This window comes from Hippopotamus amphibius, chromosome 9 (genome assembly GCF_030028045.1).
Source record: "Hippopotamus amphibius kiboko isolate mHipAmp2 chromosome 9, mHipAmp2.hap2, whole genome shotgun sequence".
NCBI lineage: Eukaryota > Metazoa > Chordata > Mammalia > Artiodactyla > Hippopotamidae > Hippopotamus > Hippopotamus amphibius.
Window position 1 is genome coordinate 121,418,049 of NC_080194.1, and position 102,947 is coordinate 121,520,995.

General features: G+C 59.0%; 10 protein-coding genes across 38 annotated transcripts; 5 read left to right on the forward strand and 5 right to left on the reverse strand.

The window, feature by feature from the left end:
• Positions 1 to 4,323: 4,323 nt before the first annotated feature.
• Positions 4,324 to 7,021, forward strand: METRN (meteorin, glial cell differentiation regulator). The gene is given in 5 exon segments (XM_057747892.1): positions 4,324 to 4,465; positions 4,468 to 4,861; positions 5,155 to 5,555; positions 6,443 to 6,502; positions 6,580 to 7,021. Coding segments are annotated over 5 exon segments (1,314 nt in total). The 3' UTR covers positions 6,897 to 7,021.
• Positions 7,022 to 10,414: 3,393 nt separating this feature from the next.
• ANTKMT (adenine nucleotide translocase lysine methyltransferase) lies at positions 10,415 to 11,949 on the forward strand. Of its 3 annotated transcripts, none has more exons than XM_057747909.1 (5): positions 10,415 to 10,745; positions 10,963 to 11,067; positions 11,164 to 11,304; positions 11,517 to 11,567; positions 11,699 to 11,949. In XM_057747909.1, the coding sequence occupies exons 1-5, from the start codon at positions 10,584 to 10,586 to the stop codon at positions 11,930 to 11,932; spliced, it is 693 nt and encodes a 230-aa protein (XP_057603892.1). In that variant the 5' UTR covers positions 10,415 to 10,583; the 3' UTR covers positions 11,933 to 11,949. The 3 variants fall into 3 exon arrangements, with proteins under 3 accessions (XP_057603892.1, XP_057603891.1, XP_057603893.1); XM_057747908.1 differs by having other exon boundaries at positions 10,439 to 10,829; XM_057747910.1 differs by lacking the exon at positions 11,517 to 11,567 and having other exon boundaries at positions 10,439 to 10,745.
• Positions 11,939 to 15,992, reverse strand: CCDC78 (coiled-coil domain containing 78). 3 transcript variants are annotated; one of them, XM_057747891.1, is made up of 12 exons: positions 15,684 to 15,992; positions 15,324 to 15,443; positions 15,150 to 15,236; positions 14,810 to 14,962; positions 14,660 to 14,716; positions 14,468 to 14,535; positions 14,268 to 14,346; positions 14,055 to 14,180; positions 13,674 to 13,861; positions 12,462 to 12,528; positions 12,287 to 12,387; positions 11,939 to 12,174 (listed from the first exon to the last, which is right to left on the reverse strand). In XM_057747891.1, the coding sequence occupies exons 1-12, from the start codon at positions 15,741 to 15,743 to the stop codon at positions 12,063 to 12,065; spliced, it is 1,218 nt and encodes a 405-aa protein (XP_057603874.1). In that variant the 5' UTR covers positions 15,744 to 15,992; the 3' UTR covers positions 11,939 to 12,062. The 3 variants fall into 3 exon arrangements, with proteins under 3 accessions (XP_057603874.1, XP_057603871.1, XP_057603873.1); XM_057747888.1 differs by lacking the exon at positions 12,462 to 12,528 and having other exon boundaries at positions 12,287 to 12,391; positions 15,150 to 15,443; XM_057747890.1 differs by lacking the exons at positions 11,939 to 12,174; positions 12,287 to 12,387; positions 12,462 to 12,528 and adding an exon at positions 12,800 to 13,542 and having other exon boundaries at positions 13,644 to 13,861; positions 15,150 to 15,443.
• A 389-nt stretch (positions 15,993 to 16,381) lies between these two features.
• Positions 16,382 to 19,549, forward strand: HAGHL (hydroxyacylglutathione hydrolase like). 3 transcript variants are annotated; one of them, XM_057747907.1, is made up of 10 exons: positions 16,382 to 16,401; positions 16,532 to 16,562; positions 16,822 to 17,110; positions 17,495 to 17,559; positions 17,642 to 17,759; positions 17,839 to 17,947; positions 18,025 to 18,128; positions 18,341 to 18,442; positions 18,744 to 18,823; positions 19,151 to 19,532. In XM_057747907.1, the coding sequence occupies exons 3-10, from the start codon at positions 17,006 to 17,008 to the stop codon at positions 19,317 to 19,319; spliced, it is 852 nt and encodes a 283-aa protein (XP_057603890.1). In that variant the 5' UTR covers positions 16,382 to 16,401; positions 16,532 to 16,562; positions 16,822 to 17,005; the 3' UTR covers positions 19,320 to 19,532. The 3 variants fall into 3 exon arrangements, with proteins under 3 accessions (XP_057603890.1, XP_057603889.1, XP_057603888.1); XM_057747906.1 differs by lacking the exon at positions 16,382 to 16,401 and having other exon boundaries at positions 16,433 to 16,562; positions 16,894 to 17,110; XM_057747905.1 differs by lacking the exon at positions 16,382 to 16,401 and having other exon boundaries at positions 16,435 to 16,562; positions 19,151 to 19,549.
• Positions 16,487 to 47,626, forward strand: MSLN (mesothelin). Of its 5 annotated transcripts, none has more exons than XM_057747893.1 (12): positions 27,102 to 27,404; positions 28,035 to 28,172; positions 44,439 to 44,526; positions 45,104 to 45,147; positions 45,249 to 45,348; positions 45,596 to 45,774; positions 45,874 to 46,029; positions 46,173 to 46,315; positions 46,394 to 46,521; positions 46,843 to 46,937; positions 47,151 to 47,337; positions 47,413 to 47,626. In XM_057747893.1, exons 3-12 carry the CDS (start codon positions 44,442 to 44,444, stop codon positions 47,505 to 47,507), a joined length of 1,212 nt encoding a protein of 403 aa, XP_057603876.1. In that variant the 5' UTR covers positions 27,102 to 27,404; positions 28,035 to 28,172; positions 44,439 to 44,441; the 3' UTR covers positions 47,508 to 47,626. The 5 variants fall into 5 exon arrangements, with proteins under 5 accessions (XP_057603878.1, XP_057603876.1, XP_057603880.1 ...); XM_057747897.1 differs by having other exon boundaries at positions 45,946 to 46,029; XM_057747895.1 differs by lacking the exons at positions 27,102 to 27,404; positions 28,035 to 28,172 and adding an exon at positions 16,487 to 16,562.
• CIAO3 (cytosolic iron-sulfur assembly component 3) lies at positions 19,496 to 26,923 on the reverse strand. 5 transcript variants are annotated; one of them, XM_057747883.1, is made up of 11 exons: positions 26,819 to 26,923; positions 25,688 to 25,783; positions 24,097 to 24,240; positions 23,671 to 23,803; positions 23,051 to 23,185; positions 22,657 to 22,775; positions 22,375 to 22,504; positions 21,866 to 21,938; positions 21,258 to 21,395; positions 20,687 to 20,844; positions 19,496 to 20,598 (listed from the first exon to the last, which is right to left on the reverse strand). In XM_057747883.1, the coding sequence occupies exons 1-11, from the start codon at positions 26,882 to 26,884 to the stop codon at positions 20,360 to 20,362; spliced, it is 1,431 nt and encodes a 476-aa protein (XP_057603866.1). In that variant the 5' UTR covers positions 26,885 to 26,923; the 3' UTR covers positions 19,496 to 20,359. The 5 variants fall into 5 exon arrangements, with proteins under 5 accessions (XP_057603866.1, XP_057603865.1, XP_057603867.1 ...); XM_057747882.1 differs by having other exon boundaries at positions 22,375 to 22,555; XM_057747884.1 differs by lacking the exon at positions 26,819 to 26,923 and adding an exon at positions 26,071 to 26,780 and having other exon boundaries at positions 22,375 to 22,555.
• Positions 47,627 to 47,955: 329 nt separating the features above from the next.
• LOC130860660 (mesothelin-like protein) lies at positions 47,956 to 58,901 on the reverse strand. Of its 7 annotated transcripts, none has more exons than XM_057749162.1 (16): positions 56,487 to 58,901; positions 55,641 to 55,726; positions 54,724 to 54,779; positions 53,547 to 53,667; positions 52,484 to 52,569; positions 52,234 to 52,360; positions 51,960 to 52,150; positions 51,581 to 51,671; positions 51,231 to 51,438; positions 50,716 to 50,903; positions 50,484 to 50,639; positions 50,284 to 50,411; positions 49,544 to 49,674; positions 49,309 to 49,403; positions 48,830 to 49,085; positions 47,956 to 48,402 (listed from the first exon to the last, which is right to left on the reverse strand). In XM_057749162.1, exons 4-16 carry the CDS (start codon positions 53,580 to 53,582, stop codon positions 48,146 to 48,148), a joined length of 1,950 nt encoding a protein of 649 aa, XP_057605145.1. In that variant the 5' UTR covers positions 53,583 to 53,667; positions 54,724 to 54,779; positions 55,641 to 55,726; positions 56,487 to 58,901; the 3' UTR covers positions 47,956 to 48,145. The 7 variants fall into 7 exon arrangements, with proteins under 7 accessions (XP_057605145.1, XP_057605142.1, XP_057605143.1 ...); XM_057749159.1 differs by having other exon boundaries at positions 52,234 to 52,305; positions 52,484 to 52,564; positions 54,724 to 54,844; XM_057749160.1 differs by having other exon boundaries at positions 51,231 to 51,372; positions 54,724 to 54,844.
• Positions 58,902 to 58,924: 23 nt separating this feature from the next.
• RPUSD1 (RNA pseudouridine synthase domain containing 1) lies at positions 58,925 to 63,781 on the reverse strand. 8 transcript variants are annotated; one of them, XM_057749169.1, is made up of 7 exons: positions 63,641 to 63,781; positions 62,728 to 63,110; positions 62,494 to 62,596; positions 62,266 to 62,367; positions 61,588 to 61,832; positions 60,886 to 60,980; positions 58,925 to 59,139 (listed from the first exon to the last, which is right to left on the reverse strand). In XM_057749169.1, the coding sequence occupies exons 2-7, from the start codon at positions 63,103 to 63,105 to the stop codon at positions 59,064 to 59,066; spliced, it is 999 nt and encodes a 332-aa protein (XP_057605152.1). In that variant the 5' UTR covers positions 63,106 to 63,110; positions 63,641 to 63,781; the 3' UTR covers positions 58,925 to 59,063. The 8 variants fall into 8 exon arrangements, 6 of the variants coding, with proteins under 6 accessions (XP_057605152.1, XP_057605148.1, XP_057605153.1 ...); XR_009055497.1 differs by having other exon boundaries at positions 59,086 to 59,139; positions 60,886 to 61,832; XR_009055498.1 differs by lacking the exon at positions 58,925 to 59,139 and adding an exon at positions 59,996 to 60,014 and having other exon boundaries at positions 60,886 to 61,832.
• Positions 63,782 to 64,100: 319 nt separating this feature from the next.
• Positions 64,101 to 72,514, forward strand: CHTF18 (chromosome transmission fidelity factor 18). Its single transcript, XM_057749156.1, has 22 exons — positions 64,101 to 64,226; positions 64,447 to 64,638; positions 64,721 to 64,871; positions 65,040 to 65,208; positions 65,599 to 65,691; positions 65,787 to 65,839; positions 65,972 to 66,116; positions 66,429 to 66,638; positions 67,157 to 67,254; positions 67,543 to 67,666; positions 67,746 to 67,897; positions 67,989 to 68,082; positions 68,327 to 68,425; positions 68,549 to 68,679; positions 68,949 to 69,120; positions 69,946 to 70,170; positions 70,252 to 70,401; positions 70,495 to 70,625; positions 71,277 to 71,421; positions 71,525 to 71,638; positions 72,061 to 72,118; positions 72,196 to 72,514. The coding sequence occupies exons 1-22, from the start codon at positions 64,136 to 64,138 to the stop codon at positions 72,330 to 72,332; spliced, it is 2,934 nt and encodes a 977-aa protein (XP_057605139.1). The 5' UTR covers positions 64,101 to 64,135; the 3' UTR covers positions 72,333 to 72,514.
• Positions 72,515 to 72,520: 6 nt separating this feature from the next.
• Positions 72,521 to 74,624, reverse strand: GNG13 (G protein subunit gamma 13). Of its 2 annotated transcripts, none has more exons than XM_057749172.1 (3): positions 74,528 to 74,624; positions 72,885 to 73,016; positions 72,521 to 72,697 (listed from the first exon to the last, which is right to left on the reverse strand). In XM_057749172.1, exons 2-3 carry the CDS (start codon positions 72,980 to 72,982, stop codon positions 72,592 to 72,594), a joined length of 204 nt encoding a protein of 67 aa, XP_057605155.1. In that variant the 5' UTR covers positions 72,983 to 73,016; positions 74,528 to 74,624; the 3' UTR covers positions 72,521 to 72,591. The 2 variants fall into 2 exon arrangements, with proteins under 2 accessions (XP_057605155.1, XP_057605156.1); XM_057749173.1 differs by lacking the exon at positions 74,528 to 74,624 and adding an exon at positions 73,313 to 73,407.
• Positions 74,625 to 102,947: the final 28,323 nt, after the last annotated feature.

Consider the following 102,947-nt stretch of genomic DNA (forward strand, 5'->3'; position numbering starts at 1 on the left):
GAGTTCTGGGTGACTGGGAGAGTGTTGTCTGACCCATCCCGTCACCCCCAGTGTGTGTTCAGCCTCCACCTGTGCGAGCAGGCATGGGCCAGCCCAGACCCCAGTGTGGACGGTGCCCTGACTGGTAGTCAGGGCTTCACTTTGCACTTTGAAGGGCTCTTGCCCCTCATCAGGTGCCAGGGCCCCAGGCAGAGAGCAAGTTGTGCCCTCAAAGGGGCCTGAGAGGCCACCTGCCTTGGGAGAATCTGAGCAAAGAGCCCTTGCTCAGAGGGATGTGAATACAGCTGTGGGGGCCTCCTGAACACCTGTGCCCAGCTCACCTCTTCCCCTCCGCCCCCACCTGGTCTCCCAGGTGCAGGGGATCACTTTACAGTGCAGATGTGGTCCCCATGCTCCTAGGGCTCCCTCTGCTCTTTGCTGCAGCCTGCAAATCCCTGAGTCTCTGGCACTGCCGGCCCACTGCCTTGCCCTGTATCTAGCCCCTTGCTTTTAGAGCCTCAGCCACATTGGCCTCCCTCCAGGGAGGGCCAGGGGGGGTACCATGTCCCTCATCTACAGCATCTCGTCACTGGAGCATCCCCTCACCTGAAACACCTGTCACCTGAAACACCCCTCACCAGAAGAATTCCCTCACCTGGAGCGCCCCTTGTCTTGATGCCTAGGCACAGAGGAGTCTGCTCAGTCCAGGCGGTTGGTGATTTCCAACTGTGGAGCATGAGGGGGTGAGGACCAAAGGCTATTGGCACTTCTTGTCCTGAGACCTTGGAGGGCTATGACAGAGGGAGCCACTGTCACGTCAGGGAATGGGGCTGTTTACCATGGAGGTCACCCTCATGGCTCTGGAGGCCTGGGGCAGTGGCTCTGAAACTCCCTGAGGCTCCCCACAGGAGGTCCTCAGGGCTTTCCTTGGGGGTTCTGGAGTGATACATGTGCCCTGGAACAACATGCCTGGGCCCAAATCCTCCCTCCCTCGGTGGGGCCTCAGACAAGTAGTTCCCATCCTGGAAAATGAGTCTGGGGTCCAAGGGGTTGCCCTGAAGATCCTAGTGCAGCACAGGTGTTGAGAGCCCTGTGCTCCCTAGTGATTAGGCCGGCTCTGAAGCTTCCTGCTCTGAAGCCGTGGGGCCAGATGGACACTGGGCCCCTCACTGCCTCTGCTCCCCACCTAGAGGCAGGAGCCCTGAGAGTGCCTGGGGAGGGGATCATCTGGGGTGGGGAGGCCACAGGTGTGTTTGGTGGTCCTCACCACTGAAGCCAGATGGGTGCCCACAGAAGTGAGAACCTGGCAGCGTGGGGTGGCCCTGGCAGCTGTGGGTGGTGGGTGGTGGACAGCAGGCCTCTCTGCTGCTTCTAGCTTCTGCTCCCTGCCTTCCCTCCTCCCAGGACCCAGGCCCGACTCACCAGGGGCAGGGGGGCGGAGCAGCCAGGGCTGAGGATGACTCAGGGCCCAGCTGTCACTATGGCAACCCTGTTGCCTAGCAATGGCAGTCTCCCAGTAACATTGTCTCCTAGCAATGGGATATTTTCCCGGGCCCTGGCTGGAACCTGGCAGTTATTTTTAGCTCAGCTGCAAATCAATCTGCAGCTGCATTTTTGGCTCCTGGAGAAAATGCAAGGTGTATGTGGGGCGGGGAGGGGGGTGGATTTCTTGTCAAGAAAGGAAACTTGCCATGTGTTCCAAGGTACAGGCTCATAGGTGGGCAAGGCCAGATTCCACCTGGGAGTGGGGGTGGGGGATGAGCAAGTGAAAGGGAACCAGCTCAGGCTGCCCAGAAGAGTTGGCAGATATGACTGTCTCCCTGATGGGGTCTCTGGGATGGCTGGTCACTCCAGCATCCTGGGGCTCTCTAGGTCAGGCTGGTCAGGAGCATTCCAGGCCAGTGTTCCTGGTGGGCACCATTGGAGTGTGTCACTGGGTGGAAGCTTCTTGACACCCCTTGGCTCTCAGGTGTGGGAACTGTCCCTGTTGTACCCCAGCCCCTCCAAGGGGTGTAGCACCCTGCCCTGGGCCAACTGGAGCACACATTCAGGAGGTCCTGGCTGCAGGGGTCTGGGCAGCCACAGGCTCAGCTGGGGACACAGGCTGAGCTGGCATCTGCTCAGCCCACATCTTTCCCTGTCCCCTTCTTCTGCTGAAATAGTAGCCCAAGTAGGAGGTCTTGGGCGATTGTGAGAACTTTACCCCTCTGGCTTTCTCACCATTTCCTCAGGATCTATGCTCGCTGTCCCCTCAAAGCCAAGTCCTGCCTCCCTCTGGCCAGCTTCCTGTCCCTGGTTTGCCCTAAGCTCCATCCAGACCTGGGGCACTCTTTCCTTCCCTCTGCCCCCATTGACTCTGCCTGGTCTCTGTGTTGCTCCCACAAGCCCCACCTCAGTCACATGTGCTCCACACCTATGCCCTTCACCCTTCCGGGTTGCCCCCCCACCGCCTGCTGGAGGGCAGGGCTCACCTTGGACTGCTCCTTGTCCCAGCATCTGCTCCAGTTCCCTGCCAGGACCTGGGTTTTGAGTGGAAATGGAGAGAGACCCATTTTGGAGGGCCAGGGCACTGAAGGGTGTGGAGCTGGGGGCACACGAAGGAGCCTCCAAATCGAGCACAGGTGTCAGGGGAGTACCTGAGGTTTGGGATATCATTCATCCATCCACACACTCACTCTCCAGGTATTTAATGAGTATGTCTGCTCCTGCACCCACAGCAAGCGAGGCCAGGCATGGACTTCCAGCCACCCTGTCTTGTGGGTGGCAGACCTCCGATGGCTAACAACATTGGGTGCTTCAGGGAAACACCCGCTGGGTGTGGGGCCAGCAGCTATGAGGCGAGGCAGCCCTGTGTGGTCTTCCGCGGTGACAGCATCATCACTGGGCCCCTTGAGGAAGCAGCTGGGGCGGGAGGCAGAGGAAGCCTGGTGTTGAAGGGCCAGCTCAGGGACAGGCATGTGCCCTTTCCAGATCACGTCACCCTTTAGGAACCCTTCCTAGGCACCCATGAACACTGGCCCATTCTCTGGGGTAGGGTGAGGATGGGGAACCAGAGGCCCCAGGCTGACGGGGGTGGGTCTGAGGCTGAATCCTCACACTGCCACCAGAGGGCGCCTGGAGCCCACTGTCTGCCTCCCAGGCCTGGGCAAGGGCACAGTGAGGGCCCCAGTGACCCACCAGGAGTGGACCTACTGTCTCAGCAAAGGCAGCTGACTGGGGTGCCCACTCCCTTCCTTCTAGTGGAGCCTCTTTTGCCTTCTATGTGCCCAGCACCAGGCCCTGTGTACCCCTTTTTAAATTCGTAATTGGGTAAAATACACATTAAAACTTACCATCTTAACCATTTCTAAGTGTGCAGGAGTGTCTAGTACGGTCAGTCGCCCTGTTGTGAAGCTGTCACCACCATTCCCGGAATGTTTTCATCCTCCCAAACTGAAGACTATGTCCCCATTAAACACCAACTCCCCATCCCCCTGCTCCTGGCAACCTCCATTCTACTTTTTCTCTGGGAATTTGGCCATTTTAGGTACTTCATATGAGTAGACTCATAAAATTTGTCCTTTTGTGACTGGTTTATTTCACTGAACATAATGGCTTCTAGGTCATCCATGCTGCAGCATGTGGCAGAATATCGTTCCTTTTTAACCTGAATAACATTCCACTGTATGGATAGACCCCATTTTGTTTACCCGTCATCTGTCACTGGATACTTGGCTTGTGTCCACCTTTGGGCTATCATGATTGAGAACTGGCAGCCCATTCCCCTTGGCGCCATCTGCCCTCATATGTCAGCCTGCACTTCTGGCCCAGGACAGGAGGGCCCAGGTGCAGCGACAGTGGGGTAAAGATTTCACACCCACAAGCTGCAAAGACAGTGGGATGAAGACTTCACACACACGGGCGGCAGAGAGTCTATGTCAGCCAGAGCTCTCAGTGACCCCAAGGGCTCCAGGGCGAGGTTGGAGTCCTGGTTTGGGCCTAAGGCCTCTGTAATCTGACCCCAGGGTTTCACCAGGCTCTTGGGGCCCATCCACTTGGTCCACACCCCAGCGCTTTTACCAAGGCTGTCTGCTCCTCCCCTCTGTCTGGCATTCTCTCCAGATCCCACCTGACCACCCCCTCCCCACGCCCTCCTTGGCCTCCATATTGACATTTGGGCGGGGTTTCCTCTGTGACAGTGGACCCCATTTCAGCTTGTCCCAACCTACTAGGGGCCTGATTCTGGGCCTCAGGGCTGTCCTTGCTCCTGCTTTCCCACCGTGCCTGCAGCCCCAGTGCCTGGCCCCTCATCCCTGGGTTACTCGCGTGGCCTGTAGGAAGTCACCAGGGCCAGGTTGGGGAGAGATGGGGAATGGAAGCCCAGGTACCACTCTTGGAGAGAGCCACCTTCCCCCAGAGGTTCCAGTGGGCACCACCTCCACCCCAGCCAAGGGCTTGGAGGACAGTGGCCCCAACAGGGCAGCGGGCAAGGCGAAGCTGCAGGCTGGGCCGGGGGAGGGGGGGTACCTCGAGGGGGAGACACGGAACATGTCCGGCCGTGGAGCCCCCTCCCCGGCGCCTCCTAGGCCACGGGCTGGTCCGCCCACCCCCGAGAGCGCCGCTGCGATTGGTGGAAAGTTAGGGGGCCGCGGCGCGATTGGCCGCTCGGCCCGCCCACTGCCTCCAGGCAGCTCCCAGGCTCCGGGTGGGGTGTGAGGCTGGCCCGCGCGGGCGGTGGGGGCTGAGCGGGGCCGGGGCCTGCGCCCCGGCTGCTCCCGCCGCGCCCCCGCGCGTCCCCGCGCGCCATGCCGCCCCCCGCGCTGCTTTGCGCGCTTTGCTTCGGCCTCTTGGCCGCGGCCGCCCTCGCCGGCTACTCGGAGGACCGCTGCAGCTGGAGGGGCAGGTACTCGCCCTACTGGAGCCCCGCGCGGGCCAACCCCGTGGGACTGTGCGCACCCCTTAGGAGGGGACTGGGAGACGTGTCGCCCGCCCTTTGGGATGGGGGCGCTGCGTCTTGGCACCGAATCCTTGCCCACTCCCGCTCCGCGGAGTCCCGGAACGCTGGGCCTCAGTTTCCTTCTCCACAAAATGGATGCAGCTGTCGGTGGCTGCGGGGAGAGTGTGTCGGGGGAGCGGGCTGGCCGGGTGGGGACGCCGGCCGCCCGCCTGCCTCAGCACCGCCCATCTGGTCCGCAGCGGCCTGACCCAGGAGCCCGGCAGCGTGGGACAGCTCGCCCTGGCCTGTGCGGAGGGCGGGATCGAGTGGCTGTACCCGGCCGGAGCGCTGCGCCTCACGCTGGGCGGCTCGGACCCCGGCGCGCGGCCGGGCATCGCCTGCTTGCGGCCGGCGCGGCCCTTCGCTGGCGCCCAAGTCTTCGCGGAGCGGGCGGGCGGCGCGCTGGAGCTGCTGCTGGCCGAGGGCCCAGGCCCGGCCGGGGGCCGATGCGTGCGCTGGGGTCCCCGCGAGCGCCGGGCCCTCTTCCTGCAGGCCACCCCGCATCCCGACATCAGCCGCCGCGTGGCCTCCTTCCGCTTCGAACTGCGGGAGGAAAGGCGTCCAGAGCTGCCTCCGCAGGCCCACGGCCTTGGTGCGGCTGGTGAGTGCGGGTCTGGATGCAGACTTGTGGGAGTCGTGGAGTGCGCCCTGGCCCCACTGGGAGGGAACCTGCCTGTCCTCCCCACTGCACAGAGGGAGAAACTGAGGCAGCCTGTCAAAGGCACACAGCTAGTGAGTAGCAGCACCAGGACAGGTGGGGGGAGAGGGGCAATCCCTCACCTTAGGGCTTAGGGAAATTTCTGTCAGGGGGCAGAATCCCAGAAGGGGAGCCCAAGGGGAGGCAGGGCAGGGCAACCCGGGCCCCTGGTCCCTGGAGGGTTGGGGGAGGGGATGACAGCCAAAGCTGTCCAGGGCTCCCTGGCCGAGTGGTGACCTCCCTCCCCTCCCCCATCCCAGTACAACAGAAGTCCACTGTGAGCCTGATCACCATGGAGATGCAGCCCCGCCTCTCTGCAGGGCACTAGGCCCAGCTCTTTGCTCTCCTGGAGCTCGGAACCTGACCCTACAGGGGATGGGGTTCTCTGCTCTGTTCCCCTGACCCTGAACCCACCATAACCTTCTGCCATGTGGGCTGGGCTGGTATCTTTGGGCCCCAGGAAGCAGCTCTGGGAGACCAAGGGGTTACTGCCTGCTAGTGCTGCATGTGAGATGGATGTGTGAGAGTGTGAACCTCATGCACTCAGGCCGTTGAGCTCCAGGTCAGTGGGTCCCCGTACTACATGCCCATGTCTGTGCGTGCCTGTGTCATGCCTGCAAGTACAAGGTGTCTTCAGGGTGTGCACACATGCTCCCTTAGACCCCCAGTTGCCATCAGGCTCTGAGAGGGGGGCTGGTAGCTTGCCGTCTCTCTCCCGCGTCCAACTGGGGGTGGCTCAGGTACTCCCGGGGAGGGCAGGGCCTCCACTCATGACCTCTCCCGCGTGCCAGGTGCCTGCAGACCCTGCAGTGATACTGAGCTCCTCCTGGCCGTGTGCACCAGCGACTTTGGTGAGTGTCCCTACTGTGGGGGGAGCGGGGGGGCCTGCCTTCCCCTGAATGCCCCTGGCCAACATGTGTCCCCACAGTGATCCATGGAACCATTCTCGGGGTTGCCCACGACACAGAGCTGCAGGAGTCTGTTATCACCGTGGCAGCTGCCCGTGTCCTCCGCCAGACACTGCCGCTGTTCCAGGTGGGGGGCCCCAGGGGCCAGGTGCAAGCCTCCATTCACACCCCACTGCACTGCGGTGTCCGCCCTGGCCCTGGCACCTTCCTCTTCATGGGCTGGAGCCGCTTTGGTGAGGCCTGGCTGGGCTGTGCACCCCGCTTCCAGGAATTCAGCCGTGCCTACGTGGCTGCCCACGCTAACCACCTCCACCCCTGCGAGGTGGTGCTGGACTGAGGGGCCTGGGAGCAGGACACTGGGAAGGGGTGGGTAGGAGGGTGGGGGGTGGCCTCTAGATGGCATCATGGTCCCAACTGCTTCTGAAGTAATAGCAGTAACCAATAAGAACGTTGCTTGAATTAGCCAGTGTGCATTGGGTGCCCGTGTCTGCGCCCAGCCCTGGGCCTGCTTCACTTCCCTTTATCCTCCCACAGCCCTGGGCACTGCCCAGTTCCCGCTTCACAGATCCGGAGACTGAGGCTCGGGAGCAGTGGTGCCGTGTGTAAGGCCTCCCGGCCCATGCCCTGGCAAGGGGCTGCTGCTGGGTGGGGGCATGCAGGGACCCCCACTCACGTGACCCTCAGCTCTGCTTCTCCCAATGCCAGGTGCTTCCACCGCTCAGAGTGGGAGTGGAAAAGTGGCCATAACCCCCAAAGTCTGAGGTGGGTGGGGGCCTTGTGGGGGCAGGCTGGCCACACCACTCCCGAGCTGAGGGAAGGGGCTGCCACCTGGCCCGCTGCCGACTTCCCTGCATGGTCCGCTGCAAGCCCAGCAGAGTTATCCTGGCCCCACCCCGCCCCCGGGGAAGAATGGGCCCCTCTGTCCCCAGGCCCCTGCGACGTGCCCAGCATCCCGACGGCTGTGGGGTCTCTCTTGCAGGGTCCTGCTTGTTGCCCATTTCCGGTGGGCAGGGGCACACAATGGGGTCTCTAAGGACTGTTTCCCGCCACTGGCCTCATTGTCGCTGCCCCCGCCTTCCTCTCCAGCCTCAGCTACATAAAAGGCCAGCGTACTCTGGATAAAGCTGATGGCCCTGAGGCTGAAAGCCCCAGGAGTGGGGTGCATGGGGGACTACTGAACCCAGAACGCACTGACTCTACTGACCCAGCCTCACAGCTCAGGTCCAGGGTGGGGGTGCGGGTGTGTATGCCTGGGCTGAGCCCCAGAAAAAACTTCCCATCTCTGCCTGGCAGCCCTTGCTGGAGAAGGGGCCCTGCCATCTTGCAGGCAGGAACTGAGGCTGGGGGAGGAACAAGGCTACACAGGGCCCTTCCTGGAAGACCCAGCTGATCTAGGAGCCTGTTGTTGCCTCACCGTGTGGACACTGCATCACTCCAGTGGCTGCCCTGAAGTTTCTGTGGGGCGGATTGTCTAAAGCTACACTCATGTTGGGTACGCACTCCTCTCACTCGGACAGGCCACTTGCTGTGGGGCCTGGTGAGAACTGTGGGTGGGAGCACAGTCGCCCTGGACAGCAGGCTCCCCTGGGCTCCTCCCACCTTCTGCTGTTCCTGAGGCTCCTTGCTGTGCCCTCTCACCTCCCCAAACTCAAACTTGCACCCGTGGATTGCTCAGGGCTCAAGCACCAGATCTCTCCTCTCCATGCACATTCTGACATTCCCTCATTGGAGAGCTGGGCCAGCCTGCTGGCTTTAGATACCCTCAACACATGATGACCTCACATTTGGACCTCTGGCCTAGAACTCTCACCTGGACTGCAGACCCTTGATCCCTGTTTCCCCCTCCCCCCACCAGGGAGTATCTCCATAAAGACCAGAGGAGGAGGAGGTGAGTGTGCTCTGCTCTGCCCCTCCTCCTCTCCGTCTTGGGAGGATTTTGTGATGTACAGGCAGGCCCCGGCCCAAGGAGGCTTTCCCTTCCACAGCTGAGAAGCACTTCACCCTTGGCTCTTGCCCTGATTCTCTGGCCAGCTCCCCACAACCTCTTGTTTGGACAGAGGCCCATGGCCACGCCCAATAGTCACTGTGGACTGCCTCTGGGACCATCTGTCCACAAAAACGTGGGACAGCTGCTCTGGGCTGGGCCCTTGGCCAGACACTGGCCTCTGCCCACCTGCCTGAAGCACCTCCTATGCACATACCCTCCTCCAGAGAAAGTGTTGGCTTTGTAGCCAGCGCAAAAGGACCAGAAAGGGCAGAAGTAGGTGTGGCCAACAGAGCCAAAGGAGCCCCGGGATGCTCTGAGAGGAGTTTGGAAGGCTTGGACCAGAGGCTTCAGGCCTGCCCTTGAGGGAGTGGCCAAGGGGAAACTGTGGGGAAGCTTGCAGGCTGGGGCTATGGGAGCAGGTGCCTCTGGGGCACCTCAGGGCATGTGCACTCAAATAGGTACGACTCAAGTGCCCAGTGCCCAAAGGCAAGGAGCACAGTGCAGGTGTGGAGGTGAGAGACTTGTGGGTATGCATACTGGGGAGTCTGGGTAGGTGCCTTCATCCAGTCGACCAGCTTTTATTGAGTTTCTTCTAGGTACCAGGTGCTGCTCTAGGCACCAGCAATAATTCAAGGAACAAAAAGACAAGAATGGGATGCTGTGAAAGCCCAGTGCATATCCTCCCTTTCTGGGGAGGGTCCGGTGACACCCAGGAAGGAGACAGGAGGCTCTGAGATGGGGGTGGGGAGCAGCCCTCCTCCTCTCCAGTGCTCAGGTCTTGGGAGCAGGGCGCCAGGGCTTCCTGCCACAGGGACACCTGTCTTTCCCAGCTGGTGGCAGCTAGGTCCAAGTGTGAGGCAGTCTGCACTTGGGGGTGGGGGCAGTGGTCTCCAGCACGCCCACATTATCTGAAGCAGCCTCCCTCCCTGCTGGGCCTCTTGACCGGCGCCGTTGATGGATGAGGAGCCAGGCCTGGGCCTGTGTGCAGACAAGTCTCTGCCACCCAAGGACGTTTGGCCTCAGGGTGGGGTGAGGAAGGGGTTCTGGCTCTGTCCCCCCACTTGCCTCTCCTATTCCCAGGCTTTGCCAGGTCACTTCCGAGAACTCAATCTTTCTTTGTGTGTGTGCCGTTTTCTGGTGAAGGACGGTGGTCTCCCCAGCTCCTGGCGCTCTTCCTCCCGTCCCCCTGGCTAGGCCAGCTGCCAGGGCGCCCAGCTACTCACATCCGGCTCCCCTCCCATCACGCTCAGAGAGAGCCAACATCTGTCTTCTCGGTTCTGCTAAATTTCTCCTTGTCAGCTCCCTCCGCTCTGCCCCTCAGCCGAGCTCCAACTCCCCCCGCCCCCGCCCCCGCAGACCCGAGCATCCTGCGCTTTCGGGCTAACTGCCTTCAGCCGTGGGAGGGGCCTGAGTGGCCTCCCCGTGGCTGCTCCGGGGTTTGGCTGTCTATCGGGGTGTGCGTGAGGCAGAGACGTCGCCCCATCGCCTGGGAGCCCTTCCCCTCAGGCTGACAGCCGCCCCGGGCTCCTGCCACACCGCACGCGCCTCCGCTGCCAGTCAGGTGGAGCCACAGCACCGCTTCTCTTGGGCGTCTCCCCGCGCTGGGATGTGCAGCCCTAGCGGTCTGCAGCACCCAGGACAGGCCCGCAGCAACCGTCCGCGGCGTGGGCTAACGCGGCCCAGTGTCGCGGGCTACGGGCAGGATGCCGTGCGGCCAGAACCCGCGAGAGTCACCCCGAACCCCAGGGTTCCGGGGACCGGAACCGACGGAGGGGGCCCTGGACCCGAGCGGAACGGAACGCCAACGGACCGACCGCGCGGGCTCTGCCGGCCGCTTCCGGCGTCTTGCCGCGGCCGCCGCCCCGCCCCTTCCGGCGTCAGTGCCGCGGGTCCAGTGGGCGGGGAGAGGGAAGGAGGGGCGCGGTGCAGCGGGGACGGGGCGGTCATCTCCAGCTCCGGGCCGGGGCGTGAGAGTCCCGCACCTGAGCAGCGGAGGGGCCTTGGGGCAGGACGACCCTGAGCCGCTGTTCCGCAGCCATGGAGCAAGACGACCCGGCCGAGGCGCTGACGGAGCTGCGCGACCGGCGGCTGGGCGCGTTGGGGCTGCTGCAGGTGGCGACGGGCTCGGGCCTGGCCGCCTACACGGTGTGGGCGCTGCTGCTGCAGCCGGGCTTCCGCCGTGTGCCGCTGCGGCTGCAGGTGCTGGGCCAAGGGGCGTGGCGTACCAGCTGCCAGCCGGGCGGGACCCGGGCCTGGATTGTGGCGTTGAGCCCGGGTGTGAGGGTGAGGGTGCTGCTGCTCCAGGGCCGGCCTGGGCTGGGACCTGCTTCAGGTGGGACCGGACAGACCACTCTAAGAAAGGATGCCCAGGAGGCAGGCCCCCCACCCTCACAGTCCCGCCTGCTTCTTTGCCCAGGTGCCCTATGTTGGCGCCAGTGCCCGGCAGGTGGAGCACGTATTGTCGTTGCTGCGAGGTCGTCCAGGAAAGATGGTGGACCTGGGCTCTGGCGATGGCAGGATTGTAAGGACTGTGTGTGCTGGGGGGCGTCTTTGCTAACCCCTCCTAAAGTGAGCGCACCTCCCCATCTCTTGGTCCTGACGCTCTCTGTGCCTACAGGTGCTGGCTGCCCACAAGTGTGGTCTCCGCCCAGCTGTGGGCTACGAACTGAACCCGTGGCTGGTGGGGCTGGCATGGCTGCATGCCTGGAGGGCAGGCTGTGCGGGCAGTGTCTGCTACCGCCGTGAGAACCTCTGGAAGGTAACCCAGGGAGTCCTGGACCCCCTCAGACCCCATCCCTGATCTCCGTGCTTCCAGTTCTGTTTTGGCCACCCTGCTGACAGTGCCAGGTGCCTCTGCCCACCTGGGCAGGCTGGAGCTGGGATCTAGAAGCTGCAGTGACCCCATGCCCACCAAGCCTCTTTGCCTGCTGGGACCCCATTCCCTGCTGGGGTAACTTCCTCTTCCTGCAGGTGAACTTGAGGGACTGCCACAATGTGTCTGTGTTCCTGGCTCCCAGTGTGGTAGGTCTGGGGTTTTCCAAACCCTGTGGGGAAGCCCAAGCGATCCCCAGTGTAGGTGCTGGGCCTGGAGGAGCTGGGTAGGGGTAGCTGTGCTCCACCCGGCCCACCCTCCCCTCCCCTCTCTCCCACAGCTCCCACTGCTGGAGGACAAGCTGCAGGCAGAGTTGCCTGCAGGAGCTCGTGTGGTGTCTGGGCGCTTCCCCCTCCCCACCTGGCAGCCTGTGGCTGTGGTGGGTGAGGGCTTGGACCGCGTCTGGGCCTATGACGTCCACAGTGGTGGGCCAGCTGGGCAGGCTGTCCCAGGGCCCACTTCTGCCTCCGTACCTGGAGCCCCCAGTTGTCAGCTGACCGTTTGGACACAATAAAGACTCAGTGGGCTCCAGCCTGATTTTTGTTGGGTGGAGAGCTGGGCGGAATGATCTTGCAAGGGGGTGCTGTGGGGAAGGCTCCATGCTGACTGTGAAGAGTTCCGCTCCAAGTTTATCTGTTGACTAGCTAGCGGCTGCGGGTCCTTGGGTGCTGGAGCTTGGCTGGAGGTGTGGCCCCCATTTTCCAGGAGTCCCCTGCACCCACCAGCTTCCTCAGCCTCAGGATCTCCTGCTTGTACCTGCTCAGAGAAACCAGGCTTAGTCACCTGCCTGGCTGTGGACAAGCCCTGCTGCTAGTGCCTGGGACTGAGGTCCTCAGGTCATACCCAGCGCACCTTCCCTAGTGCCCACCTGCCCAAGTGTTGGTCCACGTACTCCTGTAGCTCAGAGAGTTGCTCCTCAGCCATCATAGCCCGGACTAGCAGTTGTGCCCGCTCCCGTTCCAGCTCTGCCTGGCTTGGGGGAACATAAGCCATGAGCCCGGGCAGTGTGAGGAGGGGGCCTATGGCCAGGCTCTGCCTACTACCTGGGTGCCACGGGAGAAGTCCTGTAGCTTCTGGTGGATTTGAGCCCAGGATGCAGCTTCCAGGCCCCTGTGAGGGGAGGAGGAGGAGTGGGCATGAGAGTTGGCAATGACCCAGGTGCTGACCAATGACCCTGCTCAACTCAGGGCACCTAGGTCCTTGAGGTACTTTCTGAGAGCAAGTTTGGGACAATACAGGCCTGCCTTTTCACTGTGGACCCAGACATCGGTACATGGGGGGGGGGGCACTGGCCACTCAGGGAAAGGTAAGCCACAAGGCCAGCTTGGACAGTGACCCCAGTGTCACTATAAGGATGCTTATAGGGGGCCTCCCTCCATGCTGCGGGTTTGTTTCCCAAAACCCTGGGAGGGGGACTTGCCCCAGCTTCTGCCCATTGCACAGTTGGGAACATGAAGGCCCAGAGGCAAAGGCTGTGAAGGTCACCAGGCAGCCTGCTCCTGCCTTGTCCTGAGGCCAGGACTTCTATTGCCCATGCCCCACAGGGCTTCAGCTATGGGTCCTCCGAGTCTCAGCTGGAATGTCCTTTCCCCAGGCCTCTCCCTGACCTTCCCATTCAAGGTAAGCTCCTCTCTAATCAAGGCCCCTCCTCACTCCAGGCACTTCGTTTTTCTGCGATCATCAGTGTCTCCTAAGTAGACTGAAAACTGGAGAGCATAGATGGGACACCTTGTTCACTGCAGCAACCAGAACCCTCCCAGCATTTAGTTTACAGGATAAATGAACGGGTCCCCCCCAGGACCCACACCAGGTACTCACTGTGGCTGTAATGTGCCCCTCTGGGGGGCTTCACTGGATCCCTGCTGTGGGAAAGAGCAGCGCTGTAAGTCTGCTGGGTTGTACAGGCTGCGTGGTAGGGATTTTCGGTTGCTGAATGAGGCAGGCTGCTCAGAGGCCCTGGGATTGGGGCTTTGCTGAGGCTGGGATGGGTCTTGGGGCGAGTTGTGGGGCAGCAGCGAGGGGTAACCTGGGTCTGGAGCTGCTTCTCCAGCCTAGCCTGGTCCTCCCTCAGATGGCCGAATCTGGTGACCTTGTGCAGGGGTAGTGGCTCCATATCTGAGGTGGCTGCACCAAAGGTAGCCTTGGGGGTCCTGGGTGCCCCGTTGGGATCCACCAGCACCTGTTGCACACTAAGCCCCACACTAGGTCATAAAAGGCCATCTCACCCCAGGTGCCCAGCTCAGGGAGGGGCCCACCTGTGGACAGCCAGCAGCTCCTCATGCCTCCGGCTCAGATCTGCCAGGCGCTTGCGGTAGGCACGAGCAGCCTGGGCCAGTTGTTGCTCACGGCTGTGATGTGCCCCCCGAATGTCCTCCAGAGTGGTCTCCAGGAATGACCAAAGGGCTGCAGCTTCAGGCTTCCGGCCTGCACCATCTGCATACCCCTGAAGGAGATAGGGCCGGGCTGGGGTGGGTCCACACCTCTCCCCACAATTCCCTCCATGGAGCTGGTGTGACAACAGTGTGCTGGGCGGGCCTGAAGTCTCCCACAAGGTCTGAGTGTCTCTGAAGTTGTCTAGCACACCCAGGCCAGGCTTGGGCTCCCCAGGACCCAGAGGCCTCCTGCCCAGTGCTCACAGCTGCAGCTTGGGCGCAGTGCTGCAGTCGGATAGCGTACTCCTTGTTCAGCTTCTTGAGTTGCAGCTGCAGCTGGGCGTTCTCTGCCTCAGCCTGGTGGAGCTGGCCCCGGCAGGCAGACAACACCTGGGGATGGAGGCGGCCATGAATCTGTGTCCTGCAAGGTGGACCTTTGTTGAGCCAGATCTCAAAGCAGGGAGAGCCGGGCCTCACCATGGCTTGTGCAGCCAGTCGCTGCCCAGCTGTCCTGGCCTCCTCTCGGGCTCCCTGCAGCTGCCGGCCCAGGGCTGCCCTGCAGGCATGGATGTGAGGCTCAGCTGGGCCTGGAGTGAGTGACTCTGCCCTTTGAGAACAGCTCCTTTGCTCACTGTGCCCTGCTGGGCCCTCCCATCCCAGGTGAGGCAGCCACTCACACACGCGTCTCCAGTGCCTGCTGCTGAGCCCTGTGCTGCTCCGGCGCCTGCTGTACTTCTCCCTGCAGCTGCGGGGTACACAAAGACTGGGTGGCTGAGAGCCTGAGCTCTGGGTCCCCTGCACTGCCCCACCTCCACCCTGGGCTGCGAGGAACTTTAACAGACCCCCTAGCTAGACAGCTGCACACTCACACCATCCCCCAGCTTCTGCTGCTCGTTATCAGGGATCAAGAAGTCCTTGGGCTGTGCCTGCACAGAAGAGCTGGTCTCAGCCTCGCTGTTCCCCTGCTGGACCCCTGTTTAGTTTCCACCCAGCCAGGCCCTCCATGCGCTCATGGTGACCTGGAGTCTGCGGTGGTCGGAGTGTCCCTGACGCCAGGCCTTGTGCCTGAGGTCCTGTGCCAGTGCCTGGCGGTGCCCCGGATCAGCCTCTGCTTGGGCTGCCCGCTCTCCACGCAGCTCTAGCTCCAGTACCCGGCTCTCCAGCCACAGGACCTGCGGGGTGACCAAGTCATTATCCGTCTGGGCATCCACAGGGACACACAAGGCAGGTGGGGACTCAGACACTGTGTGAGTGTGCACAGGCACATGGGGCACGCCTGCACCCCTCAGTTCTGGCACTAGGTGTGTGCCCTCCCGCATGCCCTCAGGCTGGCACACATGGGCATACATCAGTGCCCACCTCATTCTTCAGCTCGAAGACTTCAGCCTCATGTTGCTCCTTCAGGCGAAGGGTTTTGGTCTGCAGGTCGACCAGCTCCTTGCAGACCTGTGGGTGGCCAGGATGAGATATGGTGCCTGTGGGACCCTGGGGATGCCCTCCCTCCTGCCAGCACCCAAGGGCCCCCACACTCACCTGCAGCTGCTGCTCCTCACTCAGCTCTAGATCTGAGGGAAGCTCTGTCTCAGGGTTGGTGGCCCAGGTTGGGGCACTGCCAGGGATTCCTGGCAGCCAGGCCTCAGCCCCTGGCAGAACCTAGGGAAGCACCACTACTCATCCCCCAGGTGTGTCTCAGGCTTGGGCTGTGGCCTCCACTCTCATAAAGCCACCAGCCATCCACAGTCACACACCCAACCTGGCAGAGCTGGGGCAGACTCTCCCATGGCCAGGATCAGGCCCAGGTCCTGTGAGTGCCTACAGCCCTCCTGGCCTCTGAGGGAACAGGGAGAACCCCCACCCCAACCCCAGAAGCACCAGTGTCCCGGGAGGACTCACATTCTCTGTGGCCCGACGTGGGACCCCTGGTCTGGAGCCTGGGGCTGCAACATGCTCCATAGGTGACAGGGACTCTGGGCTGCCCCAAGCCCAGTGCCGCCTCAACTACTGGACTGTTGCTGCAACACGGTGGGGTGGTTTGTGTTGCCAAAGCCTCTGTTGTTCCCTGGAGACTCGCGGGGCCCCACCCATGAGGGCAGGCAGGACAGTTCAGTGGTTGGAGAGGTGGGTGCAAACTCGCAACTCATTCCATATTTGGCGACCCATTCTTTCAAGTTTCCGTTTCTTCATCTGGGAAACACAGATCGGCACCGCACCATTTATCAGGGGGGCGGGTGGCACCAGGAGTCCTGGGGAGGTGTAGGACAGCGCGGACGGAATGGAGCTGCTGCTGCTGTTGCTGTTGTCTTTACACAGCGCGCTTTGCCCTACCATGTGGGTTCGCACACCTACTAGGCCCCTAGAGTGAACGCTGGGATAGGCAGGCGAACAAACGGACAGATCCCTGCACCCCCAGCCTGACGGAAGTGGGCTCAGATGTCCCAATCCGGGGCCGGGGGACTCGGGAGGACTGGCTCAGCGGGGTGCCAGGAGGGCTTCGCGGAGGAGGCGCCGCAGCGACGGGCCGGACGTGCGCGCAGCCCTCTCCAGGCACGCGCGCGCTCCCTCCCGCGCACGCGTGCTCCCTGCGCCGTGCTCGGGTCCCCGCCGCGCGCAGGTTCCGGGCCGGCCCGGCGGGCGGGCGCCTCGGGGGCGCGGGCCGTTGGCGGAGGCTGGGGTGGGTGGCGCGCTCCGTCCAGGTCCCGTGACTGAGGCCCGAGGCCCGCCTCTGTCCGTCTGTTCTTCAGGCCGCGCGACCAGCTGGCGCAGCCTGTGCGGGTGAGTGGACGTCCGGGAAAGGGGGCGGTCCGGGGTGGTGGTGCGGCGGGAGGGGTCCTAGGAAGGGCGGGGCCTGGGGAGAGACATTGAGGGGCGGGGTCTGGAGAGGGGCTGACCCAAGGTCGCGCTGCGAGGGGAGGTGGCAGAGGTCTGGCTGGGGGCGGAGCCGGAAAGAGGGCGTGGCTAGGTAGGTGTGGCCTGTGGCGCAGGGGTGGGGCCTGCGGCAGGCGGCGTCTTGGCGAGAGACTGGTCCCCGCAGTTGCAGGTCAACTTAATCCTGGAGCTTGGGATTCCACATGGGCTCTCGGGACCCTCCTTTCCTGGCCTCCAGCGTGTGTGTGGAGCTGACCCCTTCCGCACAAAGCCCTGCCTAAGGTCTGGAGAGGGTAGCCCAACCCTGAGGAGGGGACTCAGGAGGCACGGGGGAGCTGAACTCTGCGACCATGAAGGTCAAAGTCATCCCTGTGCTTGAGGACAACTACATGTACCTGGTCATAGAGGAGCACACGCGGGAGGCTGTGGCCGTGGACGTGGCTGTGCCCAAAAGGGTGAGGACAGGTTTCAGGCAGCGGGAGCACCAATGTGGGTCCAGGCATCTTAGGCCGTGAGCGTCAATCTGTGCTCTGAGACACTCTCCTAACAACAGTGCTGGTGGCAGACCCGTCCCATATTCTCTGATCTCTGGGTATTTGGCGTTTAGGGTTTCTTGATTATTTTGGGTCTCCTCTGAGGTTAGAGCCGTCTCTAGTCCTCTGTTTTCTCCATCTGGTTCCTAACTGTTCTGTGTGCGCTGGACGCTCAGTAACTGTCTGCTGGATCTCTCCTACCCCCAACCCCATCCCCTGTCTGGGGCACTGTGCACCCACGCCTGGCACCCCTACACAGGCAACCACCTGGACCACCTGCATCTCCCTAACTCCCATCCCTTTCAGCTGCTGGAGATCGTGGGCCGGGAGGGGGTATCACTGACCACTGTGCTGACCACCCATTACCACTGGTGAGTGCCATTGGGTGGGCTGAGGCAGGAGAGTGTCACCCCTACCCTGACCCCATGTGATCCTGCTTCCACCCGTTTGTAGGGACCACGCTCGTGGCAATGCGGAGCTGGTGAGGCTGCTGCCGGGTCTGGTGGTGCTGGGTGCGGATGAGCGCATATGTGCGCTGACCCGCAAGCTGGCACATGGCGAGGAGCTACGGGTGAGCGTGCACCCGGGAGGGGTGGGGAGAGCGCCCTGGGCCCAAGCGCCTCACAGGCCCACCTGCTCCTCTGCCACAGTTCGGTGCCATCCACGTGCGCTGCCTCCTGACGCCGGGCCACACCTCAGGCCACATGAGCTACTTCCTGTGGGAAGATGAGTGTCTGGACCCACCCGCTGTGTTCTCGGGTACTGGCTGCCCTGCGCCCACCTGCCCTACCTCCCTATGCCCCGATCTACCCTCTCTGACTTGCCCAACTCCCCAGGGGATGTGCTGTCTGTGGCCGGCTGCGGCTCATGCCTGGAGAGCACAGCTCAGCAGATGTACCAGAGTTTGGTGGAGACGCTGGGCACCCTGCCCCCTGAGACAGTGAGCGGCCTGCCCCTTACCCTCTCACGGGGCCCAGCCTCCTTTGTAACCAGCGCGGTCTGCACCTGCCTTGTGCCAGGGTTCAGGATGACTGCCTGCCAGCCATGGGGACCAGTGGACCAGGCGAGGGGGGGAGGGGTTGGGCCAGTGGGTGTGTCTGCCCATCTCTGCCTATGGCGGTGCTGCACAATCCAGGTGCTTCTTTTCTCCAGAAGGTGTTCTGTGGTCACGAGCACACACTGGGCAACCTCGAGTTTGCACAAAAAGTGGAGCCTTGCAATGACCACGTGAAGGCCAAGCTGTTGTGGGCCAAGGTGTGACCACTCCTCCACTCAGTGGCAGAACTGGAGGGTGGGGCAGGACTGGGACCAGGATGGCACTGAAGGGGTGTTGGTCAGCCATGACCAACCCAGGTGACCAGACCTGGCTTGGCTCCAGGTGTTCTGCCAGCCAAGGCTTCCACTGGTGAGGGAGGGGAGCTGGGCAGCCTACAGGTCTGGCCCATGAGTGACTGCCCTCAGGGTCTAGGCTCAAGCCCCCAGACTGGGGGTGAGCTGAGCCAAGCTGCCTGGAGCTGTCAGACAAGTCTGTGACAAGGGCCTGTGGTCATTCCAGAAGAGGGATGAGGATGATGTGCCCACGGTGCCCTCAACCCTGGGCGAGGAACTCCTCTACAACCCGTTTCTGAGGGTGGCGTGAGTACTGGCCAGCATGTGGGCCCTCCTGTGGGGCATGCGGGAGCACATGGCAGGGCCTGAGCCAGCAAGTCTCTGGAGGACCTGTGTTCTCCCCAGTGGCTGTGCTGCTGAACAGGCTGGCACGGGGCCGGACTGTTGTCCTTTGGGCCTCCCTGGCAGTCATTTGGACACTGAGGGAGGTGTCGGGGGACTGGTTGTTGGGCTCTCTGGCACTGGGGAGAGGCTGCTCTTTAAGTGTCCTCCAACAGTAGCTCTGTCTCCACTGCCACGTCCAGCTTGCCTAGCGGTTCCCCTTGAGCCCCACGGTGCCCCCTCTCCCCGCAGAGAGGAGCCTGTGCGCAAGTTCACGGGGAAGGTGGCCCCAGCTGAAGTCCTGGAAGTGCTCTGCAGGGAGCGAGTGAGCTTTGAGCGGGCAGCCGAGCCACTGCAGCCACAGGCCCGGGCACTCCTCGCGTTGCAGTGGGGGCTCCTGAGCACACCCCGGCTGAAGTGAGCCATGCGTGGGCCGGGCCACACACCATTCCTCCCCTGACCCACAGGAGCATCCAGCCTTGCTCAGCCCTGCCCAGCCTCAGAGGGTGGGTACACTGGCCCTTTCTGGGGGTGGATACCCCTCTCTGGGCCACAGTGAGCCTTGAGACCTGGGTGTTTGCGAAGCCGCCTAGTGGGGTGCACAGGGCTCCTGAACTTTTAATAAAGCTTTGAAAGGCCCCTTTCTCGACGTTGGTGAACACTCTTGAAGAGAATTTGGTTTTAGAGAGAATTCCCTTTACTAGAGGTGAGCTTCTCGGGGACAGGCCTGGTGGGCTGAATGCAGTCTGCTCTCCCCCTGCCCTTTTAAGTGGGGATCCAGCTGTGGACATAGGACTCAGCCAGAAAGACCACTGAAGCCCGACAGCAACAGTCCTTCCTATCTCGACTCAGCCCCTAAAACGCAGGTTCTCAAGCCCCAGAGACCAAAGCTTCATCAAACACCTGGTTCTAGGTGGAGGGGGCACCCATCCGCAGGTGGGATCATGGCTAGGTGCCGCTCTCCTGCCAGTGTCCTCTGCTGCCCAGTGCGGCAGAGTTCCCCAAGCTCTGCTGTGAGCTGGACCAGTCTGGCAGGTTTGGCCTGTCACCACCCTCCACATCACAGCTTCTGGTGACTCTAGAAATGGAGGATGAGAAACCCCCATTTTGCTCTCCCTTAAGCTCCCCATGGGACGTGCTGAAACCCTCATAGCTTAGGCTGCCACAACCCGGAGGAAATAGAGCAACTCTAGGCTCTGGGCCCGTGGAGAGGTTCCAGCAGTTGGTGGAACCTCTGGCCCCCTGCAGTGGGGAGTCTGGGTGAGTGCAGGCTGGAGATCATCTTTACTGGCTGGGGGGCCTGAAGTCCCATCTCTGTGTGGGTCCCAATATCCCCCCAGCTCAGCCAGCATTTTAGGGGTGCACCCTGGGGTCTCAGGCAACTTCCCTGCTGGAGACTCCACTTGTCTTCCTGGGAGTCCCGGTGCTGGCTACAGTGGCCAGGCAGACCCTTGAGGCCTCCTACCACCTGATGCTGAGGCCGGAGCCAGCCTTTTCCACTGCATGGTAGCTTGTGTGCAGCAGGTGGCTGGCCCGCTCTGAGCCCTCACCCTGCAGCCAGTGCCTATACAGTTCCTGGACCCCAGGTGCGTCCTCCGGCGCCTCGGTACTGACCATGTTGTACAGCCTCTCGACCTGCTGGAGAAGCTCTTTGCCATGTGTGTCAGGGGCCTTAAGCTGGCCTCCACCGTTCAAGCAGCCTGTGGCAGAGAAGGATGGGCAGGAGAGTGGTCACAGGGAGGGTGTCGGTGCATGGGGTCCCAGAGGGCCCATTCCGTCCATAGCTACCTGCAGGGCAGGCCATGACTTCCACGTAGTGGTAAGGGCAGCGCCCTCGCTTGAGCTTTTGTACCAAGTTCTGGATGTTGCGGAAGCCGTAGGCCACGGCGAAGTGCAGCAGGACCCGGCCCTCCCTCTCCAGAGTCACCTCCTGGAGGTCCTTGTTCCTGCGGGGACACAGGCCAGGCTGTCCACACTCATGCCCGGGCTCCCTCCTGGGTGGCAGACAGTGACGGGGGAGGGTAGAAAGCTCCCTTCCACGAGCGGAGCAGGTGGCCTCAGTCCCAGCCTCAGCCTCAGCCTCAGTTTCCTGGTCTGTAAAGTGGGAACCCCTCCTTCCTGAGGTCAGATAAAGGCCCCAGCATGCCTTCCCTGGAATGGGAAAGGACACGTTGGGACACTCCCTGTGCCAGGAATACCATCCTGCCACCAAGGGCCTCTAGTGCCCTGGACCACTGTACTGAGGAGACCAAGGGCTGGAGAGCTCTAGCCCCTTCACAGGAGCCAGAGGGACGGCCTAGCTCCTGTCTGGGGCCCCAGGAGGCTACCCTGCCCCCGAGCTCCCGCCCTTCCCACTGACCTCAGGGGTCTGTAGGTGACCTCAGTGACGTGGATTCCAAAGAGCTCCTGGGCTGCATGCCGGAACACGTGCTCTAGGTAGCCTCCCGAGCCGCCGCCCCGATGGCTGGTGGGCTCCTGGGCAGACACACTACTGCACCTGGGGAGGAGGGCACAGCCTTAGGTGGTAGTGGGGCTGCTGTCTGCCAAGGCTTCTGGATAACCTGTCTCTCATGTTTGAGAGTGTTTGCTTTCTAAGTGGAAGATGAGTCGTAGACCCCAGGGCTTTGTGGGTGTGTCTTGGGGAAAAGGACTCTCCCTTCCATCGTGTCACCTGTTCTGGGGAGCTCAGACCTGCATGCAGCTGGGGTCAGCTCTGATGACCACCAGGCAACTGCCCACAGGCCGTCTCGTGAACTCAGCTATCTCTGGGCACTGAGACATATCACGGGGCACACGCAAAACCAACCAGAAGGAAGCTGGGGCAGAGAAGAGGGGGAGGACAGTGCCTGCCCCCACGTTGTCCCTTCTGCTGCCCACCAGGACACCTGTGACCCCAAGGTCGTGAACACCCCAATGCTGGACGAGCTTACTGCCCCCCCCCCCCCGCCATGGCAGATGGCAACGTACAGACTGTCCAGGGGAGCTGGCTCCAGCTCTGACAGCAAGACCCCTTCTTCTTCCAGCAGCTTGAAGACTTCTCCTATGATGAGACCACAGCAGACGCTCTTCAACTGAATCTCAAGAAAAACAAAGACTTGAAAGACCCCCACCACCTGCATCCCTAGCAACCTGGGAGTGGCCAGGCGTCCACCCTCGGCTTGTGAGTGGCAGATGAACCCTGCCAGAGGTGACTCTGCTTCTGAAGGGCCTCTGGCACTGCAGCGGGGCAGACGTGCCCGGCCCCGGGGTGTCCCACGGTGTGCCTGGAGGGGGCAGGGCACTGCATCCCTGGATGGCAACCTTCCCCGGACTGTCTGCCTCCTGGATGGGCATTCATTTCTCTGTCCTTTAAGCATTTGGGAGCCTATGCAAGGCTGCTCAACTCACAGATGGGGTGACCAACGTGAGCCGGGGGGCTGTGCAGTGCGGGGCCCTGCACTGGGGACACGGCGCCAGCCAGGCTCGGGGCCCCGCACCTGTTGTGATGACACAATCCACATCGCGTGTCTGGTGCTCCTGGCTGAAGAAGTCTGCTCTGGAGGCTTCCAGCTTTTTGTCGTAGCAGGGCATCACTGTCACGTGGTAGATCTTGTCGGGGGTCAAATGCTGTGTGGAGGACACAGCAGTGGTGCAGCTGCCTGGCCCCAGCAGCAAAGGCTGAGGCGGGGTGACAGCACAGGCATGGCTGGGAGCACAGTTCTGCGTGTGGGTCCATGACCACTGCAGTCTTGGCTCATTTTGTAACATGTCCCCATTACCTGCTGCTGGGCGAAAAAGTCCTTGACAAGGGAGCCCATGACCTGCTGCGGGGACCGGGCAGTGCTGATGTGGGGGAGGAGGACACTCCCGTGGGTCTTCTCGGCGTAGCAGATCCAGCCTGAGGCCAACACGGGGTGGGGGGTGGGGGGAGTGAGCGGGGCAGTGATGTGATTTTCCGGCACGGACCAACTTGTACAGGAGTTAGGGGCCCACTAAAGAGCCCTGCACCCTGCTGTCACCGACAGCTGTTTCTAGAATCCCTGTGATCACCCCTCGAGGAACTGAAGCAACTACAGGTGACCCTCAGGCAGCTCTTGCTGAAGAGCCCCCCTCCCCCAGCACTCCCGTCACCCACGTCCAGCTGCTGACATTCTGTCCACAGTGTCTGCACACCTGGACAGGCAGAAGTCAGCACGGGCAAGGCCTGCTTGGAGTCAGCCTGTGCTCGGAATCGCTGCACGAACTCCCGCTGGCTCTCAAGGAGGCTGAAGTTCCTCGAGAAGGCTGTATCAAACACGTAGTGTGCCCCTGCAAGGGAGTACCAACCTCAGTCCAAGGACAGCCGCAGTCCGAGGCACTGCCCACTGCATCCCGGAGCAGGGCTCTACCTTCCCATGAGGCATCACAAGACACAGTGGTATGGGGCTTCCTTCTTCTGAGCTCGGTGGCTGCCAGGGACACCCTGCACGCTGCCCGGGGCAGCCACCAGCACCACCACGTCCTCCCAGCCCTGCTCCCAGCATGCAGAGGTCGACCCGTTAATCTGAGCCAGAACCCAACTCAGGCCTGGGAAATGCGCGTTGATGGTGATAATTAAAAACAATACGAGGAGTGGGTGAATTCCAGACTCGGGGATGTGTTCAAATATTAGAATTCAGACAGTTTTCTATTAAAAGGCACTGCTCTCCATTATCAAAACTTCAAGTTCAGTCCAGTGACAGCAGGGCATGAACAGCCCCCCGCCCCCCAGCCCTCTTGTCCAAGCTGGAGCTCACGCAAGGTTCAGCACTGACCTATTTTTTTAAAGAATGCAGTTAATTTCCTGGCAGTGTCTGTAGGATTCAGCTGAAACCTTGCAGCCAGCGACGCTCTGGACTGGGGCGAGACCGAGATGACAACCAGCCTCTGCTGACTGGGTGCCGCCATCTGCAAAGCAAGGGACACACTGCTCACCCTGTGTGTCTACCAGGTTCCCAGCCTGGTTCCGTCAGGGCATGTCATTTCTGCAAACACATAGAACGTAAAGTTTAGGGTTAACACTTCAATGTCAAAATACAAATAATTTACTGAGATCCCACTGACGAAACCTAAAAATGCCAGGAGTCACCAGGAGACATAGGACAAGGGGCACCAGGAGATGAGCTGCCCTGACAAGACGAGCAAGGGATGCCGGGGTTGATGTCGGGTTACAGTGGCGTCCCCAAGTGCACACTGCTCACCTTATTAGCACCTAGAACCTTTTGCAGCTCTTCGTGGCTCTGCTGAGTGATGAGCACGGTCTCTGCCGAGGTGACGCAGCCACTGCATGCCAGGCAGTCATCCAGTGAGATCTTGGCCCTCTCCAGCTTCTTTGCCCCTCCATCCTAGAAGCACGAGAACCTGGTACCTCAAGGGCCCCTCCACATGAGGACGTGGAGCTCTCAAGATGATGGGACCCACAGAACACCTTTGTTCTCTGGCTTACAACACTGACAACCAACATGGTAGTTGGCTGGCTTTATGTGCCATAAGTTTTTCATAGTGGCACCAAATTCTAACTTTGGTACAAACTTGGCTGGCACATCAGATCGTATTTAAGAGGCTTGCTGCCTGCCAGGGGTGGGAGATGGGCATTAAATCTGCAAAGAAGCAGCCGACTCGTCACAGAGGGCCTGAATGGCTGTTGGTTCCCAGGCTGTACTCACAGGGCTGTGGGGACAGGAAAATGCCTAAGGCTAGGCTCTAAAAGGAGGAGGAAGAGAAAGGCAAGGACGAAGATTAAGGGAGAAAGGACAGAGGGACAAGGAGAGGGGCAGAGGGAGGGAGGAGGTAGCGGGAGCCTGTGTCCCCCTGGGCTATGCTCGCCCAACGCCGGCACAACAGAGGAGTGGGCGAAGGACACGAGGGCAGTCACAGTGTCAGGCTCAGCCAGACCGTCACAGAACCTGTGTTCAAGCCGGTCTCTAGGCTGATGCTGGGCAACTCTTCTCAGCTGCAAATGACCCCAGCAGAGCCCTTTCATGCCTTCTGCACACACAGGAGTGGTCTGAGCCAGGGCCAGGTGAGCTTCAGGGACCCAGAATGTGTCCAGGAGGCTGATGAGACTGGAACTCCCTTCCAGCCCAGCTTACTAGGGCTGATTTTGCACTAAAGCCACAATTTGAGCTCAGTGCATTTTCCCAAGTCAGATTGGCCCCAAGGCCAGGCTGTGATGCTGTGCTGAGCAGGAGGTTGATGTGCTTCCAACTTCCCTCCAGATCAACCACTGGTGCTCTGGAGCAGGGCCCACTGGGTCCCTAAAAAAGGACCCAGTCTCCCATGCTGTGCCGGGCTTGGGCAGGGCCCATGGCATGCTGCTGGGTCACCCTCCTGGGCTGAGTGCAGAGTGGCTCTCTGTGAATGCTGGATCCCCCTGTCTGGTCCCACCATGAGCCAGCCCGTGGCCCATCGCCTGCGTGGGAGGGATCCCTGGGCCAGCGCGCCTGTGATGCCTGTGGTCCATGGGATGGCAGAGATGTTCTCCAGAGTCCAGACGTCAAACAGTCGGGGTAAATTTTAACGCCATTAGATTAGGATCTTGTCATTGCTAAATTAAACAGGAAGTAGGAGTTCACTAAGAACAAGCGGTCTGGACTAGAAAATACTACACATTTAGAACTCAGAGAGAGAGGGAGAGAGGGAGGGGATGTGGGAACTGCCATCTCTGCAAAGAGCCCTCTGCAGAACAAATCTGAGAAAGGATTGATGAGACGAGGAAGGTCCGATGGTCACTGCACTTGTCACCAGACAGAGCAGCGAAATGTGTTTCAGGTCAACTGAGCTGGAACTTACCTGAGTGACTTGGAAGTAACTCCCATCATCTTCGATGTGGATCTTGGCCACGCCGCTTCCTGGCCTTTTATCCACCTTCATGGGCTTGATGCAATCCTATACCAGTAAGAGACCCCAACGGTCCCCTGAGTGCGCAGAGGTGGAGGAAGAGGGGCAGCATATTGGCCACACCACCGTCTGGGACAAAAACTCTGCGGTAACTTCCATCGTCCTGCCACAAGAGCAGTCTGAGCGCTATGGATCTTGTCTTTGCAGCGGACTCGCGCCCGGCCTGACACCCTGCCCGACCGAGAGTCGCTCTGCAAGTCACAGTCAGATGCAGGCAGTGCTGACTGCGCCTGCACACTAACCTGTCTGCAGACACCGCCAACTCCAACCCTCACCTTCCGCAGCAACCCTCACGTTCCTCAGCGTAAATGGCTGGTGGGGCACCACACGTAGGGCCCGTAGCCAGTGTTTCATAGGCTGCTGAGAGGAAGCCAAGGGGTCGCCAGGAACGCCTGGCCCCGCCCAGTTCCTGGAAAAAAGTTCCTTTCTCTCCCCAACTCCAGGAATTCTCGCGGTCTCTCTCCTCACTAGGAGGACCTCGTTGGCCATCGCATTCTCAAAGAGAACCAGCCCCGGAAAGCCTTGGCAGGAGGCCTGTCCGAGCTCCTCCTGCCGTGGTGCCGGGACCAGCCCCGTCCGCCCCGCCTCCTGGGACGCCTTAGCTATGGCCTTTCGAGCCCGGGTCCTGCACGGCTGGTGGCAACCGATAAGCGGGGACACCAGATGAAGGCGGCTGGCTCCCAAGTGCAGCTGGCCTGTCCCCTTTGGGGGCAAGCTCTGTCTTCCTCCCCGGGGGCGACACCTACGACGGCCACCGCGGTGACTCCAGCGGATCACCTCCCCTGCCCTCGCAGCGGGGTGGGGCCGTCCCACCCTATTCGCGCACAAGGAACTGGCCAGGGAAGCTCGGCAGGGTCTCCCGCGCCCCAAGCTGGGTGACTCCGGCTGCCGTGGCCGCCTGGGAAGGGTACGCGGAAGCCCCGGGCTGTGCGACCCAGTAGCCCTGCTTCCGAGCCTCTCTTTCAGCGGAGAGACTGCGGTGGAGGGGGCTCCCCGCACACGGCCGCCGCCCAGCCAGCCCACCTGAGACGGCGCGATGAAGTCGTCCAGGTCGGTCAGCTGCAGGGCCCCGCTAAAGGGAGACGCCATGACGCCACGGTGCCGCCGGCCGCCACACGCAGGCGTCGCCAAAAGCCGCGAAACGGCGAGGCGGTTCCGCCACGCTGCCGGAAAGTGCCCACTTGGCGCATGCGCGACTGGCCCAGCGGCCGGGCGCCTTAAAGGCGCTCGCCCCCTGCAGGCAAGCTCGGGCACCTCTCACCTTCCCCGCCGCCAGGGCGCGGGCCGGGGTGGGGGGGGCAGAGGGGCGGTGGGGAAGCGGGGCTCCTCCCTCGCGGTCCCGGGCTCACCTGTCGGCCAGGTGTGCGGCCCCCGGCATCTCTGCCCCGGGAGAGATGCAACGGACTTGCTTTACTTGGTTCCGGACGCAGTCCAAGAACCCAGAAGGGCGCCGGGCACGCAGAGGCGCCCAGTTCCTGCTGAAGAGAGAAGAAAATGAGGGTGACAGGGATGGGGAGCCGATCCTCCCGAGGCTGCGGCTCAGCCCTGGGCTTCTCAGAGGGAGCCCGCGGTTACGTCGGAGGACAGCTTGAGAAAACTCCATTTCCCGGTGAGATTTCATTACCTGAGACAGAACCGCTTCTGGCTGGACTCAGTTCTTATTTTTTTTTTTTTTTTTTGGCTGCGTTGGGTCTTCGTTGCTGCGCGCGGGCTTTCTCTAGTTGTGGCGAGAGGGGGCTACTCTTCGATGCCCTGCGGGGGCTTCTCATTGCGGTGGCTTCTCTTGTTGCCGAGCACAGGCTCTAGGCACTTGGGCCTCAGTAGTTGCAGCACATGGGCTCAGTAGTTGTGGCACGTGGGCACTAGAGTGCAGGCTCAGTAATTGTGGCACACAGGCTTAGTTGCTCCACCACACAGGAATCGAACCCGTGTCGCCTGCATTGGCAGGAGGATTCTTCACCACTACACCACCAGGAAAGTCCCTGGACTCACTTCTTGAGTGGTCATATACATGTAGTGACCACTTTTTAATGGGGGCTTTCCAGAAAACTCCAGTGGTCCAGTCTAGCCCATCCCTGGTCCCCACGTGGGCCCAGCCCTGAAGGTGCCCTGGCAGGATCAGCCCCAGAATATCCCCTGGGCATGATCTCACGTTTTGGGTGCCCATCCCAGCCTGTGTTCTTCTTGGAGTTCTTGTCCTGACATGGGCTCTACCTGGTGACTCTCCACCTGCCTGCAGGTTAACTGTGGGGTCAAGGTGCCCAAGGCCCACCTCCTGGCACAGCCTCTTCCAGCACCTGCCGTGGCTCCTCTTGGATTCCAGGACGGGAACTTCCTTCTCAGCAGCGAGAGGGGCTTTCCGCAGGGGCCGTATCTGGTAGGCTTCTAGGCCCCAGCATCCCTGTCCTGTTAATATCTTAGGTCTGGGGTATGATACCTGAAATCTCAACAATCTCACTCATTATTGGAACCAGGCAAGTACCAAATAAACTTAATTTCACTTCAGTGCACCAGAGGATGTTTACTAAAAATGTGTGAGAATAACAAGGACTGTTGGGATTGGGGTAGGATGAGGGTTGGTTAGGCTCGGGTGATGGAGAGGGTTTATAGCAGTGGGGGCTCTGGCGGAGGCTGGGGAACAAAGAAGGGCTCTTCTAATGAGAGAGGGGGACAGTTTGACGTGTAGATATGCAGGGCTGTTTCCATCTTTCTTTCCCCCAGAGCCAGTGGAGCAAAGGTGGGGGCTAGTCAAAAGGTGGAAACAGCCCAAAGGGCCATCGGCAAACGTGGATAAAGAAATGTGGTCCACCCACACCATGGCCTGTCATTCAGCTATAGAAGGATGAAGCGCTGACACACTGTAACGTAGATGAATTCTGAAGACACTGTGTTCAGTGAGTGAGCCAGACGCAGATGCCGCTAGTGTGTGATTCCACTTATGTGAGATGTGCAGAACAGGCAGGTCCAGAGAGACAGAAAGTAGATTAGAGGTTACCAGGGCCTTGGGAAGGGGTTTCAGTTTGGGATGATGAAAAAGTTTTGGAAATAGATAGTGGCGATGGTTGCACAACATTGTGAATGTAACTCACGCCCCTGAATTGTACGCTTAAAAATGGTTACAGTGGCCAATTTTGTTATATATATTTTAACACAATTTAAAAATTAATAACATCATATGTTAAAAACCACTGACTTGCACACTTTAGGCAAATTGCATGGTATGTGAATTTATATTTCAATAAAACTGTTAAAAAAAAACAATGGGGCTGGAGGCTGCCACTCAAGCTGGCTGCCTCAAGGTGGCCCCCAGAGGCCCAGGCAGTAAGGACACCCTGGTCTGCCCAGTTTTGAACCATCAGCCCCGCTGTCCCTGTAGAAGTGCCAAGGTGACTGCCAGAGCCAGTTTCTGGTTAAAAAAAAAGCTGAGCCGGGGTTTTCTCCGCCACCCCCCCCACCCCCCCACGACGAGGGCAGATCCTCCTCCTGCCTGCTCTGGGTAGAGCCAGGAGCAGAGACTTTTCAGCCCCTCGAGGGTCTTCCATTAACTCACAGCCATGTCCCTAGAGACCCTCGCCCCTGGCGTGCCTGCTCTCACGTTTTGCAAATTGTTTCATCATCGTTATTATCAAGCATTCACCCTGCACTTCCCATGTGCAATACCAGCGTTTACACACGTAGGGGACCTTGAGGGCCAGATGAGGACACGGGGCAGGGGCAGAGGGGCTGGGGCCCCTGAGGCTGTACTTGGTGGACCTGTGCCAGCTGCCCCGATGCTGGGGCTGTGTGTGGGCACCCCTTTCCCTGAACTGGAGCAGGTGCTGAGCCTGGCCTCTGCTCTGGATGTGCCCACGGGACCCGCTTTGTCCAAAGCTGACCGTCGACCATCTGATCGCTGGATGGGAGTGGTCAGGGTTTCTCCCGAGGCGTGTGGAGCTGCCTACCGCTCCTGCGGTTGGGCTCAGAGTTTCACGCTGTGAGGGGTCGGACCCGTGTTCATGTCCTGTGGCTGTTGGAACAACCCCACGGTGTGGGAAGACATTCTGGAACCTTTTTGAAACATTGAAAATGTTGAAGTATGTGGGCCGAGCGATGGGATTCAGAATGTCCTGCTTGAGCAGTGGAGGAGCTGAGGGTGTGGGGCGTGGAGACTAATATCACCCTGTTTGGTCCTGAGGGATGGCTGGTTAGCCAAAGACGGGTAAGATTCCTCAGAGGAGGAACAACCTAAGACAGGCACAGCCGCAGAGGGGCCAACAGGGGTGGTACATAGAGCCTTCCTTATATCACCGTGTTTGGCCCTAGAGGATGACTGGTTAGCCAGAGACGGGTAAGATTCCTCAAGGGAGGAACAACCTAAGACAGGCACAGTCGCAGAGAGGCCAACACGGGTGGGGCACAGACCCCTAATATCTGAGAGAGGTCTCCTGCCCCCAGGGCTGTTTTGCTCTCCACCCCCAGCTCAAATCCACACCTGCTCAACTCGGACCCAGGAAGTAAACAAAGATAATTGCCTCAATCATGTGAGGCCTTTGACTGTTTATGAGTGTAACCTGAGAATGTTAGCCCACGAACTCAATAAAAGCAGCCTGGGATGAGTCAGCGGGGCTCTTGATCCGAGAGGTCTTGAGCCCCCCGGTCCCACTTTTCTCTTCAGTCTGTGTCTGTGTCTTCTTCAAGCTTGCGGCACCCGTCACTCACCTCGAGTCGCCGAGCTGGTCTCGGCACCACGGCTGGGAGGCTTAAAACCACAGAAGTGTATTCTCTTGTAGCTCTGGAGGCCAGAAGTCTGAAATCAAGGTGTTGGCAGGCCCGTGCCCCCTCTAAAGGCTCCGGGGGCGGGGGGCGGGGCGGGGAATCCTTCCCATCTCCTCCAGCCTCTGGAGGCTCCAGGCATTCCTGAGCCTGAGCCACATCCCTCCAACCTCTGTCTTCATTCATATGGCTCCTGTGTGTCTTCTCCCCTCCCTTATCCTGTAAGGATACTTGGATTTAGGGCCACCCTAATCCAGGATGAGCCCTTCTTGAGATTCTTAACTTAATTACATCGGCAAAGTCTCTTTTTCCAAATAAGGCCTCATCCACGGGTACCGCTGGAGAGATATCTGGGGGCTTACCATTCAGTCAACTGCAGGCCACATGTCCAAGTTTTCGTGGGACGCTGGGGGTCAGAGGACAGCTGTATGATGGGGTGCATCTCACCTGGCTGTAGCCCACCTCCTACAGGGATTGGGCAGGTCCTCAGGGCACCGGTGGGATGGAGGGGAGGAAGGCCCCAGTGCTGAGGAGCACTAGCCCAGGGCTGGGCCAGCAGCTGTCTTTTTGAGGCAAACAGCCTGTGTGCAGTGGGAATAAATGGCCCAGGTGGGGACAAGTAAAAGGTGTTTTGTCTTTTCCAAAATAAATTAAAAATTTTCCTAAACATGTGATTTCAAACATTTACTGAATCCTTTAAGGGCCCCCCAAATTGGACAGAAGTGGGGTTCCACGTGGCTGGGGTGTAGGAGCAGGGACCTGTGTCCAGGGTGTAGCGCACACGGTCAAGGTCTCTGCACTCCACGGGACCCACCTAGATGCCCCACATTGGGCATAGGGTTGGAGAGGGGTGACCAGGGCCGTGGGGAGGGACTTCCTGCTGCTGCCCCAGCACTGCAGGGTCACCTGCTGAGAGGTGCTCAGTATTAAGTTTGGGGGCCCAGGAGCTGCCAGGTGGGAGGAGTGGGGAGACTGCAGGATTGCAAGCCCCTGCCCGCGCGGCTGCAGGGGACATGCGTCCCAGGGGCCTGCCTCAGGCAAGTGTCTGAGGACAAGGCCAGCCTCGTACCCAGCCAAGTGGCTCTCACCTTCTAAGCCTGCCCCCACGCTCTTTATAAACCGGGGACTCTGTTGTTTGTTAATGTGGGCAGCCAGCTAGGGGTCTCCTTACGAGGGGAGAGTCTTCACCTTCAGGGGGTTCTAGGCAGATCAGCCCAGGTCTCTGCTGGTCCTGGGTGCTCCCCCCACCCCACGTCAGTGGACGTGGGGGCATGGCCTCCAGGCCTGTCCCTGAAGCCACTTTCACTGCCCTCAGAGGCGTCTCCAGGCTCTGAGAGCTGGGGAGCAGGGAGGCCCCACGTGGGGCGGGTCTGACGCGAGGGTGGTCCCTGTGCCTCTCACTCTAGAATCCAGGAGAGAAAGCTCCCCGGTTGCCTGAGGGGGCCCCACCCCAGCCGCCTGGGCACACCCCTGGGCTGAGCAGGGCTTTATTTGGTGAAAGGAATTACTGTGGGCGATGAGCACGTCATTAGCAGCATAATCAACAGCGGGCGCCTTCCCGCTGGGGCCACCACATCTTGTCAACAGGTGTGAGCCCAGCAACAGCCCTGGGAGGCCTGGTGCACGCGGCAATTAGCACCTAATGAGAGGCAGGCAGGGCCGGGAGAGGAGGGGGCTCAGGAAGAGCCCAGCAACCCTTTGGGGTCCCCCCTCTTCTCCTGCCTGGTGGGCGGGGGCTTCAGGAAGAGCTGGCCACAGAAAGGACCTGGCTGTGCAGTGGTGACACACACCTGTCCACAGGCACGGGAGGTTGGCCTGTGGACAGGTGTCCCCAAGCAGGGGGCCCAGAGACCACCTCTCCATGGGGACAGTGGGCCCAGCAGCCCCAGCAGGGAGGCTGAGAGGAGCCCCTCTACTGGCTGATGGGGTGCTGGGTACAGCAGCCCCACACCTCTGCCGCAGGGCCTGAGGGCTTTGGGCCTGTGAAGGGCGGCCAGGCACCTGGTCTGTGCTCTCAGTAGGGTGAGTGCAGGTCACTAAGCTGGCTTCTGTGGCAGCTCTCCAGGGGATCTGCTAAACCATCACATCGGCCTGTCCCAATGGCAGGTTTGCAACTGGTTTGCGGTGCTGTCAGCCCCGGCCACCATGTTAGAGCGTCAGGCCGGCTCGTCTGCAGCCCCGGGGGCCCCTTGCATTCAGTCTCCAAGTTGTCAGGGGGCATCTGGAGCAGCTGAGGAAGCGTATGCCTGGCAGCAGGGTAGTGGAGCTGCTGGGCGGGGGGTCTCCACCCAGGCCAGCACGGCCTGTGATGGCCCACAGCCTGCAGATCTGTGGGCTCACCCAGCAGGTCCTGGGGGCTTGGCTTCTGGAAAGGCAGCCCCTCCATCTGTCGTAGGACCTCTGGCCCCCGTGGCCCTCACAGCAGGACTGGGGCTGGTTGGCCCAGGTACACTAGGCAGGAGCACAGGGTGTCCACCAGCCTGGCCCTGAGAAGGTGACAGGCTCTGAGACAGGCTGGGCTGCCCACCCAGACTTCCCAGGGGTCAGGGTTCACAAACATGTCCCTCCGTGGCATGCTGGCGGCCAGCAGCACCCGGCGATCCTCAGGGGCACCCCCTTTTTGGGGACACAGGCATCATTCCTGTGCCCTGCTGCCACGTCTGACCCCCACCTGACTCCCCCATCTGTCAACACCCCACCAGCCCTGTGTGTGGCCCTAGACGCTGTCTGCCCATCCCGTCTCCCAGCCCCCACCACCCCGGACTGGCTCTTCCCCACTTGGCCCTGCGCCCTGGCACCTTCCAGGGTGCTCCATGGAGCTCCCCAGGGGGGCCAGCTCAGACAGCCCCCACCCCAGGGGACAGCTCTGGGATGTGACCCACATGTGCCTGGAGGCCACTTGGCCATTGGAAGCCTGGCTGGTTTTCTCTGCGACATTCTTACTGGTTTGTGAAGGTTAGGTCTGACTGCTGCCTGTGGGAGGAAAGTGTGCTTTGGGGCCCCAGCAGCCAGGCCTGGCGAGCCTCCAGCTTGTGAGATGGTGGGCCCTCGTCAGGAGACCCCACCCCAGGCTCCCTTTCCCCCTCATCCTGCAGAGCCACAGCACCTGGGGGTCCTCTGAGCCCCCAGAAGATGATATCTTTCTTGTGTTGGGGGCACTGGGACTCTCGAGGAGGAAGCCGGCAGCCTTAGTGTGTGGGGCGGAGAGGGATCCACTTTGCAGAGCAGGAGACCCCGGCAGGGCCCCGTGTGTGCCCAGGGTGGGGTCCTGCAGCTGCCCATCAGCCTGGCCATACCCCCACCCTGACAGCTGTTAGCCTGGCCAAGGAGGGCGGCAGCCCTGAATTCTCTGAGGTCCTGGCCCATCTCTCCATGTCTGCCTTGGTTCCCCTTCCGTGGTGGGTGTGGAGGAGGTGACCTGGGACCCCTCTAGGGTCAGCCCTTGTTCCCCATCCCTGCCCTCTCCACACACCTTGCAGTCCTCCACACCCCAATCCGGACCCTTCCCCCTGAGGTGGCCACGTCTGCGGGCAGGTGTGTCTGTGTGTGAGTGGCCTGTGTTCTCTCAGAATTGGAAACATTCCGGGAGCCCGAGGACAGTGGGGAAGCAGTGACCTCAATGGTCATGTGGGGTGGCCCCCAGCACCACTCGGCCACTAACCCTTGGAAGCTGTCCTGGAACATGGTGGGGGCCTTGCAGGTCGAAGGAGGACCTACTGTGTGGGCTTGGTGGTGCCGAGTGGGGCACAGGACCAGCCTGAGGGCCGGGTGGGAGGGGCTGGGTACTCCATCCCAGGTGCCCAGGATGCCTGCCACGTGGAGGCCAGGTGCCAGTCTTGAGGCTCACCTGGAGAGTTCCAGGAAGAGCTGGTCCAGGACCTGGTCCACAGCCAGCTTCTGGGTGATGGCGCCTGAGGCCACAGGGAAGGTGGCCACCTGGGCTGGCACAAGTCTATCCAGGACCCGGGCCTGGGGTGGGCACTGCCCATCAGCCTGGCTGTACCCCCACCCTGACACCTGTTAGCCTGGTCGTCCCCTGGCTTCTGTCCTCCGACCTGTCTGCTCAAAGTCACCCTCCCCCGCCTCCCTCTCCCTCCTCGTCACCCCTCCCTCACTGTGCCTGAGGTTCTAGCCCAGCAGGTGCTTCGCTGGAGACATGCTGTTTCCCAGGTGTCCTTCCAGCCACAGCTGGGAGTTTGCACCCCTGTGGCATGTGAGGGTACCCGGGGGCCCCTTCTCAGCCCACACTGGGGTTCATATGCCTGCGGGGGAGACAGCCCCCAAGCCTGGGCCCTGGGATGGGCCCTTCGGGGTCTAAGCCTGACCTCTGGCTCTAGTCAGGGCCGCCCCCGAGCCCTACCCATCCCCTGCCCCCCAGTGACCGCCCCAGGATCCTGGACTGCGGTGAGGTGGGGGGGTCAGAGGGTTAAGGTTGCCCTGCCTACCTACCCTCACCCCCAGATGCCTTGTAGGTCATGAAGTTTCTGTAGATGCTCTGGGTGCCAGCGCAGGGAGCAGCTTGAAGACACTGCTGCAGCCCCTCATTCTTGAGTCAGGGCACGTGGGCGGAATCACACCCAGGCCCCCCCAGACCTGGGGCCAGGCCTGTCCACGCCTGCCTACTCCTACATCTGCCGGAAGGCACTGCAGAGGTGTCCGCCAGGGCCCGGGCCAGGACGGCGCCATCCACAATCAGCAGGAAGGGCCACAGGCGAGCCTGGCCACAGTGCGTAACGTCCTGGCTGTGCTGCCTCCGGAGGCTGGGCCCCAGGAGGTGGCAGCAGAGGCCCAGCGGGGGGCAGCTGGGCAGCTGGGCATGAGGAACAAGAGTTGGCTGGGCACATGGTGATCCTGTGCCCCTCTGCACCCCCCAGCTCAGGACAGCCACTCACAGGCACCAGCTCATCTGGAAGCAGGCCAGGGACAGTATACTCAGGAACATGGCCAGCGGGGCCAGCAGAGTTGAGATCAGGAAGTCTTCCTGGAAGTGGTGACCGGGAGCAGAAGCTTACTGACAGGTTGGCCCCAGGCTCCAGGCCGGCAAACTTTGGTCCCCTTTTCTATTTTGCACACATCGAGGGACAGATTTTTTGAGAAGTCAGAGCAAGAGCCAGCCTACGGAGCTTGGGGCATGGCTCCTGCCCTCTGAGGACATGGGTCCTGCCCGGAGGAGCTGGCTGGCTGCCTTTGGCCTCGTGGGAATTTTCAGATCAGAGCTAAATGGGTCCAGCAGTGGAAGCAGCGAAGCCAGGACTGACTGTTTATCCAAATTCTTAGGCATGGCTGGAGGGGCCCTGACGAGAATGAATTAGGCATGTGAAAATAAAATTAAAAAGTTTTTTTTTTTTAACGGGCACAATAAACAGCCCCCAAATCATTTGGTTCGCTCAAAAAGAGTGAAAAAGCCAAGGGCTGCCTGACCACAGCTGATAGGACACTCAGGGGTCTCGGGTGAGGGGTGGGCGAGTGGAAGCACGTGGTGCATCAGGACAGTGCCTCGAGGAACCAGGGCCGCTGTCTTCTGTCCACGTTTGTCTACATTTCTTTAATGAGCTTCACTTACTTTTGTTTATTACAAAAAAAAAACTATCGCTGGCTGTGTCTCAACACCTGTTATTACTCACCTTTCTAATTTCGTACATCTCCTGTTTGAGTCCAGCTTTCGAAGTTTCCTGCAAAGGTTAAACCTGGCTTCACAAGCCACTAGCCACTCAGCCTCCCTGTGAGAATTCCTGGTCATCTCCTGAGCCCCGTTTCTATTGGTTTCCGGCTTTTCTTGTTGATGTGTGGTTCTCCATGTGTTCTTCCTGAGCCATGGCATTTAGGTGTCGGACGACTCTTCTCTCTGTCTGACACCCGCCTGTTAGCTGCCGGTTTGTCTGTTGAATAAGGGTCCTTGATTCTGATGAAGCCTGATAACCCAGCCCGTGCAGTGCAGGTGCTGTTGGGGTTCTTGGCATCTCCTCAGCCACACATACGTCTTTAACACATTGGGTATCCAACTTGTACACGATGTAATCTAGGGGTCTTGCTTTACTTTTCTTCTCTCAGGGGGTCCTGTTTTCCAACACATCGGCCTCACGGACCTGCCCCTCCCCTCCCATTGCTTTGCCGAACCATCTCCCCATGTATGAAGCCCCACATGCGGATGGGTGTGTTTTGCCTGAAATCTCTAGTCTGTGCTTTTCTCTGTTCCTATCTTAATCACTGTAGCTTTGTCTTAATATCTGGGAGCCTGCCTCTTCTTTTTAGATCACGGATTTTTATTCTCTTTATTTTTTGAATTAATTTGTTGAATTCCTGAAAAAAAAGTCCTCCTAGAATTTTTATTAGGGTTGAATTGAGTTTATAGAATAATGTCAGGGGCCCTTTATCATGCTGGATTCTTCCACGTAAAGTTAGGTGTTCTGTCTTCCTAGTTAGGTTGATTTCCAGAGACTTTGTGGATTTCATTGTTATAGAAATGATATATTTTTCTATTAAATCTGTTTTTGACATACAGGAATGCTATTGACGTTTTATTGTGGTAAAATATACATAAAACAAAATCTACAATTTTAATGATTTTTAGATGTACAATTCAGTAGCATTAAGTACATTCGCAATGTCACGTAACCATCACCACTGTCCATTTCCAGAACTTTTTCATCTTCTGAAACAGAAACTGTGTACTCATTAAACAATAACTCGCTTCCCCACCCCCTTCTGGTAACCTCTGCTATACTTTCCGTCTCTGTGGATTTCCCTAATGTGGACATTTCATGTGAATGGAATCACACAATATTTGTTCTTGTATCACTGCGCATAGTTTTCTAGGTTCATACATGTTGTAGCATGTATAAGAACTCCATTCCTTTTTATGGCTGAATAATACTCCACTGCGTGAATTATACCGCATTTCACTTATCGATTCATCTGCCAACACGCATTTGGGTTCTTTTCCCCTTTTGGCCTTTGTGGATAACGCTGCTGTGAACGTGGGTGCACGAATATCTGATTCAGCCCTATTTGCAAAACTTTGGAGTATATCTTAATTGCTGGGTCATGTGGTAATTCCGTGCTTAAGTTGTTTATTTATTTATTTATTTATTTGGCTGTGCTGGGTCTTTGTTGCAGCGTGCGGGCTTCTCTAGTTGCGGTGCACAGGCTCTAGAGCTCACAGGCTTGGTAGTTGTGGTGCACGGGCTTAATTGAGGTCTGTGGGATCTTAGTTCCCCGACCAGGGATCAAACTCAGGCCCCTGCATTGGGAGCATGGACCACTAGGGAAGTCCCCTGGGGCATATCTTAAATTGCTGGGTCATGTGGTAATTCTGTGCTTAAGTTTTTGATGAACCGCCAGACTGTTTTCCACACCATTGTACATCCCCGTCAGCAATGCACAGTGTAACAGTTTCTCCACATCCTTGCCAACACTTGTTATGCTATTGATTTTTAAATGAATCTTATTGTGGTACAGTTTATGCACAATAAAGGCATCCGTTTAAAGGGTACAGTCCCGAGAGCTTTGGTGGTTACACACACCCATGAAACCTCCAGCCCAGTCGAGACAGACCATTTCCATCACCCTGGAAAGATTCCTTGCTGTACTCCTGTGAACAGGAATGCTGAGTTTTAGGGAAGCGCCTGGCCCCTGGCAACCACTGATGTGCTTTTTGTCATGATGGATTATTTTGCAATTTAACATCTTTATAGAAACGCATCATACATTATGTACCCTTTGCTATCTGCCTCTTTCACTCAGCATAATGACGTTGAAATTCATCCTTGTTCTCCAAGTATCAGTAGTTTGTTCCTTCTTATTGCTGATAGTATGTCAGCATATGAATAATACCATATTTCGTTTGCCAGTTAGTTTATTGATAGAAATTTGTTTTTCCCCATTTTTGGCTATTCAGAGTAGAGTTGCTATGAACATTCACATACGAGACTTTGTGTGCACAGCCGGGCTTATCTCTCTGGAGTGATTACTTAGGAGTGGAATGGCTAAGTTGTGTGGTTAGAAGTATATCTAACTTAAGAAGGTGCTGGCACTTAAGAAAGTGCCGGATCCACGTGGAAAATGGTGGCAGCAGCTGGATCCCAGGTTTCTGGGCTTTAAGGTCGTTCTTGCTGCAGCTGGGGCGGCCTATGTCGAGTGGCACCCATGGCTAGGAGGGCTCAGCTTGCATGTGGAAGGCCCTCACCTACTTTGTGGCGCTCCCCGGGGTAGGAGTGAGCACGCTGACAGTCTTCCTGAAGCTGCACCACAGAGAGGAGGAGAGACCCGAGTTCGTCGCCTACCCCCATCTCCACATCAGGTCCAAGCCCTTTCCCTGGGGAAATAGTAACTGTACCCTATTCCATAACCCTCACGTGAATCCACTTCCAACTTCTAGAGATGAATAAAGAGCACCTGGACCACTACCCAGTGGGGACCGCAGCACTGGTTTGGACCATTATTCTGCACACACAGACTAGAAAAGTGTACAGGACCTTAAGCTCTCCTTCTTGTATCCAGTGATAACAGTTATACTGATATTCCATCTCTTCGCTTATGGCAGGAGACGGCTTAAATAAATAACTTAGTCAAGGGACTTCCCTCGTGGTCCAGTGGTTAGGACTCCGCGCTTCCACTGCTAGGGGCCTGGGTTCGATCCCTGGGCGAGGAACTAAGACCCCACAAGCTGTGTGGTGTGGCCAAACAAACAAAAAAACAAAAAAGAAAAAGCCTAGCAGAAATGCCTGCACTGCCTTGTGCTCCCATCAGCAGGTGTGAGTCCCCCTGCTCCACACACGTGACATACTTGTCAGTCCCTTTAAGTGTTCTTGTGTGTGTCTTTGCGGGGGGGGGGGGTTGATCTACATCTCCCCCATCTTTTCACGTGCTTATCAGCCATTCACACGTCTTCTTTTCTGAAATGTCTGTTCAGATCCTTGACCTGAAACAGCTTTCCTGAGAAAGAATTCCCACACCACGCAACTTACCCACTTAAGGTGTACAGTTCAATGGTGTTTCTTTAACCTGAGTTATTGAACACTGAATGGCTTTGGAATTTAGCTTTTGCTTCTGACCTGATAGTGTTTCTTAATGAAGGCAACCTAAAATTACAAGGGAAAACAGAACTTACACGCAGAACATGTACTGTGTGACCATCATTTTCTAAAAACATTTAATTATTTATTTGGCTGCGTTGGGTCTTAGTTGCGGCGTGCGGGCTTTTCCCTAGTTGTGGCATGCGGGCTTCCCTCTAGTTGTGGTGCACAGGGCTCTCTAGTTGTGCTGCGTAGGCTTAGTTGCCCCACGGCATGTGGGATCTTAATTCCTCGACCAGGGATCAAACCCACGTCCTCTGCATTGGAAGGCACATTCTTAACCACTAGACCACCAGGGAAGCCCCGTGACCATCATTTTAACAACAAAAGTAACGTGTTTCATACAGCTCCTGCGCCTTCAAAGTTAAAACAGGATGTGAACTGTCCATTCCTACCCATACTGCAGCCGTTGTGTCTTTTGGGCTCAAACTGCAGTTCCTGTAAGTGGGCACAGAGGAACCTTCCACATCTCAAAATCCATTTACTGTGCAGTTGGGGGGCCCCGCCTAACCCTCAACTGGAAGTGATTAATCCTGTTAAGTCCATCTAGTGAAACTTTAAATTCCAGGTTTTGTATTTTTCATTTCTAAAATTTCCTATTTGGTTCTTTTAAAAGTATTTTCATTTTTTCCTACCTCTGCTTTCATGAGAACCCATTTTTCCATGACCTTGTTGTCTGATAATTCTTATACTGTCTTACCATGGCCTCAGTGGCTTCTTTTCCCTGGAGAATGGGTCACAATCTCCCAGCCCTCCCTGTGCCAAGCAGTTTTTGATTTTATCATGAACATTGTGACTGTTTTGTTGTGTAGACACTGCATTCTGTTATATTCCTACAAAGCCTATTGCTGCTTCTGTTTTGGCAGGCAATGAACTTGGTCACACTTGAACTGTGACCTCTGCCACTCCGGAGGTGGGCAGAGGTCAGTCTCAGCCAGTTTGTCATCTGAGCTGTCTGCCTTGCACATGCATGATTCAGGGGTCAGCAAGAGGCCTGCGTAGGGTTGGTACACAGAATTTGGGGTCCCCTCCTCTGGCTCTCTCCTTTTCAGAGTTCTCTGCTGTCTGGTTATTCTGGACTCTTTCCGCTGGCTTCTTTGGCCAGAAGAGTGGTGGGATTTCTGCTGGTGTCTGAGCACCCCACACCACAAAGCCACACCCACAGAGGGAAATCCACCCCCGCTGGCATCTTCCCTCAAGTGTCAATTCCTGTACAAAATTTGCTTTCTTTCCTTCATTCCCCAGAGCCCTCAGGGAATTGTTTTTTTAAATATTTTGTCCAGACTTTTTCAGTTGTTATCTATGGACAGGACTTTTTTTTTTTAAGGCACTTGCTCCATTTGTGAGTTGGTTCTTGCACCTGGCAGCCTTCCTGAGTTCTGTACTAATTAGCATTTGGCTGGATTGCACATAATAGAAAACCCAGCCCATGGAGAGAGGTCAGAGGCTGGGCAGCTGTACATACGCAGATCAGCAAACAGAAACCCTTTACAGGTGTGTAATGCAGGCAGATTCCACACAGGGAATTCCTGTTCACAAAAGTATCGGCGGGCAGGGGGGCGGGATGGAGGGGATGGAGGGAGCCACTGGGGACTCTGGCTCCATGGACCACAAGAACGCTGTGGGGCCAAGTCCGGACCTGTGTGCAGACACTGGCATACAGCCAGCACAAAGACGCACGTTATCCACCCCCCGCAGCCATGGCAACAGGAAGGTGGCCTCCACCTGCCGTCCAGGAGATGGCTACTGCCTGGGCAGGTGGGTTCCCACGGCCCCGCACCTGACCACTGCACCGCCAGGCTGCCTGAACCCAGAACTCACTCCCGTCCTGGCCAGGTGGCCACCACCCGGAACCTGCTGCCTCGGGCATAGACCCTCAGAGCACCAGCTGGCGGGGGGTGGGGGGACTTTCTGTGCGACTGTGGCGTCTCTGTGGCACTGAGCCTTGGTTTCACCAGCTGAGAAATGGGGGAGTAAGACCCCAGGGGGCGAGGCCTTGGCTCTGCACACACACCCCTGGTACCTGACGGTTAGCCTGCCTGAGCCCCAGTGCCCGCCGAGGGAGGGAAAGGCAGAGGTGGCTCCCCAGTCCGCAGCTCCTCACCAGGTCTCCACCCGCACATTCCTGAGGCCTGAGTACTGCCACTCCCAGCTGTTTGTTTCCTGACAGACCCCAGAGGCTCCAGCCTCTCGCCCGCCTGCTTCCGGGTTGAGGAAACGGAGCCAGAAGAGGCTCAGAACTGGCCCGTAACCCTGGAACATCAGAGTCACCATGGGCAGGGCCCCCCTGGACCATGGGGAGGTGACTGGGGTCTCCCGGCACCCAGCCCAGGCACCAGGTTCTCGAGGGGCTGCCCTTGGCCTCACCTGTGTGTATGGGGTCATGAGGGAAGGCCTGCTGGGGGAGGTGAGGAGGAGACACCTCCTTTAGCACCTTCAGCCAAGTGGTTCTGGGTGGGAGCAGGGATTAGGCAGAGGCTGGTACTGGGACCCAAACAAGCAGGCCGGGGGAGGTAGGGCCGCCCCCACCCCTGTCCCCCATGGATGCCTCCACCCTACCCCGCGGCACTTGGGGAGCAGCAAGGACCACCTCCCCTTATCTCAGAGGGCTGTGCCCTCAGGGTCTGCTCTACCCTAGCCCCAGCTGCTCCTGACTTTCTGTGTGACCCTGGGCTAGCACACGGCATCTCTGTGCTTGGGGCAGACTAAATACATGATCCTGTATCTAAGCCCCTAAATCTGTGATCCGTGCCCCTTCCCACCCTCACCAGAGAGGACTGAGGCTGGCAGGGAATGTGGTCTCACTATCCTTTCCACCACTTGAGGGCCAGACCTTGGGGACCGAGTGTGGGCTGGGGCGGGAGGTTCTGCAGGTGGGTGAGACAGGTGGGACAGGAGAGAGCTTCCGCTAGTGTCCTGCAGCTGCATACCTGCTGGAGGCTGTGAGCTCATGACTCTTAGGATTGGGGTTGGAGCTGGCCATTCCTCTGTCACAGACACATCAGCCTCTACCTCACACTCCACTCTGATGAGCTTGTGGTCCACCCACACCCCAGACCCCACATGCTAGCAGGCAGGCCCACCCCCAGGTCCTGGGCAGGGGCCGAATCACCTGCTCCAGCGTGTGCCAGCATGGTGCAGGGCCCAGCATGAAGCAGGTATTCAGGGAGCGTGCAGGTGGCTAATGAGTGACAGGTGACCAGGTGGACGCTGGTCTTGAAGGACTCAGGGTCGGAGAGGGGATCATCCCGGATACCAGAAAGGGAAGCATCAGAGCAGCCTTGCATAGGGAGACAGAGTGCCATGTGGGGACTGTTTCCTCGTCACACAAATACACGTGCCCTGGACTGCCTGAAACAGACGTGACCCCTGCAGGTCACACTTGGGCCGCTCTATCTGCAGCCCTAAGACAGCGGAGGTGTCTCTGTGGCCCCATCCTGGCCTATCTGGGGGGGAGGGGGGTGTGAAATATGCAGATTCCAGGGCCCACAGTGGCCTGTGTAGGTTCTGGGGGAGCCCCTGCCTGGGGTGCGGTGGGCGGGGGGTATCCCTCATTACATGGGACTGGGGTGGGGGCTGAAGGGAGACACCAGAGGGAGGCACAGCTCCTGCCTGGCCTCACCCACCCCAGGGGCAGGGGCCCCACTCAACGGCCTGTCTTCTGGTCCTGGGGGCCTGGTGGGGGAGGGGGGCTCCCAGGACACTCCCTGCAGGCTGGGTTCTTTGCCTGCTGAAAGGGGTTGCTGAAGCATAAGTGTGTCCTGCACCTATTTCTGAGCCAGGGGTTGGGCCCACACAGGCCTGGGTGGAGGCTTGGGGGAGGGGATGGGTCTATGCCACCGGCCCTAGGTGGCCTCCCTGGGAGGGGTGAGTGTGGAAGGCAGTTTGGTCTCCTGCAGGCCCCCACCTACTCCAGGACAATATTCTCCGGGGAGCAGCTCCCCACCCACCTCCCACCTACACTGGTCTACAGGCCCCAAACCACTCCAAAGAGCACATGGGGGTCTCCCCAGAATGCCCACCCACTGCCCCGCCCTGGGGCTGGCGGTGGGGAGGGTGTCACCTCTGGTCGTGTTGCTGTTGTCATTGTTGTCAGCGGCGCCGCACGGTCTGTGGGATCTCAGGTCCCTGACCAGGGATGGAACCCGGGCCATGGCAATGAAAGCCTGGAGTTCTAACCACTAGGGAACCAGGGAAGTCCCTTTGGCACTGCCCAGGCCTCTGTTTTGGGAGAGACCTCAGAAGGGAAACCAGTGGGCTGGTGGGCCCTGCTGGCCTGGTGCACCTGCCGGGGCCTTGGGTTTGCACAAAGCCCAGCACCTGTGGCTGGGGGTGGGAAGGGAGGGTGACCACGCTGCAGGGTGAGGGTCGCTCAGCATGAGCCCCAGCCCCAAACTGCTCCGCTGCCCTGTTTTGAGCCGGGGAAACAGAGGCGGGCCAGAGCCAGAGGCATCCCTGCCTCCTTGCACGAAACTCTCCCGCCCTGCCCCGCCCTGCGGGGAGAGAGGACAGGCGCCAGCCCTGCCCGCGGGGCCCTGACAGCTGGGGGCCAGGCTGACTCAGACCTGACACCCCAGCTGCAGGGGCCCGTTTCCCGGAGGGGGCGGGGCAGGCGGGCTGGTTGGTCCTGACAGCAGGGCCAGCGACGGCACAGACACCACCCTGGAGGCCTGTGAAGGTTCGACCTGGGAGCCCTCTGGGGCCTGAGGCCCCTGCAGCCCCCCAAGGCCCCACACTGGCCTGGGGCAGTGTCGTGGGTGGGGGGACGCGGTGGGGAGGGGAGGTGGGGGGGACATCAGAGTGGCTGTCCTCCACAGACCATGGCCTTGCAGACGGCTCGACCCCGCCAGGGGTTCTTTGGGATCCCCACCCACGGCAGCCTCTTGCTCCTGCTTCTCAGCCTCGGTGAGTCATGAGGGCTGGCCGCCGCAGAACGCTGGCGTACAGAGAGCACAGAGGGTGGCCGGGGGGCCTCAGGGAGCCGGGGCCTTAGGAAAGGCTCTACCTGCTCTACACGTCCTCCCCTGGCTGTGGGCACTGCCCCCCAACACTGTCCCGGACAGGTGTCCTGAGTCCTGGGCAGGTACCCCTGATTCCAGAGAAGTCTCCTGAATCTCAGCAGGTGCCTCGAGTCCCAGGCAGGCTGTTAGCCTTGTCTCTGTCCCCAGAGGTGACTGTGTCCGGCATCCCCGCTGGACCACTGTGCCCTACGGGGCTGGAGGCAGAGGCAGGGTGGTGATAGGGGCACAGGTCAACCTGAGGGTGCCTGTGGGACAGGTGTCTCCTGTCCCTGCCCTGAGCAGAGAGGTCCCAGGAGGAGGATGTGGGAAGCCTGTGCTCCCTGGTGGGGTGTCATGGCCGGTGGCACCATGGGGTGAGGGGCCTAACCCTCTGCTTCCACACCTGTGGGGTGTGCATGGGGCTGGGAGGGGCTGGTGGGGCCCCTAACATCCTCTCAAGCCTGGTGTCCCCTCCTCTGCAGGGTGGGTGCTAGCTTCCACGGCCCAGGCTGCAGACACCGGACTGGTAAGGACCCTCTGGGGAATCAGGGGAGGGTTTTCTGGACCTGGGTGAGGGTCCTTGAATGCCAAGACGGCGTGGCTCAGTCCCAGCCCTGCTGTTTTCAGGGTGTCATGACTCCATGGCTGCAACGCACGTCCCAAGACCTGTCCTGGCAGCGGCCTGAGCTGACCGTCATCCTTCCGAGGGCCCGGCGGGACACAGAGAGTGAGCACGGTGCCCAGCCCCATCGGGAGGCTGGGGTGGGGGGCTAGCATTGTGAGGTTACCTGCCTGCACCTGCGGCCCTTCCTAGCCACTCAGCTGGTTCAGTCATGACAACGCAGGAGAGTGAACAGTGATGGGTAAACTGAGGCCTGGAGCGTCACGTGCTGCCCAGGGTCTCAGCGCATGTGTGGGAGGAAGAAGAGGTTGACAGGAGAAGCCCAGTCCCCAACCCCCTGCCTGCCCTGCAGAGAAGGCCTGCCCCCCGGGGCGGAAGGCCCAAGTGGTGGATGAAAACCTTGTCTTCTATGAGGAGTGGGAGCTGGAGGCCTGTGTGGACGGGGCCCTGCTGGCCGCTCAGATGGACCGGGTGAACCTGGTGCCCTTCACCTACCAGCAGCTGAACATTTTCAAGCGCAAATTGGACAAGGTAGTTCAGGACTCCTGCTTGCCTGCCTGCCTGCCCTACTGAAGCCTTCCCAGTTGCCAGGGGAGTGGCAGTGGCCCCCATGGTCCCTTCCCCTGGAAGTTCTACCCGCAGGGGTACCCTGAGTCCCTGATCCAGCGCCTGAGGTACTTCTTCCTTTGGGTCACCCCTGAGGACATCCACAAGTGGAATGTGACTTCCCTGGAGACTGTGAAATCTCTGCTCAAAGTCAGCAAAGGGAACAGGATGGATGCCCAGGTGACCAGCTGCTGGGGCGGGGAGGGGCAGGCACAGAGTGTGAGATTGTGCAGGCCTGGGGGTGGCGCAGGGTGTGAGCTTGTGTAGGCCCCAGGGGATATGTATCTCCCTGCCCCAAGCCACCAAGTTGCCTCCTCCCACAGGTGACTGCCCTGATTGCACGCTATGTAGGGGGAGGGGGCCAGCTGGACAAGGCCACACTGGACGCCCTGGCCTCCTTCCACCCTACCTACCTGTGCTTCCTCAGCCCTGAGCAGCTGGGCTCCGTGCAGCTCAGCGTTGTTTGGTGAGTCCTGGGGTCTGTCGGGTGTGGTGCGTGTGCTGTGCTCCGAGCTCACTGCCCTGCCCTGTGCTGCCTCCCCAGGGCTACCAGGCCCCAGGACCTGGATGCATGCAGCCTGCAGCAGATGACTGTCCTCTACCCCAAGGCCCGCACTGCCTTCCAGAACGTGAGCGGGTCCGAATACTTCACGAGGATCAAGCCCTACCTGGGTGAGCCCGGGAGGACACGGGTAGCGTAATGCTTGAGGCTCCCCCCCATTGGGCAGCCGGCTGGTGATGTGACTGGAGGTCGATGCGCCCTCCGTCCCTCCAAGTGTGTGTAGGCTGAGACCCTGTGAGTTCTGGGCACGTCCAGCCTCTCCTCCAACCCAGAGGGTCAGGTGGTCTCACCAGGCAAACTGGGGGCCCAGGAATTCCTTAGAAAAAGGGATTTTTAGTAAAGGAAGTGGCTTCTGGTAGCCTGCGGTCAGAGGGTGAGGCTGGGGGCTGCTGCAAGGTCTCACACTTGGGGGCCCCTCTCCCTGTGGGCAGGTGGGGCCCCCACGGAGGACCTGCGGGCTCTCAGTCGGCAGAACATAAACATGGACGTGGCCACATTCAAGAAGCTTCGGACAGAGGCTGTGCTGGTATGGCCACAGAGAAGGGCGGGGCCTCCGGTGGGGCGAGGTCCCCAGTGGGGTGGGGTCTCGGGAGCAGCAGCCAAAGCCCTTCCAAAGTCTGGAGGGACCAAGGCAGGGTCTGTGCGTGCGGTAGCAGGGGGTGGTGTGGACACAGTGGAGGCCAGCAGCCTTCTGGGGAAAGGCAGGCAGATCCTGACTCCTGTCTGGGGGCTCTGGCAGCCGCTGACCATTGCTGAGGTGCAGAAACTTCTGGGTACAAACCTGATGGGCCTGAAGGCGGAGGAGGCGAACAGCCCCCTGCGGGAGTGGATCTCCCGGCAGTCTCAGGAGGACCTGGACAGTCTGGGGCTGGGGCTGCATGGCGGCACCCCCAACGGCTACCTGGTTCTGGACTTCAGCGTCCGAGGTGGGCAGAGGTGGCCAGCCGGGTGGTGTCGGGCAGAGTGAGGGCCAGGGTCTGAGTCACCTCTTTTCTGTGCAGAGGCCTCCTCGGGAGGTCCCCTCCTCCTCCGACTAGGACCTGGACCTGTGCTCACTGTGATCCTAAGTCTGCTCCTGGCCTTGATCCTGAACTGAGCCCACTGCTGTGCCCTGGGAACTGGGTCCTGCCATGGAGACCCCACCTGGCTGGGAGTAGGCCCGAGTGGTCCCTGTCTGACCCCGAGGGCACCAGAGCTCAATAAAGGAAGCCCCATCCCCCCTTGAAGAGGTGCCCCTTGGTTTTTTGAGGACTGGTTGGGAGGCCCCTGATGGCTGTGGCCCCGTGGATAGGGTTCCCTGGGTTGCAGCCTCTCCTATTTGCACTTGGAAAGGGGAGGGACTCCAGGCAGGAGGGCCCTCAGGGCCTTCTTGATGCTGTTTCCATTGCTGGGTCTCCCCGGAGGCCGGGCCAGCACTCAGGGTGGCTTCTGGTGACACTGCTGCCCCAGGAGATGGCAGGCTGGAGTCCTGATCCCAGCTAAGAGGGTCTCTGTCCCTTCTCGGGCCCAGAGCAAAGGGACACAGGCAAGAAGATCACCTCATCCTTTATTCAAGTCAATCGGTGAAGTCAGTCCAGGAAAACCCTTCCCCAGCTGCAGCTCTTCACCTGGAAGAAGCCAGAGGGCAGGGGCAGCGTCTCCCCCACTGGCTGGGGCAGTGAGCCCAGACCCAGGTCCGCAGTCTGGCTCCAGGTCCTGGGAGCTGGGTGTGGGCAGGGACTGCCCTGCAGGCCCCTAGGATGTGGGAAGTGGCCGGATCCCCTGGGCCCAGGGCCTGCATCTCAGTCTAGGCAGGCATCCAGCTCCACCTACCAGCCCCGGTTTTCCTGCATGTGGTGCTGGGGTAGCACTGTCTTTGGAGGCCATGGTGCAGGTGCCCCGTGAGTGGTCCCAGCTGGGCCCCGGGGTGCCCCAATACAGCAGCAGACACAGGAGGCCCAAGGGCAGGGCCACAGCAAGTGGCCAGTACCTCAGGTGAGCTGGTGGGCTGCCTGTAGGTGGAACACAGAGGGAGCACCCTTCAGTCCAGTTGGGAGCCCCCAGGCTGTCCTGCATCCCCCAGGCCTGGGTGGCCCCTGCCCCAGGTTCAGGGCTCACACCATCCCTGTGGGTGGGGAAGAGCAGTGAGGCTGCTCTTCTGGGCCCCAACGGAGACATCAAAGCTTCCCCAGCCTCCACTTTCTGCTGCTTAGCAGGTTTTGGGGGAGGCGATTGTGTCCTTCACTAACTCAGCAGGCAATGCAGGGTGAAGCCAGTGTCATCCAGATGTCACCCGGGGAGGCAGATGGGAAGAGTTGGCCAACAGACAGTGAGATTGGGCGCAAGAGGAGAAGATAGTAGCAGTCTGGGGGGGTGGGGGGGGCACACAGGGCAGAGGGGGAACCCCCGCTGGAGGTGGGAGGGTGGCTGCAGGCATACCCGAGCTGGGGGCTGCGCTCCCAGGCTGGTCTGAGGTGGGGGCTAGATGTGGCGTCCAGGGGGTTGTGCTGGGGGTCCCAGTGGTCAAGTGGGCGGGGCCGGTGGGACCGGTGGGGTCCGTGTCCAGGCCTAGCTCGCCCAGGGCCGACCGGTTAAGGCTGCGGAGCCAGGAGCTGATGGTGGGGTGGCTGCGAGCCTTCTGCAGGTCCCCCACGTTCTGGCCCAGCAGCGTTGTCACGTGGCCCACGCTCAGGCTCTGCGAGGGGAGCGAGGGGTCGTGGGGGGAGGGGCGGGGTCAATGCTTGGCCCTAGCTTAGGGGTGAGACCCCGTAGAACGAGCCTGGAGAAGTGACCTGGGGCCCACACCTCCGACCTGTACACCTCTGACTTTGGGGTGTTGGGGTCTGCAGACCGTGACCTAGGGCTCCCCGGCTTGGCCAGCCCTGCTCCACCTCCTGACGGGCAGCCCCCAAGCCCACCTGCAGCACTCGGGGGTTCAGGTTGGTGAAAGTATCGATGTCCATGGAGACGTTAGCCTGGGCCAGGTGCCGCAGCTCCTCCACTGGGGCGCCGCCTGGGGGCGGGGCAGCGGTGATGGGCGGGGCTTTGTGGAGGGCGGGGCTTCAGAGAGGCGTGCCCCACACGGGGTGGGGTGGGGTGGGGTGGGGTGGGGTGGGGTGGGGGGGCGGGGGGCGGTGGGCGGGCGGGTCTCACCGAGGTAGGGGCGCATGAAGCGATAGTAGGCGTCCGTGGTCCTGACGCTGACAAAGGCCTCTCGGGCCTTGTCGTAGAGCACGTTCTTGCGGCTCTGCGGGCAGGAGGAGATGTCCAGGGCCCCGGCTAGCCTGAGGGAGGGGGTGAAGCTGATGGACAGACCAGCGGCCCCTCCTCCTCTGGACGCCAGGCCTGGCCAATCTCCCTGAACCACAGCTTTCCTCTCGCCCTCCATACTGGGCTCAATAGTGTCTCCTCCAAGTTCACCTCCACTCAGAACCTCAGAATGTGCCATTATTTGGAAATAGGGTCTTTCCTAATTGTAAATGTAATCAAATTAAGATGCGGTCATACTGATTTAGGGTGGGCCCTAAATCTAACGACTGATGTCATCAGAAGAAGGAAATTTGGACACAGACACAGCGGGAAGCCAGCTGTGGGGGAGGCAGAGATGGGGGTGATGCAGCCCCGGACCTGGAAGAGGCAGGAAGGGGCCTCTTCTTCAGGTTTCAGAGGGTGCCCGGCCCTGCGGACACCTTAATTTCAGACTTCTGGCCTCCAGACTGTGCAAGGACACATTTCTGTTGTTTTTAGCCACTCTGTTTGTAATCCTTTGTTACTGTGGCCAGAGGAAGCTCATCACCTCCGATGGCCTGGCCTGGGCCCCCACCTGAGCCTTCCTTGGCTGAGAAGTCGAGGTGGCTCCGAGGTTTGGGGGGTGGGTTGCTGGGTGGGCTCACCGGAACTCTGAGGGCTGGATGGCCTGGATCTGCCGGGGGCTCATCCAACAAAGGCGGGAGCCCCCAATGGCCACGAGCAGGGCACCAGTGACTGTGCCATTGTGGTCCAGGAACTTCTGCAGGATGGCCTGTGGGCAGGGTTGGGGTCAGCAAGGCCAGAGTCAGCGGGGGTCCCCCACCCCCCTGCCCCCCACCCTCACCTCGGTCTGGTTCTCCAGGGCCCCGTCCGGGGCCAGCAGGGCCACAACTGTGTCCTTGGATGTGATGTGCCACTGGCCAATCTCCATGCGGGAGTAGAGGTAGGCCAGTGAGGGGATGAGCCGCAGCTGCTCCTCGGGGACGCCGCCTGGGTAGACCTGCAGTGGGCGGCAGGTGGTGGTCAGGCCACCCCGCCGGTCCCCACACACCTCCCACTGCTGGTTCCTGGCGCACCCGAGCCAGCTTGGCCTTGATGACTTGCTGGCACTCGGCGGGCAGCGGGTGCTGCAGCAGGGGGTCTAGGTTGGCCCTGAGCACGCGGCTGCCCAGGCAGGACTCGAGCTGAGTGCAGTCGTAGTGCACCAGGAAGAGGTTGTCGTGCAGCATGGCCGCAGTGATGTCGCCACGGATGCAGGGTCTCCCTGCGGTGAGGTGAAGTGCAGGAGTTGAGGACCCAACCGGTCAGCACTGCTGCTGGATTTGGGCCCCACCTCACTCCTAACCTTGACTCTTCCCAAGCTTGACTCCTAGCCAGAAGCTTGGCCTAGATCAGACTGAGTCAACCCTGACCTTGATCTCAAGTCCAGCCCCACCAGACTCTGACCACTTCCTCCTGCCTGGACGCAGACCCTGGGCCAAGCTCAGGAGGTCCAGGCAGAGGATGCCGTGCCTCTGGTGCCCCCACTCCGGGATGAGGACCCCAAGCAGGGGGAGATGCGGAATCCCCAGGGCATAGTGGCCACACTGACCTGTGTCCCGCTTGAGCCGTGAGGACACCAACTTGGCCTTGGCCTCGAGGAAGCCGGTGACGAAGCGCCTGGCATCACGCTGGCTGAGCTGCCCTGCCCGGCACGCGGCCACTATGCTGCCGAAGAAGTCCAGGCCCACGGCCTGGCAGGCAGGCCTGGAGAGTCCACACCCTGGGGAGGGCCACCAGGGCCACCTGTTCCCTCCTCCCTTCCCCCAGACAGAAACTCTGTGATGAGGAGCAACTGGGGACACCACTTGGGCATCAGAGTGACTGCAGCCTGACCCTCAGGCCTGGGCAGGCTGCTGGAAGGTTGGCTGGAGCCCCACCCACCCTGGGGCACTGCCCTACCTCCTGAACCTGCATCCACAGGCCAGGGCAGATGTAGGTGGCCAGGGGTCCCAGAGCCTGCAGCCCCTCCAGGTTCCAGGAGCCAGGGGGCCTGGTGTGTGAAGGGGGGCTCTGTGTCAGGTCCTGGGCAGCACCCGGACCCCTCAGGCTGCCTTCCCTCCCTGAGAGCCGTGCCCAGGGCCTGCCCAGCAGAGACTCTCCCACCCCAGGCCTCTGGGCACCCCAAACCCATGCCCCATAGGCTGCAGGGTCAGAGTGGGGTGGGAGCTGGGTCAGAGGTGGGAGGTCAGTGGGGCTGTGGACATCAACCCCCAGGCTGCCTCTCCTCTCTCCTCTGGAGAAGGGGAGGCCTGGGTGGAAGGGATGGGCCCCCACCCACCCGAGCACAGTCCTGCTGCTGGCCAGCAGCCTGTTGAGGGCAGCTTGCTGGGCGGCTGTCAGCCGGGGACAGCGCCGCAGGTTCTGCAGCACATGGGGGTCTGCAGCCACGATACTGGACGCGTCCATGTCACACACCAGGACCCCAAGGAGCAGTAGATCGGAGGCGCTGAGGCTCGGGCGTGGCCCTCCCTGCAAGACAGCAGGTCAGCACGAGCCTGGCGCCACTGTCCGTTGCCCGTCCTGTCCCGGCCTGGCCGCCCCACAGTGCCTACCAGGCAGGCCAGGGCCCTGTGCCGCAGGGCAGCCCTCTGGTCTGGCAGGTTGGCCAGCAGCTCTGTGTCGCCCTGGGCGGCGTGGCGGATGAAGGCCCGGCAGTCAGCTTCCCTCACCTGCGTCAGGCTGCGGGAAGGTTGCGGGGCTGTCAGGAAGGGGGCCGACGGGGGGGTCTCCAAGGAACTGAGGTGCCCCTGGGGAGCATGCTCCGCCCACACGGCTGGGCACTGGGCGGGGCAGGGCACTTACTCGTAGAAGAGCAGCAGGTCTGGGGGGTGGAGCTCGAAGTCGCCCTGGAGGCCTTGCTGGAAGACCAGGTTGGCCAGGCAGCTGAGCTGGGCAGGGCGGGCAGTGTGTCACTCCCTCACCCAGCTGTGGGCTTGCCCAGCCCCCTCCCCAGCCCCTTCCCCTCTGCCCATCACCCTGCCTCCGTCCACCCGTTCCCTCCTTCCGCCTACCGGCTCTCTGTCACTGGACCTCATGTCTTTTTCTTCCTGCCTCAACCTCCACACGCAAACCGGCCTCGGAATGGGTCAAACCCAGGCTGAGAGCCCCCTCCCCTCCGGCATCAGGCCCTTGCCCACCCTAGCTCCCACGGCACCACAGTGGCTCACTAGGGGTCCACTTATCCAGTGCACCCCTGCCTGGACGTCTTGTCCCACTCGCTTGGCCTACTTTGGGGTTGTTTCAGATTTATTACTAATTTTATATTAATTTTATAATAAGACAATAGCTTTCCTTCCTCCTTTCCTCCCTTCCTCCCTTCCTTCCTTTAAACTCAGGGGCTGGTGATGCTTGGGTCAGCTATGGGTCCAGGTGGGTTCAGCCGGCTCCTGTCGCAGCCCAGGTGGAGGAGAGGCTAGCAGGCTGGAGGACCCCTTGCCCCTGGGAGCCAGGAGGACCTGCCACAGGTGCCAGATGGAGACCAGGTAGGCAAGCGTTCACCAAGCCAAGAACAAGAAGCACGGGTCTATGGGTGATTGGTGAGAAGTTCTGGAAACGGTCCAAAATGGGCCGCACTTGGAACATCACCCAGAGGAGGGAGAAGCCCACCTCAGAGGCCTACTTCCCGTCTGTCGGGTGACCTGAGAGGCGCATCTTGGGTCAGCTTAGAGACAATTGGTGCAGCTCTCCAGCACGGGGCCCTTGTGCTCCAGGAGAGCTACTCCTTGTTCCAGCCTCACAGTCCTGACCCTTGCTGCCCGGGTCCTCCGCCAGGGACACCTCCCTTCCTGCCCATCCCCAAAGCCCTTCTCCAGGGAGTCTCCCTTGCTCTGACACCCAGGAACTCTGAGCAGGGGCTGCTGCTGACCTGCCAGGCTCCGAGGAGGACGTGCTGCGTCGCCATCCTCCTGATCAGAGCTGCAAGCTGGTCCCGGGACAGCTGGCTGGCTGGCTGGCACCAGAAGCCTTGCAGGAGGGAGGTGTTGGCACTGGGCAGAAAGGAGGCAGACAGTGAGGGGCAGAGGGCGTGGGGGGCCCCCCAGACTGCAGCATGCGGGGTGGAGGTCAGACTCCTCAACACGGGGTGGGGGTGAGAGACACAGGAGGTGTGGATGGCAAGGCTCCGGCCGCCAGCACACGCACACCGCGCATTTCCCCCGAGGGCGCCATGCTGGTGACGGGCTCTGAGCTGTGAGTGGGGCTTAAAAGTGGCCCTTGTCCAGATTAAGGTCTGAGCTTCATCCGAGGCCCTGTTCCAGAGCGTGGGGCTCCGAGGTCCCAGTGATGGCTGAGGTTTTGGAGGGCACCTGTTGGGTGACCGCAGCTAGGCCTTCTTTGTGATGTGAATCTAGTAAGATCCGTGCACGGAAGAGGGTCAGATCTCATGAGACCTTAGCCTGGGCCCAGCTGGTCCAGCTTGGCCTCCAGCCCTGCCTGATCAGTCAACTGATTAATTGGTTGATTGATGGTAGATCAGTGACCTCCAGCCCCCACCAGGAGACCCCTGCACAGAGTCTCACTTTGGGGCCTGAGAGGGCAGCAAAGCTTGGGGTGGAAAGAAGAAAGTTGAGAGGCCTCAGGACAAGAAGTGATTGTCGGGACTTCCCTGGAGGTCCAGTGGCTAAGATTCCGTGCTTCCAATGCAAGGGGTGTGGGTTTGATCCCTGGTCGGGGAACTAAGATCTCACATGCCATGTGGCACGGCCCAAAAGAGGGAAAAAAAAAAAAAAAGAAGTGATTGTCAGTTAGGCCGAGAAGGGGGAACCCTGGCCCCAGCCAGCCGCAATGGTCTGAGGACCTGTCCCAGCCACATGGGTGTGACTCTGATACAGGACACCAGCCGCCCTGAGCCATCTCCAGCAAGTGACCTGGGCAGGCAGGCCCAGGCCCCCCATGTTGGAGCCGGGAGTCGGAGTCCTGCCCCGACCATGCGTGGGCGGTCGTGTACAGACCCTGGAGATGGTCCCTCCTTCTCACCCCCCACCCAGGCCTGCCATGGAATCCTCTGCAGGAAACTTGATTGTGGACCCAGAGCTTGCACTCACCTGGCCCACAGGTTGGCCCTACTGGCATCCAGCCCTCCCTGAGAGGTGCCCTCGGCCTGGGGGTGAGAGCAGTGGGCAGTGAGTGACACCAGGAGGGTGAGACCCGGGCTCACCAGGGCACCTGGAACAGAACAGGCCGTGAGCACCTGTGTGGGAGCACCCAATGCGGGTTTGCCCAGGGCTCCCTGTGTCTCGGGTGTGCCTGTGACAGCCCAAACATGGAGACCTTGGGAGCTCCATGGTGCTGGTCACCTGTGTACCTGCCTGGGTCTGAGCATGCTGTGTGTGACCAGGTGAACGTGTGTGGCAGTGTGTCTACCTGTCTACACAACTGTCTGACGCTGTATGCGTGTGCTCCTAGTGGTATGTACATGGGTGGTGGTGTATAACACGTGCAGTGGGGTGTACACATGTGTAGTGGCATGCATGCCCACACAGTATACCTGTGTGCCTGCAGGTGTGGCAGTGTACACACACATGTGATGATGTGTACACATGTGTATCTGGTGGCATGTGCCTGTGTGTCTGGAAGCATGTGCACACTATGTGGTGGCCTGTACACATGCCTACCAGTGTCCACATGTGTGCACCGTGTCCCTCCACCTCCTATGGCTCTGTCCTCACAGTCTGAGCCTCGAGACCCCCAAGCAGAGGGACGGGGTCAGCTACCACCTTCTCCTGCTCCTCGGTTGCTCAGTCCTTCTAGTCATGGCTCCCCCTTGTCCCTGCCTTGTCTCAACCAAGAGTCCCACCCCCAGTGCCCCATCTGTGATGACCCTTCCCTTCCCGGACCCCCAGTGGAGGGCCCTGGGGCAGGACCGCAAGTGGAGGCTCAGGAGGAAAGAGGGTGGTCCCGCCACTGTGGGGAGCCGGCCATGGGCACTGTCCCCAAAGCGGGGGAGGGAGAGTCATCTCACCTGCTCTGGGGCCCATGGCTGTGTGGTGCCCACTGGTCGTCCCGGCAGGAAGGCAGAGGGGTCACGAGCAGTGGGGCCGGGTCAAGCTGGAGAGGAGACAGGCAGTGGTGAGGCCAGGGCAGGGTACACAGAGGAAGTCACTACCAAGGTCACACAGGACAGGTGTCATGCAGGGCAGGTGACCCCGAACCTTGGGCTGCAGCCCTGTGTCTTTGCCTTTGAGGGGGGCACAACCCACAAACGATGCGTCTCTGGAACAGAAGGCAGTGGCAGAGGGGGAGCCAGGCCAGATCCCGGCTTTCTTATTGCAGGTTGGGGCCCAGGGGACTGCGGGCTGGGCTGCTGAGTCTCCAATGAACAGATCTCTCGACAGCTCTGGGTGGGGGGCGGTGGGTGGCAGTCCCAGTGAGTCCCTCCAGCAGCTGGGGTGAGAGGCCTGGCGGCCCCCAACCTGCCCTGGTGCAGCCCTGGCTTCAACCCCCACACTGGGCGGCCCAGGCAATCCCCTTCCCCTCTCAGGGCCTCAGATGCCCAGTGAAACCTGGTCCCGGGCACAGTGAAGACCGAAACTGAGGCCTGGGGAGGGGAGTGCATCAGGGAGCCTGGTCCACACTGCTGGCTCCCGGGCCGCGGCCTCGCATGGGCTGCCAATTTGGGCACCTGTGGGCCTCCGGACTCTGTGTGGCCCAGGAGGAAGACAGGGAAGTAAGCTCCCCACGTAGGGGGGCAAGACGGAGGCTCAGAGGGGCACAGCTACCTGCCCAGGGCCACACAGAGGCCAGACTCACAGCTGGGGGCCCTGTGCCTCCCATTGGTGGTGGCTCCCACCGCACCCCCAGCCCTCACCTGAGCACTAAGAACTCTGTCTGTCCTAGAGGGAGGTTGCTTCCAGGTCCAGGCAGCAGATGTTTGATGCAAAGCCGTTGTAGACGTAGTGCCAGGCACTCCAGCCACCAGTGGTCCTAGCCCGCTCTGCGTCAGCCCCTGCAACTGAGCCTCAGGGTGCAGGGGTGGGGCAGGGTGGGGGCACCAGTGTCTCCGCTCATCTCCATGCCTCACTCAGCACCTTGCCCTGCCGGCCACCCACTCCTGCAGCTTCGCCCGCCAGACAGACGCGTAGGGGAGGGGCTGGGGCTATACCAGCTGACGCTGCCTTGTCAGCCCCTGGGGGCCCCAGGCACAGCGGGCACCTGCTCCTCAGCCCCACGGGAGCAGGAGGCTTAGCTCACGATTGGCGGCTGTCCAGCACACACACACACACACGCACACCCCTGGGGGGCCTGGCTCAGCCATGACCTTGCCCTGAGGGTTGCACCTGCGTTTGTACATGTGCACACCTGCACTTGATGCGTGTGCTGGCATCTGTGGGTGAGCACACACGCACGCCCGTGTGCACCTGGGAGCATACACATCCGCACGCACGTGTGGTGCACGTGTTCCCTGCAGGGCTCTTAGGCACACGTGGCCCCACTATGGCACCTGGGTTGAGTGACATGAGTGGCGTGTTTCTGTTCTGTGGGTACTGGAGCAGAGCCACCCATGCAGGTCCACACGTGTGCACTGTGGGGTGGGGAGCATTTGCAGGCAGTTTCAATGAGAGAGCTGTGCTTGCCACACATGTGGCCCTGGTGCCCAGCCCCCTGGGGCCCAGGACAGGGACAGCTCCACAGGGCAGGTCTCCAAGGCAGAGGGGGAGGTCCGGCTGCAGGAGGGCTGGCAATGAAGGTGCCCACAGATGCTTCTTCCCCAGCTGACGTGAGGCAGGCTAGGTACCCAAGCTGGCCCTTGGCCCCAGCTTTCACCACGTGTGCCCCTGCTTGGCAGGACCAGGGGGACTCTGGGGCCTTGAGCCTGCACGGCATGGGTTCAGCCATTGCATGACTGCCACCTGCATCAAGGGCCACACGTGCCCATTGAGCCAGCCCAGAAGACAAGCAGAGGTGCTGACCCTGGGGGACCGACAGCTGGAGGGACCAGCTGAGGATCGCTCCTCAGCCCCTGGACAGGCCCCATGGGAGTCCAACTGCAGCATCCAGAGCTGGAGGGCACCCAGAGCCTGTGGTGACAGCCCCTCTCCCCCGAAAATTGTCCAGTGAGTCCTCGTCCAGCTGGCCCAGGATGGGCCTCCAAGGACCCCTTGGCCACCAGGAGAGCCAGCTCAGCTCCGCCTGGGAAGGGTGTGTGGCAGTAAGGCCTGTGACCCCCAGGGTCTGGAGGAGGGTGGGGTCCAGGGAGCGAGTCCCACCAGAGGCAGGCAGGCTCACCCTGGGCTCTAGCACTGACCCCCTGAGGCTGGCCGTTCAACTCTTGAGCACTTGATTTTGGCTGAGGGCCTGCCGGGGCTCTGGATGCTGCGAGATCTGTGGGGAAGGGATGTCACTTGGTGGTGGGGTCTCCACCCACCCAGGACCCAGGCCAGGCTGGAGGACACTCCCTACAGGCCAGTGAGCGCAGGAGGCCAGATGCTAGCTGCCCCATTTGGGCTCAGCCTCCAGGGCAGCCCCAGGCCCCGACTGGACAAACGACCACAGCAACAGAGCAAGTGCTGGGCTGTAGAGCGGCACACCCGTCCCCAGCTCTGCCCCGTACTGCTTGTGGAATCCGGCCCCCGCCAGCAGCACAGTGCAATGCCTGCTGTACACACGAGGAGACGGAGGCCCATGCTGGCTGACGGCTTGCCCCTCGCCACACAGAGTGAGCAGGGCTGGGTGCCTGGGTGTGCTCCTGACCTGCCGACGTCATGCCCCCTGGATTGTGACCACTGTCGCTGCCCCACAGTAGGCTGTGGGGGGCAGATGGGCTGGGTGGACCCCATGTCTGGGCTCTGAGGCCTTAGCCCAGGGGCCAGCAGGGGAGGCAGCCTACCTGTAGGGAGCAAGGTCGGGATCTGGCCCTGGGGGCTTTCGGAGGGGCTGCCGGGGCTCTTCAGGGGGAGGAGCCAGGCTGGGGGAGGGAATATACATGGAGCATGCCTGGGGCAGCTCCTACCTGTGGGCCCCTGCCGCCTTTCCATCTTTCTTTCTCTCTCTCTGTGACTGCCTGTCTGTCTGTCCAGTCTACCCGTCTTCCCATCTGTCTTATCACTTGCTCTGCAGGCCCAACCCACAGGCCCCCAGCCAGGCCATCATGCCCAGGTCAGTGCTCTGTGGCTGGTCACACCTTCCTTCGGCTCTCCCCCAGGCCCCTCCCCAGCCAACAGGTCCCACCCTGCAGACCAGCAGTCAGGGTTTCCCCAAGGCCCCAACTGGCTGACGTCCCCAGACTACTTGGCACTAAGCAGAGGCTGGAGCCTGGGGCAACGTGGTGGTGGAGGCTGTGTGCTCCAGTCCCCATGGGGGCAGGGGGTGGAGGCTGGGTCCTGGCCCAGCCGGGACTCCTGGCTCCAGAAGGGTGGGGATGAGGGTAACCCTTGACCCCCTGGCCTCACCAGCAGCTTCCTGGAACCTGAGGGTGGGGGGACAGCAGTGGTGCCGGCTGGCTGAAGAAAATTGACTTTGTCCTGAAACGAGAGACACCCTCCTGAGTTCAGAGCCTGTGCCCCAGGAAGGCATAAAGGGAGACCCGCCTGCCCCAACGTGTGGTCAGCTGCTGGGGCACAGGGAAGAAGACCTGGCTACCCTTTGGGGTGTTCTGGGGTAGCCCTGCCTGAGCTGGGTGGGGAGGGGCCCCTGGAAGGAAGGGCTGTCAGGGTGGTCCTTGCTCGGCCACAGCCCTTATAGGTCCAGACCTTCTGGCAGGTGCCAGCAGTTGGGAAGCAACTGGGTGCATCCATGGGAAATGGAACTTCCAAAGGTCACCATAGGCTCATAAGACCAGGGCTGTGAGGGGCTGGGGTCAGCAGTGACCCTGTGTGGCAGCAGCAGGACGACGCACCTGAGCACTGTCCTGGAGGTGTAGTGGGTGGGGCTGTGAGGAGGGGGCGTGGGGAGAGGCCAGAAGCCTGCACAAGGTGGGCTCAAGGCCCTGAGTCCTTTGGGGACCATGCCTTCATTCTCTGAACAGGGTCTGTGAGCCAGGCCGTGCTGGGGGTGAGGGGCTGACACCCTGCAGGGACCCAAGGAGGAGACAGTGGTGAAATGCTGAGAAGGGGGCGAAACAGGTAAGAGTTGATGGCAGAGGACGGCATGGGGGGGGTGGGGTGGTAGGTGGTTGGTAGGGGAGAGGAGGGCAGAGGGTGAAGGCAATGGGAGGGAGGTGGGGCGGAGGGAGGTGGGGGGAGAGGTGGGGCAGTTCTCATCGAGGAGGTGAGGTGCTGCGGGTGCTGGGATGGGGATGCTATCCCACCCCACCCCAGTCCGACGAGAAAGGGCCGTGCTGGGCACATCCCAGTAGCCATCGTCTGTCTGGGCTCCTGTTCCATGGGCTCCTCCAGTCCTGTTACAGATGAGGGGACGGAGGCACAGGGAGCAGGGGCTGGGACCTGGGTCTCTGCAGAGGTCCTATGCATGGGGGTGGGGCTGCCTCTGGCCCCAACCTGGCTGAGATCTTGCTGTGATTACAAATGGGGCGAGCCCAGAAGCCCCACAATAGGGCCCATCTGCCTTGGCCAGCCAAGAGGAGGAGCCTGGCTTAGTTGGGCACAGAGACATGGTGTGTGACTTCAAACTGCCTGGAGGCCCAGATGCCAGCCCTCCCACGGCATTCTGAGATGGTGGAGGGACCCACTATTGGCACTGTGGGGGCAGCAGCCCTATGGGGAACCCTGGTGAGACGAGGTGAAAGCTCTGATGTTTTTGGCTGGGGGCCTGGGGGTCCTCCAGGGATGCAGCCGATCCAGCTTCTGTCCCCTGCTCAGAGCCCAGCCCCCACACCAGGGCTGTAGGGTGTTCTGTTCACTGCATGGGGAGGGAGGTCAGCAGCAAGGACCATAAGGTCCATCCTGGCTTCTGCTGGGGGCTAGGGCAAAGGTCTGCCCAGTGCAGGGATGGGGGCGGGGGTCTGGGCCCCCCTGAAACCCCTGCATCAGGCGTGTTCATGGTCACTTGCAAGGTCAGTCACTGAGCATTTATTCCCAGTCCTCAGAGCCCAGCTGTGGCTAGGGCAGCATGGCTGTGTTGTAGGGATGGGGGAGGCGGGGCCAGCTGCCCTTGCTCCCAGGCTGAGGTCCTGCCTGGGAAATGCCAGGCAGGTGGTGGAGGCAACAGCTGCAACTAGGGGCCCAGAAGACCCCAGAGGGACAGCGCTCAGGGCAGGCCTGGAGGGATGGCATGTGAGGTGGGGGCTGAGGGGTGTGGCCCACACCCACCTCCAAACGACACACTGAGGATGCGGGTGGAGGGGGCAGAGTCTGGCAGAAGCAAAGGCACAAGGTCGGACTGGCCTGGCAGGGAAGGTCGAAGTCTGCAGATGGAGGACCCAGACAGACTGGCGTGATGGACACAGAGGATCCAAGCAGAGCAGTGTGGAGCAGGGTGCTCTGGGTGTGGGCTGGGGGCCCAGGAGGAGCTCGCATTGAGGCTGGCCCAGGTCCTGGCTCCGCCTCTTCCAGAGTGACCCCCAACAAGTCTACAAGTCAGCCCCTGGGGATGAGGCTCTAGGACCAGGGAGGCCAGCAGTTTGGGGGGGGGGTTGTTGGGAGGGAGGCCCATGGGCATCCCACAGCCCAAGAGCTCCAGCCTCTGGAATCACAGCTGCCTGGCTCCCCCTGCTGGCCCTGCCGGCCCCGCTCCAGGCTTGGCCGCTGCAGGGATGGGCCCAGGGCTCTGACCTGCAGTTCCTGCCCCTCTGGGTCCCAGCCTGCCATCCCCACCTCAGCATGATGCTCTCAATTGTCTGGCTCCAGCGTCCACTCCGACAGCCACTGCAGGCAGGAGGCCCGCTGTGCCTCTGTCTCAGGGGGCTTGGCAGGGGGCGGTGGGGGCCGGCCTGGCCTGGGCAGGGGTGTGGAGGGGCTGCAGGGCCTGGGGAGCCCTCCTGTGGGGTCCGGGTGTGGGGGAGCCCGCAGGACCTGGACGAGCTCATCCAGTGGCTGCACCAGGGTGTGGGGGCTCCAGCAGGCATCGAGGACAGGCACGAAGGGGTCGGGCGTGCAGGCCTCCACGCACTCAGTGCTCGTGGGGATGCGCAGGTAGAAGGCATGGAGCATCATGCGGAAGGGCTGGTCCTCCTGGCCCAAGGCCTGGCCGTAGGTCAGGTCCCCCACGATGGGGTGGCCGAGGGCGCTGCAGTGCACACGCAGCTGGTGCGTCCGGCCTTTGGGGAGAAGAGGGGGCCAGTCAGGCGGGGGTGCCACCCTATGCCCACCACAAACCCGTTCACATCACGCTCAGCACTGTCCTTGAAGCCTCATGCAAACCCTGGGGACAGCAGACCTCCCTGTTTCGTGTCACGAAGACACGAGAGCTCAGAACAGAAGTGACTTCTGAGGTTGCCCCTAGTGAGGTCAGGATGGTGCTGGGTCAACTGGAGAACCCAGGCCAGAGAGATCTCAAATGGGGCAAGAGGCTGCAGGCTGTGGGGCTGAGTGTGGGGGAGGAGGAGTCAGCCTGGCCAGCAACGCTGGGAGACTCCAGGCAGGTTCCTTTCCTGCATGACAGGGACACTTCAGTGCCATGTGTCAGCAGATGTCTAAGGCAGGACACTGTCAGCTGTCAGCAAGGACGCCTGGCACACACGCTGGACATACCTGTGAGAGGCTGCAGCAGCACTTTGGAGACAGGATCACCTGCATACAGCCCATGTTCCAGGACCACCAGCTCCGTGAGGCTTGGTTTTGGGTTCTCGCAGCCTGTGGGGAGTGAGATAAGCTCAAAGAGTTGACTGGGCCAGCTCCTGAGCCGAGGCCACCCCAGCGCAGGTCACCTGCCCGGGTTGCCCCAGCCTATCCAGGGTCCCCACCCCCTACCCTCCATACCCTGTGTGCCCTCAATGCACATGGTGTGGGTTCGGCCTTCTGTGCTGTTCTTGCCGATAGCATAGCTGATGGTCATCTGGCTCTCCTGGACGTGTCCCCGCACCTGCCAGGCAGGGGGTCACATGCTGCTCACAGGGTCACCCACCACTGCTAGGAAGCCCACTTGACAGCCAGAGTCTACCAAAGTGGATTGAGAGTTGGAGTCTCTGGCCCCAAGGACCAGCCGGGCCTTACCAGAGCCAGATAAGCCTTGGTGACTTGCCGGTCCTTGAAGCACTTGTAAGCACTGCCTGCAGCTGCCTTGTTCAGGGCCACACAGAGTGCCCCGCTGGTGGAGAAGTCCAGTTGGTGGCAGAACCTGGCGTGGGGCAGAGGATCAGCGGTGGCTGGGCTGGGGGCCGTTCCCACCAATGGAGGCTGCTGTGGGTACCTGAACCCGTAGCAGGTGTCAGGGTCGGCCAGCTCCGGGAAGCGGTGCCGCAGCTGCTTCTGTAGGGTCAGCGTCTCCCACCAGGCCTTGCTGTCGATGCGAACATCCCAGTGCTTGTTCACCACCAAGAAGTCACGGCTCCGGTACACGACGCACAGGTTCTCCACGCTGCCTGGCTCCATGGCGGCTGCAACGTGGGGCGAGTGCGTGGAGTGAGGTCATGGGGTGCCCAGCCCACATCACGGTCCTGCCTATCTGGCTTGGACACCCCTGCTCCCCAGGGCCCTGGGTCTGAAGCCACAGAGCTACGTGTCAGGCAAGCTTGCAGATGTACTGTGTGCCTACACTCCCAACTCTGAGCCAAGTAGCAGGGTGTCTACCGGCTAGAGTAGAGGGTCTGGCCGAGATCAGGGGAGCTAGCCTTGCCCTGGGCTCTGGCTGTGGGGCGGTCCTGCCCAGACCCGGGCCTGGGGAGAAGCAGTCTTGCCCTCCAGCCCGCTCCCACATACCCTTCCCGGACGGGCCACGGATATGCGATAGGGGCCTCTTCCTGAGTGGGGTGGAGTGCAGGGCAGGGGATGAGGCCGGCCCTCGCCCACGTAGACGCCCCTGCCCTGCCTCCCCTCCGCGGAACCCTCTCCTTCCGCGTCTGACGGGCACAGGCCCAAGGCTGCCTGGCGGACTCCAGCTGCGAAACCCTCCCGCGCCCCTACCTACTCTAGGATCGACTTGCAACTGGGCTGCGCCGTCAGGGCCCCCGATGCCGCTGCCCGGCCTCGGCCCCGCCTCGTGGCCCGGCAACCCTGAAGCCACCACTTCGACCACAGAAGTGCGTCTCGCCAGGCCCGGCCTGCGCGCTCAGCCCCACCCACGTCCCGCCCACGGCGCGGACGGGCGGCCGTGCTGACCAATGGAGAGCGCCCGGGTCCCGCCGCTCCAGCTCCAGCCTGCGGGCTCGGCCCCGCCCGGCCTGCGCGCGCAGCCCCGCCCACGCCCCGCCCCGTCCGGTGACCAATGGCGAGCGCCGCCGGGCACGTCGGCCGTTGATTGGCGGCGCCGGGTCGCTCCGGGCGGGAGCTGCCCGCGGGGCGCGGGAGGTTCGGAACCTGCGGCGGGCGGCGGGCGGCGGGCGGCGGGCGGCGGGCGGCGGGCGGCGGGCGGCGGGCGGCGGGCGGCGGGCGGCGGGCGGCGGGCGGCGGGCGGCGGGCGGCCATGGAGGACTACGAACGGGAGCTGTACGGCGTCGAGGACGACTTCCACAGCCAGTTCGCGGCCGAGCTCGAGGTGCTGGCCGAGCTGGAAGGTAGGCGCGGGCACCGCCGCCGCCTCGTCCCCTGTAGCTCGACAGGGGCCTGGCCCACGCGGGGAATCCAGGAGGGCTGTTCGGAGGGGAGGTGCGAAGGCCGGGAGACAGCAACCACCCTAAAGAGAGCAGGGCCCTGTAGCGTCGCCGACCTCGGAGGCTGTGGCTGTGTGTGCGGACGAGCTACCCTGGACGACTGCTGTGCGTCTTCTCTCCGCAGGTACAGCCGCCCTGTCACCCTCCAGGGACCCCCGGCCCACCGTGGGCCGGCCCCGCCTGACGTTCGAGGAGGCCATTGCTGGAGGGGACGCTGCCACTCACTGCTCTCCAGGCAGATCTCCAAGGAACAAGAGTGGTGCCAGAAAGAGGCAGTTGGCCGCTGACATCCAGGGGGACAGACCCCTGCCCTCTAGTACGTTTTCTGGGGGCCCAGAGCATAGGGGTGGGGTTCGAGGCTGGGGAAGGACTTCTCTTCCTTCCATGTGTCTCTCCAGCCCCCAGGGTCAAACGGTCCAGGCTGGAGGCCGCCAGGAGACTGAACTTCACGTCCAATGAGACGGAAGAGCTGCTGCCTCCTGACTCCCCTACTCGGGACATCACGCCCCCACCAAGTCCCGAGATCCCTGTTGAGCTGTGCAGCAACGGGTGTGTAGCTTGGGGCATAGGTGTCTCAGGAGGCCTTGGGAGGATCCCGTTCCTCCGACAAGGTCTCAAGGCTTGGTGACCTGTGGGCCTGTGGGAGGGCTGGGTAGCTAGGGGTGGATCTAGGCCCCTTCCCCAAGAATTCCCAAGATGGTCATGGCCTCTTCCTAGGCTTTTGGACACCGGGGCTGATGTGGGTCTCACTTGGGCCTCGCCTGTCGCCCGCAATCCTGTCCTGAGGCGGCCCCCTGTCTTGGAGGACTACATCAACGTGACCTCCACAGGCGGCGACCGGGCCTTTCTGGTGCTTCGAGCTGATCCAGTGGGCACTGGGGTGCAGGTGAGTGCTGTGCAGCCATGAGCAGGGGCCTGGACATCATGTTCCCACTCTGGTCCTGGGGGCTCCTCTAGAGGTCCACCTGGGTTCTAGTTTTCTACTTGGGAAGGTCACCTTCCTTCTTCATCTCTCTCTTCTTTTTCCCCTTTTCCTTTTTCTCTTTTTCATTTTTCTTTTTCCTACTTTTTACTTTTCATCTCTTCCTCCCCACAGCCACCACCACCTTAGGTCTGCTGCTATCCTAATGACCCCTTGGGGTCCCTGGTGAGAAGGGGCTTGTCGTGGCCCACTGCTGCTAGGGAATGCCACGTGGGTCCCTGAGTTCTGTTAGGAGGGGGGTGTGGAAACCCCATAATCTAGAGGTGGGTGACTGATGCCCTCCCTTCCCTGCAGAGCCCTTTCCTTGACATTCGGTGGCGTGGCCGTGGCCAGCTGGATCTGTTGGGCGTGTCCTTTGCCTCCCTGAAGGAGGAGGTCAACAGCGAGGTGGAGTTCTGCTGGGGTTTGTTGGGAAGGGAGATTTAGCTCTGGGGTGACTGGCTGGCTGAGCTGTTCTGATTCCAACCTCATTGTTTCCACAGCGGCGGCAGCGACTGCTGAAAGAGGCCCAGCAGCTCTCAGACACACTGTGCAGGTGACACGGTGGGCCTCTCCACCCCTGGGCTCCTTGCTGGTCCTTGGACTGCTGACTGCCAACATGTACTCCGGGGGGTGTGGTACCTGCATGGGGTTAAGGCCCAGCGGCTTAAGCCATGATACTCTCCAGTCTCAGGTCAGAGATGGTGGAGGAGGAGGCCCAGCCCTCAGGAGCCCCTGAGGAGGAGCCGGCTGACAGCCAAGACGCCTCCCAGCATTGCCTTTGGGTGGATGAGTTCGCACCCCAGCGCTATACGGAGCTGCTCAGTGACGACGTGAGGCCTTATTCTCGCTCAAGCGTGGCTGGCTTCTTTGTTGCCGAGAGGAAAGAACTCAGGGCTTGGCAGGTTTTCATATTGCCAACCTACAGAGGTGTCAGGATTTAGGGGAGGGGTTTGACCAGCCTCATTGAATTCGCAGGTGGCGAAATTGAGGCCAGTACAGGGTTCCTCACCAGTCACTTGCCACTCTGACTCAGCTTTCCTGTGTGTGTCTCTGGGCTCATAACAGTAGAGTGATGTGAGGGGCACACACGAGTAGTCCTTAGTGCTGGTGGTCCCCCTCAGGCCCGGCCTCTCTTCCTGCAGTTCACCAATCGCTGCCTCCTCAAGTGGCTGAAGCTGTGGGACCTGGTGGTGTTTGGCCGAGAAAGGCCTGCCCGGAAGCCCAGGCCCAGTGTGGAATCAACCCGTGGTGGCAAGGAGGCCACAGCCTCCAGCAAGTGGAAAAGCCACGAACAGGTGCTAGAGGAGATGCTGGAGGCTGAGCTGGATCCGAGTGGGCGGCCCCGGCAGAAGGTGAGCTTATCTGGCTGTGCTACACACATATCAAGTGGCTGTGCTCTGGGTGGCTGGAGCCTTTGCAGCCTCTAGGGCCATGAGGGACATTTACTTCCTTAGAGGCAGTGGATGTGATTATGTCAGGGTGTTGCTGTGGAGTGTCAGCAATGTGAGTTGGGGCTTGAGTCCTTTCTTCTAATGACTTAGGCAAACCTAGCACTTTCTGAAGGGCTTTGCACCTCTCTGGGGTGATTATATTGGGCTGCGGATGGGTTCTGGGTGTCAGTCACATCAGTAAGAGTCATGTCTTTGTCAGGTCCTGACGTCACTCGCTTCACATGAGGCTTTACTCATGCCATGCACCACAAGCAGGCTGGCACCTGTTCTCTTTTGGTGACCAGGGGAGGGCAGGGGGACATCCCTTAGCACCAAGCTTCATGGGACAGGATTTTCAGTTTCTAGCAGTTGGGCCAGGGCCTCCTAGAGTCTGTGAAGTGGTGCAGGTTACAGCATGTTTTCTCCTGTCTCGGCTGCAGGTGGCACTGCTGTGTGGGCCCCCAGGGCTGGGCAAGACAACCCTGGCCCATGTGATTGCACGGCATGCTGGGTACGCTGTGGTGGAGATGAATGCAAGGTGAATGCAGGGGAGGCTGGTCCTCCCTCTGTCCTGGCGTGTCTGGTCAAGCCTGGGACACAGCCCTGAGAGCCCGGGGGTTTTCAGGTGGGGCTGGGGTCCCAGGTGTGTGGGTGGTGGAATTTTCCATCCTCAGGGCTCACTGGGATTTGGCCGCAACGTCTTGGGGTGGCTTTGTGTAGTAACCTCGAGTTGTATGATCGGTGGCTCCACCCCGGAGACACTGGCTGCTGCCCTGGCTGAGGCCACGGCTGCCCTGACAGCCACTTTCCGGCCTCTTGGTTCTAGTGACGACCGCAGCCCTGAGGCCTTCCGTACACGCATCGAGGCGGCCACACAGATGGAGTCGGTACTGGGCACTGGCGGGAGGCCCAACTGCTTGGTCATTGACGAGATCGATGGGGCCCCCACGGTGGGCTTTCTGGGTGCACGGCGGGTGGGCGGGCAGGTGGTGGGGGCTGTGGCTCACCACCACCCACATGTCCACCCAGGCCGCCATCAGCGTCCTCCTGAGCGTCTTGGACCGCAAGGGCCCCCAGGAGGCAGAGCCAGGGGGCCCCGCTGTGCCCACGGGCGGGGGGCGGCGCCGCCGGGCAGAGGTGGGGCTCCTGATGAGGCCCATCATCTGCATCTGCAATGACCAGTGAGTGGGACGGGGTGGGGTCTCCACTGGGTGGGCGTGGCCCCCCCTCCTGTGCCTGCTGGGCTCGCTGTGCACGCGGCTCTTCCTGTAGGTTTGCGCCCTCCCTGAGGCAGCTGAAGCAGCAGGCGCTCCTGCTCCACTTCCCACCCACGCTGCCCTCCAGGCTCACGCAGCGGCTCCAGGAGGTCCGTGCGGGCTGCCCTCCCTCTGCTGTCAGGCTCCCCGCCCCTGAGCCAGTCCCAGGACGTGGGGTGGAGGTGCTGGGCCAGTTTGGTCTCTGGTGGTGGGTGGTTCCAAACAGTGACCAAAGTCCTTCTACAGAGATCTTTGGGCTTTGCTCCTCATAGGACACTAGCTGTCCCTGTTTCTAGGAGGAGGTAGCTACAGGGTGGGGCTCGGGGGGATGCCCACCATTCCACCTCCCTGCAGATCTCCTTGCGGCGGGGCATGCGGGCTGACCCCGGCGCGCTGGCAGCCCTCTGTGAGAAGACGGACAACGACATCCGTGCCTGCATCAACGCCCTGCAGGTAGGTGGGCAGGTGGCCGCGGTGGGGGTGGGCAGTCAGCCCCCGCCCCCACCCCCATGTCCAGTTTCCACACAGGTGGGGGTCAGCCACCCTCACCATCCTACCCCCCTACCCCATGTCCAGTTCCTGCACGGGCGGGGCCAGCGGGAGCTGAGTGTTCAGGCTGTGCAGACCACGCGCGTTGGCCTCAAGGACCAGCGCAAGGGGCTTTTCTATGTGTGGCAGGAGGTCTTCCAGCTGCCCCGGGCCCAGAGGTAGGTAGGCCAGCCCCGGCCTGGACGTCCATAGTACCCGAGCCCTGGGATGCCAGCCGACTTTGCCTTCGCTGATGGTGGGGGCAAGGCTGCCTGGCCCGGGGGGCTGCTAGGCTCTGCCTCCGCCTCCCTCACGGCCCCTCCTGGGGGACCTTGGGGTGTCATAAATGTACACAAGTGGGTGCTGCTGGGGAGGAATAGGGTGGGCAGGGCTGGGTCTGGTGTGATGGGGCGGGGGCCCTGCTCCAGCTTCAGTGCCCTCTCTGCAGGCACCGTGTAGGTCAGGACCCGACCCTGCCCACCCACAGGCTCCTGCTCGGTGACGGGCATGTGGGCTCAGGGCCCCTCGGTGCCGAGGTGCCCCTGACCGTGGCCTCGCAGCGGTTCTACCACATCTTGCACGTGGCCACCTCTGCGGGCGAGCACGAGAAGGTGGTCCAGGTAACTGTGTTCCACCTGGAACCTTTGTGGGGGGCTGGGGGGCAGGAGGCCAGCATCTGGCAATATTTCTTGTTTCTAGACGGCTGGTGAGATGTGCTCCAGATGGTGCGGAGCCCGAGGAAAACAGGCGGGATGGGAGGGTGGGGAAGGGGACACGGCGTCGGGAGGCTTCTATGGGGGTGGGAGCGGGGATGGGCCGGGGGAAGGGACTGACTCTGCCAGGGATGGCCAGCGTGGGGTGTCCAACGGGGTTCCTCTGGCTACTCTTGGGGAACTATCTGAAGGGATTGGCAGTGGCCAGGAGGGGTTGGATTCTGGATGTGAGCTGCAGGAACAGGGACGTGGGTGCACGTGGGGGTGGAGAGCAGGTGGCGGGTGCCACCTACCCCCTGGGAAGCCTGGCATAAGCTGCCTTCCTGGCTAAGCAGCTTTGGATTAGCAGCTGGGGATCCTTGCAAATCCAGAAACCCACTGCGTGGAGGGCAGTGCGGTGGCCGGAGGGGAGCGACTTCCATGTGGAACAAGAGTGGGGCCTCCACACCCTTGATTCTGGTGGACAGAACTTCCTTTAGGGAGAGGCTGGGGAGTTCTTTCTCACATGTCTCAGGGTCTTGGTCAAACCAGGGTGGGGCAGCAGGGTGGGCCTTCCACACCAACTCCCTCCCCAGGGCCCTGTGGCCACTTGCTGGTGTTTGCAGCTGTGCCTGAGACCCTGGGCCTCACAGGCAGGTGGGAGGGGAAGGGTCCCACCGGGTGGTGCTTGTGCTGTGGGTAGGGGTGTGAGGCTGGAGGGGCTCAGGGACTGGCTTGTCTACTTGCCTGCAGGGCCTATTTGACAACTTCCTGCGGCTGAGGTTGCGGGACTCCAGCCTGGGCACTGTGTGCGCAGCCCTCGACTGGCTGGCCTTCGATGACCTACTGGGCCGGGCTGCCCACCACAGCCAGAGCTTCCAGCTACTGCGCTACCTGCCCTTCCTGCCCCCAGCCTTCCACCTGCTCTTCGCCTCCAGCCACGTGCCAAGGATTGCCTTCCCCAGCAGCCAGCAGGAGGTGCGCCCTGCACCCTGCCCGTGCCCAGGGTCTAGCCCAGGGGTCCTGGGTGACTAGGTCCTGGTCTGCCCTCCGCCCCAGGCCCAGAATCGGATGAGCCGGACACAGAACCTGATCCAGACGCTGGTGTCAGGCATCACGCCAGCCACCCGCAGCCGGGCTGCACCGCAGGCGCTCATCCTGGACATCCTCTGCCTACTTCTGGACATCCTTGCGCCCAAGCTGCGCCCTGTGAGTGCCTCACCTGGAAAGGGTGCGGCTCCTGGTGGGGGGCAGGCCCCAGGCCATACTTAACACCCCTGTCTGCTGCCTGCTGGCCCACAGGTGAGCACGCAGCTGTACAGTGCCCGAGAGAAGCAGCAGCTGGCCAGCCTCGTGGGCACCATGCTCGCCTATAGCCTCACCTACCGCCAGGAGCGCACGCCCGACGGGCAGTACATCTATAGGCTGGAGCCGTGAGTCTGTGCAGCACTGTGGGGGGGGTGGGGAGTGCCTTGGGGCTGGAGGCTGGGGGGCTTGGCTCCAGGTGCCATGGCGATCACTCAGTGGAAGTCTAAATGCATGGTCTTGGTGAGGTGTGAATCTCAATTTCCCCATTGTGGGGGTAAAGGAGTCAATTCTAGTTCATTCTTTGCCCAGATGTGACTAAGGGGCACAGCCCTGGGACCTGAGGTTTACTGCAGAGTCTCTCAGTGTCCCTGGAAGCTGCCCCAAGAGGGCCCTCAAACTCCCCAGGGCTGCATCTCTCTGTCCTGAGAGGGCTGTGGGGATGGTGGGCCGGCAGCAGTGGTGTCCGGGTGCAGATCCTTGAGGCAATAATGATGTTGTTTCCCAAGCACTCAGCCCCAGGCCTGAGCCCAGGCCCTGCCATGTCATGTCAGTTCCTTCCCTGCAGCCCTCTCCAAGCCCACATACAGTTGGGAAAACTGAGGCTCGGGGTGGGTAATGCCCCTGCTGCCACGAAGCTGGGGTGTGGCAGGGCTAGGGCTGGACCCTGTCTTGCACTCTTGGGTTCGGGCAGTTGGGGTCGGTGGTGATGAGTAGCTTCTGCCCCGTCTCTGCTGACCGAGTGCCCTGGTGTCCTGCCCTGCTCATCCTGAGAGCAGGAATGTGGAGGAGGTCTGCCGCTTTCCTGAGCTACCAGCCCGCAAGCCCCTCACCTACCAGGCCAAGCAGCTCATTGCCCGTGAGATTGAAGTGGAGAAGATGCGGCGGGTGGAGGCCTTGGCCTGGGCTCGGGATGGCCCCCAGGTGAGCCCACCCTGGGTTCTGGGCAGAGCAGGGCCTTCAGAGTGGACGCCCTCCCTGGTTTGGTCCTGTCCAGTCAGCTCTCACTGTATGTGACTTCCTGCAGGTGGACGTGGGTCCCCCGGGGGGCACTGGGGAGAAAGGGGCACAGCCACCTGCCCCATGCAGCCACAAGCAGCGGCTGGAGTGCATCCTGAAGAGAGCCGCCTTGGAGGAGCAGGTGCGGCCAGATGTGCTGGTGGGGGGCGGGGTGAGGGGGTGGGGTAGGTGACCAGGGGGTGGGGTAGGTGACCAGAAGGTGGGGTCAGGTGGGCCTGCCGGGCGATCTTGGAGTTGGCTGATTCTAAGTCCTGGAGGTCCAGCTCCCTGCTGCTCAGTGTGATGGTTCCACCTGGGCTCAGTTTCTCATCTGGGCAGGATGCTGGCATCTCCCATCCTGGACCTGACCTTGGCAGGGAGCAGGCGACTATGAGATTGGTAAAGGGTAGAGGAGACAGCCCTGGAGTGAGGGGAGGGGGCCGTTGCCCAGAGGTGCCACAAGACCCCTCCTTCCTGGAGGATGGTCTCTGGGCCTTCCCCCAAGGTAGGGGACTGTCCACTGTTGGTCAGTCCCCGTGAACCTGACAGGCTTGCCTCCTTCAGCCCGAGAGGGACTTCTTCGGTCGTGTGGTTGTCAAGCGAGCCGCAGCCTCGAGCATAGGTGTGTTGGGGGAGGTGGGGGCGGTGGAGGGACTGGGGTCAGGGTCAGGTGGAGGAACAATTGTGTGGCCCCCACAGAGCACGCAGCCCCCGAGACTGACACGGCCGAGCGGTGCATGGGCACTGCGGTGGGCAGGAGCGACGTCTGGTTCCGCTTCAAGGAGGGCGTCTCCAATGCTGTGCGACGCAGCCTGTACATCAGGGACCTGCTGTAGCCAGAGCCACGCCGAGCCCCCAGGATCTATGCCGGACACTGTGGGGGCCGTGCTGGACACCCTACCCCACTCTGGGGTCATGCCAGACACCCTGGATCCATACCAGACGTCCCCAGATACACACCAGGTCCCTGGGTGTTACTTTGTCTCTCCTAGAAAATGTACTAAAGCACGTACATCCTCAAAAAGTCTTTATGAAAGTCACACCTTTACAGAGTCGTCCTCTTACAGGGAGACATGAGTCTGGGGTGTGGGGGCCTCACAGGATGGCACACTTGCCCTTCTCCACCCATGGGTTGTTCTTCATCAGGTCGGGGTTCAGGAAGGGGTCCTTGGGGATCCCATCCTCAATCCACTTGAGGAGCCTGTGGGTGGGGAGGGTGAGGTGAGCACACGGGCACTTGCCTCCCCCAGAAGTGCTGCCTAATGGCAATGCGTGGGGGGCATGGTCTTGGCTTATACAAATGAGCACAGGGCAGGGAAATGAGATGCAAACCGCTGCTGGCCCTGGGTGGGGTGTGGCCAGGGCTCCCTGGGGTCCTGAGGACTCACTCAGGGATGGTCTTGGATGACATCTCCCTCTTGAAGGCCAGCTGGTACTTTAGGCTCTCAACCTCCTTCTTCATCTGGGGCACATCCCACTCTTCCATGGCGTCGGGGGCTTCAGAAGTGGCCAGCCTGGGGCTAGAGGGTATGGGAAGAAGCAACAGAGCCAGGGGGCTTGCCAGCCTGCAATCACCCTCCAGATGCTTCCCCCCATGGGTGAGCCCCCTGACACAGGGAGAGAGGGAGCCCCACCCTAGCGCACTGCCACCCAGCTCACTGCCTGGGGAGGTCCCCATGGCCCACACCATCCACAGGGGTACAGGGCTGGAGCTGAGGCCCCACTAATGAGGCCCCACATGCCTGCCCCCCACCTCCCATGGGGCTAATTAACTGCACAGAAAACTTTCCACCCTTAGCTCTGCACCCCTACCCACCATCAAAGCTTCACCAAGGCTGGGCTGCTGGGTTGGAGAGGGGTGGGGTAGTGTCCCAGCACTGGAAGACAGCAGGACAGGACAGGACAGGCCCCCTGATCCTCCACCTGTGAAACCCACTGCTCACTCCCAGTAGCCGAAGCCCACCGTGTCAGGGGTGGAACCCCAAGACACATGCACGCGAGCGCCCTGCTTTGCATGGGCAAAGCCCACTCTAAGGGCAGGTTAATCCAAGGGCCAGGAGGGTGAGGCTGCTATTTGCATCTCTGGCCAGGGGGCTGGGGGCAAGTGCTGGGGATCTTGGGGTCTGGGGCTGCACAGCTGGTCCAGCACTTGGAACCCCTGCAGCCTCCGGCTACCCAGTGTCTCCTCTGACCTGCCTACAAGCCCCTGCCTGGTCTCTGAGTGTGAGCCCACCTGGCAGAGCCGCAGGTTCAGACCTCTCAGGAGACCTGGCCAGCTGGGGTCAGTGAGGGCAGGTTGCTCCTTGCCTCCCCTGCCCCAGCCCACTCAAGGGGTCCAGGGAGTCCCTTGCTATCCCCATCCCCTGCCCCCATCACCGACGCTGGGAGCCAGGGGACCAGCTTTCTTGACCCGGGAAGGGTGGGCAGGGGCTGCCAGGAGTGTGACCCCCACCTGCCTCAGGCTGTGGCGGGGGCTCCCGGGGGGGCCGCGGGTCAGCCAGGAGCGAGGGGGAGAGGTGGGGGGGAGTAGGGGGCGGCCAGTGGGGGCCAGCAGGGGCTCCCCCCAGAGACCCCGAGTTCCAGCACCCCTCCCAGCGGCCCAGGTTCTCAGAGTCACGTGGGCGGGGGCCTCCCAGGCTGGGGGCGGTGACAGCCAGGTCGGTCGGTCCGCAGCCCCCTCCCCCGCCGCCGCCAGCCGTACCTGCGCGCAGCCGCCACCGCCGAGCCCGCCGCCCGACCCGCGCGCCCCCGGCCTCGGCGCACGGCGCTCGCTCGCCCGCTCGGCGAGCACTGCAGGCGGCGCGCACGGCGCACGGACGCGACTCCCTACGCAGCCAGCCCGCGGACGGAGGGGGTCCTCTCCACGGTCAGTCAGGCCCCTTGGGACACGCAGGGCGACTGCTTTCGCCCGAAGACGGACAGGCAAGGGCGCCTCGGGGGTTAGGGTGGTCCAGGTCACCTCAGTGGGAGCTGGGTAAGCCCCAGGCCTCGGTTTCCTGCTCAGCACAAGGCGCCATTTCACCAGACCTACCTTGGACGGTGACTGCTAGGGCAAAGATGACACGGGGGAAGTGATGGTGAGGGCGAAGTGATGGACGAGTGAGCTGGGTACACAGGCAGGCAGAGCCCAGGCGGGTGCCCCGCCCACTCCTGCCACCTGGGCGAGGCCCTGGCACCGCCCCCACCCTCTGCCCTCCATCCTCAGGGCTGGGCTGACCCTGGGGATCTGGCTTCACCAGGCACACTCTGCCAGCCTCTGGGGGTTGCAGATGCAGCTGGGAGCCGTGTGGGCTTAGCTCTGGCCCTGGGTGAGGAGGTGTCCTCCCACTGGGCTGGGTGGGCTCTGGGGTTGCCACTTGGTGCGGCACCAAAGACCTGTCAGCTGTCAGGTTGCACCCCAGCCTTTGGTACCCCTCATGGGCTGGAGTCACCAGGCCAGGTTGGGAATAGCAGGGATGGAGTCAAGGTCCTGTGGTCCGCTGGGGCCTCAGCAGTGTCTACTGACAGGCCCAGAACTGTCCCATCACGGTGTGTGAGCCTGTTCTGGCCAGGGCCCCTGGGCCTTCTTGGAGTTGCTTCCTGCTCTGGACCCTGTCCCTCACTCCCAGGTCAGTGGCGGGCAGACTGGGCAGTGGTGGTGGGTGGCAGGGCCGAGCTCAGCAACCAATCCCCATGGGGGATGGACCCCACAGCTCCCCAGGATGGCCCTCCTGCAGCCTCCCCTGGCTCACTTGGCTCCCACTCCAAAGGCAGAACGGGGTTGGGAGGCTCCCTGCCCGCCTTGGGCTGCTGGGCCCTCCCTGTTGTGATCACGTAAAACAAGGTCAGCTGCGCCTCCCCAGCCCCTCTCCCGCATCAACATGATGACTGATCAGGAGGCACTTCTGGAACTGGGGCATGTTCGGAAAAGTAGGGATTATTTTTATCGTGGATTTATGGGGGTGAGGGGCTTAGAGCCAAGAGTGCCAGTGTCCTCCTCAGGGCAGATGGCCGGCAGTGCTGGCCTCACTCCACCCCCCTGCCTGGCCCCTCGGGTGCCCTGTGACTGGGCGGGCACCAGGTTGCTTGGCTAGGGCTGCCTGGGGCTCTCCTGTGGCTGGGGCCCTGCTCACATGGGGTGTGGGCTCGAGGCAGGGTGTCGAGTCAGCCCCCAGAACTGGCTCAAGATTTAGACTGAGACCCAGGCCAGCCAGGCCCCGCCACCAGCCACCCTTTCCCCTTGGAGGATGTGGGCAAAACAGGGAAACCAGGACCAGGTTCTAGTCCAACAGTGTCCCAAGAGTCCCTTGGGAGAAGCCCTGGTGTGACTGGGCAGGGCATGGCCCCTGTGGTCTGCTCTGGGGCCTGCACTGTGGGTGCTGTTTGATCTCTTTTCTGTGGATCAGAGAGCTCTACTGTGACTACAGCTGAAATCAGCCTCAGAGCTGCACGTGGGCCTTAGTGATGCTGCGTGAACACACCTGGGCATCATTAGGTCATCGGATGGCGGGAGTTCGGCCTGTAGGTGGGAGCTGTGTGGGGCACAGGGTGTGCACTCTTGCTCTGTGGTGCTGTTTCTTGTCTGTGAGTGCTGGTGTCTACTGACAGGCCCAGAACTGTCCCTGCTGTCCTGTCGACCCTCAGGGTTCTGAAGTGGTCCCGTGTGACAGAGGCGAAGACTTTGTGCAGTGGTTGAACTGACACACGCCTGCTCATTGAGCCTGTGAAGCCCCCCGTCCTTGGTGACAGTTGGGGCACTCAGCGACTCCTATTCCTTGCCTTCCTGGGAGGCTGGACTTGTGACCCCAGACACCCCAGGGGCACCGGTTGGATCTGAAATGAACAAAGGCCCAGTGATTTGCAGTGTGAGGGGGATGCTCCAGAAGCAGTGATGGCTTGTGCTCCAGCGAATGCCACCTTGCAGTTGCCTGGAGCAGGTCCAGGGAGACCAGCCGCCTTTCTGAAATTAGCTCCACTAACTGGGCTGCTGGTGAGAACCAACAGGGCTCCTCACTGGCCTAGAAACGGCTGCTCCAGGCCCCACACCCGCAGGGCTCCTGTCTGGGGGTGGGGGTGTGGGCTGGGCTCCTGGGTAGGGGGCAGGTGTGGGGGCAGATGCAACGAGACCCTGAGGCAGGGCCTCCCTTGTGCTGGTTTTAGTGCTCAGGAAGAATCAGACAGTGGTGTGTATGGGGTGCTCTGACGCATTCTGGGCAGGGTCCCCAAGGAGGGCACAAGGAGCAGGGGCAGGAAACGCCCCCACCAGTTGGGACTTGCAGACGGGGGCCAGAGCTAAGGCCGGCCTCTCACCTGGTCCTTCTGAGTATGCAGGGCATGCTGGTCACCCAGCGTCACCCAGGCTGCTGTCAGCTTCCTGCTCAGGGTCCTCCTGAGACCAGGGCTCTCCTCCGTATGGTGCTCCAGCAGTGGAGCAAACAGCCAGGGCAGATCCGGCCCCACGTGCAGGTGCAATGAGGCCCATATGAGTCCACCTCCCCCATGTCTGCAGCTTTGCTTCAGACCTTGGCGGGGTGGTCAGACCCTACACACGACCCTCCCATGGCAACAGGCCTGGCCTCCCAGCACTCCATCCAAGGGTGGGCGCAGGACCCTTGGGGTTACAACAGGCAGACCCCACGTCCTCCTGAGGCACAGTGATAGTGGCCCCAGGGGACATGCCTACTTGTTTCCTATCCCTGGAAACAAAACTAGCAGAGGCAAACCTGGGGATTGGAAGATACTATAGAAACTTTATTTCACTCAGTTAAACAGAGCTCACAAAAAACTAGATAGTTCTTGGATAATCTTTGAATGTTTGAAAATGATTTTCAAAAGTAATTTAAGCTCTTAGACTCATGTGTGCAAAATATACAACAAATGATTCCAGGGACTCACGGGCTCTAGTCGGCACAAACTTCGAGTCACAAAGTCTCAGGGAAGCGACTCTGGTCAAGCGGTTTATTCTAACGGCTTTTTGGTCCACAGGTGACTCCATCTCCTTCTCCACCCGCTCCAGTCCTCCCGTGATGCTGGCTCCTGCCAGCATGTTGGACAGGAAGACACACGGGGTCTGTGTCTTGGGACTCCTGAGGCTCAGAAATGGGCCCAGGGCTTGCACCTGCCATAGCATCGAACCCTCCTGATGAGGCCGATGCCACTCAGGGGTCCTGTTCATTGCTGGTGAATCTACCGGTCTGTACCCCCAAAGGGCCATGCTCCACGAAGGTGGCTGAGTGGGGCAGATGAACACATCTGGCCACCAGTGTGTCCTCGCCCAGGCCTGGGCGTGGCTCTCGGCCTTCCCTCTCGACTTGTAGTTGTGCCCCCAGGTCCTTGCAGCACTGCAGAGAGTTCTATCCGAGCATGGGGCGGCAGCAGCGTGCAGCTACACGAGTGGGGCTGCGGGTGTGTGGAGGGCCCCTTCCACTCTGTCTCACAGCTGACCCCACACATGCACCCTCTGAGGTGAAGCAAGGCTGGCCCAGCACGAGCACAGCCAGCTGTGGGCCAGTTCCAGGAGCAGCTCACCTCTGCTGTTTCACAGAGGAAACAGGTACAGATTAGCCTATCAGCCCTCCCCATCCCCAGCTGCCCCTTGGGCCAGCAGCCAAGTGCAGTGGGACTCTCACCTTCAGCAGGTGTGCTTCTGGTCCCAAGCAATACACCCACCACGTGGGGGTGGATGGAAGAGGCCTCCTAGAAAGTTCAGTGCCCAGAGGTTTTCCACAAAAGCAAAGGGAGGAGACACCTCTGTCAGGTGGAGGCCGCCTCCCAAGGCAAGGACGACGTCCAGCAGTGCTCGCCATCCAGGATAGGTCTGATGAACTGGTCCCTGTGCTAAGCAGTAAACTGAGGCCCACCCTCTTCTGTGGGTGTTGTGTCCTGCATTTAGTGACTTCCGTCAAGCACCTGGAATCCCTGGCCATCTGCTCATTTCATCAGAAGCTGCAGAAACTCTGGTGACTACTGCGCAAGTGATTGAATGGGGACCTGCAACTATCACAAAGATATCTCCCCAGAAAGGTTCCCCATCCTGTGCCAGGGAGCGAGGTCTCCATGGGGCCCGTGGACGTTCACCCCTCCCAGGTCCAGCGTGGGGCTTCCTCCCCTGGGCCGCGTCTGCCACCTCTGGATGCGGTTTGTGCAGACTGTTCTGGCCAGACGGGGTGCAGAACTTGAAGTCTCAGAGGCAGACACTAGAAATACAGGAATCTAGACATCCCCCCACCCCCGGAATTAAATCTCCCAGCGGGGAGGGTCTGTCACGTGACACGGGAGAGGAAAAAGCCAACAGGAGTCCACTCAAGAAGCAAACTCCAGCCTGCGGCCTCCTTGGTAGCGCGCCGGGACAGCGGGAGCTCGCGGGGCGGAGCCGGGAGGGAGCGGCACCGAGGGCACACTCCCCGGGCCCTCCCCACGAGTGTGTGCCAGGCTTGCTGCTCGGGTTCACCCAGGACGAATCTGCTCTTGGGACTCAGCTTCGGGAGGAGCCGACGCACCGCGGGGCCCTGGCTGCTCGGCCGGCGGGACCGCAGAGCAGGGTCCGTGGGTTTCCCCTCAGGACCGGGATTTCGACAGGAAACCCCGCGCGAAAGATGCCGTTATCAAAAGTCTTTACTGGACGAGGGCTCCTGGGACGGGGGCTGACGGCCCATTTATCTAAAGAACTGGAGCCAAGCAAAGGTTTCTGACATTCTTAGTGGTATTAACGTGGGGTGTTTATCATGAAGAAAGTACTGTGCGACTCCCCGAGGGGAGGCCCTGCAGTAGGTTCCGGGGTCCGGGCGGGCACAGGCACCGCGGGCCACCAAACCCAGGGCGGGTCCGCGACCCCCGCCGCCGCCGCTTCTCCACTGCCTGCGGTGCTGTTAGCTCGCGGCCGCCTCGGGAGAGCCCTGCGGCTCACAGCGCGGAGGGGGCGGGGCGCGCGGAGGGGCGTGTCCTCCACGGTACGACTCCGTGCGTGACGCAGCCATCGTGGAGCCGAGGGGCGGCGTCCTCAGGGCGGAAGCCCGGCGCGGTGTGACTCTCAGGTGTTCCGTTGACCTGGCTTCCCAGGCTCTTGTTGAGTTATGGCAGGTGGCCTTTGAGGGGGCCGGACACCCCCGCGGCGGCATTGGTGAGCGTGACCGGCCGCGGGACTCCGTGAAAAAAGGGGCGATGTTGGAGACAGACGACAGAGCCGGCAGGGTGCTTCTGCCCAACCCATGACCCCTCTCAGGTTCCCCTCCTTAGCTTCCCACCCCTCTCAGGTCCCCCCCTCAGGTCTTCCTCTCAGGTCTCCCCACCATGTTCTGCCTGTCAGGTCCCCGCACCCATGTCCCCCCTTTCAGGTCTCATCCTGAGGTCCTCCCTCTCAAGTCTCCCGTGCCCACCTCGCCCCTTTCAAGGGACACCCTCCCTCCCTCCTAAAGGGCTGTTCTGGAAATCTGAGTGAGCCACTTAATTATTGTTCCACCTGTGTTTTGAGGTGTGTCATGGAGCTGGACACCAGGTAGTTTTGTGTAAAACTTACAGGCTGGGCAGAAAGTTGACAGTGGACAAAGCTTGTCTTCCAGCGTGACTCAAGGACTTTGGGCGCTGTCCCAGTGGCATGTGGCTTGGACAGCAAGTAGGCCAGGCTTGCAGGGAGAGGGAGGGGCATGTTGGAGACAAAATCGAGTGAATCAAGGCACAGCAAAGGAGGTGTTTGCACACCTGTGAAGTCTGGTCTCCCAGGATTCACATCCAATCTTGTCCTGCCACCGTCTGCCGGGGTGTAGATGGTGGCTCCCACTGGGAGTGGTTTTGGTGTCTGGGGGTGGAGGCCAGGGATGCTGCTCAGCACTCAGGGGGGCCCCACTGCACCCTATCTTGGTGAGTCCCTGAGTTCCAACATTGAGGCCGCCTCTCCTTGTTCCTCCACAGGCCCTCCCTCCTCGAGGCCCCTGGCCTGGTCCTGGGTTGTGCAGGTGGCCAAGTCCCACCTTCTGGGGATCCATCGCTAACAGGCAAATGCACTAAATGCACCAATGGTGAGAGGTGCTCCCCTGGTGTCTGGAGGCCCTGAGCGGCTCTTGGGCTGAGGTCTGTGGAGCTGGATCTTGGAGGAGGGTCCCAGCAGCCCTGCCAGGACAGAGTTCATGTTCCATTTCACCTGAATCCCAAAAAGACACCTGCTGAAGCCTCATGACTACTTTTGCGTGGCCATCCTCGGTCAGCCGGCTGGCCCACCGTGTCCCCTGCCTGGCCCTCGCCACTAGGTGGAGCCACAGGCCCATGCAGTCGCAGCCCCACAGTGCAAATGCAGGACCTGGCTTTCAAGTTCAGTCTCAGGACCCCTTCCTTACCTCTCAAACATTTTCAAGCTTCTGTTACATGGTGACATCTAGGGGTATTAACTGTGTTAGAAACAAAAATGGAGCAGCTGTTACACTTATGCTTTTCACTTAAAACCAATGATAATAAATCCACTACATGTAAACATCACATTTTAAAGAAAAATAGCATTATTTTCCCATCGTTTTATGTTTGTCAGATCCCTTAAAGGAGCTGCATTCTTGGCTCTGCTTCTGCTGAGTTGGTTCCAATTTTGCCCGTCAGGTACGTAGAACATCCCACTGTACCCTTTCAAGAGATCAGGGGTGAGAAAAGATAATCCTTCACAGCCCTATGACCCTGGACCCACCTTGAGAACCATGTATGGCCAACTCACGCCCTTTCTGGTATTCTGTGCACATTGATTTGCTGCTTTTTGATTCCTTTTGTTGAAGATAAGGAGGGTCAGACATAAAGTATTTAGTATAATTTTATGAGGAGAACAAGCTTGCAGAAATCTGATTTGTAATCAAGGTTACTCTGCAGGTCAGTCTTGCAGAGGCCCAGACATTCGGGATCCCAGAGGACACCGTCTCTGTCAGAGACTGTGGGTGATCATGAGGGTCCTGGTCCTTTCACCTTTTTGGGGTCTGTGGAGAGACTGGGCTGCTGTGATTATGGGGATGTCTTGCTACTTAAAAATAAATTAATAGACTAACTTTTTTAGAGCAGTTTTAGGTTTACAGAAAAACAGAGCAGAAAGGACAGAGCCCCCGTGTGCCCCCTGCCTTGCACACCCCCTGTCACTAACCTCTGCACCGGTGAGGCGTGCTGGTCACACTTATGAAGCGCTGCCAACACAGTGTTAAGTAGCATCCTCTTCCTGTGCCAGGCCCCCATGATGTGTGGTCCTCGTGTCTCCTGGGCTTCTCTGGGATAGGGTGTCTTACTTAGTTTTGACCGCCTTGACCATTCTGAGGTGTGCTGGTCAGAGATTTTGCAGAATGCCCCTCAATTGGGGTTTGTTGGATGTTTCTCTCACAGGCAGGGAGATGGTGACTGCTTCTCGGACCATGACCTTTCTGTACATCCTGCTTTCCTTCCCTGAGACTGAGAGGGACTGGAGGCACAGAGCAGGGTCCTACCTGTCCTCGAAGGGAGAAGGAGGGAGGGAAGGGGTGAGCGCTTGAGGGGACAGCAGCCCGGGGCCAGGAGAGCATGTGGTGTTGCAGAAGCAACAATGACAGAGCAGGGCTGAGGGAGGGGGGCCTGACACCCTTGGGCATCTGGTGGGAGCACCCAGTGGGGAGCACCTTGTGAGGAGCCTTACAGCCCCTCTGGCTTGAGGCCTCGTCTCAGGGGCAGTTGAGGCTCTGCTTTGGTGAGGGTTTCCTTGGTCCCGGTGGCAAGGCTCTGTCTGGGAGCACATGTCCTCCCAGCTCAGCCCACGTTCCCTGGATCCTGTGGGTGTCCAGCCTGCTGTCTCCTCGCTGGGCTTGCTCTCAGGTGAGCTCATGGGATTGTGAGTTCAGGCTGCCGTCTCCTCAGAACACCCCTTTTGCTTTTCTGGGAGGCCTCACTCTGGCCTCGGGGCCTTGAGCCACTGCTTTCGTCTGCGTTGCCCCTCAGAATCCACGTGAGGCTTTGAGGCCCACGATTGTGCTCGTCACGGTGGCTGGCTTCTGCTGAGGGCTGGGCTCCATGGGCAGCAGGCAGGAGGGGTGGTGGGGAGCACGGTGTGCTCACGGACGAGGTGGTGACCGTAGGGGCCGGTGGATACTCTGGGCTGAGTGGGTTGGACTGGATCGGGAGGTGGGGGGCCCACTCCAGGCCATCCCTGTCACCTTCCCAGCGCTTGGGGTGGGAGCAGCCTGGAACCGTATGGCCATCTGGATCTTACCCCTCACTGTCCTGGTGACAACTGGTTTGTGAAAAAGCCTGTTTCCTTCCTAGAAAAAATGTGTTTGGTTCCATTCTCTGCCAACACGTCCTTGCTGAATGAGGATGCTGAGTGAGGATCGAGGCTCCTGGCTTTTCATAAATGTTCTTAATGAGTCTGTTTCCTGTTATCCTTCAGGCACAGCTGATGGGCAGTCTTCCCATCTGCAGGACCTGCCGAGGCAGCACGACCCACCCCAGCAGCAGGATGTGGCCTCAGAGGTTCTTGCTGCCTTTGAGAGACAGTCTCCTGACCCTTCTTTTCTGTTGGCTCATAGCTTCTTCCAGATCCTCCACCTATGTGCACCGCCTCACCCCGCGGGCTCCCCAGCTGCTAGCATTTAAAGCGGAAACAGTACCAGCCCTGCCTCCCAGAAATTGAACTTTTTAAAAAAATTTATTTATTAGCTGTGTTGGGTCTTCATTGCTGCACATGGGCTTTCTCTAGTCGCGGTGAGTGGAGGTTACTCTTTATTGCGATTCATGGGCTCCTCGTTGAGGTGGCTTCTCTTGTTGAGGAGCACGGGCTCTAGGCGTGAGGGCTTCAGTAGTTGTGGCACACAGGCTCAATAGTTGTGGCTTATGGGCTCTAGAGCACAGGCTCAATAGTTGTGGCGCACAGGCTTAGTTGCTCTGCGGCATGTGGGATCTTCCTGGAGCAGGGATCGAACCTGTGTCCCCTGCATTGGCAGGCGGATTCTTAACCACTCGCCACCTAGCAAGTCCCAGAAATTGAACTTTTTGCCGTTTGTCTTCAGAAAAGCAAACCAAGTGTTGAGTTTGGTTCGTCTGGGTTGTTTGGCTGTGGGTAAACAGCCAGACCTTCCCATTTCAGTATCCACACGCCTCCTTTCTCCCTCCCTAGTAGGGGTCAGAGGTGCTTTGGTTGTGCATGACATAGACCACCCCATTTCACTGCCCACAAGCTCAGAGCTCTCTGTGTAAGAACCAGAGGGAGATAAGAGACAGGAGAGCAGGATGGCCCCTGCTAACCCTGCTCCCAGCAGTCTCTGTTCCCTGGGAGTTGGGCTCACAGATGGTCTGGAGTTTCAGGGATGGGCCTTGTTTTGGAGCCAGACTGCTGGGGTTCACACTCTGGTGTTGTCCCCTCCCAGCTGTGTGGCTTCAACTTCTCTGTGCCCCGGTTTCCTCACTTGTAAACTGGGGTTCACCCCACAGTTTGTGAAGGTTAGATAAATTGATACATGGAAAGGGCTAACAGTCAGTGCCACGTAAGTGTCAGCCCAGGGTGATTTTGATAGTGGTGATGATGATGGACCTCGCAGCCTTGACTGAACCGGGTCCTGGAGCTACTGCTAACTGCCAGGACCCAGCTCGAGGATGCCAGACCGCCATCCCATAGAATCAGTTCTAGCTCCATTCTTTCCAACCACCTGACTGTGGCTGTGGAAACATGTGGGACTGTAATGAAGTAACATTCTGTTTCATCTCCTTAGAGTAATTTTTCTCATATTAGAAAAGAAACACATGTAAGTGAATATCGTGGGTCTCATGTAAAAACAAGCAGGATGTATGCAAACTCAAATGTCAAAACATAGTTTAGAGGATTACGAAAGGAGTCGCTGCTTGGTGTTTTTTGGTGCCCCCGTGCATATTGAATTGACAAAATATTTGGGTCGCAGGCATTTCCAAGCACATGTCTTGTGTAGGAATTTAAGAATGCTTGTGCCTGTATTTTTTTGGAAGGGGAAGGGAATTTATTCATCTTATTTCAAGTGGAAGGATCTCTGATGTATCAGGACAGAAATCTTGCCTTTTGTTATTGTTGCAGAACTCTATCAGATGCTCTAAACACAGCCATGGTTTCACGGGAAGAGTAAACCCTAGAGAGCCGGGATGCTGGGGGTGCCGGGAAGGCCGAGTGTGGGAGCAGGATGCTTATCCAAGCCACTCTGCAGCATCGGTATAGCCAGGGTTCCGGCTGAAGGTAGCCAGCTGAAGGGTTTCTGTCAGAGGGTGTTCCTGTGACCTGCACTTAGGGCACCATGGGCTGTGGGCCACTGGCCCAGCCTGGGTGGGAGGAGGCTCTGGCATGTCTGGACACCCCCTTCCTCAGCTCCGTCAGTGGCTTCCAAGAGTAAAGACCCAATATGGTTCCTCTCCTCTGCTCCACAGTGGGTTCCCGGGCTGCTGTGGGGGCCACACTCCCCTCTTGGTTCCTCCTTCACTGTGTTCTGATCACCCTCACGTGGGAGATCGAGTGGCCCTTGAAAGATCTGCTGGGCCTGGTCTTGGAGGAAAGAGCAGATGGAGCCCATGCAGCAGTGATCCCACTGCCTGGGGGACTTGGTCGGCGCTGGGTGACGGGGCAAACACGTGTAACCACGTGAAGGGCCTTGAAGGGGATCAGGATATGCCACCCCAAAATATAGCACCTCAGGGTGAGGTTTATTTTGGGCTGAAGGCATTCGAGAATCAACAGATGCAGAAAGAGGCCTTTTTGAAGCGCCTATCATCTGACTAAGCAACTTCTGAGAAATAAGGTCACTGTAAATTCCTTCTGTTGGTTGGGTCTGCTCCCAGCCGGATGCTGCGAACAAATTCTATCCCAAGTCCCCTTTTCGGTGACATTATCACATACTTTCTTAAGTTTCAATTGTTCTCTTAAAACCCATTTGTCTTTCCTAAAGAGACTTGTTTTTCCTGTAAGAAGGCTTTTCTCCCAGCTCCCTTTCCCCTATTTAATTAGGTATATAAGCATCTAATTGAAACCATTTACGGAGCCAGCTACTTTTCTTGGCTCCCATGTGCATAGAATGAACTTTTTTCTTCTGTTAATCTGTTGTCGTTTAGTCCACACACCTCAGTTACTGAATCTAAGAAGGTCGAGGAAAAGGTATTTCCTCCCCTACAGCCTCCTTTACCACAGAGGCTCCCTAACTTGGCCAGACATGGGTGGGGTGAGGCCATGGGGCTGGAGGGGGCGTGGGGATGTGGGCGCAGGAGCTGGGACTGCGGACCCCACACCCTCCCTCTGCCGCTGCTGCCCGTAGGTGTGACACCATGCTCAAAACTCACCAGAATGAGTGGGAAGATATTGATTAATCCCCTAGGCAGACAAATGAGGGCTTTTCATGAGAAACAAAACGTTGTCAGGAAGGTGAGTAAGAAGAGAGAGCCCAGGGAAGGCAGGCGGGGGTTATAGGAGGGGCAGGCCATTCGTCATGGTCTTGGGAGCTACACATTTCGGAAAATTGAAAAAAATTTTAGTTTTTTCTTGTGTTTGCTTTAAATTGGGTTCAGAATGTCCCACATAGGAAACAAAAGGGGGATTTGCCGCGTGCCACCACTGTACCCCAAACTTGTCATCTCCTTGGCGCTCAGAACTGTGAGTCCATCAGCTCCATTGTCTGGGCTAGCGGGAGCTACGGGGTCCTCACCAGCTCTGGTGACCTTTGCCCTCAGGAGGAGCCCGGAGCAACCTGCGTGCAGGAGTCTGCCCCTCCTCCTGGAGGCCACACCCTAACCAGGTGCAGATGCTCTGGGTAGAGGTTTGTTGAGATGACTTAGAATGTTTATCATTGGAAACCTAATGTTCAGGTTGTACATGTGAGAGGTCATACCTGTATTTTCATGTAGGTACAGAAGAACATCGTTTCTGAATTTCAAGGAGCTCTTTGAAATCATGCTGGTTTTTCAGGGTGAGACGCTGTAGAATGTAAGAGAGTTAAGATGCAAAGTGCTTTAACACAGCTCTCTAGCATCGTGTGTGCTTGGAGCACATCTGTTGAGAATTACGTGGGCCCAGCTTTTGTGGAAACAAATCTGAATTGCCTGTTTATCAAAGGCAGAAAATTGAGGCGATGCTGAGCCTGTGGTGGAGGGAATGGACATGGTGGCACAACATTGAAGTGGTAGAAGAATGTTTGTCACTATTATAAGCTTAATGGTGATACTGGTATTGCTTTGTGTTTTCTGGCTTTTTCCGTTGAATTTTGGTTCTTCAAACCCTCTCCAGGATTGAAGGTGGCACTGGGCTCGGGTTTCAACGATGTGGAAGCCCTGGCTACTGTCTTATGTTACGAGGCTTGAGGTGTCAGCCTGGCCTCTGGGTCATTTCTTATGCTCTGAGATAGCTGGGATCCACATTTTCCCAGGAGAAAATAAAATATAAAATATACTGGATGATAATGTCCTTTGATGAAAGATCCTTAATAAGGGAACACCCAGGAGATCATTAAAAGGCTGAGATCACCCCTCCTCCTGTTTCCAAACATTGACTAAAGATCACAGCCTGTGTGCTGGAGAGCATGCTGGACAACCCTGCGAGCCTCACATGAACTCTGGGACCCCACATGCCAAGCCTCCTACATACAGGGCTACAGAAAGAGTAATGGAAATGGGAAAAAGACAACCCCATTCAAAAATGCAGAAACACATACTTCCCCAGAGAAGATAGGTGGATGGCCAACACACACCTGAAAAGATGCCCAGCAAAATGCAAATCAGAACCACCACGAGATGCCATTCACTCCCTCTCTGGTGGTTTTTTTTTTTTAATTTATTATTATTTTTTTTTACTTTTGGCTGCATTGGGTCTTTATTGATGCGTACGGGCTTTCTCTAGTTGTGGTGAGCGGGGGCTACTCTTCATTGTGGTGCACAGGTTTCTCATTTCGGCAGCTTCTTTTGTTGTAGAGCACGAGCTCTAGGCCCACAGGCTTCAGTAGTTGCATCATGAGGGCCCAGTAGTTGTGGTGCACTGGCTTAGTTGCTCCGAGGCATGTGGGATCTTCCCAAACCAGGGATCGAACCTGTGTCCCCTGCATTGGCAGGTGGAATCTTAACCACTGTGCCACCAGGGAAGGCCCTCTCTGGTAGTTATAATAAAACAAAAATGCAAAATGACAAGTACTGGCGTGGATGTGGAGAAATTGGAACCCTTGTGCATGGCTGGTGGGGATGTAAAACAGTGTAGCTGCTGTGGGAAACAGTCTGGAGTTTCCTCAGAAGGTTAAGTGCAGAGTCACCAGGTGATCCAGCAACTCCACCCCGGGTGCACATCCAAGAGGACCGAAACAGGCACCTGAACAGATACCTACCTGCCTGCCCTTGGTTGCTCCTTCACAGTCACAGCAGCCGCAAGGTGGAAACAGCCCTTGTCCATTGATAAACAGACGTCCTTATGAGGGGGCATCATCCAGCTGTAAAAAGGAATGAAGCACTGGCATGCTACCATGTGGACGGACCTCAAAACCATTATTTTAAGTGAAAAAGGCCAAACAGAAAGGGCCACATACACGACATGAGCTCACTTGTGTGAAACGTCCAGAACAGGCAAGAGACAGAAAACAGATCAGTGGGTGCCAGGGGCTGGGGAGGGGGTAGAGAGTGACTGCTGATGGGTGCAGGGTTTCATTTTGGGGTGATGGAAAAGTCTGGAACTAGACAGGTGTGATGGCTGCATGAGGGAAACCAGCCAGGCCCCTTCCCCGTCCACCTGAGTGACTACACTGATGGGGACAGAGTCAAGGGTGCAAGTATGCAGTACTAAGAGCCAGCCTCACTCCATCTGGCCCTTCCCACAGGGTTTCATGAGCCGAGAGCTGTAAACTGGGGTCTTGGAGGAGATGCTCCCTCCTCCCTGGTAGGAGGCGGGTGTTTCCTGCGGTGGTGAGGGGCAGAGGAGGTTCGGGAGCTATGTTATAGCCCTGTGGCTTCCCATGTGGCCCAGCCCCATGGCTTCTCGCGCGGCCTGTTCTCTCGGCAGGTTCGGCTGTGGTGAGTTTTGTGTGGCTGTTAGACATCTTCCCAGCAGAATCCCTGGAGAATTCCAAATTTCAGTAGCACTCTCTAAATTTTCATTAAGAGCTTTCACCCAGAGAGAATGATGTATTAGATTTTACTGCTGGAAAGAAGCCAGATAAAATTAGATGCCTTTTAGTCCCGACGGCCTGCCCCTCACCCCCTGCTTTTTTCTAAAGTCTTTGCTTTTCTCTTTTGGTTCCCAGTGAACAGGTGCCTGTGGATGTTTATTTGTTGAGAACACTGATGTCCGCAGCTCACTTTGAGCCTCTCTGCTTTTGTTTCATGAGTGATTTTGCTTTTGCTCCAACCTCTTCAAGTCTAGGACAGCTTTGGGCCTTGGGATCCACGTTGGGGAGTGTGTGGTTTCTTTCTTCTCTTCAATAAAACTTGTTAGTTGTTAGAACTTTATAGCTTTAAGCTGGTAGAATGATTTGCAGTGTGAAAGAAATTAACCCGATTCCTTGTCTGTCTCTTCTTTTCTCTCCCAAATTCTCCTTCTTGGCAAAGTTAGCCTGCTGTCCCATCCATCAAAGTACAATTAGGAGTTTGCCTCCCAACCAGCCACTTTTAGCAAAGCTGGATTCTGATAGGCGACTGTCTTCTGTTACTGTGTGTGGACTGTGAATTGTGAAAACAGCTGTTATTTCTTCCCGCATCAATACAAGGAAAAAAGATTATTCTGCACAAAAACTAAGGCTTAGATCGGTCTGGAGGAGCTGATGCAACCATCGGCGTTATTCATGGAAGCATTGGTTTCTTTAAATCCCACATGGTATTGGCTTCAGCAACACACGCTAAAACTGGACCGGTACAGAGGTTAGCATGGCTCTTGGGCGAAGATGACATGCAAGTGCGTGAAGCGGTCTGTATCTTTTCATGATAGTCAGTTTTTCCAGAAGAGTGATTTTCAGATGGGTACCCTGCCCCCACCTCTAGGAGGCTGTGTCAGGATTTTGAGACAATATGGTCTGAAAAATTACATTAAATTTTATGTTATGGTTTGCATTTGGAAAAATTTCTAAAAATAAAACATTTTTATTTCACACTACTAATTGTGGATCAGAAAGTATGACAAAGTCTTCTTGGCTGGTAAGGCTGCATTCTAAGAGAGTGATCTTCAGGGTGGGGAGAGACAAGTACGGTTGGGAATGTTGTTATGAGCACAAGACTGCTTCTAAAGCTGCCACATTCTCCATTTCACCTGTACTTCTGCAGTTCCGTTACTTGCCACTAGATGTCTGTGAGTGCCGTAAAGGACTGCAGCATTGCATGATAAATCTATTCCTGGCAGTCAATAGATAACACATAAATTCCACGTGGAATTCAGCAGGGACCTTGAGCAGGTTTCAGATGCCTTGCCCCCCCCTCACGTGTCCAAAATTAATCATGTGGGAAAGATCTCCGCTTGCAGCAAGGGAGATTTTTGTGCTGTATTCAGACGCAGCTGGGGCCCAGTGCAGGTTCCCTGGAGCCTGGGAGGAACCTACCGCCCAGTCAGTCATAAACACTGGACTCTCCCAATTCTCATTTTGTGGTGCCAGTCCCAGCAGACTCACAGCACCCACCGGAAAGCATTCCTTCTATCCCGCACCCTCGAATTTTAATGTCATCCTGAAGGTGCTCTCTTGGCAGCTGAAAGGAAAGTTTAACGGACGTTTTTTTTTGTTTTTGGCTTTTTTTAAATGTTTATTTACTTGGCTGTGTCGTGTCTTAGTTGTGGCACGCAGGATCTTTGTTGCTGCGTGAGGGATCTTTAGTTGTGGCATGTGAACTCTTAGTTGTGGCATGCATGTGGGATCCAGTTCCCTGACCAGTTCTGGGCCCCCTGCATTGGGAGCATGGAGTCTTAGGCACTGGACCACTAGGGATGTCCCAGACGGACAGTTTTATTGGTCTTGATGCTGTTTCAGGACGCTGCCTGAATCCCTTGCAATGCCATTGGGACTGTGGGTTCAGGGGACCACAAGTCACCACAGACTGGGGGCCAAGGCAACACTGGTTCTCTTACAGTTTGGAGGCTGCATCGGAGATGGAGGGGTCTCAGGGCAGTACCCCCTCCCGAGGCTCTTGGGGGTGGGTGGAATCCTTCTGGGCTTGTCCAGCTCCTGGGGCACCAGGTGTGTCTGGGCTGTGGCTGCATCCTTCCAGCCTATGCCTTCATCTTCAAGTGGTTTCTGCTCTGTCAGGACACCAGTCATTGGATTGAGGGCCACCTTGATCCAGGAGGATCTCATCTTAAAATCCTTCACTTAATTACATCTGCAAGGACCCCGTTTCCAAATAATGTCATAATCTGATGTTCAGGTTGTATTCATCGTGTTTTACAATTTTTTGTGTCTTGTGATGTTTCGACGTCTTAAGGAACCTCTCTTCCAGACCCCACAGCAGCTCCTTACCCACTCTCACACATGGCGCTGACATCCCCCACCCTTAATCAGGACCAGGGACCAGACATCTGGGGACACCCCAGAGCCCCCAGAACTGATGAAGGCTCTCCTGGGGTTCCCCCTGGCTCCTGCCTCCACTCAGGTGCTGCCCTGCAGCCCTGCGTATGTGACCTCATCTCTAGGACTCCTTAGTCTAAAAAACTGTGTCTTCCCGAGCTGTTCTTCTGTGGTTGCACCTGACTGACCATCTCATAAGAGAACACAGAAGTGTCTGTGCACAGATCAGGGTGGACGTGGATATTTGGGAATACTCTTCAGTCCCTCAAGTGGACTGCCCACGTGTGCACACCACCTCCCTGGATGCACACTGGGACAGGGTGGCTGGACACCTGCTGGGATGACCCTGTCTTGAGCCTGAGGCCCCAGGAACCTCCATCTGGGTTCTGAGGTGCTGCTGACTCAGTGCATTACAAATAAGCAGGAAGTTCCTGAGAGGAAAACCACAAGATTTATTTTTATTTAATTCCAGCCATTCTGTGGTTTTCGGAGATGGCCTTTAAAGACTTTTTTTTTTTTTTTTTTTGATTTTTATCTCAAAGAGAATGAAGAAAAGCCCATGGGTCGGGCTCCAGAGAAAATACACATGAGAAGAGAAGCAGCGAGCTTGGACCAGGCAGCTGTGGGGAGCAGGCAGAATGGGCCTGGAGGGCACACCCCCGAGGAGGAGCCAGGGCTCGGCCAGCAGGCGCCGCTGCCTAGAGCCCCAGCCTGGGCCGTGCAGGGTCCGTCCACACAGGCAGACAGGCCAAGCTGGCCATCGGGTTTTAGGGGAGGTCTGCTTTCATTGTCACCATCTTGGAAAGCACACCAGGTTCCTTGTCCCCTGCTCTGGCCACAGTGAGAGTGATGATGCCTCCGGGTCCTGTTTGAAGCCATGGAGGACCAGCTGGAGGGTGGAGAAATGGCTTCCAGGAAAACCCTGTGAGGGGCACCCGTTTGGGGCATGTTGGATGGCTGCGGAGAGAGGAAGGGTCTTCTCCCCAAGAGCGGACCCCAGCCCTGGCCCAGAGCCACTGCTCTGGCTGCACCCCAGGGAGGGAGGAACTTGCTGTCACGGCAGACCTCCCACGCCCACTCTCTGAGAGCAGAGCTCTTGCCTGGAGCAAAAAGTCCCTGAGGTCTTTCCTCTGGGTCTGTCCCCGCTGGATTCTGGGACGGTCTCTGTGCTGAGGGAGTGTCACCAACTTCTTAGGGAAAAACCAAAGCAAATTCAACATACAAGCTAATCTGTGTTTTAGGGTCTTTGGGGAAGGGGGGACACCATAACAAGTCAGCTTGCCCCAAGCCCACCTGGGTGGGCCCTGTGCTAGTTGGGGACCCGTGGTGGGCCTGGAGGACAGGCCAGCGTGCGAACATCTCTGTCCTCTCTGGCTGGACTTGGTGACCTTCAGCTTTTGAAGAGTGGGGACCCTGGCCTCGTGGGGACCCCAATTTGGGTCTGTCTGATGTTGCCTCAGGACAGGGGGTTCACACGTGTGCATCTATGCAGAATCGCCGCCGGGGAGGGCATGATTTCCACATGGCTTGATTCTGGCAGTGTTCACTGTGATGGTCCATCAGCTCTGTGTCCGCCAGGCCTCCTTCCCCTCTGAACTCCAAAGGTCTTGCTCGTCACCGGACTCTCCATCATCCATTCATCCATCCTTCCAATCATTCAATCATTCGATGTCCTATCTCATGCTCCTGCCCCAGCATCTGGGCCTTGGCCAATGGGAGCCCCTTGTTCGTGGGTCTGTCCTTACTCTCTGGACTATAGGTGTTCAGGCTTTGCTGCCCACGCCCTGGACGTGGCCACTCTGCAGAGCCCTTCAGTGGGAAGTAGGATTTGGAAAGTGCTGTAGGTGCTCTTGGATGGAGCTAAGGAACACGTGAACATGCACACTCATGTTTGTACGTGCACTTCAGTCTGTAGCCACTTGGATTGAAACTGAGTTCACGCCCATGTGCCTCCGAGTCCACCCAACTCCACAGCCTCGCAAGAATTTCTGCAGAATCCCAGTCCTGCTGCTCAGAGCACTTGTCTCTGTTCTTGGTCTTCCGGGTGTAACTGCTTCTAGTCCTGTGGCTCCGTCCCTGGTGAGGACGCCTGCCTTGTTCCATCCCGCCTGCCTTGTTCCTCTGCCTCAGCTGGAAAGGGCAGAGCTGGTCTGGGAGTAAGTGAATACGGAGGCAGAAGGGACCCAGGCCAGGAGGGTGTCCCCTCCCTCGCCTTCCCTTCGGGACCTTGGCTCCATCCACCACCAACTGCCGAGGATAAGGTCATGTCACCTGCCTTGGTTTCCTTCTCTGAGAATTGGGGAAAATAATGATGCCTGGCCTGTGGGAAGAAGGTCATTTACGTAACGATGGATGCAGGCCTGGTGGCCCTCGAAGCTGGGGTGTGCGTGTCCACATACGTGCGTGTGTGTGAGCACGTTGGCACGGCTAGGACACTGTTGTGTGGAACCAGGGTGAGGTGTGTTGGCCGTGGCACCTGCTCCTACCCCTGCCCATGAAGCGGGGCCCCCCCTGGCTCCGCTGGTGAGTGGACGCCCCCACTGACACCTGGGGCTGACTAAGTCCTTTCTCTCGGTGAACACAACTCTGCTCAGCAGTGCTGGTCACCTGAATCGCTCTGCAAACGCTGAGTCCCTACCCGTGCGGGACACTGTGGTCACTAGACTTTCCGCCGGGCACTTTGTCGCTTTGTCACTTTCCCCTCTGCTCTCTGGTCTGGACCCCACCCCCTTGGGCGGCGCACAGATGCAGCACAGTGTGTGCAGACTCCTGTCTGCGCGCTTCCTGTCTGCCTCCGATCCCTTCTCTCCCCTCCCAGCTCCTGTAGGCCCTGGCTTTGCCCATTATTTGGTTTCCTTTGGTGGGGGGAGGGCCCTGCACATCCCGATTAGCATTTGAAAGAGCCCACATTTGCACTTAACAAGCTGGAGGTGGTTTCTGGCTACAGCGGTGGGGGAGTCTACATCCTGCAACAGGGAATGACTAGGGAGGGGGTGGCCCTGCCCCTGGGCGGGGCTTGCAGGCTGGCTGATGGGCTGATGTTTGCACCTTGGACTCAGGCCTGTTTGCTTTCAGGGTCTGTGTTACTTTTCCCAGGGCTGCCTAATAAACACTGCGGGCTTGGGGTCTTCAAACCACAGGAGGGAGTCCCCTCACTGGCTGGAGGCTGGAAGTCAGATCAGGCCGCTCCCTCTGAGGCTCCAGGGGAGGCTCCTCCTGCTTATTCCAGCTTCCAGTGCTGCCGGCACCCTTGGCGTCCCGCCTGTCGCAGCATCCCCCATCTGTCTCCGCCTTCATATGGCTGTGTCTCTCCTCTTCCTCCTGTGAGGCCACCAGTCTTAGCGGATTAGGGCTGCCTTGCTCCAGTGGGACCTCATCTTAACCAACTATATCTGCAAAGATGCTGTTTCCAGACAAAGTCACATTCTGAGATGCTGGGGATCAGGATGTCAACATCTATTTTTGGGGACACAATTCAGCTCACAGCAGGGTTCCAGCAGTACCATCATGTATTTGACGGTATTAAGAGCTATTTAAGTTTTAAAATATTTATTTTTAGGGATATGCACTGAAATAAGAGTTTTTTCCCACCCCAGTGCTCCCAGTTCCTCTCCAAGAGACGCCCACCCCCATGTTTCTCGGTGTCCTAGGGACGTTTTGTGTGCACAGAGCCCTCCACACACACACCCTTCTGCACATTCTGTGGTCTTTGTGTGGGGGGCTGTCTCTCCCTGCCTGGCCCTCCTTTGGTAGACGTAAGGAGCTGCCCCGTGGATGCAAGTAATTTAGTGACGTTAGAAGGTAGTAGAAAGTCTGGACACAGCAGAGAATATCTTCGTAGAAGCTGTGCTCACAGGCACAAGTGTGACCCAAGTTCCTGCAGGGAAGTGCCAGGTCATAGAGTGTGGGCATTTATAATTCAGTTCTTTAACTTTTCATTGTGAGATGATCTCACATTTAGAGAAAAGTTGCAAAAATAGTACAGTAAATCCTGCATTCCTTTCTCCCAGATCACCCAAAAGTCAATGTTTCCTGTGTTTGTCCTCAGAGATTAAGGTGCATAATGGTGCCTCCCCCAAATATTCCAGGGGTGTGTTTCCTAAACATGGGACGTTCATTCTCCTACAACCAAAGCACAAGTCAAAATCGGGATGTTGATCTTGACACAGTACTAGGTGTTCTGTAATCTGCAGTTTGTACTCACATTTAATTTGTCGCAATAATGACTTTTGCACACTTGTTAGATTAATTCTGAAGTGTTTCATCTTCTTGGTTTCTGATGTTGATGGGGGTTTCTGTACTGGTTATTTTGAGTGGACATGATGCTGTGGACTTCTGTGTGTCAATTTCATGCCTTTGTGAACTTGCTTATTGTTTGAGTCTGTTTTCCGCATTGATTCTCTATGGCCAAGTCTGCTATCCAAAGTAATAGTCACCTATAGCTGTTGAATATCGATGCAAAAGCACTAACTGAAACATTGGCCATCAGAATACAACCCTATAAAAGGAAAATAAAACACCACAACCAGCAGGGACTTATCCCAAGACTCCAAAGTTGCTTCACTATCAGAAATTCTATACATAAAACTCACTATATTCACACATTTCAGGAGGAACATCACATGATTCTCTCCCTAGGTGCAAAAAAAGCCCTGACAAAATTTAATGCCCATTCCTGATAAAAATATGCATGCACATAAAATGAAATGAAACCAAAAACTCGGTTCCTCAGTCATAGAAGCCCCATTTCAAAGCTCAGTAGCTGCATGTGGCCAGTGGGTCCTGTTTTGAACATGGAGGATGTGGAACGTTCCATCATCACAAAAAGTTTAATTGCACAGCATTGCTCTAGGGTTTTCCAGGTAGATGATCATAGCTTCTGCAAATAGAGACAGTTTCATTTCTTTTCCAATTCCTATGATCCTCACTGATTTTTCTTGTCTGATTGCAGTGGCTAATGCCTCTGTACAATGTTGACACTATCATCTCTTATTCAGAGGGGTGATGACTTTAGGAAATGGTATATATGTTTTATTATGTGAAGAAAGTATCTATCAATACCTATTTTCCTTATTTATATTTTTATCAGGAATGGGCATTAAATTTTGTCAGGGCTTTTTTTGCAGCTATGGAGAGAATCATGTGATTTTTCTCCTGAAATCTGTCAATATAGTGAATGTTATGTATGGAATGTCTGATAGTGAAGCAACTTTGGAGTCTTGGGATAAATCCCCCTTGGTTGTGGCATCTTATTTTCCTCATATGGGGCTGTATTCTGAAGGCCAATGTTTCAGTTAGTGCTTTTGCATAAGTAATATTGGTTTGTAAATGTCTTCTTTCTTAGTGACTTTATTATGGTTAGGTTACCAGTGTTCTTCTTGCTTTAGAAAAAGAGTATAAAAGTTTCCCTCTCATCTTCAGTGCTGTGGGGTGGTTTGTAAAGCTCTAAGACAATCTGGTCCCTTGCTCTGTGGCAACCTAAATGGGAAGGAAATCCAAAAGAGAGGGGATATATGTCTATGTATAGCTGAATCACTTTGCTGTACAGCAGAAACTAACACAACATTGTAAAGAAACTATACTCCAATTCAAAAAAAAAAAAAAGACCATCTAAGGGAGGGAATATGGGGATATGTGTATAAAAACAGTTGATTGAACCTGGTGTACCCCCCCCAAAAAAAAAAAAAAAATACATTAAGCAAAAAAAGAAAAAAAAAAAAAAAAAGACCATCTGGTCCTTAGAGATTTGGTAGAACTTATATGTGAAATTATCTGTGCCTGTTGTTTTTTTTGGTGGGGGGGTGGGGCGGAGTGTTTCCTGGTAACTTTATTTCTTCCATGGAAATAGCTCTGAGTTTTCCACCTCTAAGAGGGCCAGCTTTGGTGCTGTGTTTCCCTCGGAAATTTTTTATTTCATCTAGGTTTTAAAATTTATTTGTAGAGACTGATGCATTGTAGCCTCTTAGAATTCTTATGATTTCTTTTGTTTCATTGATTATTTCCCCTTATTATTTCTTATTTTATGTATTTGGTTTTCTCCTCTTTTCTCAATTCAGTTAATTAATGGGTAACCTATTCCGTTAATTTAAAAACTAGGATTTTGGTTTACTAATCATAACTATGTTTTTTCTATTCTTTACCCCATAATGCCTGTTCTTGTTTTTATTATTTCCTTTTGTATGCTCTGTATTGAGTTACTTAGTTCTTTTTCGAAGCTTTTTTGGGTTGGGAATTTAACCTGTTTTCATCTTTTTATGTAAAAACTTTTAGTACTGTGAATTGTCCTATGATCAGTGCTTTAAATGTATTTCATAGATTCTGATGTGTAGTGTTTTCATGTGATTATAATTTTAGTTGTATTTCCCCACTCATCCAAGAGTTAATAGTTTAAAAAAATTTTTTACATGGAAGTCTTTTCCTGTCTGCTTTCTGACACTTAATAACTTGCGGTCTTATTGCATTATGATCAGCTTTGTAACATTTCCACTTCATGGAACTCCAGGATGCTTCCTTTGTGACTGAATTAGATTTCTGTGGCTATGTAACAAATTTCCACAGCGTGGCTGCTTGAGCCACACCTGCTTACCATCATCTCTCAGCTCCGTGGGTGGAAGGCCCCGTCCAGCTAGCCGGGCCCCTGCTCACTGGAGGCTGGTGAGGTTGCGGAGCAGTGCAGGTGGAGGCCGCAGCCCTGTGTGTGGGCGTCTTAACCAGGCTCAGGTGGGTGGTGTGAAGCCCTTGGGGAGTGTAATTATGGGAGTCCCAGCACCTTTGTCACATCCTGTCGTAGGTCCCGCCCACACTCACAGCCCTGGTCACAGCGGGGTCTTGGGCCCCCTTGGGCCTGGGCTGTGGTCGGTGGGACCCCCACCCTGTGCCCCCTCCCCACCCGCATGCTCCCCGAGCAGAGAGGTGAGCGGCTCTGAGGCGGAGGCCCGAGCACAACTGTCCACAGGTGATGGGCTTGCTTTGCTGCTGGTTGTTCACGAGCCAGCATGAAGGGCTCGGTCGCTCGTTCCGAGATGAGGGAGGAGAAATCAAGTGAGCTGGCGGGTACGTTCAAGGGATGGGGACCGGGTCGATTTGCTCTGCGCTGACTGGGTCTGGGGCTGGTTCCCCCGGCAAGGGCAGTGAATTCGGGGGCCGGGGGAGGTGGGGCTGGTGAGTGGAGTGGGGACGAGAGGGCTCAGGCTGGGCAGGTTGCGCTGCGGTGGGGGATGTGCTTTGGGTGGGGTGGCAGCAACAGCTGGAGGTGGTTGTACGGGGAAGAAGTGGGGGTGGGGTGGTGGGCTGAGGGGCAGGGAAGCAGGCTGTGGGTCCGGTGTTGGATGTGATGTGCAGGGGTCGCTGGCAGCTGGATGTGCCCGGGTAGGGGGCCTGGATGTGTCTGGGGTCTCCTCGGTTGTTTGAGCGGGGTCGAGGTGCAGGCCCGGTCGCCTGGAGGGGCCGAATCCTAACCACTGGACCGCCAGGGAATTCCCCACCTTCCTACTTGGAGGCGTCTCCACAGCACAGAGACCCGGAGACAAGGGTCCTGTTGCCATGAGCCACATACCAGCCTCGCCGCCACAGACAGCATCATCAGGAGAGAAGATGTTTTAAGTCATGGTTGGTCAGAAAACAGTGGATTCCTTCCCTCCTGTGTGAGCAAGACCAGGAGACTCACATCTGTGTGCTTTTCATTATTTGTCATTTTTCCCTTTGTCTTTTCTCACTGTCAGAAGCTAAGGCCTATAAGAAATTGATTAGGTTTGTGGTATAAAAACGTCCCCGGAGGATCATCCAGGTTGCTTCACTGTGATTCTACCAAATGTTAACACGCTGTCGGGCAGTGAGCTGGGAGGCTGGCGTCCCTCGGCCCAGCTCTGTCCTTGAGCACTGCCCGTGGGCGCTGGACGTCAGTCTGAGTGAGGCTGTGGCCCAAAACCACAGGCCGGTCAAGGCCCTTCCTGGTGGGGCTGGCTCTGGGGCACACCCTGCAGCCGGTACACAGGCCTTGTCAAACTTGCCTCACAAGGACGAAAATCACCTCGAAGTTGTCGAAATGTTGGTGGAATGATGTGTGGGGAGGCCGCCTGGCCCAGACCCTGTCAGCTGTGAACGCATGAGTCCGGATGCCTCGGGGCCTAGTGCCAGCCTCTGACTTCCAGCTGTCACCTATGACAGTCCCCAGGGGTTCTGCTGATGTGGTGACGCCCCCTCAGGGTCCCCTACCTGAGAGCCGCTGGGAGGGCCATGAAGGGCTGGTCCTCACTCGGGCTGAGCCTGGACCTGGGGGAGGCCACACCAGGGGTGCAGCCCCTTCAGACTGGGCCTCTGAGGACCCCAGGGGGCGGGGCGTCTGCAGGCCCACACTGGGCCTGACCATGGCTCAGCACGAGAGCCTGGGATGCAGGGGCAGCTCCTGGGCCGGGGCCCTTGCCCTGGGGGAGGTGGCCCTTGTGGGATGCTCTGTCTGGGACACAGTGCTTGTCTGCCAGCTTCTCCCACCTGACGGTGGTGGCCGTCCTGCCTTTTCTGGACTGCCTGCCCCTCCCCACCCTGCCCCAGCTCCTCAGAACAGAGGGGTCGGTTTCCAGCCAGGCTGCTGTGTGACTTTCCCACTGAGCGGGGTGGCAGCTGTGGGTGTGTAGATGCCCTTCTTCAGGCTCAGGAAATTCTCATCCCGATTTGCTGAGAGGTGGTGTTTGTTTATTATGAATAGATATTGTTTCATCTAATGTTTTTTCTGCATCTATTGATACGATTATTTGGTTTTTCTTATTGGTCTTTTAATTGATTTTCAAAATTTGAAGCAGCCTTGCCTTCCTGGGCAGAGCCCACGTGGTCACTGGCTCATTTTCTATTTCATGAGGGATGTTGGTCTGTAGTCTTCTTGTCTGTCTTTTCTGGCTTTGGTTTGGGTAATGCCGGCCTGGGAAGTGTTCCCTCCTTTTCTACCTTCTGGATGAGATCAGGTAGAATTGGTGTTACTTCTTTAAACATTTGGTAGAATTCACCAGTAAAACCACCTGGTCCTGGACATTTTTGTGGTTTTAACTGCAAATTCAATATCTTTAACAGTTATAGTACCATTCAGTATCTATTACATTTTGGGTGAGTTTGGTTGTTTGTGGTTTTGGGAGAATTGGTCCATTTCATCTAAGTTATCAAAGGAGAGGTGTTTCTGCTTCTGACTTGGGTGTGTTCAGTGAAGCCGGGGCTAAGGGTATGCCCCCAAGGAGGACCAGAGAAGTTGGAGGAAGCCTGGGGAGGGGGGCCGCCCCATCACACCCACACTAGAGCGGGATGGTGGGCGTGCTAGTGTCCTGGGGCTGCCGTATCAAATCACTGTAACCTTGGCAGCTGAAAACAGCAGATGCGCATCCTCTCATAGGCTGGAGGCCAGAAGTCTGAGACCAAGATGCTGACTCCAGGGGAGGATCCTTCCAGCCTCTTCTAGCTTCTTCCAGCTTCTGGGGCTCCCATCTCTGTTTCCGTCTCTCATGGCTTCTCCTCTGTCTGTATCTGTCCTCTTCTGTCTCCTGTAAGGAACTGTCATTGGAGTTGGGGCCCATCCCGGTGAGTCAGGATGAGGGGGCCCTGGCAGGGCCTCCCCTGATGCCTGGCCCTGTGGGCTGCTCTCTGGTTTGGCCCCAGGTGTGGGGTTTGCCCGGCTCCATCAGAGCAGGGGTGCCTTCTCTTCCTGGCCCCAATTTGGACCCACAGGCCCTGAGAAGGCTGAGCAGGCAGCAACCTGAGCAGCTGCGCGAGACATGCTGGTTTCAGCTCAGAGGCTGGGGCTGCGGAATGATCAGGGCAGGCAAGTCTTTCCACAGAGACCCGACCCGTGAGATGGGTGCGGGTTCCTACCTTGCGGGCTGGTGAAGACAGCTCAGTGCTGGCCCTGGGTGCCTATCCGGGAAGGGATTTGCTGCTGTACCCTGTGCTGCCCGCAGGGACCTGGGCTCAGCGCCCTCGCCTTGTGTAGGGACTGGTGGGCACCCCAGCCAAGGGTGGTTGATGCCAGCCCACCCCACCCTGAGCTGCCTCTGGCCCTTGCCAGCCGTGCGGCACAGATGGGAGTTCCGGGCAGTGTGTGCTGTGCTTCCTGGATCTGAGTGGGTGTTCGGCTCTCTGCACAGCTGTGGTGCCTGAGCCCTGACAGTGACAGGCCAGCTGTCCCCTGGCCTGGAGTGGTGTGTTGTCCCTCTCACCCTGTCGCGGGGCGGCTGCGTGCTGGGTTTTCCTGGCTCTGCCCCTCCCCACCAATCTGTCCCCTGGCAGACAGATGCCTCTGCATCCAGGGATGCTCGCATCTCCCTTTTCGAGGCAGAGGAGGTGCCTGTGGTCTCAGGGGTCATCCCTTCCTCTCCAGGCGGCTCTGTGCCCCTGGCCCTTAGGGCATGGCTGGGCTGGCAGCCCCTCCAGGGAGAAGGGGAGTAATGAGGTGCTGAGTCTTGGTGGGGTCAGCAGGCAGAGCTGCCTTGGGGCCTCCAGCTTCTGCCTTCATCTGGAGACCCCCCGGGCTCTGCGGACATTCCCATCCCAGAACTCAGGGACGATAGAGGAGGACCCCGTTGATAACTGTGTCCCACCAGCCGAGACCCTGCGACACCAGCAAACGTGGAAGGAGCTGGTTGGCTGTGTGCAGTGGAGGCTCGTGCCTGGGCCCACTGCTGCCACAGCTGCCCTAGGCGGGTTGGTCAGTGCAGTCTTACACCAGGTTGGGGGCTCCTGCAGGACCTGCCGCAGCTGTGAACAGGGGCCGGGGGTCCTGCAGGCAGACGGTATCTTCCTGGCACCATCCTGCCTCCTAAGAGGGGCATGTGGGCACTGCGCCACTGGGTGTCCTCTGGGAGGGGGTGGGGACAGGTCAGCGAGACTGCAGGTGTGGACACCCCTGGGATGTTGGACCTTCCCTTGGAAGAGCCACCTGAACCCGTGCATTCTGCGCTCCATGGAAGCTTGTTTCCACCTGCTTGGAGGCCAGTCCAACAGGGCAAATGCCCTTGGCCAGGGTGGGCCCAGTGTGGCCGCCTCCATTGTGGCCCATGGGGTGGAGGGTCAGGTCTGGTGGTCGCTCCTATTTCCAAAATATCTAGCTATTCACACAATTTATGTAATCGTGATGTTAGTATGAAATGTCCTGTACACAGCTGTTTACTTAAGATGGGCACGTATGCCTGTGTGCCTGCACGTGCATGTATGTGGTTGTGCCTGTGTTCACGTGTGTGCACACGTGTGTGGGGGGGCTCCATCAGCCTCCAACATAGGCCTTGCCAACTCTGCTGGCCTCTCTTTCTCTCCTAGGGTGAGGGTCTCTCCTCCCCAGGAAAGTCCATGGACGAGGAGGCCACCTGCAGCCTTGACCTGCAGTTCCAAACCCCAAATGCTCAGAAGCCACCTCAGATGTTTGGCAAGAACCAGAAGCCGGTCGGCCTGCCCTGCCTCTGTCTGGTTCTCCTGGTCCCTGTGGAAACCTCAACCATTGATGCTGATGCTGGGACTGCTCAGGTCCTGTGGCTGCACCTGGTTCCCTCTGAACCCCCACGCTGGGGCTGAGGGTAACAGATAAGGGACCAGGTGACCCGTGTCCCTGGCTCCTCATGGAGTTGGCCCATCCAGCACCCCGGGGAGGGTGACAGGCAAGGTTGGCATCCTAAGGGAAGGGAAGAACATTGCGATGGGTCCCCTCCCAGGTGGAGGTCCTTCCCATTCAGAGCAGAAGCCTCTTGGTCTGTTTCCCTCTGGCCTGTCCTTCTGATCCTTCCTCCCAGGAAGGGGCCTGTGGTTCCATGGTGCTTGTTATGTCAGTTCCTGGGGTTTTCCTGCCTGGAGCTGCTAGCAGTGGAAAGTGAGTGCCACCCACAGCCCCTCCCCTCGGTGCCAGGCAGCAGGAGCTCGAAGAGGCTGACCCTGGGCTGTGGGCCTGCTGGTACCTCCCCACATGGCCACCTGGTGACCTGCCATGCTGTCTGGGGAGGGGTTTGGCCCGTCCTCCCCAGGTGTCTCCCGTGAATGTCTGTCGCCCCTCATACCAAA

Coding starts and splice junctions, on each gene's coding strand:
- ANTKMT (XM_057747908.1), top strand. CDS start 10,584: ATGGAGCAAGACGACCCGGCCGAGGCGCTGACGGAGCTGCGCGACCGG. Junction 10,830..10,962: donor CGTTGAGCCCGGGTGTGAGG/GTGAGGGTGCTG, acceptor TTCTTTGCCCAG/GTGCCCTATGTTGGCGCCAG. Junction 11,068..11,163: donor GCTCTGGCGATGGCAGGATT/GTAAGGACTGTG, acceptor CTGTGCCTACAG/GTGCTGGCTGCCCACAAGTG.
- CCDC78 (XM_057747888.1), bottom strand. CDS start 15,743: ATGGAGCATGTTGCAGCCCCAGGCTCCAGACCAGGGGTCCCACGTCGG. Junction 15,444..15,683: donor CACGTCGGGCCACAGAGAAT/GTGAGTCCTCCC, acceptor GTGCTTCCCTAG/GTTCTGCCAGGGGCTGAGGC. Junction 14,181..14,267: donor GACTGGCTGCACAAGCCATG/GTGAGGCCCGGC, acceptor CTCCATCCCCAG/GTGTTGTCTGCCTGCCGGGG.
- HAGHL (XM_057747907.1), top strand. CDS start 17,006: ATGAAGGTCAAAGTCATCCCTGTGCTTGAGGACAACTACATGTACCTG. Junction 17,111..17,494: donor ACGTGGCTGTGCCCAAAAGG/GTGAGGACAGGT, acceptor CATCCCTTTCAG/CTGCTGGAGATCGTGGGCCG. Junction 17,760..17,838: donor CACATGGCGAGGAGCTACGG/GTGAGCGTGCAC, acceptor CCTCTGCCACAG/TTCGGTGCCATCCACGTGCG.
- CIAO3 (XM_057747882.1), bottom strand. CDS start 26,884: ATGGCGTCTCCCTTTAGCGGGGCCCTGCAGCTGACCGACCTGGACGAC. Junction 25,784..26,818: donor ACTTCATCGCGCCGTCTCAG/GTGGGCTGGCTG, acceptor TTACTGGTATAG/GATTGCATCAAGCCCATGAA. Junction 22,776..23,050: donor GCTGACTTCTGCCTGTCCAG/GTGTGCAGACAC, acceptor TGTTGGCCTCAG/GCTGGATCTGCTACGCCGAG.
- MSLN (XM_057747895.1), top strand. CDS start 44,442: ATGGCCTTGCAGACGGCTCGACCCCGCCAGGGGTTCTTTGGGATCCCC. Junction 46,030..46,172: donor GGAACAGGATGGATGCCCAG/GTGACCAGCTGC, acceptor CTCCTCCCACAG/GTGACTGCCCTGATTGCACG. Junction 46,316..46,393: donor GTGCAGCTCAGCGTTGTTTG/GTGAGTCCTGGG, acceptor CTGCCTCCCCAG/GGCTACCAGGCCCCAGGACC.
- LOC130860660 (XM_057749158.1), bottom strand. Junction 52,151..52,233: donor ACAGGGCCCTGGCCTGCCTG/GTAGGCACTGTG, acceptor GCTGTCTTGCAG/GGAGGGCCACGCCCGAGCCT. Junction 48,403..48,829: donor GAGCGCAGCCCCCAGCTCGG/GTATGCCTGCAG, acceptor TTCCACCTACAG/GCAGCCCACCAGCTCACCTG.
- RPUSD1 (XM_057749165.1), bottom strand. CDS start 63,105: ATGGAGCCAGGCAGCGTGGAGAACCTGTGCGTCGTGTACCGGAGCCGT. Junction 62,368..62,493: donor GTGCATTGAGGGCACACAGG/GTATGGAGGGTA, acceptor CACTCCCCACAG/GCTGCGAGAACCCAAAACCA. Junction 60,981..61,587: donor CACTGGATGAGCTCGTCCAG/GTCCTGCGGGCT, acceptor CTCCATCTGCAG/ACTTCGACCTTCCCTGCCAG.
- CHTF18 (XM_057749156.1), top strand. CDS start 64,136: ATGGAGGACTACGAACGGGAGCTGTACGGCGTCGAGGACGACTTCCAC. Junction 65,840..65,971: donor CTCTCAGACACACTGTGCAG/GTGACACGGTGG, acceptor GATACTCTCCAG/TCTCAGGTCAGAGATGGTGG. Junction 71,422..71,524: donor GGGCTCGGGATGGCCCCCAG/GTGAGCCCACCC, acceptor GACTTCCTGCAG/GTGGACGTGGGTCCCCCGGG.
- GNG13 (XM_057749172.1), bottom strand. CDS start 72,982: ATGGAAGAGTGGGATGTGCCCCAGATGAAGAAGGAGGTTGAGAGCCTA. Junction 72,698..72,884: donor TCATCCAAGACCATCCCTGA/GTGAGTCCTCAG, acceptor CCCCACCCACAG/GCTCCTCAAGTGGATTGAGG.